General features: G+C 38.9%; 6 protein-coding genes and 2 long non-coding RNA genes across 10 annotated transcripts in view; 4 read left to right on the forward strand and 4 right to left on the reverse strand.

Moving 5' to 3' along the window:
- Positions 1-1610: 1610 nt before the first annotated feature.
- On the reverse strand, positions 1611-41419 carry bcor (BCL6 corepressor). Of its 2 annotated transcripts, XM_079594034.1 has the most exons (14): positions 40463-41419; positions 32876-32956; positions 29005-32016; positions 27679-27735; positions 27085-27280; positions 24975-25262; positions 23525-23914; positions 19569-19870; positions 17063-17341; positions 9703-9869; positions 8640-8785; positions 5899-5976; positions 4850-5000; positions 1611-2380 (listed from the first exon to the last, which is right to left on the reverse strand). In XM_079594034.1, exons 2-14 carry the CDS (start codon positions 32876-32878, stop codon positions 2086-2088), a joined length of 5364 nt encoding a protein of 1787 aa, XP_079450160.1. In that variant the 5' UTR covers positions 32879-32956; positions 40463-41419; the 3' UTR covers positions 1611-2085. The 2 variants fall into 2 exon arrangements, with proteins under 2 accessions (XP_079450160.1, XP_079450161.1); XM_079594035.1 differs by lacking the exon at positions 27679-27735.
- A 7295-nt stretch (positions 41420-48714) lies between these two features.
- Positions 48715-56073, forward strand: atp6ap2 (ATPase H+ transporting accessory protein 2). Of its 2 annotated transcripts, XM_079594038.1 has the most exons (10): positions 48737-48882; positions 49558-49688; positions 49775-49903; positions 52264-52359; positions 52967-53104; positions 53509-53562; positions 53740-53889; positions 54803-54922; positions 55041-55076; positions 55320-56073. In XM_079594038.1, the coding sequence occupies exons 1-10, from the start codon at positions 48831-48833 to the stop codon at positions 55512-55514; spliced, it is 1101 nt and encodes a 366-aa protein (XP_079450164.1). In that variant the 5' UTR covers positions 48737-48830; the 3' UTR covers positions 55515-56073. The 2 variants fall into 2 exon arrangements, with proteins under 2 accessions (XP_079450165.1, XP_079450164.1); XM_079594039.1 differs by lacking the exon at positions 55041-55076 and having other exon boundaries at positions 48715-48882.
- A 682-nt stretch (positions 56074-56755) lies between these two features.
- On the reverse strand, positions 56756-58771 carry LOC306988866 (uncharacterized protein). The gene is made up of 5 exons (XM_079594042.1): positions 58668-58771; positions 58233-58562; positions 57916-58041; positions 57660-57754; positions 56756-57276 (listed from the first exon to the last, which is right to left on the reverse strand). The coding sequence occupies exons 1-5, from the start codon at positions 58711-58713 to the stop codon at positions 57145-57147; spliced, it is 729 nt and encodes a 242-aa protein (XP_079450168.1). The 5' UTR covers positions 58714-58771; the 3' UTR covers positions 56756-57144.
- Positions 58772-62915: 4144 nt separating this feature from the next.
- On the reverse strand, positions 62916-64180 carry LOC306988867. The gene is made up of 3 exons (XR_013795507.1): positions 63883-64180; positions 63658-63752; positions 62916-63568 (listed from the first exon to the last, which is right to left on the reverse strand). It is a non-coding gene; the product is annotated as an uncharacterized lncRNA (long non-coding RNA).
- Positions 64181-65466: 1286 nt separating this feature from the next.
- On the reverse strand, positions 65467-67458 carry LOC306988868 (uncharacterized protein). Its single transcript, XM_079594043.1, has 5 exons — positions 67167-67458; positions 66728-67057; positions 66437-66556; positions 66212-66306; positions 65467-66122 (listed from the first exon to the last, which is right to left on the reverse strand). Exons 1-5 carry the CDS (start codon positions 67192-67194, stop codon positions 66081-66083), a joined length of 615 nt encoding a protein of 204 aa, XP_079450169.1. The 5' UTR covers positions 67195-67458; the 3' UTR covers positions 65467-66080.
- Positions 67459-72592: 5134 nt separating this feature from the next.
- On the forward strand, positions 72593-73664 carry LOC306988711. Its single transcript, XR_013795483.1, has 3 exons — positions 72593-72735; positions 72823-73146; positions 73233-73664. It is a non-coding gene; the product is annotated as an uncharacterized lncRNA (long non-coding RNA).
- A 14975-nt stretch (positions 73665-88639) lies between these two features.
- On the forward strand, positions 88640-92623 carry use1 (unconventional SNARE in the ER 1 homolog). Its single transcript, XM_079594044.1, has 8 exons — positions 88640-88854; positions 89139-89188; positions 89473-89551; positions 89655-89807; positions 90493-90508; positions 90604-90634; positions 90715-90877; positions 91623-92623. Exons 1-8 carry the CDS (start codon positions 88753-88755, stop codon positions 91803-91805), a joined length of 777 nt encoding a protein of 258 aa, XP_079450170.1. The 5' UTR covers positions 88640-88752; the 3' UTR covers positions 91806-92623.
- Positions 92624-98678: 6055 nt separating this feature from the next.
- Positions 98679-144179, forward strand: part of insrb (insulin receptor b) — a 70200-nt gene continuing 24699 nt past the window's right edge. The window contains exons 1-2 of the mRNA XM_079593571.1: positions 98679-99811; positions 124015-124563. Coding sequence (XP_079449697.1) covers positions 99733-99811; positions 124015-124563 — 628 coding nt within the window. The 5' untranslated portion in view covers positions 98679-99732. The remainder of the gene's footprint in view (positions 99812-124014; positions 124564-144179) is intronic.

Here is a 144179-nt window from a genome sequence, read left to right on the forward strand (position 1 = left end):
ATCTCTCAGGTCACCAACACAACACACAATTCAAACCAAAGGAACAAATTGCATGTAGGCTATGACCACCATGATACACTTTGAGCCCCATTCCACCTAACATCTAGGCCTACCTACCTCAGCGAAGATGATGCTTCATCCATTCATTTGAACATCGAACAATATATTCATCTTTCTTCTTCAGCTGCTGTCCACAAGCGCAGTTGATGAATTTCTGAAAGCTGATTGGCTAGATTTGATTATACGCGGGAAAAGGCCAATTTCATGTAACGTGGTTTCAGAAGGGTGCTCGCGAGATATGCGCAAATATGATCGAGAGGGCTTAGGGTTCAAATGAAAAAATTTAATATCCATTTTGATTGGTCAGTTTAGTAGGCTACTGAGAGGAGACAAAGTAGCATGTAGGCTATATGTTGTAGTCATAGTTTGAGCATCGCTTGCCTCTTCTTTTGGTAAACCATTCGTTTAAAAACAAGCAGGAGATTCAAGTTTAGTGGAAAAAAAAGTGTGACACGTGCATTAAAATTAAGGAACGTTAACCAAGCACATAATGTCTGTATTGCTATCAGACCAACAAAAGCCTCCCTCACTCCTGCCTGAGGCCTCTAATTTCCGGCGACTCTTCATTTCCTGTTTTGTCCAGCAGCTCAGGATGTGGCCGTCTCTCTCCCAGTTGTAAGGGCTGATCTGATGGCAGAAACGTTGCTATGGAATGTAGGCCTTAATCCCTGATTATAGTAATAAACATGGAGGTTTAATAATCTGTTTGTGCATGAATTAATCGGAGCAGCCCTATAATCTCATGCTCAATTCAGTCTAACAACATGAAACGCATTCCCAATCAATGTTTACTTCTGTAATGTGACATTTTTCAGAATAAAACTAAATTAACTAAAGTTTTCTACATGATTTTTTAAATAACATGCACTAATAATTCAGACACAATAAGACCAGAAAGTAAATACAGCTGATTTTTGTCATATTAACTAAAAATATAAGAAAACCACAAGATGTACACAATCTTTTATTGCCATTTATTTAAAGGAACTTTTTTTGGTAAAATATAAATACAAATGATAGCGTATGTAATTACAAAGTCCGATCACTTCTCCAAAAAAAAAACAAAAAAAAAAACAACAACACTTCAGAAACAAGTTACTGAAATAGTCAACCCATTATTTACAAGTTCAAGCATGTCTCTGCCTAACAAAGCGTCAGATTAGTATTTTACATTTACTTTAATATTTTACAAAGAAAAGCCACATTAAAATATCTTAATTTCTACTCATAAATAAGTGACTTAGTCAAAGCAACAGCTTGCGTACAGGGTACGAAACAGCTTTGTAGATTAGAGTTTAACACGGGAGACCAAAAAAATCCCACACTGGTTACTGGTCAACACTATAAAAACGTCTACTCCAGTCAAGAAAAATCGCTGACGAAGTGCGCTAATGAACTCTTGACGAACCGAAGGGGCTTCCGGCCTCTGTAAATCCTCTAACGTTGACATCACGATTAAAACCCCGATCCAAGCAGATTAGGTATTTACAACATCGTAACTCCAATTATAAAATAAAGACCTGACTAAACAAGACAAAAAAGGCAGCGCATATATATATATATTTATTTATATTTATATATATATTTATATCTATATATAATACACACAAATAAAATACAGTGACTGTATATATACTTATATTCCTATTTAGAAAACATCTCTTTTAAACGAAAGAGATCCTCGTTGCGAGAATGGCTTCATATCTCATAGTTAGCCAGCGATAGTAGTCCAAATCTCAGGTCCGTTCTCTTTCGATTTCTGCAGAATGTACACTATGTACAGGTTTGCATCGTCACCAGGAGAATTAGTATGCGAGCAGGGCGTAAGAGATGTCGAGAAGTTCCAAAACCTTCTCGTAGCCAAACAGAAAGATCAGCTGCACAGGGACCGAATTTCGCCTTTGGCTACTAGTCCAGAAGTTCCTTGAAATGTCAAGAACCGCATCCAAATATCCTTTTCCTCTGCTTTGAGTTCTCCATGGCTCTCTAAGGGTCTGTCCGAGAGTCGAGAGCTTGTGCAGAGGCTCACGAGCGAAGTCTGGATGCTGGCTCCCAGCGGTCGTCCAGGCATTCGAGCGATGACCCCAGCAGCGCCACCAGTTCAGCGCTGATTTCCACCAGATCCAAGAGTTCCTTGCTGTCTGGCAAGAATCCCTCGAGCTCTTCGGGACAGGAGAACAGCTGACTCAGAGACGCCTGCTTGTAGAATTCCGCCTCGGCTATCGTCACTACCTCGATGTGTGTGAATGTGGCGCGAAACGTTCTGGCAGACATCTTTAGGCGCTTGAGGACGTCCGAGAGCAGCAACCAGTTTCTAGGTCTGAGAAAAGGAATGAGAGAAAGAGATTAATTAGCTGAAAAAGAGCAACCCTAACCACAATAGTGGCTAATTTGCACTTGTTTTTTTATTTGATATTATATCCTAAAAATAGATGCACAAAGTAGGCGCAAACTCGCATTGTCAAGGTTTTCATCCTAACATTGTGGCGGCAAGTTTGTGCCACTTTAGAGAATGCGAAAAATCGGATTTTATTTTTATGTTTTGACCTTTTTTTATTGAAAGCATACTAAAAAGAAGAGATTAAATGATGCGCTAAGTCTGAACTTTCAGCATCAAGGTTTTAATGCGAGCATCGTGTCGGCTATTTTGGCGCCACTTCAGTGAAAAGAAATAAAATTGGTTTTTATTTGATGTTTTGGTATTTTGTATTTCTAGGATATTACAAACAGATGAAATGATGTGCAAAGTATGTGCGAAATTGTTATGTCAAGGTTTTCACGGTAGCATTACGATGGCTAGTTAGCGCTACTTCAGAGAATGGAAAGAATCAGGTTTTATTTAGTTTGATGTTTTGGCCTTTTTATTCAATGCATACTAAGGGTACAATGATATGATTAAAACGGATAACTTTTTACTTTTAGTTTTCCGCGTACAGACGGCACCATTGTCAAAACGATCCCCATTCACATGGATCCGCGAAAACGATTAAAACGCTGTATTCTGCTGTCAGGCCATTAGATGGCGATGAAACACTATAGACTGAACAAGTAATAGGAATGTGCAATATGTCATCATCTTCAGAGATTCCATTTTTTGTTGTTTACATGGAGACCGCTTTCAAATCTTTGCGTTTTTAGGCGCCCAATACGCCTTTGTCATGTAAACGAACAGCCAAAACGCATACAAAGTTTTACGTTTTTAGTTGAAAATGGTGTGTTGTAAACGGCCCTTAAAAAGAAGAGATAAAGTCATTTTCACGGATCCGTGTGAATGGGGATCGTTTTGACAATGGTGTCATCTGTACGCGGAAAATTCAAAAGAAAAACTACTCCGTTTTAAGCATATCGTTTCCCTTTAAACGTACCCTAAATGATGCAGTGTCAAGGTTTTCATGCTAGCATTGTGGCGCTAGTTCACTTCAGAACCGCTTCAAAAAAATGAAAAAAAGCAAGTTTTATTTTATGTTTTAGACTGTGTAAAATCTTCTTTTTAGTATGCTTTTGATAATGTTCAAAGTAGGCGCAAACTTGCTGTTGTCCACGTGAGCGCCAAGGCTGAATGTGTCAGAAAACATGCACAAAGTTAGAAACGGCAAACGGAAGACACAAAAAAGTATGCGCACATACACCTTGTCAAGCACTCGCCCCTGCGCAGATACGCATTCAGATAATTAGACAAAATTACACAAAGATTCTCAAGGCCTTCGCTCGCCCAGAAACACAATGGGCTACACACACACACACACACACACAAAGACCATAGACTGTGCCTGTCAGACGCGCACACACATACACAGCGGGGAAAGCAGTAACAGGCAGCGCTCAATCGATGGCACTTGAGGCGGTCTGTGGCTCTTGCGGAGCGCTGAATGGAGTAGGAGAGGGAAAAGAGAGAGAGGGAGAGAGGGCAAGCGAGAGGGGGGGGAGGAAATGTGAGGAGAGCAGAAAGCCATTAATACTGCATCAGCCAGCCGCACCGAGCGAAAGAGAGGGAGAGCGAGCGAACGAGGGCGAATGAGAATGGGGGAGGGGAAGGCCAGAGACAAGCGCAGACTGAAGATTATACACAACAGTGAGCGCGGCAGCTGAGCCTGGGAGCGAGACAGCGAGCGAGCGGGCGAGCGGAGGAGGGGTGGTGAGAGAGAGCGGAGCGCGGTAACGGCAGAGCGAGAGCCTGTGTGGGAGGTAATTAGCTGTGTCTGTTTAGCAGCGTGTCACTAGACTGTCTCTCTCTCGTGCGTGCTTTTGCTGTCCTCGCTCTGTTTAAGTGCGACGGGCCTCACGTCTCCACTAACGCTAGACTAACGTCGTCACTGGCTGTCAGTCTCCGAGCTCCGGCAGTTGTGCGCTTTTAAGGGAAACACCTGTCATCTAGGTCAAATCTAACTCAACTATTACGCAGCCAATAATCGTCTAGTCACGATCAGATTTTGTCAAAAACATCTCTATTGATGAATTGCAAGAATCCCACGGCAGCAACAGTGTCGGGCCAGATTAGGCTCACATCTGGAACGCGTTGAATCCACATTGAATCCGGATCTGGGCCGACACTATGTTGCTGTCTGGGATGGCTTTGCAAATTCAATAATCATCTAATGCAATGTTTCCCAACCTATTCCTGGAATAAAAATCTCTACGACAGAATTTCCAATATTTGGCCATTCTCAGGATACTCACATGATCAATGATGTACACTTTCCCACAATCTACCATTAAAGGAACTGTTTTTGTGCTAAATAAAAGCAGTTACGGACAAATATCAGTCAAGACAGAAGTTTATGGCTCTTACCCCTGTGAGAGAGACACTTGGATGTTGTAGCACGGCAACAGCGGTCGATCGGAGAACTCGAATTCGAAAACTTCTCTCTGTTCGTCCTCGTCTTCGCCGGGTCCAGGGGGGTTGGCCAGGATATCGTAACCAGACGAGTCGTCAGCAGCCTCTGTAAGTAAGAGAGACAAGGTGTGAATTATGGAACGACACGCACTCTGTGAGTGTTTCCAATGGATTACACTCCCATGATATCCCTTTAAAATTCCCTTCCCTTCCCGCCCTCCCTCTCCCTGTCGGATTCACGCCGGGACATGCTTTTGTGGCGTTGCTCTCTGAACGCGCTCTCCTATTTGCACTCTCTTCCATTAAGCGGCACTGCGGGAAGAGCCGTGTGTGAAGCCACTTCACTCATTTGTGCGCGCTAGTGGCACAGCGTACGCCTCGGAGCGAAACAGGCGCCTCTACCTCTTTTTGTTACGCTTTGGGTTTTTCCAAGCGGCGCGGAGCTCCCAAAAATAGCCGCGCAGCTCCCTTCCACACCTCCCCTTCTCTCCCGGCTTTGTTATTCCAGGAATCCAAGGGAAAATGTGCAGTAGCAGTGGGTTTGTTTTCGGCCAGCTGGAGATGGGCCCGCTCACACACACGCACACACACACACACACAGAGCGATCTGCTGATATATGGCAGCCAGGGGAACTCTCGCTACGCAGCTAGAATTCATTTTTTTTTAAAAAGAGCAATAAAAAAATGCTGCCATCTATTTTTGCCCCTATGGTGCCGACCCCACCACCCAGCGCATGGGGATTTTTATATAAATTCTTTCAAGCGAACATCAGAGAGGGAGAAGCACACATGGCTGCTGTTTTTTCAATTTTAGATCAATGACTGTCTACAAACATTGATGATTCACACAGAGATTTACCTTCAGGTGTTTACCCGTCTCTGTCTGTCTATCTGTCTGTCTGTCTATCTGTCTGCATGATTCTTTTCTTTTTTCCATTGTTTCTTGCATCTGTTAGTGTGGGAGTGTGCGAATGTGTGTGTTCAAGTGTGAAAGTGGTACTCACCGCACACTGCGCTGCCGTAAAACTCCCAGTACACACTGGGGTCATCGTCCACTCTGCCCTGCAGGTCGGCAAAGTAATCTAGAGTGAGAAAGAGAGAGAGCGAGATGAGACCATTAGTGATGTAAACAGGAAGCAGCTAATACAGAAATCTTGGCAGATACTGACAGCTGATTTTTTTTCCCACCACCACATAATAGACAAAAACCATTATGGTTTCAGATATGCCAAGTAGTATAGATTTATAATATTATCAATCTAAAATTCAAGCTAATATTAGCATAAGCAGATGCCAGGGCTTATTAACTTTTTTGCTCGGCAGCCACTGTGGCTAGTGGTTTTCCAAAGTGACTAGCCACTCCGCATTATTACTGGCCACAATATTGACATTGATACCATAGGAAAAAACTGCCATATAGATCATTTTAATATGATGTGATAATTTGGCAGCATGTATTAGGCTGCTGTCACTTTAAAACCTGACACACAGATCCATTATACTGTTACACATGCGATTTCTTTCTCAACTGTTTACCTTCACTTATAATATAACTGACTGTTTACTTGAATCCTTGCCAAGACCGGCATGTGTATTTGCCCATTTAAGCACAATAAGCAGAGAAAAATAACTCAATTTAGTACTCAGAGGCGGCTTTATGTGGTACTGCTTCAGATCTAGAATTCGTGCTAAACAAATAATATATCAAATAAAAACAAATAAAAATGACGTTTATTAAAATTAATGAAAAAAATTCAATTGACGAACGATAAATATTGTAAAACGAATAAAAAAAATCTAGATAATTAATTTAAAAGAAATAAGTAAAAAAAAAAAAAAAAAACTAAATTAAAAATCATTAAATAAACTACATTTACCAAATAACTAAACGAACACCGGTAGATAAAAGTACTACTATTCGGCAGATACGATATGATGACTGATAATAATACTGAACAGACCACATTGACCAAGCAACTATATGACAATTTTCTCCTATAGAATGCAGCGACTTTGAGCGTGCAACCACATAACACTTGCAGAATGTCAGATTCCACTTGGCACGGCGAAGCACAGCCAGCGGTGACGGGAGCCGCGTTTGCCAGCGCAGCCATTAACAATTCCACCCAGAGAAAGAGCGAGAGAGGGCGGTTGATTAGAAGGCTCCCACAGAGGGAAAACAAATTTGGGGAGGGTCTTTAAATCAGTGCCGCAGACAGCAGAACGGGACAAGCCTGCTGATTTACACACACACACACACACACACGCAATATTCTGCCCTGCGCTTCCAGGCCGAGCTCTTTCCTGCCTCACGAACTCATGCATAATCAAACACACACACGCAGCCAGTCAGTGTGAACCTCCGCCATGTGACTGAGCTGCCCTTTAACTGGCAGCCCTGAAGCTAATCCACACACACACACACACTCGTACGTATTAAGACGGCTTTGGAGGTGAACTTGCGACTGCCGTCAAGAACAAATGGCGGCTGTGTACAAATTGCTTCGCAATGCCCTCTAGTTCAGCTAGGAACTTTCAGACCATTAATCAAGCCATGCCTCAAAAGAACCCCGACCACTGTCACTGAAAGAGAGAGAGACCGTCACAGTGCAGCTGTGCTCAGGCGAGAGGGGTCAGTGTTAACACAAACACAGGAAAGGCCGTCTCGCTAAATGCCACGTCTCCTGCGATGCCATCTTCACATGCACCCGGAGCACAGCTTGTCTCTTTCCATGTGAACGTCTAACCTTGAGCATTAAAACTTTACCTCCGTGCACAACGGGCAACGAAAAGCGCAATGACAAGGTCAACGCTCCACTAACAATAAAATCTGCTGGGATAAACAACTCTTAAAAGAATAGTCATTCTCAACTTTAAAATTGAAATTAACACGTTTAGCCTAAAGCATTAAATTCAAAGCATTTATTGTGGTATTTCTACGCCATTAGTGAAACCAAACAGAAATGCAATTTCTTTGATTGTTCGAGTGGCTTGACATAGGAACAATGTTCCAACCATTGGCAAGTTAGGGGAGGGATTTGTCCGACCAATGGCAGGAGAGTTTTCTATAATGACTGTTTTAAAACAAGTTTCAATTCTGTTTGGTTCTGCTAGTAGTGCAGAAATGACACATTTTAGCTTGAAATATAATTTATGCAAGATCGAGTTTTCTAAAACTTTCATTTCTTTAAATCTTTAAAGCCATTCACATACCGCACTTTCCCCCAAAAGTCGCAGATACACAAATGAAATCTCCCATCAAGCTTCCAGGTGTTTTCTTGAAAGAATGTAACTTGATTGGATTTACAAAGGTCTTAAACTTCCAGCAACCACCAGTGGGAAAAACAACACGTCAAGCCGGTTAAAATCAAGGGGTCAAAATTATGTCAAAAGCTTTTTTGTTCTAAAACCATAAAAATGATACTCCATTTTAATCTTAGATGGCTGTATGGATCCAGATTAGGCCCAGATTATGGTTCCAAATATTGTTGAGCGAGACAAGCCCCGTACACCCTTCAAAAGACACGCCACACAAGACCGAATAAAGACACGCACACGGACAAACACACACACACACACACACATAATCTCCTTTCAGGGAAAGCTGATTTGCAGGAGCTAAAGGCTTCTCCTCCGCTCCAGCTGTTGCTTAGTAACCAGATAGCCAAGCGGAGCTGAACCCTCCGCTCCTACAGGAGGGAAATTCTGGGAATAGAGGTGGAAGAGAGGAACAGCGCTCCCTTACCAGACAAAAAACACTCCATTATGTCGCTGTGGGTCATCTTTAGCAAACCGCGGCCCGAGTAGGTGGCTAAAGTCGGATCGGCGCCATATGACAGCAACAGTCGGACTACGTCTAGATGATCGTTTTCCACAGCATCATGGAGAGGCCTGTTGGAAGAGAGAACAGATCATTTACTTCACAAACAAACAACAACAACCACAACAATACATTTATAATGCAATTAATCTAATGTATACATCAGAATTTGATGGGATCATGAAAAGTAGACATTATTTATTTTATAAAGTTCACCTCTAACTTTCATTGAATTTATATATATATATATATTGTGTGTGTGTGTGTGATTAAAGAATTTCCTCATTAAATTGTGAATAATTAATCATAAATAAATACATAAAATTAAATATACACACATACTGTACACACATACATATATATATACATACACACACACACACACACACACACACAGGTATATATTTTTTTTTTAAGAATAATGTGCACTGACAAATAGTTTATTATTAAAAAAGTAAACGCGGTAAATATTTTATTTATTATGTTTTTTTAAACACAATCCACCTGCTGATGGTTTTAAATTCCAATTTTTTGTTAATCAAAACTTCATTTTTCAATTTCACTTTCTTGGTAACAGTTTTTTTTTTTGCCTAAACACCTCAGTTACTGCACTTGTCCATAATTACCTTAATTTTATCAGCCCAATAAAACAGTCATTAAAATCTGTCACTGTCATTCATCTTTCCGACAGGAATCGGACTGCTAAATGAAATTGGATTTTTAAGTGTATAGCGAAGACAGGGATCTCACACGCCTAATCTGCTCTTCTTGCGGTAATTATCCAAGCTAAGATTCTCGGCCTCTTCTGTTGTTGTAAAGCCATTATTACCAAACATATAATTACTGACATTGAGTGTGCGCGCGTCAGCACATGTGCGCATGTGTAATTACCAGTGCCGCAGCGGCACACACATGCTCAGGAAGTCATGGAAACCAGTCCTGCATTGTTTCGGCTCATTTATTTAGGTGACATCATGCATGCGTTTACCTGGTGCCGTCCTGTGCGCTGCAGTTGATGTCGGCCCCGTGCTCCAGTAAGTGCTGTACGATGGAGAGCCAGCCACGGGAACAGGCCTCGTGGAGCGCGCAGTAACCCGCATTATCCCGATGATTCACGTCACACACTTTATTCTCCAGACAGTACAAAACCACCTCCTACAGCGAGAGAGAGAGAGACAGAGGACGAGTGGTTACTATGGTGCAGCGAGGAATGAAATTCATTAAACACCATTAAAGAGCGCAGAGAAAGAGCGAGACAGGCCGAGAGCAGACAGACAGTTCTTGCCCAGAGCTGATTATTGATGTGTGAGGTATCAGGGGTTTTACAGGCGAATCCTGCCCCAAGCCTGCTGTTCACTTTCTATACGAGACGCCTGAGACGGCACTATGTGTGTGTGTGAGTCTACAAGCAGCAGCAGTGTAGGAGCGACTTGAAAGGTGGGGGGAAATGTGAGCGGTGCTTGCCCGTGCAAAACCGGCTGCCGGGATGTTTGTGTTGGCAACACTTTTTCCATATTTTCACACCTCTAAGATATTTTGGTGCCTAAAAAAATGTCTGGGACTGACCGAGTCCCACCGGAGAGGCCTCTGCACACCAACCCACGCCAAAAAAAAACAACAACATGCTAAGGGTGTTGATATGCAGTTGCTAAGGTGTTTTGATTTTTGGTTAGAATGTTGCCATGCAGTTCCTGAGCAGTCGTTAACATGTTACTATGTGGTTGTTCTGGGCTGGCACAATTCCTAGAACCTATGATTTGGGATCCAATTTTGTCATAAGTTTGGTTGATAAAAGTAGGCGGCCTAATACCATAGCATTACAGTGATTTCCGCAATTTATATCGGCATTACAGCTGATATCAATATGATCGTCCCATTTGTGCTTCCCGCCATTGGCATACACACTGATTAAAAACATTGTCTGGAAGAGGGCAGAATTACAAAGAGCCCTCGTGGAATTAATTGGAGAGTTCTTCCGCAAGCTCGGATTTAAAGGAACTCCCTCATCCATCACCGCGAGCCTCATGCATGGTGGCAACAAAAACAAGCGCGCGCACACACACACAGATGGGCTGGAGAGGGGAGGGCCGGTGTCCGCTCGGCGCTCAGACGAATGAGGGCATTAGGATTCAGGAGGCGTAGTGCTCGCACTTCAACTCTGGCAGCTTCTCAGAGAGCGCATTCAACCCCTCCCTCGACAGAGTCGCACAGTGGTACGACCTGCCCCACGCTGCTGCCAGCAGCTCTGCCTCGCGCTTCCCGCCGGCTCCGTATCCAGGATACGGCATGCCGCCGGCATGACTGAAAAAAAGCCCAAGCCGTTAGCAGGGGCACCGAGCCGTTAACGAGCCCAAACGGGAAGCTCTCGCTCCAGCGCGGATGTTCGCTTCCATCAGCCTGGAGAGGTGGACCAAAACACATGGAAGGTAAAACACACACACACACCCCAACCACGCTCAATTACTGAAAGCGAGCCGCGGTTCAAGAGAGAATTTCTCTATTTCCGTTTATGTTTCCATCGCCTCATTCCCTTTCCAGCGAAGTCTTTCTCTCTCTCCCGCCTCAGGGAGTTCCTCAGTGTTTGCAGGCAGGAGAGCTGAGTGTTACATTAAACAGACAATAAAGCTGTGTTACACACAGCCTAGCGAGAAAAAGATTTGTCGTGAGAACTGCTCTTTGCTGTGGCGTTTCCTCCCCCGCTGTCCCCTGCTAAAACGACTCCCAGCTAACAACTGCAATCAATGCATCACTCAAGACACTTAACCCCTTCACAACAGCAATCCCACAAAACAAGACGCCAGGACAGCTCAAGACTGAAGCCAACGTGCAACCATTTCACCGCAACCTCAAAGCCTAGTCAACCCAACCCACATCATAAAAAAAATAAAAGAGCAAGAACTACAGCTCGCTTTGGGAGAAAGAGAGACGCTCACACAGGAAAGAGAAGGGGAAGCTTTACAAGGTAGACCTGAACTGAAACCAGTCTGGGTCACTGCTAGGCTCTAGTCAAATTCTGATCCTGGCTGATAGAAGTTGGAGACGGTTTGTAAAGAGTTTGAAACTCTGAGACAGTTGATAAACTGCTATAGAATTGAGGGAGCTTTGTGTGAATTGTTTTTCAGAGTCTAATGTGTAGCGGCTTCTTAATGATCCTCTGGCTACGCACAGTGCTGACGAATGTTCTAATTTTACACGCAACTCAGGAAAAAACAGCTTTCAGACTGAGCAGGCGTCACGTTGCATTGGAAAGTGAGCGGCTAGGGAGAGAGACAGACAAAAAAAAAGACGACAAGAAAGGGCAGGATATGCAGAGGGGGGGAGATGGAGCGTCGAAACTCCCTCAGCGTGGTTTTAAATGAGAGAGCCATGGCAGGAATGGGAGTTGTGATAACAGAGGGAAAAGGGTTGAGGTGGCCTCCACAGAAGAAGTACATCATTAACGGATCAGGAATTTCCCTGACAGCCGGCCAGGACGGTACTGAACGTGCGGACGAGTGTGAATGCGTACGTGCGCAAACATGCGATATCGTCTTGCTCAGCCAGACCTTTGACTAAATGGCAGATTGCAAACCAGTTTGTTTTAACATGCCGTTTAAGGGTGGGTTTACCGGAGATGGACTATACCACAATAACAGGGCACACAACTCTCAAAGACAATTAGTCAAATCCAGTGACTAGTTCTTCCAGAAAAGCGATACTATAAACCCAGCAGGCAGACTGATTTGAAAAATCCCTGTGTGCCCTTAGTCCCGGAAGTTGCATAAAGTCAGCCAATCAGTTTAGCACTCGCCAAATCAAGAAAATGCTTGTGTGTGAAATATGCATCAGACAGATTTTGTGCGGTCCGGAGGCGTCTGTGGCCGAGACTGCCAGATATAACTGCTGTCGCTCTGAGAGTTGAAGGTCTGTATCCTGCTATTTGCTCAGGCTTAGCAGACAGTGACAAAACAGGGTGCGACACACACACGCACTCCTCACTGACCCTATGAATACACGCACACACTTTCTGCTGGTTACTAAACTGCAAACATTCTTCACACGTGAACACTAACACTTTTAAAGGGATATTTCACCCAAAAATTAAAATTGTGTAATTTGCTGACCCTCATATCATTACAAACCAGTATGACTGACTTCTGTCGAAAACAAAAGTAGTGCATTTCTATTTTTGTCCAGTCAATAAGGGTCTAAAATAACACTGACCTCCATTGTATGTGGGGGTGGGGGGGGGGATAATTTTCTACCAGGACTCGTTTTTTTTTAAAGTGAGCTGTCCCTTTAAATAAACGAATTTTAGTGATGAAATAATACCTATTACTCAATTAGGAAAACATTCTTGTTTTTTTTTTATTATTCTAAAATATGCTAATTTAAAATAATCTGAAAGATAATTTAGATCAGATTAAGATGCAGAGAGAGAATGCATGCCACGGGGTTATTTCAGGTCACAGGCTGTGTTTTGCGGTCGACGTCTAGATCAAAAGATGCGGGCTTGAACGGACGCAGCCTGACCAGCGGACACGCTCACGCAGTCAACTGTGGAAAACACGCAGGTTTTTCCACTCGCGCTTGGTTGATGCAAGCCAAAATGACTCAATCACACACACGTGCAGAGAACCGCTTGAAGGCGCCCAGGAGTTTCATCAAGCCAAGAATGGTTTGTTTTGAAGGTGCGTGCCCATGAGAAAATGGAAACGAGAGCGCGCGCAAAACTACGTGCCTTTCGCATGTTTACTGCTGTTGCGCTGGGACTAAGATGGAGTGCCACGTTTAAGTGTGTGAACTCTCGTTCTCTCGCGCTCTGACACACACACACACACACGCGAGCAGCTGCCGCGGTCTGTGTTGAAAGGTTCGGCCGCGCAGTCATGTCATATTTCCGAGCTCTGGCAGCGCCGCGGAGCTGCTCGTGGCTTAACACACATACACACACACAAACAGAGCGCGCTGGCAGCTCAGTGCGCTGCTCGCGGCTTATCTCTCTCACACACAAACACGCGCACACACACACACACAGACAGACACACACACACACACACACACACACACACACAGCGAGAGAGCAGCTTCCTGTATGAGGCAGGAGAGCAGGAGGGGGGACGGAACGAACGAGGACTAGAAAAACAAGCCGCTGTCGACTGACAGAAAAAACACACACGCGGACGGAAGGTCTGTCCCCACCTGCTATGGGCCGACGTGGGGGGGGGGGGGGGGGGGGGAGAGAGAGAGAGAGAGAGAGAGAGAGAGAATTAGGAATACGGAGTGGGAAAGATTACATTTTATCTCGCTTCCTCTGACACACACACACACACGCCGCACGGATCGGCGCCGAGAGCCCTCCGCTGCGCGCTCTGCCGCTCCCCCACCGTATCTGTAGCGCACGCACAGCCCCGCGAGAACAGCCGCCTTTAACCGATGTCACCAGGCGCATTTATAAAGCCATTAGAGCAGAATTAGACCCCGAGCGCCAGCGGGGAAAATCACAAAGCCCTGAGACTCAGCGGTAACGAGAGCCCACGCTCTCGACAAGCATTCGAGAAAATCCACCGCTAGCGGAACACTGTAGCTCCCTGCAATCCGGGGGGGTGGGGGGTAAAAGCTGGTAAAAAAAAAAAAAAAAAAAATCTAAATATGGATGCTTTTAAAATAGTTGTAGCTATTAGTGAAAAAATAGTTTTAGTTCAACATTCGTTTAGCTAGTAACAAAGAACAGTTTAGCTAATCATGAAACAGTTTTAGCTGTTCGTAATGAAATAATAGTCGGCATGAAATGGAAGCTAGCTTTTCCGATTAGAATAAATGTATAGGGCGGGACTTGCTATTGCTGTGATGTCATCATGAGTGACAGTTTTTCCCGCCCTCGCGCCGGTAAACACGTCATCAGAGAAGAGATGTGTTTACAATAGGGAGGGGAAGTTATTTTAAATAAAGCTAATTAGAGCACATTAACAAAATAATTAACTAAAAAAGACTGATGTGAACGAACAAATCATTAACAAATAGCCTACTGCAATATTATGTAAATGTTTTGTATATTTTGATTTCATGATGTGCGGTGTAAATTGAATGTACAGACAGTTTTACAGAAACATAGCTATACAAAAACAATGTTTAGCTATTCATATACATTTTAGCTATTCGTAAACAATAGATATTAGAACACAATTAGTTTATCTATTAGTAAAGAACCGCTATTAGTTCATGTTTAGCTATTTATCAACAGTTTAGCTTTTTATAGGGCATAAGGTTTGGTTTTTCACTAAAAGTACAGTTTAGCTATTAGCTACTAGCAATAGTCAAAGAAAACCATAAAAATCTAAAATTAGTCTTTAAAATCAACAACAAAATACGAAAATGCCAATTCTTCCTTTTCTGTGAGAACCAACAACCTTTTTTTGTGGTCAGAATTGCAGAAAAACCTCCCTCTCTTTCCGAGGGCCGCTAATGGCGGGCGTTGGTTTGAGCGACGAGAGATTGGGAGGTGTGCGGAACGGGCGGCTAATGGCTTAAAACAGCGCGTGTTTAGCACCTCCAGCCGAATGATTAATTAACGTGGAGATTACGGAGAGCACTTGTCAGATCGCTGATTGGACCTTAATGGCAAAGAGCCATTCTGCCTGAGAGCAGAATTACCGACAGAGTCTAGCAACCGCAGCAGAATCAGACAGAGAGAGAGAGAGAGAGAGGGCGAGAGAGAGAGAGAGATTGATAGGGCTCTTTCACACATACACGCAGTCACGCACACACACACACATAACGATAGGTTTCAATCAGCATACAAAGGCCAGTTTTGTCTGAGTCATAAAAGAGGGAGGCAACAACCAAACACAAGTGTAAATAAGCAGCATCGTAACGCAAGCGAGACGTCAGCACTGGCGGAGTGTAATGAAAGAGTGTGTGTGTTGCAGTAAAACTCTTGGCGTGAGAGCTAAGGGGAGGTGAAGAAACGCAAACAAGAGATAGGGGGAGGGGAACTGCAAACGTATGTGTGCGTGTGAGGATGTGTGTGTCCACTTCAAGCACACACAAAAAATGGAAGGAATGGAACACAACGGAACGTGGCATCCCTAGTTGTGAGAAAACAAACCACAGACACATGTGGATGCGTGTTATAGGCAGAACGAGAGAAAAGATGAAAGCAGCAAATGGGAAAAACAGGAAAAAGACCAAGCGTAAAACTAGCTTGATGATTCCGACACCACACAAGCGTGTTCTATTCTGGAACAGCACCACTGTCTCGGTGATAAAAATGCTCCGTAAAATGCAATAAGAAACTTTCCCTTTCAGTGGAATTCAAGGCACCGCTGCGGAGCGAGAGAGGAAGGGGGGGGAGGGCTGGGGAAGGAGAGAAATCATGCGCTCGCAGCAGTAATCGCTCATTTCCTGTTCTCCGTGCCAGTCCTTTCAGACGCACTGCCGGAACTAATCCAGCTCCCCATTAATCTGCACAAATTGGACACGGAACGCTGCGCCATTCCAGAACCCGCGGAACCACCGTATTCCAGAACTGTGGAATACGACTGAATTCCAGAACAGCAGGGAATCTACTAACGGACGAGACTAATGCATGTTCGGTTGCATTCAAAAAATACTGTTGCAGAGATATAAAACTTTACTATATTTAAAGGCAAGAAATCTGAATTTTAATAAAAATTAAAAGTCGCTAGTCTTATTACCCATAATTCATCAGTGTACGTTATTTTAAAGAGAATGTTTGTTTTTGTAATCTTCAATCAAAAATGTATTAAACTAATCAAATTAAACCCCAAATAATGTTAACTATTTCCTGTAAAAAAAAAAAAAAAAGTTGTTGCAAAAAGTAAAAGCATTTCAAATGCGGTTTCATGTTGTCTTTAAAAGCATTTCAAATGCGGTTTCATGTTGTCTTTAAAAATGCTGCATTGTTACAAAAATATCAAACACTCTACCAACATTTATTAAACTCAAAAAAGGCCGACTACAAGATCAGAGGCGGAGTGCAAAGGGTTAAGGTTCTCCAGTTCGACAGAGAGAAAGAGCAAGGACAAGCGCGAGAAAGCGCGCCTGTGAAAGCACGGAATGAATGTGAGCGAGAAAGGTTTGAGTGGGAGTGCAAAAGCCGAAAGGAGAACGGGATGAGACAGCGCGTATGTGTGTGTGTGCGGGGAAGCGAGAGGCTGCGTCGCAAGAAGGGAAAAAAAAAAAAAACTGTGTGTGCGCGTGTGCGTACGCCAAGCGATCGCTCTGTGCCTGTCAGGGGCTCTCGCATGTCAGACTCAGTCTCACGCAGAAATAATGAGATGCGAAGAGAGCAGGAGAGGGCAGAGAGAGAGAGAGAGAGAGAGAGAGACGCACAAATGCACGCTTACCTCATATCCCAGCCGTGCTGCTCGCTGTAGTAGAGTCTCGCCTGCGTTCTTGTTGACGATGAGTCGGCGTGCTTCGGGTGGCATGGGCCTGCTGACTGGCGGCTCCGCTGACACTGGAGGTGCGGGGGCGACCGGAGGTACCGGTGCATCCGGAACGGCGCATGGGGGGGTCGGGGGTGCCGCGGGCTGGTAGGCAGGAGAAGGGGGGCAAGGTTTGACCGGAGAAGTCTCGTAATCGGAAAGAGATGCTGGCCGCTTCTGGGCAGAACGCTTCACCACCTGAAGAGGGGGAATAAAAATGCGTCACTTTAGTATTTATGACAGATCGCAACACCCTCACAAGGCCTCGGATTTCACACACAGGCTTTGAAAGTCACAGTATGTGGCACCACAAACAGGGTAAGGCGGACGCTCTACAATGACAGAGAGGACAAAAGAGTGACAGAGCTACAATCGCTTGGTGCCAAGAGACAGGCGGGATGGAGCGCTAATTAATCACAGCGACAAGTTCATAGTCGGCACTGCGGCAGAATCAGCGAGAGACTAAAATTTGAAAATATTTTTAAAAATTTGCTGTGAAAATTGACAAATGTGAAGTAACTATGGAAGCTACTTTCCACCACGGAATAAAACGATTTAAAAGATAATTGCAATTACTCACAATTTAGATTTTTTCCTCTCACAATTGCAAGATATAAACTCACAATTCTGACTTTATAACTTGCAATTCTGACTTTATAACTTGCAATTCTGACTTTATAACTTGCAATTCTGACTTTATAACTTGCAATTCTGACTTTTATTTCTCAAAATTCTGAGATATAAACTCGCAATTCTGACTTTTTTCTCGCAAGTCTGACTTCTTTTCTCAGAATTGTAAGATATAAACTCGCAATTCTGATTTTTTTCTCGCAACTGAGATACAAACATAAAAAGAGCTTCCATAAGTAACTATTCCCACATAGTTGGATGATTTTTTTAGCAGTAGTGGAAACAGTGTTTCCCACCATAAACCAAGAACAAAAGTATGACTGTCAACAAAGGCTCCTCACTCACACACCCCACATGGTCAGCAAGGTTATTTTTGGCCTGCAGTTAAACGGGCCGAGACTATTTACACAACTACAAATGTCCCATAAACACATTTTTAACAGAACAACATGCATCTTCTACTGTGAACATTTCTGTTTTCTCTTGCGAGCTGGATGGAAAGCTGCATACGCCGATCCGTCAACGATCCTGTTCCCCGGCAGGGAAAGTTAAACAGGAAACAACGGAAGACTTTGGCTCCCTCCCACTCCCTTTATCTCTCCCCCACTCCCTTTATCTCTCCCACCTTCCGTGTGCGAGTTCTCTATCTGTGGAGCGCAGTAGGGCGGCGGATGAGCGCCCTGTGTGTGTGTGTGTGTGTGTGTAGGCCGCAAGTTCATGCGAGCAGACTGAAGGTCGGGAAAAGGGAGGGGTGATCGGGGCGGGAACTCCACCCACCCCAGAGGAGTTCCAGAGCGCAGCAGCTGTCAGAGTAAACACACACACTGCACGGACACACACACACACAGAGCTCTGCCAGGGCTGTAACAGCGCCGTGAAAATGAGCGTCTAAAAATTTGACGACTGACATTTATTTGGTCGTCAGAATGAGAACATTAGACAGACCAAGATTAACTCAACCCCTAATCCGACCCCTGAAAAAACATTTTTAGAATGTAAAAAAATATATATAAATATTTATATAATTATTATTTAGTACTGCCAAATTGATTAATTGCAAATATAAGCAAACAATCAGACATATAAAATATGAGTAATTTTTTTCCAATCTACTGATTTTTTTACAGACGTACTGATGTCCCCAATGTCATGATTTGGAAAATGTCTCTCACTTCTCAAACTCGTAAACCCGCACACACTGTATTGTGTAAACACCTACATAATATTTTCAAACAAGTGTGTTTGTCTGCTGTAAACGATGTGAACTCAAGGTGTGTTTTTGTGCTCGGCTGCAGAACGCAGGCTACGAGTGTGTGCACTACATCCGCGTGCGAGATCACAACAGGGAGAACGCAGGCTGTGTTATTTAAAGAATGCACAGCGTGTTCACTGGGGAATCATTTTCCTTGACGGAGAGAGAAAGAGACCAGAATTCCGACCCGGCCTTCACTCCTCCCCTCCCCCTCGGTTGCGTCTCTCCGCTGGGAGTCTGCCTTTCAGCACAAGAGGAGGTCAAAGCAACCGCACTCTAAACACACACGCTATGACCCCCTCCCGCGTCCGTTGTGCCGTCCCAGAGAGCCGCGGTGCTTCCCTAATTGGAATGATTAACATTGTTGTGATTGGAGACACGTTTTTAAATGGTTCCTCGCTGAGCCCGGGGAGAACGCTTGGGTTTCGAGCCAAAGCAAAGAGCATGGTTAACCTCGCACACACAGACAAAGAAAGGACATTCTTGTGCGGATAAACAAGCACCTCGACCTGTTATTACATCGACATGTGCAGCAGCTCTTACCTTGTGTTGGTGGGCGGGGCTGAGTTCAGGACACTCCTCATTGGTCGACTGCAACAGCATCCTACGCTCCTGTTGGCCGAGGTGCTTGGTCTTACACTGCCGCTTGCCCTTTGGCTTTTCAGGGTCGCCGTGCCGGCGCAAACGAGAAGGGAAGGTGCTGTCGGGGTCCGGAGAGGGCGAGGAGGATCCCAATGACTTCCGGTGGTCCTTGATTCGCCGTTTGTCAGAAAGGTGAGAAGGAATAGCGGAGGAGAACTTCCTTATGGAATCGCCACAAAATCCATCAGAGAGAACAGGAATAGCTAGAGAGAAAGAGAGAGATTAAAACAGTGAATCGTTCATGCTAAAATCTGATGTATTTAACTTTTTTGGGCAAATTCTGCAAAATGTTAACATTTGGTAAAATGCGTAAAAATTTGCTGAGAATACTCAAGTAGAATGAAATGGGGAAAAAATAAGTTTAAAGAAAAAAAATATATATAATTGACCATTCAAAGGGTGGGGAGATAGACACTATGTAACAGCGCAGGAGAGTTTAATAATAAAATACATAACATAAAAAAAATGCAGAATTTTGTATCAGATTCTATGAAAATATTAGCCAACTTTTCAGCGTAAATTCTGAAATTAATCTTACACAACAAATACCAAAACAAATATTACTGCAAAAATTTGCACTTTTATAAAATCAGCCTCTACTTGTAAATATATAACAGGAAAGAAACAACACACAAAAAAAATGGCAAGAACACAAATCTGGGATTTACGATTTCATCAAGGGCAAAACACACAGATCAAACCGACAGAAGCTTCCTTAAGGTCTTGTTAGGTAAATCAGACTGACAGCGGTAGAACGAACGGCAGCAGGCTGACCGCCTTACGAGGGACGGACAAAGCACGAAAAGATTTACAAAAATGTATGTATCCTTTCCTTCGTCTGCTTTCTATTTTGCATCACGTGACCAGAGCCCGCGCAAAAGAGCCACTTTTTAACCGATAACATCAACCGGCAGAGAAGGACGGAAGGGAAAAGAGAAGAAACATGAAAGGAACAGCAAGATAAGAGAGTGATATCAAATGAAACGGGAAGAAACAGCGAACAGAAAAGGAGAAATGACGGACAGACGTAAAAGTGGAAGAATAGAGAGAGAGAAAGCAGCAGCGAGGAAAAGAGACGATGAAAGGGTGAGCACAAGGCCGAGAGAGGGAGAGAAACCGAGCACGCTCCACATCTGTTCCATTATTCATCATATTCCCCGTTCAGTCGCGCGCACACACACACCCCGAGAGCCCCACCGCGCAGAGGAAATCTCTCTCACGTATGCAAGCAAGAACGCCAAAGACAGAAGACCACATAGCCAACAAAAACACACTATCGACTAGCTAAACACCGATATCAGGCAGGCCAATTGATTGGATATTTCGCAACTTAATGATCTGAATTGAACGATAACCGATTCTTGCCAAGTAATATAAGCCTTATTAGATAGAAGTTTTTTCTTAAAATAAGGTTTTTTTTGTTACATTGTTCAAAATTTTGGCTGATTTTTTTTAGTAGGTCTAAGTGTTTTTACATTCACTAAGTAATAATATAATATATTTTTGTATTATGTATTTAAAAAAAATTGTAAATATTGTCTAAAATAAGCATTAGACATTTTGCATACAACCATAAAAAACAGTCTAGATTATGTCTAACTGAAAAACACATCAGTTGACCACTATAACAATATTCACAAACATGCGCACATTTGCACAAGCAGTAGGCCAACATTTGTAAATCGTATCCTCACCGCAAAGATCCACTTCACATCAACGGTCCCCTTAGAAATGCAATGATTTAGTTTGTTGGAGGCGAAAATGGCGGATCTAATAGATTGGGCCGAGACAAAAGCACCTTAGAGAACCTTCAACACGCAGACCACCAACTGTGCAACTGCTCGTATGTGCGCGTGTGTGTGCGTATGCGCTTGAGAACCCATTCTCATGGGCAAACTTTTCCAGCCTGCGTAATGTGCTCCTCTCCTTCAACAGGCTAATTAAAGTCCTACCCCGAGAACCCTTGAGACCGGATTCACCGCACCTACCCCACACACACACATACACGCACAGAAGTGTGCGTGCTCTGCAACCTAAGTGAATCACTCAATTAGCAAAAGGGGAGCAAAGACCTTAATGCCTTTAAAAATCAACAGAACAAAAGCAGCGTGCTAAAACGCGCGCACACACACACACACCCTGGGGCTTACAGCGGAGAGTTTTGCATCACTGGCATGCGTGTCTTGTCCCTCACACCTCAGACAACACAAATTAGCTTGCATGTGCGTACGAATTCCCTCGTCTGAAGAGCGAGAGTATGTATGTGTGCGGTGGGAGACGGATTTTGACAGGGACATCTGGGGGATATTAGCCTCCCATTAGCACGCAACTGGGCACACACACACACACACACAAACGCACACACATGCAGACAATAAGGCATTAACTAGCAAACCATCTCTCAGCTTGAGTAAAACCAAGATACATATGTATAGTACATATTACTCACACACACGCACAGAATGAGGGATACAGCGAGATAAAGAGTCTCGTCTTGCTGCTCTCTAATCCTCCTGACAGAACGCCAGCACAATATCCAGCAGCCAAGATACTGACGGGCAGCCTCACACACACGCGCACACACACACACGTTGTTATTTGCACAGTTGTGGAATCTCATGGCTCATTACTCTGCGGCATGCGTTTTTTTTGCCGAAGCTTTTATACCAACAAGGACGCAAGCGTCTGAGAGAGTGCGTGTGAGCGTGTGCAAGTGCGGCTTGTCAATCAACAAGAATCATTATTGCTATCCCAAAGCCGCAGACACAGGGCGACGTGCTCCGCTTTCCTCTAATCTGCCTCTCTCTACTGCCGCGCTCTCGTCTTTCACCTCAGTTCTCCCCTCAGCGCTCCGTATCCTCTTTTCATCTCTTTCACTCCTTTTCCACCCTTTCTCTCTGCTTTCTAACAGCTTTTCGCTCCCTCTCTCTTTGTGTCTCGTTCATTCACACTGCTTGCGTCTCCTCTCAGTTCTCATCTTCTGGGTCCTTTTCTGACCTGCATAACTAAATGAGACTTAGTCTTTGCTTCGAGCACCATTTACAGATGTGCCACTCGAAAGAAACAGGGTGTAGTATGTAGAACATTGTATGTAGCATGAAAGAATGTAGTTTGTATAGTATATAAAGGTAAAGTATGTGTGGGGTAAAGATTGTAGTATATAGGTAGTATTATGTAGTAAGTAGGGTGTAGTATATACTATGTCAGGTGCAATGTATAGGCCGTAAACTACATTGGATGTGAGAAGGGTGTAGGCCGGGGTGTCAAACTCCAAACAGCCCTGCAGGGTTTAGTTTCAACCTTAATTAAACACATATGGTCCAGCTAATCAAGTCCTTTAAGCTTATTCGAAAACTACAGTTATGGGTGTTAAGGGCAGGGTTGGAACTAAACTCTGTAGGACTGTGGCCCTCCAGGAATACCCTGGACACCCCTGGTGTAGGCCATATTATTTAGGGTGTAGGGCATAGTGTGTAGGGAATAGGGTGTAAAAGGAGTGTAGTATTTAGGGTGTAGTAGGATGTAGTGTGTAGGGTAGTAAGTATTTGTAGGAGGTAGGCTGTAGGTGTATGGTATAGTATGTAATCCAAGGCATATGAAACCTGCGTCAACATCTCTACCTGAACAGTTGACCAGTTTGTGACTAAACAACTAAACGAGGAAACCGTTTAGTCATGCAAATAAAAAAGGATAACAGATGACAAAACCAATTTACACCTCAGTAAGTCCCTTGTCATTTTAAGTCCAAGGTCCTGTTGACACAGTGTCCTCTATTTTCACCGCCAGGCTGTTCTAGCCAGAATACTCTGCTCTCCGCTTACAACTATGCATTTAAATGACAGAAAAGGGAGATGTACCTGTGTCGGATCCAGTGAATTCCAGCTGTTCCTTGGTCCAACCTCTCTCCACTTCTGCTTTCCTCTTCACCCCCTTGTCTTCAAATCCATTTGCTTTGACCTTTCGATCCACAGCAGGGACACCGTGGGCGACTCTCGGGATCTCTGGGGTGCAAGGGTCAAGCTTATCCCTCCTGGCGGTTTGAAGTGGTGGAAGAGAGGATTTGGATGTGGGAGGCAAACCCAGGTTGGGAGCTCCGAATTGCGGCCTGTCATGGTTGAGCTGCCCCTGTCTATCCCATAGTTCCTGAAGATTATGGAGGTGGCGGGGCTTACTGAGCCGAAGACCCGTCAACTCGATACACACCTTTAGATTCTTCACCTCCTGCTCGGAGGGTTGCGGCCACACGTCTGTGGAGATAGATAGAGGCAATCCGTTAATACCTTGTATTAATATCTGGATAGGATGATCCAATTTTAGGTGGTCAGCTGGGACGAATTGCTGTGTACAACTGGATTTAACATGAATCTCAAATTTCTGATTTTGAGACTACATATATTAGGTACTAAACTGTGCCCAAACTTGTTCAGAAGATACCAGATATTGCATCCCAAGTCTTGTAAATGCATGAGCTTTTTATTTTCTTTTTAAAAAATTGGACTAGTTTAAAACCCCTTGTTCTGGCACAATAATTATTTGGTTATATGAATCAGATGCTGTTGCATTTAGGATGCATTAGGTTGTACATTACAAATGCTATGTGCCATATACATCTCTAACCACTAGAATTTATTAGTCGGATCACAATGCATCTCCAGAATTGGATAACAAATCTCCAGAATGCAATGTACACCCTGTACAGCTGAATTTAGCACCGTCCACTTGTGTTAATGCATAAGATGGTCATGCAAAGTATAAACACAGGATTGCACACTTAAAGCAGGAATTGCTTTCCAATTGTTAATTGAGTTGTATCCTCCTAGAACACAAACACCCACAAGTTTGATAGCTTTTAAATGAAAGTACGGAGCTGAACAGAGACCCACATGCAAACACAGTTTTGCTGACAAAAACATGCTTTCTGGGACACGTTTAAACGATGCGAGTTTAAACAAAGATTGTTTTGATGTCTGAAAACGCCCTTTAGACTGAGCACAAAGAAAGAGCAGGCAGAGAACGCCCGGCAGTTGTGTTTATCTGGACCATGTGATGGCAATAAACACAAATCAAGATGAATTGAAAAGGCCAGCGAAAGGATCAAAGCGGGACCGAGCAGAGGAAAGGGGAAAAGAACAGCTGAACCCTGGAGAGAGAGTGAGACGTGTCAGAAAGCGAGACAGGAGGTTGGCGATAAGATGAAAGACAGAGCGGACCATCCACTACTTGGCAAAGAAAGAACGGGATGAAAAGATGGAAAACAGGACAGATATCGTTAAGGACATTGGAGAGACAGACAGCCGAGACGTCTACCTGAAATCAGCCTCACTCTCTTCGCCGCGATGCCATTATCGTCCTCTCCTCTCATCCGTCTCTCTCCATCTCTTTCTTCTGCGGTGTGTGTGCAATCAGGGTGGCCTTGGCTCTGTTCCAAACCCAATGCACGTTTCCTGCTCGTCGCCGTGCCAACAGACCCCTCCTCCTCTCCCTTCACATCCCTCACTCTCTTCTCCTCCGCTCGCCGGGACTGCGGGATGTCGGCTGGTGGGCCGCACCGCTGGAGCACGGGAACTCTGTTGTTTGCGCATGTTGGTGTCGCACCTGCATAGCCACAAAAAAACAAATCTGTTAGTCAACTGCTTGCAAAGAAAGACCTTTTTCCAAGTTCAAAAGAACTGCGACGGGCCAGTAGAGCACAAGGCCACAGATGGTGAGATATAGAGAGGAAAAGACTACAGAAAAACAAACCCCCCACCACCCCACCCTGGACAGTTGCGTGTTTGTGCTAACTACACCACACCCATCCCACATGGGGAGCTAGACGGCAAACAGGGACGCGCTTGCTTGCGCTCTCTGCAAGCTTAAATTAGCCCGAAACATCCGTGCCAAGAGCGCAAGCGGCAACCCAGCTCAAGTCTCCTCTCCCTCCCCCTCCCTCTCTCTCCTCGCACTCTCCTCCCCCCCTCTCCTGCTTTCTCCCGTTCTGTGTGTGGCAGTGAAAAGCGCTCCTTGAGAATGTCTCCCGGCAGCTAAGAGCAGCAGCGTAGATCAAAGACAGGCGCTAGGGGCTCACGCTCCATACCGCCCGCTCCTATCTTTCACACACACACACACATACACTCCCATCGTATATTGAGGCACATGCACGTCCTAAAAAACATGCACACACAAAATATTCAGCTAGCCGAAATAAGTCACACAAAACCAAATCTATCAAAAATTATGCAATAGTGCATTATTGTACATCCAAAATGACTTCATTATCACGCTCTCCATGCCGAACAGAGCAACCTTTATACTGGCCTGGGTAAGAATACAGCCCACCCTGCCCCGGGCTCACACAGACACGCACAAAGCATGTGACTACCACATGCATCCCATAATTCATGGCAATGTGTGCACCATAGCAACTCTGCACCAAAACAGATCACCATGGTAACATCACCCAGAGAGAGTTAATGTGGCCATTCCCAGAGAGCGAGAGAGAGAGATGTTGAAGGACAGACTGGGCATAAAAATCAAGAGAGGAACGAAGGACATGAAACATCCAGAAAGGTCACGCAAAGTCAAATAATCAATTTGGTTTCTTAAATCAATTACTTGAACTGTATCAATTGTTGAATAGAACGATATTCGGCATATGTGATCAAATTAAAGCTCTGATCAAAACTACAGTAGAAGGTTTTTATGTAGCATTTTCACCCTTGGAGCTTCACAGGAACTGCCAGTCTGCTGAGCGCACTCTGTTTATGTAATCCAGAGCGCTGTTAATTGTCTGTGTGGCTGACACACATGCAAGTGTTCACGCACGCACACACACACTCTCTGACCCACATGCACAGGAAACGCCTCGCCTCTGTGAAAGCCACCAGGGAGAGCGAGGTCACATAGCAGCAAAGTGTTGATTTGGAAATCTGATGGCATTAGGCCATTACCAAAGCTCAAGTGGAAAAAACAAGAGGCAAAACAGCAGAGAGAGAGGGACAAAGAGAGAGATGTGGAGTCAGAGCATGTGCCTGTTTATTTGTGTGTTTCCTGTTTGAGGGTGGCGGTGGCGGAAGCCATGTTTACCACGCCGTTTCCGCTGGTTTAACGCTGTTGCATGGAGCACCACAGTGCAGGGACCGTCCCTAGTGACATGGGGAGGAAGTGTAAGGGGGGTGAAGAAAGATGGAGCGCCTTTAAAACTGGGATGGCTAAGGAAGATTTCAGGAGATAGGACAAAAGGAGAGACGATGAGTGAAATGCATTAAAAAAGCAGCCTGCAAGCAAGACAAAAGTTAGAGACAGCGCATACGACAGACGCTACAAGAAAGACAGAAAGTGTGAGACAAAGATAGCCAGCAAAGAGAAAGAAAAAAAGGGAGCGCTAGAGAGGGAGACAGCGCGAGAAGGATTGCGCGTGTGTGTGTGCATGTCTTACCGTTGTGCTGCTCGGTGTGATCAGAGAGGGCCGAAAGGGCTGCGGAGGGCCTGGAGCTTGGCTGGCTCAGTTCCCAGTCTCCCGCTCCGCACTGGCTTTCTGCCAGCTCCCTCTCTCTTCCCAGTCCGGGCGCTGCAGACGACACACACCCCTCCTTCTCCTTCAGCTCCAGCTCCGAGAAACGCATCATCGCACGCTACACAGACACACACACAGCACAATCGTGAAACCAGATCCAGTGTTACGAGCACCAGCTGTAAAGCCTGTCTCTCATGTGCTCCAGTACAACAAAAATAGAGGGGGAAAAAACAGAATAAGACTTGCATAAAATAAATCTGCAGTGAGAGTAGAACAGGAGCTAAAGTGCATTAGAGTCAATTCAGAAAATGCATATCAATAACTTATAACAAAAGCTAACTGATACAGGTGAAGTCAGGGGAATCATTTTACTCAAATTTGACCATGCAATTTTCAGGACCCCTAAAATAGGAGGAAAAGGAAGAAAAAAAGTCTAACTTCACAACCGCCTGTGGGCGCAAAACTAAGTGTTACTCATTTCAACTGATTAGTAGTTTAAAAATAAAATGAACTGACCTCCCAAAACGCAGCTGGTTGACTTAAATTACTGTCCTCTTGTGATAATCCTTCCATCTAAGCAATCAGAATGGGGCTCAATATCTTTTTCAATGATTTGAATTGAATATTTACACAAATTTAAGACATCTGCAAACAAACATTAACTTACCATTACACAAAAAATATGGGGGAATTCAAGAAATATCTGAGAATGATATGGCTTTAAAAGCTGATGTTTAAATCATACAAACTTTAAAAGGATATGTGGAAATGCATAGAAAACACTGGGCTTATTTAAAAAAAATAACTTTCCAAAATTGTGTGGGCTATCTGAAATTAGGGCATTGCCTTCCATCAGCCTCTCCCTTACTCTCCTTCCACTGCGCGACTATGTGTGTGTGCGCTAATGACTCTGCCAGTCGGCGAGCGCTCTGCTCGCTGCTGCTGGTAAGAACTCTAATCTTCCCCATCAGGAAAGAATGGGCCGGATTTCACTTAAGCTGGGAGGGCTGCCACCGCGGACATGGCTATTGGGGGCCTGGAGGTGTGCATGTTTTTGTGTGTGTGTGTGTGTGTGTGTGTGTGTGTGTGTAAAGAGAGGAAAGGAGTGCAAGATGGAAGCCTGTAGGAAAGGGTGTGTGATTATGTTTGGGTATGCCCCACACACACACACACACACACTGGTCTCCAGAGCTCACCTGCAGGTTAACAGTTGCCTGCAGCATTATGTGCTAGCAAGGCCATGGCATGCATGCACGCGTACGCACACACACAAACATTTGGCAGCTGAGCTTCCGCACGACTGGGCAAAGCAGCCACAGACGGCACTTTGTGTTAACCCTTTCGGCCGCTGACTGAACCGCACACTCAAGCGTGTGTGTTCTTGTACAAACACACAAGTTCTCTCACGCTAACTGTAGAACTTCTGCCATTAAAGCCTGTTTGACAGATTCACAGCAGGGGCCCAAAAACTGCTAGAAAGAGAGAGCAGGAGAGGGAGAGTGGGTTACGGAGATCTGTAATTAGCAAGGCGTTCAATAGAACCGAGTGTGGAAGTTAGATACAAGTGCTCGTTCAAAGCCGAAACTGAGGTCATTGAGCTATTTTTAAAGTGTATCTGTAAATCTCAGGATGGCTGGGAAACTTTATCTAATTCAATGACAGCTACTGGTCCTTGAAGAGTTGACCAGGGAACAGAAAATGTGAGGTGTTCTCAAATTATAACACTCTTACATGACCTGAATGATTCTCAAACAGAAAATGTGACAATGATACGTGACATGCTTCATAATTGCACAAACTTCCCTATTCATTCTAACCAACATACAAAATTGCATAACTGACCTGCAATGCTCGCTGTTCCCGGCTCAATTTGCTGGAGTCTGCATACAGCTCAGTGGTGACGCACTTGAAGCGGTCGCCAACATAGCCTGAGGAGTTGGCTATTCTCTTAGCCAAGCTGGATCTCTTGCTTTTAGACAATCCATGTCCATCCTCCTCCTCCTCATGAGATTCTGTGTCTTCTAGTCCATCCTTGCCCAAGTCCACATATTGTTGATGAGTGTGGTGCCGATCAACTTTGAATTCAGCACCATCACCTCGAGCCCTTTCGCCGGAGGTTCTGGCACAGCGTAGTGTCTGCTCTTCCAACATGTCAGGTAGTGGGCTATGCTCAGAGGAGCTGTCTTCAGTCTGGCTGTGCACAGGAGAGTCAGACTGCTTCTGTGGACGAGGTGGACTACATACCTCTGTCCGTCGCTCTGAATCAGTTGGCCAGGATACGGCAGGCTGGCTGGAGCGCAAGATCTGCATGAGCTCTGGCTCTTTCCCCTCAGAATTACTGCCACTTTCATTTGCCATCCCTGTCCCACTGCCGACTGGCTTAGCTGGCTCTTTGCATTTGACATCGATAACACTATATTTGTCTGGCTCTGGACTGCCATCTGTGTCATCTTGGACCAGGTCAATGCAGACAATCTCCTCTTTATTCACTGTGTAAGGCTTGCTCTGAGATTTTGAGCCCAAAATTTCTTGCCTCTCTGACTCCCTCTCAGATTTGTAACTTGGTTCTGTGTCAGTGATGCTCTGCCGCTTATACTGAGTCTCGTCATGGTGCCAAGGCTTGTCCAATGGTCTGTGCCTCAGTTCCAGACGCTCAGTGACTTTGTGGTCCAGGGGCAGGTGGGGAGACATTAGTGGATGGACCATCTCTTGTGAATCGTGGTAGGTCATATATTCTCCATGACTGGGTGGGATGCCATATGGGATGCCAGGCTTGGGTGGCAAACGTGCTGAATACAGACTGTTAGTGCCCAGCATAACTGGATGAGGGTACACTGGCCCTTTTCCTGACAACTGCAAGTGGGAAAGGGAAAGACTCTCAGGTACTGGGTATGAGAGATATCTGCTAGAATATGCTAAGCTGGGAGGAAGATACGTTTCACCCTGAGGCATGTAAAGGTGGCTTGGAGCATGTCCATTATCTAAATGTGATTGCTGGGGCTTGAAGCCAATTTCAGGTGATTCATTTTTTTTGTGCATCTTTGAGGGCTTTGTAGCTGTGGGGTGGCTGCCACCATGGTTATTAGTTGGGGTCTTCTCTGGTGGGGTGGGAACTGACTTTGGCCATTCACCATTAATCTTGGGAGAAGGTGAAACAGATGATGGACGAGATGCTGTAGTCATGACAATAGGTACAGAACTTGGGTTTGAGCCATTGTTTTGGTCATCAATTCTGGAACAAGAGGAACTTCTTGACTGTGGCACCACATGTTCAAGATTCTTATTCTTGATGATGCTGGAGCCTTTGTTTTGACTAGCCTCAGAGCTGATTGTCTGGGTAGGACTTGGCACTACCCAGGAAGAAGGTAAAGTGCTAATTATCTCAGGCCTTTCTGGAGTTTTAGAAGAAGTGCTAACAGCCGGAGAAAGAGTTTCTTTTAAAAGCTCCCTGTTTGGGGGAAGTCCATAACGGGCAGTGGGGGAATAGCCAAGCTTGGCTAAGGCCTCTAATTTTTGGGGGTACCCATTGGTAGGTCCTTCAAAGTCAATGATTTTGGCAGACAGGTCTAAAGGTTTGTCTGCTGGGTCTTTGGTAATAGGCCCCTGTTGAGGTGGTTTCTCAGAAGAGGTCTTAACAGGTGAGCTGCTACCCTTTCTTTCATTCCCTATACCTCTGGACTCCATGGTTGCCTCTTTGGCTTTAGTCTTCTGGCTAGTTGGCCGAATTGGAGAGCGAAGCTCTTGGGACATGCTGCTAATGTAGATAGGGTGAGCAACAGATGGTGATGATGACGAGGATGAGGAAGGACTCCTATACAGAGGCTTCTGGAACTCCATAGTGCTATCCACAAGAGGTGGAGGGGGTGGGGGGGCTGCAGGTGGCTGAGGGGGGCGTGGTGTAGGGCGGGGTGGTTGCATTACATGGGAAGGACATGAGTCTACTGAGACTATGGAACTGGCGCTGCTGCTAATACCAACGCTGCTACTGCTGCTAACATTACTGCTAGTGCTGCTTGTGTTTTTGCTGGATGGGGTCCGGATGGACTTGCTGTTGCTGGCACTGTTTCCACTGCTGCTGTGTTGCCTATCACTGGGTGACTGATGGTGGGGCTGGGTCTGCTGATGTAATGTCTGCTGCCCAAATGCTGAGGGCTCATGGTGAATCCTTGGACCAATACTTTGTATTGTTTTGTCCTGGTGGTGCATCATAGGTGATAGTGCAGTAGGGGCAACAGTTGCAGTGGGGATCCTGAGAGGAGGAGGAAGGGGTGATGATATAGGTGCAGGGGGATACGGGGGCATGAAAAACAAGCGCTCTGTACCAGCTGCACTGCCTCCTGCACATAGAGACTGGTAGGCCAGATGCTGAGGAAGGTAATGTGGTGGTTGTGAAAGGATTGATGCTTTATACATGTTCAAAGCAGTGTATTTACTAGAGTCTAAAAAAGGGTACATTCCAGCTTCATGGTAAGGACTCATCCAGGGAACCCGCAGATAGCTACCACCATTGAGACTCAGTTCTGGGGGCTTATCTCCTGAAACGACCCGTCTGTCCAACCCTAAAGTGTCTGCTCCAGTCCCAGGCACCATCATTGACTTCTGAATCCCAGGTGGGGAACTTTTATAGAGTCCAACATAACTATTGGTGTTCTTTCTGCTGTCGAGAGACACATCTGGTTTGTAGAGCAAGTCGGGGATCCTGTCACCAACATAGCCCTTTTCTGTTGGCAGGGTCCGAATTCCAGGTGGATAAACCATCCCTCCATGAACGCGGAGGCTCTCCCGCATCAAGCTGGTCCGATCGATGCCAAGCGCACTGAGAGGGTTCATTCTGCAGGTTGTACTCGCATCAACCTGCGACAAAAGAGCAGAAAGTGGTAAGGATGGGGGAGAGGGAGAGAGAGAGACAACAAACAAAGAGCAATAAGACTCAAACAATGGACAGACAAGTCAACAAAAGCCCAATCCAGATTAAAAACAGGAACGATTCATGCAATCTTTATCTAGAGATAACATTCACCTTTCACTAAATCAGATGGCAGATTTATCATGGAAATAAGAGACTGCATGTGGTAAGAGACACAAAAATGAATCACAGCACATGGCAGACATTACATGTGGTCATGTTATACAAAATCAGACTTTCTTATTAAAATGTCATCTCACTCTCTAATCGTAAACTGATTCATACGCATTAATCTCATGTTTTTCCCCACGCCACCATTATAAAAAATCTAGAAAATTACAAGGACGTCACAATATATTGCACTTTTCAAGGTCACAACAGGAGAATGCAGAAATCGTTCTTAAATGTCAGCTCCAGTGAGGTTATAGTGTGGGAAAAGCAGCAGCTTTGATGTATGTTTTTGTGCAGTATGGTAGACAGCAAAGATCGGTCTTCCCATCATACCTGAGAGCGACCTGAGAGTTAAAATTATGCCATTCCTGGCTTGTACATTCTGACAGAAAGCATCTGTCAACAATGGGAGAATTCTAATGCATGAAAACAGGTGATTATGCACTTTACAAGCATGACATATTGATATATTTCAATGTGGGAGAGAGGACAGTTTAAAAAAAAGTTTGTGTTTACATAATATATGTGAAAACACACACACACACTTGTGCTGTATATTGCTATATATACTGCACTAGGTCCAACACATGACTAACTGAAAGGGTTTACATTCATATGCACGTATGAAATGCTTACCATGCTTTGAATGAGGACTCTGTCTTCTCTGTTAGTTTTCAACAGATTCTCTCGTCTTCACCATCCCATAAGGATAATTTTCTGTTGGAGGGGGGAAAAAATCATTTGCATCATGCAGCTCAAAAGACTGAAAATTTACCACATTCTATTATTTATTCATATACCATTTAAGTTCCGGGTAAACACAATGAACTGGAGTGAAAATTAACCTTGTTCACTAAGCAGAGAAATTGGCGTACTGCTAACTGGATAGAGGGAAAATGAGAAAGGACTTCTTCATGGCGAGGCCTTGGCCTGCTTCTCACCTACACATGCCTTCATCTCGAAGAACGGTCACCGGGCCACATGCTTTGTTATCTCAGAGCAAGTGCACTGATAAGGAATCCCTCTGCATTCTGTACTCGTTCCGAGCAAAGCAAAGCGGGGAGTGTCATTACAGCAGAGAAAGCAGCGATCAAAATCAAAATACCCCTCCCCAAATACTGCTGTCCAGCCCCACAGCTTGGCAAGACATTACAGCGGTGCTTTGTTGAGTAGGCGAGCTGCGCCTCTGTTATTGATGGCTCTACAGACCCCAGATTTCAATAACGCAGACCCAGAGCTTATCTAGAGACATGGCCACAGTCGCTGCTATTGAAGGAGTGAGACAGTTTGCCCTCTGTCATCAATCAAACCAACCTACACACAAACACAAACAGATGTGCATGCATCACTTCCATAGCAACCCGAGTCACACAAATGCTTCAATGCTTTCAAACAAAATTAATAAATACAATTACAAAAAGTGGTTGCATGCATTTATGCAAAACAGTAAAGAATGCATTTTTATTCACACTAAGCACATGCACCCAACAGTAAACCTCTTGCATTTACTCATGAAGTTGAATTATTGTTCTATAACTATACCAGCATTAAGCAGCCATTAAACTTAATAAACGTAAATTCTGCCCCTGTTCCCAGAGCGTGTGCCTCCCTTCCCCCATCCTCCCCTGCTCTCAAAACCTAATCCGACCCTGCCGTGGGGAGCGCAGCAGAAACCCACTCGCCTTGGCCATTCAGACACGTTCTCTGCGCTCTCATTTTCCGTCCCCTCTGTGACCCTCTCTTTCATTCCGCCAGCGGGGGCGAGGACATTATGCATTTGAGGGGCGCTTCGGTAAGAGGGGTACTCACCCCCCATGGAGGAAAGAAACCTCCGCTCTCAAAGACATCAATCACAAGCCAAGCGCGCCGGGCGCTTTGTCTGCAGGTGAGCCAAAACTGAAGCGAGCTGTTTTAACTTTGTTTCTAATCACCTTGGCTTATAAACTAAACAAAAGACTACACAAAGGTTAACTTTGCTACATATTTTACGTTTATATATATATAAAATATATCCCCACCATTATTAAATACTGTCAACGCGCGCGGAAAAGGCTGTAATTTTGCAGCGCGTGATGTTCAGCTCACTTCAAAGCTATAGATCGTGTAGCCTAGGTTGATGCATATAAACGTTGAATAAATATATTTATTTATTTTTTTCGCATGCAACATCTGCATATAGGCTACACAAATATAAATACTGAATAAGCCTATATAAAAACAAAAAGAGCGAAATTATTAAACGAAAGAACATTTTTGTTTTTGTCAAGAAAGATAGAAAGAAAGAAAATGTTCTCTTTGTATTTGGCATTATAATAATGCAAAAGGAGGACCAAAACAACAATAACGCTTAGTATATTTCTATTTGGAAACTAAACTAATTATTTTGAATGCCTACCCGACGTACCCAACAGTGTGGCACAGAGACAAGGCGCGAAAGCCGTTGCTTCAGGTTGGTGTTGACAGAAGAACACGAGATGATGTTATAAAGTGTGCGGAGCATGAAAGGGAGTGTTAAATGTTTATCTCCTGAGGTGTGAGTTTTTGCAGTAAGGGCTCAAGTGTAGAGAATGGAGGGCCGCTGAGATCTCCACCTGAAGCCCCAGAGGTCCCGCCAGAAGATCTCAAACCGTGGCACATCGCCAAGTCTATCGTCCGCAGCGCAGACACTCCATACAACTCTTAAAGTGGCAGTAATATGTTTTAGAATATCTGTAAGCAGCAGATAAAACAAAGCCGAATGAAGGGGAAATACAACAAGGGTAAGGACAAAAGCTTTTCAAGACAAACGTAGGCCTATACTCAAATGTAGCCTATCACATGCGTCCATGACTTATGAAAAGAAGGTAGGCCTATTCAACATATGTGACTAAGATATTTTCATTAAAGCGCCACATTTCAAAAAGAACTGCTCTGCGGACTGCGGTGGAAGAACTTATCTTTATTGCCTTCATCCTAAAGCGTCCAATGTCTAACTTAAAGTGAACGTGTCATAAGTTGCAGGTGAAATAGCCTGTTACAAACATAGCCTAATTTACGATCATGTAGGCTATGTAGGCCTATCACATTATATGTAAAAGGACGTTTTACACTTTCATGGTGATTTGTGGTATTTGCGGTGATTATATTATTTAGTGCATATAAGACTACATAGAATTGTCCCAAATACACACAACTGAATAATATTTTCACGCATGACATAATGGGGGAAATAATAGGAGAAGCAAATTTGATTTTTCAATTTTATTTCACTCATAGTTTAAGACAAAATCCAGGGCAGGGATAAAAACTTAAGGCCTATTTTAAAACAATAAAAAGTAGGCTATACAATTATTAGAAAAAAATACTCAAGATAGTATTATTATCAAGACCTTCATCTTTATATCCATCTCGAATATAATATATCAGCCCCTGAGACGGAGGCTAAATGCCTGCAAAAACACACAGACAAAAATTATAATTTAAACGAGACAAAATTAGGCCTAGATTTTAGTCAAAGGGTTCAGACAACATGCATCATTCGCATCCCACAACACAACTTTTTGTTTATAAGCGCTTGTGCATTGTCTGGCTCATTAGAAAATGACGAGCAAAACATTCTGCGGGCAGGGCGCGGATATTTAAGACAACATGTACAAAAGTGATTATTTGCCTGCAGACATTCAGCTGCGAGAAGCGATACGAATTGCTGCGAGCCCCACGCGCTGGCAGCGCACACATTCCGCGTGCGGCCCCCGCAGCCATTCTTTCTCTCTCTCTCTTTCTCTCTCACCTCTCCGTCTGCCTCGTGCGCTCCGCGCTGCTTTGAAATGGTGGGTTGCGTGCGTGCTCTCTAGAGACTATACAGCGCTTGTTCTCGCTAACCCTCTCTCTGTCTGTCTTTCCCCCTCTTGCTTGCGCATACAAATCGATACGAATTGGGTTTGAGACTTTAAGCGCATGGGGTCTCGGGAAGAACCGGTGCTTATTCGGAACCGGTTCCGTTGCTGACCGAACACGACAATAAAATACTTTCACGGTGTTTTTTGCACCAATATTCAGCGGTACAGAAACACTGGTAGGCCTACTGAATTTACAGCGCGAAAATGTAGTGAACGTGTAGGCCTAGCCTACGATTCACGGTTGATTGACTCTTGAGTCGAATTCGTGCTCCGATTTCCCACCGAATTACTATTGAGTCGGTTCTTTTTAGTGAATCAAAAACACTTATTCAGTCGGATTGGTTGCTAAATTAATTAGCTAATTAATGTTTGTTCCAATCGAACCAAGATCTCTTATGTTTGTCCATAAGGCTCGTTAGATTTAAATTAGTATATGGCTATTATTGACTGGTTGTTCATATGACAACATGTAAGAACTGCTATTCTTTTCACCCCAAATATTTCAAAAGTCTCAAAAGAAACGTCCGTGAAGAGTTAAATGAGGCAGAACGGGTCAATTCCTTACGATTCCCGAGACACAGCCAAGGCTGTTTTAGCTCCTGCACAAGATAACGAGCAAATTGGGTAGCCTATATATATTAGCCTACCTCATCCCCGTTTTACTAATTAATAAATAAAACCTTAAATGGCAGTGGCATTTTCAAACCATATCTTTATGGTCCATTATCTCGAATACAGTATTTAATCAAGAATTTCAGCTTTTAAGGTGTGAGAAATAAGAAACACAGAGCAAAGAAAAAGAAAACAATGTATTCAAGGGTAGGCGTCGCTCCGGGAGCGGGGCTCCTGCTGCGGCACAAAAGCTGCCGAAGCGAAGAGAAGAGCTCTCCTGTTTCAGCGCGGGCCGTCCCGCGGGACCGCTCGGACCGAGAAGAAACTTCAATCAAACCGTGACGTCTCCAGCGGGAGCCAAACTCCGAAATGCGATCCGAGTGCATCCCTCCACCCTCACACGAACTAAGCGCTGGGAATAAAACCCAAACGGGTTGCCAAGACAAAAGCAAACTTTGGCAATACTATTTAGTAAAGAAAGCAACTATGAGGATGTCTGCTCACTGATACTTAGGAGTTAAATAGCCAGTTGAAGATATAGCCCGATGTTTTGCAAACATCTAGAACATGTGGAGGAATGGATTCGTTGAGACAGATGCGCAAAGAGGATCCATTGACTGATCATCAAGGTTTATTTCTGAAACACAAACTAAAATTCTAACTAACGGAAGCAGAATGATAGGCTACAGAAGTCATTATAAAATAAGATAAACCGCCAAAATAGATAATAAAAATGATACGCTCTTTGTCCCAAAGTAGCATATTTTAACATTTCTGATACATTTTTCTATAGCCAATAAACTTTGAGGTCCAGGAACAAACCAAAGTTTGAAGCACACATTGAAACAGACTAAAATATTCCGTGTTAAACGAAATCCAGCAAAAAAAAAAAAAAAAAAGTAGTAGGCTAAAAAACGCTGGCAAAACATGTAATATCATACGAGATCTCCGTAACCTCTAATGCAGCCAAACTCTGTCATGTGGATCGTTTTGGTGGTCTGATTTCTGTCAGATTCATGGCCAACATTAATCACTTCAAACATTCCCTGAACTGTGGCACCGGTTTAACTCAGGCCATGACTTGTCGGTCTGAATTCCACCCGCGGGTATGTATAGAGCATTACAATACGGGGCAGACATGTCACACTTTCTCTCTTGCAAATCTGACGCTGACATCGGAATATAGGCTGGTGCGTCTCCAGCAGACAGGCTCCGTGGGTGAGGACAGAGGAGAGCATGCAGGCGTGAGCTCACACCGAGCTGACAATCCGGAGAGCGGGGGGTCTCAGTCGGGCGAGCCGGGGGGACTGGACCAAATAAACGGGGGGAAACAACCCATATACGTGCCAGTTCGTGTACAAACACTGTACATTATATTTAATGTCATTTACAAAAACAAATAAAATGTGAATGCGTATGTAGACATAAAAAAATGTGTGTGGCATTTGAGACAAAAACAGAAGCGCTACACACGTTTCAGGTTGTAGGCTATTGGACAGATTAGGACTAATAACGAGCAGATTGTTGGGTTTTATATCACATCAAATGTCATCAGTTCCACTCTATAAAGTTTGCAATGTGTGATTTGGGACAAAGTAAAAAGACTTCAATTGACCGTGTAAATTGACACGAATAAAGGTTTAAATTGGAAGGTAAAAGAAGCCTATATGATTCCATATGACGATTTAAAAGCAACAAACTATTTTTCACTGCCTTCTTCAGATCTAGGTCTGTATGCCTAAAAGAACTCAAAGTAACAGTCCACGTTGATTTAAAGAACTTGACATCAAGCACTCTATTCTCCAAAGAAGCAATGGACAACTCAACAATATACGGTCAAGAGAATCTTATTAGGAATCCGTAACAAGAGATGTTGAGGAACAACATTTTAAGAGTTCAGCAATACGTGTCACGTTGAAATGCACTTTTATGATTGAGTCACGCTAAAAGGATGCCAAAAAAATCTGTAGTAGCCGTTTAGGCAAGCCTATGAAAATATGGATGGATCCAGGGCTTTCTTTCCACCAGGATTCATACGAATGCGTTATGACATGTTTGATTAATAGCGTCCACAGCGCTTTAATTATGCAGAATAGCACGTCGCAACCATTTAGAAACGAGACTTCTGTGAAAAATTAACCCACGGGTTTGACAAAAAAAAAAAAACAGGCCAGGAGAGAGAGGCCTAAATTTGCCTCAGCAAGAGTAACAACAGCCAGCAATGTTAAGTCTTCGCTTTATCGAAACCATGTTTGTCTATTTTATGTAAACTCCACACAAATAGTACTAATTAGTAATGTAATAGCTTTTAAACTGCACTCATTAAGTCAACCTGGATATGGTGTTAGGTGTCTTATTCATTGCACAGTGATAATGGTTCATTGATCAGCCCTTGTGGGATTTAAACCTATAACTTTCGGATACCATCACTCTTTAACAACTTGGCCTACAGCGGGTTTTCCTACAAAGAAAGCCTCAGGGCGCGACAATATAGCACTGTTGTTAGAGAATCACACGACAGCGTGACAGTGGATGAAATATTCCAAGTCGAGAAAAATATCCTGAATATATGGATCTCAAAACGTTCAAACGGCCGCGCCTGTCGAGGACAAAGAGATTACTAAAAATTAAACCGTCTATGACTGATTATACACAGAACTGTCAATGTCTTCTCTAGGAACTGGTCAAGTCATTTCCTCCCGTCCCGGACACAACCAGACAGCGAATAACTTTGAGCGCATGAGGTCGCGAAGTGTCTCATCAACATTCGTTACTAACAAAAGACGGACTTACAGTGTCTCCACAAAGCGCTTTTTCTGAAAAACATTTCGCTTCAATGTCTGGAACAAGACTCCATAGAAAATCTTTAATTCATTTTATATAATTTCTTAGGCTTCTTCTGTCCACAATGTGTCATTTCGGCCCCCTTACAAAGCTCACTGAAAGAAAAAAAAGAAAGAAGTGGAGGTGACTTCCAAACGTAGCCTACTTGTTTGGAGGACAGATCAACTTCTCGTTTTCCACAGAATTGCAAGGAACCCCAAGGAACAATTTCTTAAAACTTTCATAAGGTTGGTAACCGTCATATAAAAGGGCGAGGCTCGTGAAATCAATAGCGCTCGCGGTGTATCCCGATCGGAAAAAGAAAGTCCACGCGCCATTGCGAGCGCGCACTAGCAAGCTTTCTGGCGTCTCATTAGGCTACTCAATACGAAAAAAAATAACACGTGAATTTCACAGAAACCAACAGTTCCACAAAATCTACGATTGGTTTTCGCTTTGAATAGATACACAGTGAAAAAAAGGTCAGCTACTATAAAGGAAAGTCCCGTAACGTGGGAAATGGTTTGTTAGCTAGTGAGAGTCCTTGACTAACAGAACACCACATTATTCGATTTGGAAAATTAAGAGCAATTTCTTCACAAACACCAACAACCAACAAGAAATGTCAACAACATTGAGATCGCGACACCATGCAGTCAGCCAAGAGACAATGTTTTGAAAACTTGTCAACAAGCACAAGTTTCAAGCAGAAATGTCAAATATGTCAAAACAGAAGATTATATGGGTATTCGTGGTTTAAAATAGTTCTATAGTATCAAGAACGAACCCTCTTTAGCGTTGCCAAAGGTCCGCACGACACGGATCGTACGCATTTGCCTACTGGACAATGTAACGGAACAAACAGGCAAATAAGGCATGGAAAACACAATAAAGCTTATAATGTTCTTACCTGAATGAAGTGATGCCTGTTGTTCATTGAGTCAAACGGAACGTATGGGGTTTCCTCTTTAAATGCAAGTTTTCTCGATTTTAGTTTTTTAAGATATGCAAAGATTCCCGTTAAAACAAAGAGGATCAGATGCTCCTATTAAAAGCTGCATTACTCTGTAGCCTCTATAACTTAGGTCAACCTAGTAACCCTGGTTTTGTCTTTGTTTTCAAAGGAAGTCCTTCTGAAGTTCAAAGTATCTCCGGACTTGCCGAATATCCACTCCTGGAAAAACTGTTAACACGTATAGGGGCTCCATCCATATACATCCATGCAGGAGCAGTCGAACGTAATTCCTTTGATTTAGAAGAGGATGATCGCTTCGACACGAACCGCGTGAACGCACAGGTGGCGAAAAATCCCCGGGGCTCCGGCTGAACTGAACTCAGTCTGCTATATGACGCCTCGCAGCGCCATGTTGGGCTCGCGAGACAACGAGCGATCGAGAGCCACGCCGAGAGAACGGCAGCAATGTGTTTGCTCTCGTGTCCACGGACCCGGTCCTCACACGCACATTTACTGAGAACTGGCCAACAAAACTGCCACACGAAATCCCCGCTCTCTTTAATATAACGGACCGTTAGCGGGAAATGTCCCGTCTCTCTTTGTCCCGGTTCCGATACGCGATGTCCCTCTGGCGCGCTGAACGCTCGCGCAACTGCTGCTTGTGTATGCGTGTCTCTCGGTAAGCGCGTGCAGCGGGGAATGAAAGCTGAGCGCGAGACGCCTGTCTCTCTCTCTCTCTCTCACACTCGCTCTCTCTCTCACTCACGCGCTCGCTCTCGCTCTCTTACCCAGAAGGCCAGTCGGGGGAACAACCGCAATTACCATAAACCCAGTAGGCTGCGCTCCCTCTGTACGACTCGATGCGCCCGTGTAGAATACAGCGCGAGGGGGTGTTTCGCACAGCGCACGGGCTCCGTAAACAAAATTAATCGGCAGTGCCGCTGAGAGGCTTTTGGAAAACCACAAAACGGTATTTTTGGCTTATATTATATAGAGAGAAGGAGGTGGTAGGCTGATGTACGGGGTGTTTTAAATCTTATAGATAGTGGCTAATGGCTATATGAATGTAACTTTTTTTTAAGCAGAAAGTGTGTATTTTCATTGAAATAGATTAAACAAATCAATCATTAAAATCCCACGTTTTAACACTTACGCCGTTAATCCCTAGCCCCATTTTTCCGCATAGGCCTATATTATCTAAAAAATATATACTAAATTAAAATGGTTGCAGTTTTGTTCAACAATTTGTGGTTGACCTTTTGTTGTTCAAAAGTAAAATAAATAAAAAATAAAGTAAAGATCACTGACCTGTTGGGCCATATAGAAATATAAATCTAAAGCCAAACTTCATGTCAAGACAAAAAAATATGGGTTAATTAATGTTATGGATAAACTTTCTTAAAATATGTTTGATGAAAGTTCTCACAAGAAAACGTTCAACATGGTTTAAATGTCCTTTAAAATTAGATTTTTGTTTTTAGATGAAAAAAATATAGACCTATTACCTCAAAAATTTAAATGGTTGCAGGTTTGTTTAACAAGAATATTTGCGGTTGACCTTTTATTGTACTAAAGTCAAATAAAAAATAAAATAAAAAGATCACTGACCTTGTTGCATGGGCCCTATAGATAGCCTATAAAGCTAAACCCAAACGTCTAGACATATAGGCTACAATTAAAAATAAATGGGTTAATGTTATGGACAAACTTTCCTAAAATATGTTTGATGAATGTTCCCACAAAACACGTTCAACATGGGTTTAAATGTCCTTTAAGATTAGATTTTTAAGATGTCAAATTCTCAAGATGTTTTAAGTGTTAATGATGTTTTTGTAAACCTGGGAACAAAATAGGCCTAATTGCTCTGAAGGTTAAAAAATAATTGAACTATTTATCTTACAGCAGGCCTATATCGAACAACACGACTTAGCCTATTGAAATGATTAGCCTATAGCTATGAAGTTCCCACAACTAAACTTAAATGTTCGGACATGTTAAATTTTTAGAACATTTAGAAAAAAATTAGAAAATTCAGAATTTTTTAGAACATTCATTTGTTAGCTATTGTGACGTGTATTTCGTTTTAAATAAGAATTAGTTCAAATCAAATATTGGTAATGAGTGATGTGTCGTCTGTGCGCGAGAGCCCGAGAAGAGGAGCAGGATAATCGCGCGAGCTGCGTGTGGACAGGATAACAGGATTGCTCGGGGCTTTGACGGAGGATGTATTGGCCACAGCCTGACGGGCAAACCCTCCCCCCACACACAGGCATCATCCCCGGGGGAGGCGACCTGGAGGTCACAGCGCTGGGGAACGTGCTTAAAGAGCTCGGGAACGTGCTCAGAGTCCTACATTCACAGGCGCGAACGGTTCGCGAAGGTATAGTGTAATGTAAACCCATTATAAGGGTAGCAAGTGTCCCAAAACTGTCCCTCTGAGATTTTTTATTTATTTCTATCTCTTTTATGGTAGAGATCAAGACAGATGATCCAAAAAACTACAGTCTGATGCCACATTAAATATATATATATATTGCCTAATTCTGGCTGCTTTGGTCAAACTTAGCCTCTTTGTCAAATAAAATGAATAAAAGTCTAATATAGCTTCTGTGGTATGTTTTGGATATATTTTGAGCATACTTTAGAAAAAAATACAAAATAAAGTAAGTTTGCAATCTTTTTGATTTGAAACTCTGAGATATTGCATTGTGAAAAAACCCAGCCCGATCTTATGAAAGTGCGTATCTATAGCACGAATTTAATTTCTCGTGCCATTTATTACAACATAAAAAATAGTGTTCGCCTGCATATGATACGCACTTTATGGCGTGTAATACGCACGCACTCCACACCCCTAATCCTACATAAGGGGGTACACAGTGCGTATCAATGATACGGTATCATGCACACAAAAACTTTTTTTGGGGGGTGTAGCCTATTTACGATAAATAAAATTAATGCTATCGAAACGCATGCACTTGAGATCGTGTTGCAAAATCTGTCGTGTTAACCAGTAGCAAATTAGGCCCAAATTCAATCAAAACAGACACTAGGCTATCTGAAGACTATAAATGTAGCCACAATTCTGAAGATATTGTAAAAGAAAATGATACTGTTATCTACTGATAAGAAACATTGACACATCGCAGCTTTAAGAGCATATATGGTTGAAATATACGATGTATGTTATAGACATGTGTTCATCCTGACATACATATTTAAACAACGGCCATTATCCCAACACTCCCGAATCTCCTCAAATAAATCCCGGAATAAACAGGCCATTAGCCCTGATTTAACACGGCGAAGGCCTTATAGGATATTAGAATTCTTCAGCTGACACAAACGCTCCCCATTCATTAGAATGTAAATAAATAAGAGGCGAGTGTGGTGGGCTTTTGTATTGTTGTTTAATCTGATCTCGTCAAGGCCGCCCCTACCTTCCCCCACACAGCCTTCATTTATACATGCATGGGGTCTCTCTCCCCCTCCGTCCCACCCTCTCCAGCTCTCCATTGTGTTCACAGCCCGAGGCGATGTGCTTCGCGTTTACTCGCAGAATAAAGAGACCGAGGAAGGGGAAGAGACGTGTCTGTGTGTGTGTGTGTGTGTGTGTGTGTGTGTGTGTGTGTGTGTGTGTGTGTGTGTGTGTGTGAGTGAGTGTGAGGGGCCATCAGCGCCGGTGTTAATGTCCGCTCATCGAGACACTGTCACTTGCAGGCGTGATCTGTCATTCAAAGCCATCAGACCAGCTGAGAACGAGCCGAGTCCATCGTCCGTCCTTTAAAAAATTATACAATAATACAAATATGACTAGAAAAAATACTTATCATGAAGTGTTGGCATATATAGCTTGGTACAGTGTCTTATTAATATACCGAATGAATGAATGAATGAATGAATGAAGAATGAATGAATGAATGTCTGCCAATAATAATAATTGCAATAATAATCATTAAAACTAGAAAAACACTATACTTTAAAAAGTTTTGGCATACTTAGCTTGGTACAATGTTTTATTGTTAAATAAATAAATAAATAATTAGGATGATGTCAATATTAATAGTAGCCTAATAATAATAATAATATTTTAAAGCAACAATTAAAAAAAAAAACTGATACAAAATGACTAGAAAAAAATTAAATAAATACAAATGTTTAAAAAGTGTTGGCACACTTAGCTTAGCAGTGTTTTATTAATAGGCTAAATAAATAAATAAATGTCTGCTAACAATAATAATAATGACAATAATAATTATATTTAAAACAACAAATAAAAATGATACAAAATGACTAGAAAAAATAAATAAACTAAAAACTTTTTTACAAAAATTTCTGGCATACTGGTGTTTTATTATTAGCCTACCTAGCCTATAATAAATAAATAATTTAAATAATAATAATAATAATAAAATGTGTTCACATGATTACGAAAATGTGCATTTTGTTCAGGTCACAGCTGAATAAACCTAAAAAAAACTTTTTTGAAAATATATGTATGACTTTTTTTTTTTAACATTAATTTATCTAATAACTTGCGCTTCTCTGTAACTATAGCCTAATTAATAATTGACAGGCTCAGATGGATGACACAGAACTCCAGACTTCTGCAACGTTGCCCTATCAGGGTCATTGTGTCGGCAGTGTCCCGTTGGGTGGGCCAATGGCTGGGTCAGTCTAATTGTCTGCTATTGAATTACCTAATGGAATGTGAAAATCAGAGGAGGCGTGTCACGGGGTCGCGCTCAGCAGTCAGATCGGCGGCGCGCTCCAGTCCCGCGCTCAGGGCGAGAACGGACCTCAAACAACACTGTATGCGGGACGGAATATACTAAACACACACTCCGCGGGCAAGAAAGGGGAACGGGTTGCTTTCGAAACGTCCATGTTAAATGGATTATGCTGTGGATGGTTTTAGTAAAGGTTTAGTTGTGTTTTGAATATGTTGCCGGTTAGTTGACATGTCTTGCAGTGCAACATGTTAGCCTACTCCTCCTTAAACTTTTTAAACAGCAGTTTGCTGGTTCTTTAAAAATGTAGCCTATAGCTTAAATGTTTATTCATGCATACATATTTTGATAAACTGAAATATATGCATGGAAATTTGTTTAAAGAAATGTTAGTGTTAAAAAATGGTGTCGTCACACGAACACCTAAAATACACACTTTCTTAAGGTTCTTGATGTTTTAAAAAAAAGTTGGGCATCAACTCGCCATATTTGATTGGTTAGCCCTACATAGTTTTACTAGGCCTGAGTCATCTCTCTTTTTCTTTTCTTTTTTTTACATTTAATTGCATTACCCAACATTAGCAACGTCTGATTCATTATAAGTAGAATCTGAAGTTCATTTGGACATGCATATTTTTTATTTTAATATTTAGATTCAGCTTTTTTACTTCACTTTCCACCCAGACTTTATTTTCAATTTATTATTCAATAATTATTTGTCACCACTTATTTATTACCTCAATATACATTTATTTTGAAGTATATCATGACTCATTTTAGGCTTCTCGGCCGAACATATGGTGACGGTCTGATTTGAATGCACGTAATCTCACAGGCTCCGGCTGGTGAATGATCGCTGTTGCGCGGAGATCGACGCGAGCGATGAGTGACGGAGCAAGAGCTCCTCCAAGCGGAGAACGATGATATTACAACACAAGCGGCAATGGTGAAGAGGGGGCTTGAGTTGCAAGCTCGTTTTGTTTGCTTCTTTCAAATGATAAAAGAAAAGAAAAATATACATACATGTTTTGTAAATGAAACATTTCAAAAGATCTAAAACCTACAAGTTTAACGTCGGTATTGGTTTTATTATGTGCACACTTTTAGAAAGGCTTTGATTTGTAGGAAAGATTCAATCAAATGTCAATTTATCAATAATTGCTCTAATTCCTACAGAATTTCTATACAATAGGCTATATTTAAATAATTTGGTAAATTATGTTTTTAAGTAGCCTGTGTAAGCTGAGACAGGCCTATGTATGTTTATGTAGGCCTATGTATTGTATATAGCTCGTATAAGGTTATAGGCAGGGGGTGGGGTGGAGTGGGGTGGGGGGGGGGGGGGATTGGGTGGCGGTCCCCATCTCCCGATTGTTGCGCAAAACCGATCAAAATTTTCTCTCTATGCAGTAGTAGGCCTATAACATCACAATATTGGATGCATGCAAGCCAAGACAATCAGTATATACTGCTTCTCCCTGTCTCACCCTCTCTGTTCTGAAGTAGCTCCACCTCATCTGTGCTCTGATATAAAAACGAGTTATGATCATATTGAGTCAACTAGCGTAGCCAAAAAAAGTCTCTGGATGTGCATCAGAAAAACTGGGAGTGCCACATTTATTTTCAGATTAATGTGCAAAAAACACTGACTCTGCGTATCACTAACTTTACAGAATTTACTGGGCTGATGTGTAAAACTATACTCAGGCTCGCCACATAACCATAATACTAGGCTAACTCAGGGCTTGACATTAAGCCTTTTCATGTGCTTGTCTTTCAAACAAGTATAAATTGGTCATTCACAATTGCTTGTCCATACATTTTTTATGAAAATATTATTTATTCTCTCATCAGTGTTCAGTCAGCTTTTACATATTTAAATCTATAGATTTATGAAATTTTAACCTTTATTAAGGGCATTTTCCCTAGTTGTTTTATATAATTCATCTTTCATTTTAAATTCTCCAATTTGATCAATAAAATAAATTAGAATAGTAAGACACTATATGGCTGTTACCGATCAACTTAAATAGCCTAATTTACACTGACAATTTAAAACTGCATTAAATGTTATGAGATTGTTTACAATATTTTTTGAAAGTGCAAATATAAAATATTGGAAAGAATGCTACTTTTAAACACGAAACTAAACCACCAGTAGATGGCGGCATGCGACCGTTTAAATTAGTGAGTCATTGAGTCATTTATTCAAACGATTCGTTCAAACTGCCAATTCGTTCAGGAATTAGGCATTTATTAACGGGTCATTGAATCTTTGACTCAACTGATTCGTTCAAAACGCTGAATCATTCAGTAATGAAAACACAGTTAGGTCTTCCTGTGAGAGGTGTTATGGTTCTGCTGTGATTGGCAGTCCGAATGTCGTCAGATATTTTTTAATAATAATAATTTAATAATAATTAAAAAATGTAATTACAGTTTAGATTAACAAATATTGTAGGTGAACAAAAATAGCCCAAGTTTAGAAAAACATTTATTATTAAGACTTTAAAAAAATATTTCTGCATCTATTTTTAGGTCATTTCAAATATTTCTGCATCTATGATTAGATGAGGCCTATAATAAACTAGCAGTCAGAGTCTGCGTGTCATTGCTGACAGAATATGCTTTTCATGGTACACTACATAGAATGTATTATACATTGTATATACCATTGTATATACACTTCAGACCGTTAGCTAATTATGTTTAGCTAACGGTCTGAAGTTACCTAGCAACAATGTGTTAACGTTAGTCAGTCAACGCTAGGCTAGCATCAACAGGTGTAGACAGAAAATACGATTATCCTGACCTGAGCTAAATTACTGCTAACCAACCAACTCACATCTCCTTTCTTTTTTTTCATCCATGAAGACATTAAAGTCATCTGTTGCTGGCGTTTCATGACTGACTGCGATACCGGCTGCTCAGTAGTAGGCCTACCGGTACTTTCAGTTTGTTTACACTGTGCACGCGACGTTCCTGGAAGCGGACGCGCGCAACGACACAGGCTTGTCCTGCTCCTCCGTGGCGATAACGGCGCGTTTAGTGACCATTAGTGACAATACAATGTTTTTTGCGTTTTTTTGACAAATTTTGATGGGTCTCATGGGTTAATCGATGGTTATAGGACGTAAAAGGTTATTAAATCATATTTGTCACGTGTCCTGGTTTGAAGGTCATTCAGCGATAGATAGAAAGGGAGATGGATGGATGGATGGATGGATGGATGGATGGATAGATAGATAGATAGATAGATAGATAGATAGATAGATAGATAGATAGATAGATAGATAGATAGATAGAAAACCATTTTATGGTTTAATTTCAACAAAACCATTAAAAGGCCTACTTGTCTCTTGCTAAAAGCTACAATTATGTTAATAATTTGTCTTGATACTATTTTAAACATATATTTAGAAAATGTACATTAGTGAACAAATTCATTAAAGTTTTAAGAGTTACACATTGAAAGCTGAAGCGCTGTGGGACTCACCGTGACGTCATGACGCACGACGTCACGCGACACTGCTGGTCCGGGTCATGTGACCGGTGTTACGAGGAAGAGCAGTGCATCAGAAAATCCTCCGGAGATGAATCGAACAATTATGAACACAGTATTTGCGCTTTTAGCACTTTTATCAGGTAAATATGCGTTGTACTTCTTCTTTGACGTGTACGTGGTTTTATTTTGACAGGTCGGTGTGTTTTTAGCGTTTGTTTAATGAAATAATGGCGGCTGCAGTGAGATGCCATAATCCGCAGTCATATTAATGGATCAAATATCTCTCGTTTATACAATAGAATTCATTTAATATAATTAATTTATGTGAATTTCGTACCATTTTGTGATTATATTGCTTTAGGCTGTTAAACAAAAAGGCTTTCGGTGTTAAATGTTGATAGTGAATGAGGAAGCAATAGCATGTCATGTGACAGTCATGGTTCACTGTACAAATCCTACTTATTATTGATCAATTCTACGATTATGTTAGTTGTTTATACTGATAATTGTGTTAGGACACGGATTTACAGTCTTTCAAATGCCACGTAGACCCAAATATGACTATGTTTGTGCATCCTAAAATTAAAATGTGTAAAATTTGGAACATATTTAGTTTCAATTATGTTGCATTATCCCCCCCCCCCCCCCTACTTACTGTAATACTGTATATTTATGTATTAATTTATGTCAAGTTTTATTAATTTATTTGAATGTAATTTAACATGTAATAAATGTCAAAGCAAGTGTCATTTAATGCAAAGAAACATTGTGACTGAGAATACATCAACATTGTTTTCTGTGTTATTTTCCCTCAGGTGTTTTGGGCGACAGTTTGACCATTCTGCGCAGTCCGCCGTACGTGACCTTCCGGGATGGACAGTGGCCCATATCAGGAGAAAAGATCCCTGATTTAGTGGCCCTAACCATGGGCTTCTCCGTTCGTGAGGTATCATGATGTCTGTTTAATTGTGTAATAGCACGTACGATGTCTTCATGTAAACACTGTGGTGAACTTGTGGCTTTGGTTTGCAGGATCTTGACTGGCCTGGTCTGGCGGCCGGCTCGCTGTTCCAACGCCCGCGCGCAAACGCTCTGATCGTCGTGCGCGGCATGGACAGCCTCGACTTTCCGAAAAACATTTCCTCTTACCCTCTCGAAAACGTGAGTGATGCATTCTCACGAGCTTGAGTTATTTTAATCTCTGTGCTGGTGCGTGTTTTTCTCTCACTTCTTGCTTTTGTGTAGGTTGTCAGTTGAATAGGTTAAATAATTCCCTTTAGATCCAGAAAACAGGGGTAAAAGTTTAACAGCTAAATTTGTAAGTGTCAGAAAATCAGGATGTTTCAGGATTAAGTAGCAGCGTAGTTTCCCCACAAGACTTCTCTTTTTTTCTATCATGAGACTAATGCCACTTCTTTATCTATCTATCTATCTATCTATCTATCTATCTATCTATCTATCTATCTATCTATCTATCTATCTATCTATCTATCTATCTATCTTTAAAACTAAATGTAAAATTATGACAGGGATCTATATTGGGGCCTATTCTCTTTAGCCTGTACATGAACAAGCTTCCTGAGGTTGCCCTTCAGATGTATGCCGATGACACAGTGGTTTATGTGGGCAAAGTCTTTGTAACACAAAGTTTTGAGAAAGTGTCAATTTGGTTAAATGGATCCTTCCTGCTTGACACTTAATACAAAGAAAACCAAATCCATGTGCTTTTCTATAAAAAAGAAACCAACAGCAAACAAATGAAACATTGAAATGAAAGGTGAAATCATTGAACAAATTGAATATTTAGGAGTCATGTTAGACTCTCAGCTAAATTTTAAAAGTCACATCAAAATCTTTAAAAATGAAGGCCAGTATAAATCGTTTCAGGACAATCAGGATTTGTTTAATATTCAAATGTGCTTATGTCTTTTTAAATACAAAGATTTTGTCCCAGCTGTCGTACTGCACCACTGTCTGGTCTCAGACCAACCAAACCTCTAAAGCCTCTTGAACGGATTTATAATCGTGCCTTTAAAATGTTAGATTAAAAAGCCCATAAGATTTCATCACCATTCTATTTTAACTAAACACAAAATCTTAAGCTTTATGACTTTTTATAACTTTAGCCATATAAAGCTTGTATTTAAATGTTTGAATAGACTTGCCCCCGAGCCGCTTTGTATTTTTGTAAACGGACTGCAGAGTTTTAGATCTACGAGAGCAGCTACATGTGGAGACTAAGTTGTTTTCCATTTTGTAAAACATCTTTTGCTCAGGCTGCTTTTTCTGTGAAAGGAGCTAACCAATGAAACTCTCTCCCTGCTGAGATGAAGACTTTAACCAGAGCCCGTCTACGGAGAGCCTGCCCACTCCCTATTAAGTCCTATTGTACCGAATTTTGGTTGTAGTTCCACCAGAGTTCCACTGGGGGCGATCGCCCGAGTGCAAAATGAATGGGAGTCTATGGGGCTAGACGGCTAAATTTGTCTCTTTCAGCCGATTGCCGTTGAGAAATCTCAGATTTGATTGTAGGTTTTGCAAGTTCAACATGGGTTATAGGTCGAAAGTTGAATGAACGAGTACTTATGTCCTTTCGATTTCTTACAGGTTGAGTTGTTGTTGCCCATAACACGCTAGCATTTTACTAATGAACGCTGATTGGTCAGTGAAGGACTGATTATGGCCAGAGATACCGCTTGATGGCATCGTGGCATCCGAAGCGGGAACAGAATGTCTTCTAGCAAAAACTCCTCTAGCACGTGTGTTTACCTGTGTCAGCTGTGTTGTTGATGCCTCGAGAGAAAAGAAAGTGCAGAGCGCGAAAACACCAAAGTGACTGAAGGATTGCCGTAAAGCAGTATCTTTGGTCGTACGATGTGTATGACGTCATTGGCTTTTTAAAAGACTTTTTAAAGCAAATAAGTGACTCTAAAAAATCTAACACCCAGCAATGTGTATTTTTTTGGTATCTCCTTTCGAATACAACATTCAAGTTACTAAACAAAAAATCATATCCTGAGAAAAGTGGATTTTAAGGGGTATAGCTCCATAGACCTCCATTCATTCTGCACTCGTCCTGTGAGCGCCCTCATGTGGAGCCAGAGTGGAACTGCAACCAGTTCAGAAGCCGGAAGTGTAGCGAGAGTGAAACTTCTCCCCTTATTAGACATTCTCTGCTTTAACTAAACTGTCTACCTTCAAAAAATGGACAAAATCATGGCTCGTACAGCAACAACAGTGTGATCGTGTGATCACACATGTCAAAACGTGTTATTTGTGCTGTTTGGTTTTTAGACCTTTTAATGTATTCACTGTTTAATTTTATTTTTTTTACCCATCTAGTGTAATATTCTATATAAAAAGCCCTTCTAGGGACAGGTGTTGTGAATTAGCTTTGGCTATAAACACTATGACACTGACATGGGATTGCTTCAAGAAGATATTCTGTATCTGTTCACTGTAGCTGTCCCTACCAAATAAACTATAAATAAATATCTATCTATCTGTCTATCTCGTTCCAGCCGGTTCCATTCACTCTGGACAGTGTGGCGAACACTGTGCACACTTTGTTTGCTGACAGCACCCCTGTGGTCCTGCAGCTCGCCCCCAGTGAGGAGGTACGACCACGTCGATTTCTCTGCTTCATTATGACTCAAACACACCGTTCTCTTCTCTGCCCTGCAAATAAAGATGCACGCCAGAAATGCTTTATGTAATGCTTTTGATGTGATGAAATGAGGCCTACTATAAAGAACATATTATTGGACTTCCCAACATGCAACATTTATTTATTTATTGAAAGTATTAACAGATTTTTTAAAAAAGTACAATTATTAAATGTTAAATTGTTAGATTATATTTTAAGAATTTTTTTTTTATTAATAATTATTGTAAGAAACAAATTTGTCAAATTATACTTTGTTTTATCTAATTATTTATCTTTTTTTAATTGTCTCATTTGCTGGTATGGCACTAAAAAAAGTGTCCTACTGTCATCTAAAGGGCTAATTATGTTTAATAATTATATTTTTAAAAATCTAAATTATAATTATTATAAGATATTGTTTATAATTATTCAATTAAATTAGCTTTTAAACTGATAGACGGGTCTAAATAGTTTTTGTGGGAATCACCAGAATGTCACAGTTGTTGTTAATAAATCATGTATTGAACCCAGATCATTCATTTAATAAGCGTCTAATGTCTTGATATTGTGTGTTTTAGAGGCTGTATATGATGGGAATGGCCAACACAGTTTTTGAGGATCTGCCCGTGACCCTGCAACAGATCCGTGGTCGTCTGTCCCAGGACGGATCCGTCCTCACGTCCCTTCCTCTCAGCTCTCTCAGCCGTAATAACGAGGTGAGGATGCGGTCACATGACCCTCTCCATCATAACAACCGAACTTCCAGCACGGAAACACAAATATACATAATTCAAAGAACCACAAAACTGAGGCTTACTTTGTCTGAAAATGGCATATAAATTGAATCAATCAATACCTATATATAATAAATGTAACATGTATGTGTGTCTTTTATATGTTTATTTATGTATTATTGTATATAGTATATGCACACTTTATGCAGACATGGACTCTAACAGTTACTGAAGCAGTTTTTCAGCCAAAGTAGGAAGTGGCTTCTCAAATTATCGACATGTGAAAGTAGTTGTTGTGTATCGAAACATCATTAGATGCGTGCCGTTTTTTTCACACCACAAACAAGACACTGGTCTAAATATACATGTGTTTTTGTGTGTTTCAGGCTGATCTTCTGTTCCTGTCTGAGGTTCAGGTTCTATATGACATCTCAACTCTGGTCAGTTTCTCTGATGCACTTCCATTCAATTTCATGGGTTAATTTTTGTTTCTTAGTTTGAATAATTGTCGTTTTGCTTATCTAGCCATCTTTGAATCTGCTTGTTTGTCTCATGCAGACAGTTTCTTCAGCAACTTTGATTCTGTGTTATTGAAGCGTCTTTGTTGTTTGCTACAGCTGCAGAAACACAAGCATCTGGCCAAAGACCCGGCTCCTGACCTGTACTCCCTCGAGCTCGCGGGATTGGAGGAGATCGCCCGCCGCTACGGCACAGATTCCCCTCAGTTCGCGGACGCTACCAGGATCCTGACGTCTGCTCTGCAGAAGGTACTGAGCTTGTGTCTGTCATCTCAGGTCCTCCACTTTTCCGCGCTAGACGGACGTGTTTGGCCGCTATGCTCGCGTCTCGCGTCTTACAGCGGTTTAAAAACGCAACTCTCAAGTTAAAAGAAGTTAAATGCATCTCCACACTGCATTTTTCACTGCCTGTGTTGACTGCGTTGTGTGTGTGTGTGAATGGTCCCGAATGGGAGAAAAACCCAAGGTCCATCTATCGCTTGTTTACATAGAGAATAATGGAAAAGCAGCGCCGTGGAATGCAAAAACATGTTCTGTGGAAACGGCTCCATACGGTTTCTCCTGTTTTGCTGTTGCTGGAGTATCCCAGGCACGAGCAGAAAAAGGCTCCGCCCTCTTCTGGAAAGTGGGAGGGGGAAACGGCTCATTTGCATTTAAAGATACACACATGAAAACTGCATGTTTTTTCTTCCACCCAAAAAGGGGCATTTTGGGACTTGAATATAATACATGATCTGTGGGATAGTTTAGGCTGAAACTTCACAGACACATTCTGGGGACACCTGAGACTTATAAAGTACATTATGTCAATAAATATTACAATTACTATTAATTACAGAATTTATTTCAGAACCTTTATTGCAAGCATGTTTTATTCAACATTTTTTTAAATGGAAGATGCTAAAAGATGTTAGGATGACATTAAGATTTTTGTGACATGCGTTCATTTGCAGTTTATCAGATGTTTAATGTTTAAAATAGATAATTTAAGTATTTATTGAGATTTAGATATTTGCACATTTATCTGATTCATCTCTGTCATGAACACACAATCATTATTTGTCATTTATTATATTAATTAAATTTCATTATTTATTAAATTAATTTTTAAAAGTTTTTAGTAGTCTTGTAGTACAATCTGTTTGTTTGTGTGTGTCGGAAGTTCGCAGACGACGTCTCCACCGTCTATGGAAACAACGCGGTTGTAGAAGTCGTGACTGTAAAGACGTTTGAAGCCCCTCTGACCAGGAAGTCACGCTCCATCCTCGAGTCCAAGCAGATCGTAAGTTTCTGTATAAACCCAAACATTCCTACATAGGAAAACGATGATATGAAGTGTACATAAAATTGTGCTGATGTTGGATGAGGTCCAAATTTCCAGCGTTGTGTTTATTCGTCAGGGTACGAGAAGAAAGAGTCGATTGAGGACAACTGCTGTAAGACGTTTAAAGTTGATTGCGTAGGCAGCAGTTGCATAGTTGGCTAGCTAGCACTAGCGTGTTTATTCCTTCAATTCCTTAGCAATTGTTTTTAGCTATAGTGACCATCACCTTTTCAATCCATAACCTGTTTTGTTTTGTTCCAAAACAAAAAGACAGTTACTGTACTGTAGAAACTACCATAGCTGACCTACTTTTGAACGCTGACCTACATTGAATGCTAGTGTGTGGTTGTTTCAGAGTAACCCAGGAAGCCCCTACAACCTGGCCTACAAGTACAACTTTGAGTACGCCGTGATCTTCAACATCATCCTGTGGATGATGATCGTGTTAGCTTTAGCCGTCATCGCCGTTTCCTACAACCTCTGGAACATGGATCCAGGATACGACAGCATCATCTACAGGATGACCAATCAGAAGATCCGAATGGACTGATGAAGTCCGTCAAACCCCATTCCATTTCGTGTTGAGTATTGAAGTGCATTTGAATGTGCGTGTGTGTGTGTTTTATTTTTAATGTGTGTGTGCACCACTGAATTGCTTATTGTATAAATGCTTCGTCTTTTTGACACCATCAAACACACAAATAAAATTATTTATTGATGCCTGTTGATAGATAGAGAGAAATAAAATTGCTTGTGATGCTTCTTAATCATCGTATCTTGGGGATTTGCATAATGTGAATCTACCGAAGAGGAAAATCTGATGTTAGTATGTAAAGAATTGAAATTTAACTGTATTTATTGTTTGTTGTTCAATCGATTGTGCTCCTGAATACTGGATTTAGTGTAATTACACCATTCCTATGTACATTTGTTTGTGTCATTTGCTATAAATGTCATTTTCATTGAATATAACTATAAAGTGGAAAACTACATATTAAGTATGACTGTTTTTTTGTGTATAGATGTTGTTAACACCCCTGGAACATTGTGTTATCATACAAAATGTACAAATGTAAGTGTATCTCGAATAAAAACTCCATCCGTCACTTAAAATGAGTTTTAATGTCTTTGAGTCACAAGTACACAAGTTTGCATCACTACTTTAAAAATCAGACCTTTTAACAATTTTTTTACTTTAATGCATGCAGAGATTTTGCTGCTGCTCTCTTTGTTCAAAAACAGGAAGTGGGACTTTCACCAATGTTCTCACATGACATTTACGTGATAAAACTTGCATCAATGCTGCACAAACACCAGTGTCTAGACCTGCATGTGCTTTTCTTGCCGCCATCTACTTTGTTTGACACATTCATGATTCATTTTGGCACTTTTTTCAACTTTTAGTGGTTTTCTGGCCTAGTTTGATGGGGTATTTATCAGCTGATCAGGTTATGAGACCAGTTCAATACCAACTTGACCAGACTGGGGGAACAACTACATAATCTTAAACCAACACGGGTTTTCTTCAAAACTCACAATAAACCACAGAAAATATACACAATTACAGTAATTTAAAAACTTTGCTTATAGAAAACTTAGTGATAAAACTAATGTCAAGTTGTTAACATTAATTAATGCATTAAGTGTCATGATCTAACAAACAATTTATTAGTTTAGGTTATTATTTTATATAGTTAGTAGTATTTAATGTTTAAATGCAATATTGTTGATGTCAATTCATACAATTGGAAATGTTTAAAAATGTATACGCTAACATTATTGTAAAAAGTGATCAGTTAAAAAAGTGAGGAAACCCGTTGCCTCACATTTTTTAAGTAAATCACGTTATTTAAGTAAATAAACCATGCGTAGTTGAAAAAATTAAGTTGTGTGGAATTTTAAGGCAACAGGTTTCCTCGCTTTTTTTTAAGTTAAGTCAGCTGATCGCTTTTTACAGTGATTAATACATATTCATTCATTGTTTTGTCATGTTAACGCATCAAACCTTATTGTAAACTGAAACCGCATCAGTCAAGATTCATCTGTTAACATGTCTAAGATTAGGCTACTTGGTAGCAACATCCAACAAAATATGTATTTTATAAATAAGTAAATAATATGATTTAATGCAAACGGTGACGGAACCCATTGTCCTTTACACATCCTACAAAAAAACAACCTCAACAACTTTGTTGGTTCACGTTGTGTTGAACTCTATGATGTGGCTTTGGCTTCTGGAGAAGCGCGTAAGTGCCGTTGATCTTTTTGGGATTTTCTTCTCTGGAATATGTTGGCAACTCGATTTCAGAATACTAGAGAACAATGAAGAGGAAATTAGGCACTTTCACCTCACATGTGAACACATTTGATTGATTTTGAAAGGTATTTTCGCTAACTGCATGTTTTGCGTTTGCCATAGATGTTTCGCAAATTGTCAAAGTCACTAAATAATTCACCATCATTTCACAACTGACAAGTTTCGAAACATCTTCAGCTACTAGAGAAACACTAGGATGACGACATTTTAGCTGGACATTTTTTACACAAAGAGCCATCACTTTTGTTATCCTTATCTCCTGTTTACAATAAAATACTTTGACTTTTTTTTTCATTTTTAGCTGGAAATTTTGGAAAAAATGTCTTCCATGAACTAAAATGTCAAGTGGATCATATAGCAATGTAACTTAAGTCTTACCTGTGCGGCGTTATAATCTTCGAGCTGCACTGGTTCGACATTCTGACGATCTTGACGACTTTTTGTGGGCTTCTTAAGTTTAAGTATTAACAGACCTGAAGTCATACATTATAAAACAGTACTTGAGTACATTTCATAGAAACTCTCCATAAAGGAATACACCAAACTTAATTTAAATGACTATAAATAAGTGGGCAGATTCATTTTGAACATGTTATCATGTTTTTTATACTACTTTTTTGTACAGAAATCTCACCTATTATTGCGATAATCAGCACAATGTTCAATACGAAGGATGTAACCGTAGTATTGTCCATATGTGTTTTCTCACAGTGTTGTGACTGATTTTTGTTTTCTGTTTGATTGTGATCTTGGGCAGATTCTGTTTGAATAGAAAAATTGTATCAGTTTTGTGATTTAATGCCAAATTAAAAGCCTCTGATAGAGTTATATTTAAGCGCATACTTTTAGGCTATTGCAGTAACATAGACAGTAATTAGTTTTTAGATATTTTATAGTTACAAATATATACATGTTATATGTCAGTTGTAAATGTGATTTAGAAATACTTACCAGTGATGTAAAGTCTGGTGCCATTGCTGAGCTGTAGAGTTGGGCTTGTTTTTATACAATAATATATTCCTAATTCATCAATAGTAATGTTACTAATAAATAACCGGCTCAAAGTTGGTGATAAATATTTGTCTTTGAATCTTGCGTCATAGAATTGAGGTGCTTTAGATTCTGATGAGAAAGTTCGCATTATCCGCACTGGAGAATCTGTCAGTTTCTGGAAAACCCAATAAATCTCTTTTACATCAATCTGACAGACTAAAGTCACGTTTCCCCCTAAATTCACCCGTTCATCTCTTAAACTCTCTGTAGTTTGACACACCAGCAGAACTGTGAAGATAAAACACACAGTAAAACACACAATACCTTCAACCTTCAAAACTATCCAGTGGTGTGAAGATCACAGTGAAAGTACATTGAGTAACTGAGACTTACAGAAAAGTAAAAGCTGCGCCGTCCTCATTCTGTTTGTTGAGCTCATATGCTGTAAGATGGTTAACTTAACTATGAATCTGAGAGGAAGTGCGACTGTATGCAGAGAAAAAAAAAACTGAAAGGAAACCACCAGACACCCTTGAAAAGAGGATGTAGAAGTTGAACTTGCACTGACCAAACTGTTAAACAGGTCAAAGTCCATGAAATAAATATACATCTTTTGTTTAGACTAATCAGTTTCAAGTTTCAATTAGTTTTACATTTCATAAATGCATATTATCACCTTAACTAAATCTAACTTAAGTCAAACTTGTAATGTATGATGGTGTTATCTGCACCAGTGAGTGTTTTTTTTTTTTGCGTTTTGATTTTTCACACAAAAATAAATACTGAAAAGTGAATTGCCACATGACGTTTCATTAGCTTGTAGACTATTATCAATAATACCCATAAGTAGTTTATATTTTCCACAATTAGCTCATACAAATAAGGTGCTTTTTGTCTCAACTTTCCCAACTTGTCCCAACGTTGACCATTGGCCTTTTTGGGGCCAGCTTTTGGATGAGGCCTGATTAGTTCAGGACTAAACTTTGGAACATTCTGAACCTGGTGAACATGGAGACACACACACACACACACACACACACACACACACACACACACACACACACACACACACACACACACACACACACACACACACACACACAGACAGTCCCAATAACTCAAAATCATGCTGTCCCATCCACCCAAACACAATTTGGGTGGATGGGACAAAATAAAAACAACCTATTCTGAAAATAGAAACATGATATTAACACATTTTTTTTACTGATTTTGTATCAGTGGTGCATCATATTCGTGTTTCCGTCAAAAGTTTGTGCAATATAGCTACGACAATTTTAGGACCTTACTATGAAATAAGCAAAAGCTAATGTAATTTTCCTCAGTCCATCTATTTCTGGGTCAACTTCCTGTTTGACGCCTGCCCCGCCCAGGATGTCTCATCACCAGGGCACCCAATTTTGATTATGTGGTCTCACCCCTATGGGTCTCACAGCTAGGGCTCAGCAAAAAAAAGTTTTTTTTTCACTCTTTAGGTGTAGAAAATAAACTCTGTATAGTTATACTGTCCCATACGACCTTATGTCCCAATCATCCTTAATTCACCCTACGTCCGTATGCAAGTTTGAGGGACTTTGTTTATAAATCTATTTTTGATACCAAACACACCTTAAAACTTCTTTATTTTCATAACTAACTAATAATATAAAATGTAGTATTGACTGACTACTAAGGTATGCTATGTTCAACTATTTAGAGTAGCCTGACCTCAGCGCGTCAGACTGTGATACCAGTACCAGCAGGTAGATGGCGCCGTTCCTATTTAAAGGCAATGCTGCTGAACATGCAGAGATAAAACATTGCTCTGTCTGTCTGTATTTATATTGTAAACATATAGAAGATATATAGAAAGTCAAGAAAACTTACAGAAGAATTAAAGTGACAGCGATAGAGGAGGACGAGAGCCTCGCGCGCGCGGCAGACGCGTGAGTCTAGATTTCACTTTGAGACTCTTTGTCACGAACAGCTTTTGTGTTGGACGGTAGGAATGCGTGTACGGTACAGTGTAGTATGCTATGCGAAATTATTTGTATTCAATTTATTATTTTGATTAATGTTTTTTTTATTAATTATATTCTTTATAGATTATATTATTATTTGACATGTTATTTATTTCCTTAATAATTTATACCCTATATTTTCTACTATATGCTCTGATGTTTGATTATTTCCAAATGTAAGATCTTTGGCGTCTCTTCTGTGCTGTAAGATCGAGTGGGTGTATTTTCCATCACAATTGATTAGGTGATGTACCTTTGTATCAAAATATGTCTGTTTCCATCTCTGCAGACATGATAGCCTAATGCAAGATCTGCAATATTATCTTAAAAGTATCAAAACAACACCTCGTCAATCTGTCTTTGACATTTGGTCACCAGTCACGCAGACCTAGCCGTTACAACTTTGACATAATGGATCACTCTGTTTGACCTTTTCTTATCAGACTAAAACATAAGTTTGAAGGGATGGTATGGAGTAACTTCAACCTGGTCCTTTGCACCATGACCTCGAGCCAAGCTTTTTTTCCTTTGGTCGAACATTATTAAAGTTAGAGCTTATTTAGAGATATCAGCCGAATGGCTTAGTAATGGATCCGAAGGTTGTATCTCGTAAATTACCCCACTAATAATGCCCAGAATGGTACCAAACTTCTACAGTAGTGCAAATAGGTTCTGTACTCATTTAACGAGGCATTGGAAAGTTTGTAAGTACATCAGGAGTTTATTTAAACTCGTAAAAGTCTTGGTGTTTGGCTCGAGGTCATGGTGCAAAGGACCCTAGGTTGACATTACTCCGAGCCATCCCTTTAAGAGGATGCAAGTTTCCTGTATATAGCTATATATTCGTTGCTCTTGTTTTGCTCTTCACTTATTCCTCTCCTTTCATTCTGCAAATATCTTACTTCTTTTGTCCTTCTTTCTCTATACTCTGATCTTCACAATCCTTGTGATATGTACAATATTGGGTTTTATTATAAACTATTATGTAGCCTAACCTGATTCATTTGTTTGTCTCTATAATTGTACATTTTTACTTAATACATTTGTTATTCCTTATTCAGATTTGATCTTTGACGTAATCATAGTTTGTCTGCCTGGATTTCATTGCATCTGTTTATCAACATGACTCATGAGGGAATGTGAATGATGATTTCTTTTTTTAGGTGAACTAATCCTTTAATGTATATACTACTGTAAGTAAAAATGTAACCAATACTTTTGTGTGAAGCCTATTTTGATCTTAGGCCAAGCAACATACTTATATGGGTTTGCTTTGTGGCATTTTCCATCATTGTGAGTTAAGTTTACATAAAAATAATCAAAAAACAGTTATTGAACAAAAATGACAGCAATGAAAAGATTGACCTATTTCAAATTTTGCATTACATTCATGTTTAATTAAACAATATATTACATCAGTCAACTTAAAACAAACAATCAAGCTAACAATATTTGACTCATTATTTGTCAGAATATATTTCTGTTAGACTGTATGAGAGGATTCACTCTTGATCATGTTTGTCTAGGCTTTTTCCCAAAAGTGTTGTTGGTCGAATGGGACAGACGAAACTCCACTTCAGAAAACTACAGAATAAAATAATAATAATAATAATTAGCTGCTAATGTCCATGTAGCCCATGTTGATACATAATGTGCATGATTTTAGAACATTTATTGATATAACAACTGATCAAACCGATTTGTTAAGATCATTTTATACACTTACAGTGATGTTAAGTCATGGTGCCATCACTGAGCTAGAGTTGGGCCTGTTTTTGCACAATAATTCATCTGTAGTAATGTTATCAAAGTTAGTGACGAATATTTGTCTGTAAATCTTGCGTCATTGAATTGAGATGTTGTAGATTCTGAATAAGACACCAGCAAACACACTTAATAGCGATGAAGTAGATCAGAGACGAAGACAAAGATAGAAAAGGCAGGCGTTGATGTTTTTACACACAAACATATAAACCAGAGCAGAGCTGAAGCCGACTAACCCACAGCTGTGAGAAAACACACTCAGAGCGGACGAATGCAGTGAGAAAATGAAGACACGATAAACATCTAAACCAGAAGACTCACTGCCGCACTCAGCTTTACACACGGCAAGATTTATTTACAGTAGAAGGCCTATTTATTGACACTGAAATATGTTAATAAACCCAAAAGTGACGTACGGAAGGGGATTTTTTTATGGCCATTAAACTGTGAAAATATGATATATGAGAATATTTTATATTTTTTAAATATTTTTAATATGAGGGAAGAACAAACACTAAACTTGGTTAAGGTATTTATCTGACCAAATTTAGCAAACTACAGCTACAGGTTTAACTAAACTATGCAAGATCAAATGCATAGAAAAACAAAAAGCTGACAGGAAAAAACATACATTGACTACAGCGTAATCAGTTATTCATATATCATTGTATTATATTAATCATATGAATATATCTCTCATATTTGCATGTGTTCGTAACTTTTTGTATGACAGCCTGTCCAAAAATGATGTCCGCACAATGATGGCCACTGTATATTGCTTTTTGCCATTTTACATCATGTGTTTAGCAGCTATTTAAATAAAAATCCATAGTTTAAGAATGAAGCCACTCAAAAGCTACATATATAACTTTTATTTATATTTAATTTATAAGAAATGATCAAGACAAAAGCAAAGAAAGGCTGTGCTGAAAAAATATTGAGAATTTTGCATTATATTAAACAAACATCAGTCAATCTTAAGCAATCAACAAGCTAACAATATTTTACTGTCATTATTTAGAATAATACATGAACTAATACTTTAATGTGTCGTGTATTTATAATAGGAATATATTATTGAAAATAAAAAATGTAACCAACACTTTTCTGTGTACTAATACATTTAGATCTGAGGCCAATAACACGTCAGTGAAGCAAAGGCTACAGCGCTGTGTATACTCTAGGCCTACACATATGTGGCTTTGCTTTTTGCCATTTTCCATCATTGTGAATTCACATAAAAACACTCAAAAAACCAAAAACAACTTATTACAGAAATTGAATTCATAAGAATTTACTTCTCAAGAAAAAAACAAAAAGAAACAATGCTGAATTTTGCATTACAAGTAAACAATCTATAACATCAGTCAACTTAAAACAAACAATCAAGCTAACAATATTTGACACATTATTTGTCAGGATATATTTCTGTTAGACTGTAGGAGAGGATTCACTCTTGATCATGTTTGTCTAGGCTTTTTCCCAAAAGTGACGAAACTCCACTTCAGAAAACTACAGAATAAAAAAACAAATAAATAATTATCTGCTAATGTCCATGTCATATTTTGTTTTAAGAAAGCTGAATTATAGCTGTGTTTTACCTCTTCCTCATTTGTGCTGTAAAGCTGCTCCAGTCCCTCATCTTGACATTGTTGGTGTGTTTTCTTACACACTTGAAGTTTGATCTGCAATAGACCTAAAATACCAGCAACATTTCTGATTAAACATTATACAATTCATCACTAAAGGAATGTAGAATAGCATTTAAAAGAAAGATATTTTATATGATTTATTATTTTATATTTTACATTTTAGAACCATCTCACCTATTATTTCTAAAAACATCACAATGTTCAGTATGACGTATAAAATCATCAGAGCTTGTAGTGCATTCGGACTTTGTGAGTTAATGTTCACTTCTGTCTGATTCTGATCTTGAACAGCTTCTGTTAAGAACAGAAATACAAGAGTTTTGTGTTTAGAAATGTAAAACATGCATCAATATTACACAGACCTGATAGAAATAAAGGTTAAAATACATATTTGATACATAATGTGCATGGTTTTAGATCATTTATTGATATAACAACAGATCAAAGATAATTGTATACACTTACCAGTGATGTAAAGTCTGGTGCCATTGCTGAGCTGTAGAGTTGGGCCTGTTTTTAAACAATAATATATTCCTAATTCATCAATAGTAATGTTACTAATAAATAACCGGCTATCATTTAGTGATGAATATTTGTCTTTGAATCTTGTGTCATAGAATTGAGCTAATGTAGAATGTGATGAGAAAGTCCGCATTATCAGCACTGGAGAATCTGTCAGTTTCTGGAAAACCCAATAAATCTCTTGTACGCCAATCTGACAGACTAAAGTCACGTTTTCTCCTAAATTCACCCGTTCATCTCTTAAACTCTCTGTAGTTTGACACACCAGCAGAACTGTGAAGATAAAACACACACACAGTAAAACACACAATACCTTCAACCTTCAAAACTATCCAGTGGTGTGAAGATCACAGTGAAAGTACATTGAGTAACTGAGACTTACAGAAGAGTAAAAGCTGCGCCGTCCTCATTCTGTAAGTGTTTAATTTATATGCAATAAAATATTTTACTATTAATCTGAGCAGAAGTGTTAATGCAGAATAAAAATAAGACACCAGCAAACACACTTAATAGCGATGAAGTAGATCAGAGACGAAGACAAAGATAGAAAAGGCAGGCGTTGATGTTTTTACACACAAACATATAAACCAGAGCAGAGCTGAAGCCGACTAACCCACAGCTGTGAGAAAACACACTCAGAGCGGACGAATGCAGTGAGAAAATGAAGACACGATAAACACATCTAAACCAGAAGACTCACTGCCGCACTCAGCTTTACACACGGCAAGATTTATTTACAGTAGAAGGCCTATTTATTGACACTGAAATATGTTAATAAACCCAAAAGTGACGTACGGAAGGGGATTTTTTTATGGCCCTTAAACCGTGAAAATATGATATATGAGAATATTTGATATTTTTTAGATATTTTTAATATGAGGGAAGAACAAACACTAAACTTGGTTAAGGTATTTATCTGACCAAATTTAGCAAACTACAGCTACAGGTTTAACTAAACTATGCAAGATCAAATGCATAGAAAAACAAAAAGCTGACAGGAAAAAACATACATTGACTACAGCGTAATCAGTTATTCATATATCATTGTATTATATTAATCATATTATTATATCTCTCATATTTGCATGTGTTCGTAACTTTTTGTATGACAGCCTGTCCAAAAATGATGTCCGCACAATGATGGCCACTGTATATTGCTTTTCGCCATTTTACATCATGTGTGTTTCGCAGCTATTTATATAAAAATCCATAGTTTAAGAATGAAGCCACTCAAAAGCTACTTATATAACTTTTATTTATATTTAATTTATAAGAAATGATCAAGACAAAAGCAAAGAAAGGCTGTGCTGAAAAAATATTGAGAATTTTGCATTATATTAAACAAACATCAGTCAATCTTAAGCAAACAACAATCAACAAGCTAACAATATTTTACTGTCATTATTTAGAATAATACATGAACTAATACTTTAATGTATACTCGTGTATTTATAATAGGAATATATTATTGAAAATAAAAATTGTAACCAACACTTTTCTGTGTACTAATACATTTAGATCTGAGGCCAATAACACGTCAGTGAAGCAAAGGCTACAGCGCTGTGTATACTCTAGGCCTACACATATGTGGCTTTGCTTTTTGCCATTTTCCATCATTGTGAATTCACATAAAAACACAAAAAAAGCAAAAACAACTTATTACAGAAATTTAATTCATAAGAATTTACTTCTCAAGAAAAAAACAAAAAGAAACAATGCTGAATTTTGCATTACAAGTAAACAATCTATAACATCAGTCAACCTAAAACAAACAATCAAGCTAACAATATTTGACACATTATTTGTCAGGATATATTTCTGTTAGACTGTAGGAGAGGATTCACTCTTGATCATGTTTGTCTAGGCTTTTTCCCAAAAGTGACGAAACTCCACTTCAGAATAAAAAAACAAATAAATAATTATCTGCTAATGTCCATGTCATATTTTGTTTTAAGAAAGCTGAATTATAGCTGTGTTTTACCTCTTCCTCATTTGTGCTGTAAAGCTGCTCCAGTCCCTCATCTTGACATTGTTGGTGGGTTTTCTTACACACTTGAAGTTTGATCTGCAATAGACCTAAAATACCAGCAACATTTCTGATTAAACATTATACAATTCATCACTAAAGGAATGTAGAATAGCATTTAAAAGAAAGATATTTTATATGATTTATTATTTTATATTTTACATTTTAGAACCATCTCACCTATTATTTCTAAAAACATCACAATGTTCAGTATGACGTATAAAATCATCAGAGCTTGTAGTGCATTCGGACTTTGTGAGTTAATGTTCACTTCTGTCTGATTGTGATCTTGAACAGCTTCTGTTAAGAACAGAAATACAAGAGTTTTGTGTTTAGAAATGTAAAACATGCATCAATATTACACAGACCTGATAGAAATAAAGGTTAAAATACATATTTGATACATAATGTGCATGATTATAGATCATTTATTGATATAACAACAGATCAAAGATAATTGTATACACTTACCAGTGATGTAAAGTCTGGTGCCATCACTGAGCTGTAGAGTTGGGCTTGTTTTTATACAATAATATATTCCTAATTCATCAATAGTAATGTTACTAATAAATAACCGGCTCAAAGTTAGTGATGAATATTTGTCTTTGAATCTATAGTCATAGAATTGAGGTACTGTAGATTCTGATGTGAAAGTCCGCATTATCCGCACTAGAGGATCTGTCAGTTTCTGGAAAACCCAATAAATCGCTTTTACACCAATCTGACAGTCTAAAGTCACGTTTTCTCCTAAATTCACCCGTTCATCTCTTAAACTCTCTGTAGTTTGACACACCAGCAGAACTGTGAAGATAAAACACACACACAGTAAAACACACAATACCTTCAACCTTGAAAACTATCCAGTGGTGTGAAGATCACAGTGAAAGTACATTGAGTAACTGAGACTTACAGAAGAGTAAAAGCTGCGCCGTCCTCATTCTGTGTTTGTTGAGCTCATATGCTGTAAGATGGTTAACTTAACTATGAATCTGAGCGGACGTGAGACTGCACACTTATAGAAACCACCAGACACCCTTGAAAAGAGGATATAGAAGTTGAACTTGCACTGACCAAACTGTTAAACAGGTCAAGCATGAGATAAATATACAGATTGTTTAGACTTTCAGGTTTCAATTAGTTTTACATTTCATAAATACATTAGTGCTATATTATCGTGCTATGTTCCATTTGAAGTTGAGAGGAAGTAAATCAGAGATGAAGAGAAAGATATCAGAGGCTGATGTGTTGAGATTGTCCACAGTGTGTGACTCTGTACACGATCTTAACATATGAAACCAGAGCAGAGCTGAAGCCGACTAACCCACAGCTGTGAGAAAACACACTCAGAGCGGACGAATGCAGTGAGACACTGAAGACACGATAAACACATCTAAACCAGAAGACTCACTACAGCACTCAGCACTACACACGGCAAGATGTCATGGTTTTGTCTTTGGCTTTTGAAACGGAAATCCACTTCAGAAAACCACAGAATGGTTTAAAAAATATATATTTAAATTAGCTTCTAATGTCTGTAGAAAGATTTTATCATCATGTCAACACATTCAGTTGATCGAATTAGAGATGTGTTTTACCTCATGCCCATTTCTGTGGTAAAACGGATTCAGATCTGCATTAGACCTAAAGTACAGCAACATTTCTGATTAAACGTTATAAACTTAATCACAAGGACTGATATGAAGCTGACAGGGTTATGTGTATTTGTGTTACTATGAGTTGTTTTTTCCCTGTCATTTGTCTCCTTGGTTACTGATTGATTAGCTGCACCTGATGTTGTTTTGCTTGATTAGTTCACTGTTATTTAAGCCCTGAGTTTTGTTCAGTTCTGTGTCCGATCTCCTCTTATGAAGTTTAGTTGTTCCGTTCCCGTGTCTCTAGTTAAAGTGTTCTCTGAGTATTTTGTCATCTTTGTTTTCTGTTATTAAACACTGGACTGCTGCACTTAAATCCTGTTTAGTTTGGTATCTTTTCCCTCACCCAAACGAGACAAAAGTATCAAGTCATTCACAACGCTTTAAATAAAGTCTTTTATATGTTATTTTATATATTACTGATGTGGATTCCTGAAATCTCACCTTAACTGAAGTATTTACAGAAGTATGTAAGGGGCCTTTAAATGTTTAAAGGATTAGTTCACTTCAGAATTAAGATTACCTGATAATTTACTCACCCCCACGTCATCCGAGATGTTCATGTCTTTCTTTCTTCAGCCGAAAAGAAGGTTTTTGAGGAAAAGATTCCAGGATTTTTCTCCAGTGACTTCAATGGAGTACAACGGTTTGAAGGTCCAAATTGCAGTTTCAATGCAGCTTCAAAGATCTCTACACGATCCCAGCCGAGGAATACGGGTCTTATCCAGCGAACCGATCTGTCATTTTCTAAAAAAAAACCTAAAAAAACATTTATATACTTTTTAACAATAAATGCTCGTCTTGCACGTCCACGACTTCACGCATTACGTAATCCCGTTGTAAAGGTCAGGCGGTAACCTGATGTAGGGAAGGGGCGAAAAATATCGAATTTTCTCCTCTAACTTTAAAATGGTCCGACATCGTTGTTTTACCTTTTATTATTATTATTTTTTGTAAAGGGCATTTGACTTAGTCTTTGGATGTTCGCTTTGTAAACAAAGGTCAGTACATCACACGTGACCTTTCAACGTGATTTCGTAATGCGTGAAGTTTAATTTTTAAGAAAATGACAGATGGTTTGACTAGATAAGACCCGTATTCCTCGGCTGGGATCGTGTAGAGATCTTTGAAGCTGCATTGAAACTGCAATTTGAACCTTCAACCCATTGAAGTCACTATATGGAGAAAAATCCTGGAATGTTTTCCTCAAAAACTTTCATTTCTTTTCGACTGAATAAAGAAAGACACGAACATCTCGGATGACGTGGGGGTGAGTAAAATAACAGGGAATTTTAATTCTGCAGTGAACGAATCCTTTCAGATCTGCGCTGGTGAAACTGCATTTGGAAAGGTGTGTTGACAAATGCACTAATACTCAAATGTCTCACATCAGCATGTTGAGCGAACAAGCTGACAACGTTATTATCATTGTTTGTTGCATCAAGAAATTACTTTTATTTTCAAATGAGTAATCAGGACTAGGCCTACTGTCACTACATCCCATGATTTTAGCAACTCAGAGAGAGACAAACAAAGATGATTTATTCCAAAAGCAAACATTATAAAACTTGATTGATGTTTTAATTGCAGACAGATTGATTTTTTATATATGGATATGTGAGCAAATTATGTTTTAAATTAATCGAGAGTTCAATGGTCACATTTAATGTTAAAATCAGCACACAATTCTGATCGTTAGAATCAAACAGCAATCAATCTGTCAGTTGATATTTCATAAGCATGGCAGCACTTTTCATGATCGGTCAGTGGACTCTGAGGGACAACAGTGCCGTTGGTCTGAGTGGATGTTATTCTGTCACGCTCATGAAACTTCACGTCAGACCTCTAAACAAATGATAAAAGACTTTTGTGTGATTAAAATGGTTTAAGAAAAAAATTGTAATGTAAAAATAATATCACAATAATAATAATAATAATATATAAATCTCAGATGTATAAACTTGTCGCTGTGATCAACACTGGTCCAGTCCGGATCCCTCACTGTCCTCTTGAGAAAAGTCTTTAGAAAAGCACAGGTAAAGTAACTTACTTAATGTATTGCTTTTGCTTAAATATATTAGTATTAATATTAATAATAATAATATAGCTCTCAGTTGTATGAATGTATTGCAGTTTAACGCTTACCGGTGTCCAGTCTCATACCGTCACTGATCTGTAGAGCCCAGCCTGTTTATACATTATATTTCTTTTTAGGGAAAGTGATGTAATTCAATTCCATTAAGTAAGTAGTTGTTAAATTAAAGGGATAGTTCACCCTAAAATGAAATTTAAGCGGTAACTCACCTTGTTGGTGTTGGTGTTGTTGTAATTTGTTGTTGTAACTTTTCATTTTCTGTTGGTCTTACAATGTAACTACAGAAGAGTCAAGGTTTAAATAGAAAAAATATCGAAACTCTTTGGTCATTTTTTTTTTTGAGAGATGCTAACGGTCTAATCATATTCAATTATCTATGCTAAGCTATGCTAAAAGTGCTACCGCCAAACCTGGAGATCGGCTGATTGGATTAGCAAACGGTATAAAACTCAACTGTTTAACTCTAGGGAGCTGGAAAATTAGCCTATTTCCAAAAAAAAGTACAGTGTTCCTTTAAGTTGAACACCTGCTACTGTTAATTGTTGATTGGTTTAATATTATGAGCTTGCATTCTGTCAGTCTTTGTTTGGTATTGATTGTGTAAAGTTGGTTACACAACCAGGAGTGACAATTGAAATTGCGACCGTATTAGCTAACAATGCTTTTGGGAAACACACCCAAGGTTTTGGGTAAATGAATCACCCAAACCTTTATTTTCAGACACTACTTATTGGAAATGAATTGCATCACTCACTTTCCCTAAAAGGAAATATGACTTCGACTGAACTAAACACATCATCATCACTTAGTATCATAAAACCTCATATACCATTAACAACAAAACATCAGAACACAATAAAAATTATACCTTATTGTCACATAAATTTAACAAAAATGTTATGTAAAGAAATTCAATGTCTTATGTGCTCTTTTATAAAGTGTGTTAAGAAGTGGTTAAAAATCTAAATTAAATTGAAAAACTCGACACTAACTGTTTATTTGCTCTGGGAAAAAGTCAAGACAGCAACCAATGGCCAAAAACCTCTGGTCACTTCGTTATTTCATATACGTACGTATTAAAATGAATGGCCAAAATATGGTTTCAAAACCATTTAGCATATCAAGAGGGTGCAGACAAGGTTCACCCCTTTCTCCTCTTCTTTTTGCCATCTCCATCGAGCCTTTTGCAATAGCAGAAAAAAGACATGTGGAATTAACAGGTATTAGGATTAGACAGATAGAACGTAAAATATCATTATTCGCTGATGATGTAATTATTTTTCTAAAACATCTTGATACATCAATACCTGCTTTATTAGATCTTAATACATTTGATACATAGATACATACATATTAATTGCATATGGGAGTGCGAAGAAGTCAAAACATTTTGAAAAGGTGTGAAAGAAATGATAGAGAATATCCTTGATGTTAACATTCCATTGTCACCTTTACTTTTTCTATTACATTTATATAAGGATATCAAGTTAAAAAAGAAAGAGTATATATTTATAAATATATGCATTCTTCAAGCAAAACGGCTTATTTCTTTAAATTGGAAGAGTATTTGTGCACCAAGTATAGGACGTTGGCTAAAAGAAATGGTAACAAATATGTCAATGGAAAAGATGACTTCTATGTTAAGGGACAAATATACCGTTTTTGATGGAGTTTGGGGACCTTTCAGATCGTTCTTAAAATGTGGTGGACTTGGAAAGGTGTTAATAAAAGACTAAGAAAAGTAGAGGTATAGAATATCAATGTAAAATACTGAGAGGCTGGTTTTAAAAAAAAAAAGTTTATAAATGTATATATTTATTTATTTTTGTTCGTGTTTTCTGTTACATGTAAATGTATATGTTAAAAAATGTACATATTAAAAAATTAATGAATGAATGGCCAAAAGTCATAAAACTTTTTCTTTCTTTTTTTTGTTAAAAACAGTGTTAACAGTCCCTTGGTATTGACAAATACAATGCAATGTCAAGATGAACACTATGCAAATGTGACAATCAGCGGCTGGAGTGCCCGCGTGAGCCACTGGGGGGCACTCCTTCTCTAGTTCTCATTCCTCCTTATGGTTTTACTTGGACTGATTATGCTTTATGTCTTTCACCTGTTTTTGATTATGCTTGTTAGCTTCTCTGATTTAAGCCTTGGTTTTCCTTTGTCTCTTTGCTAAGTGTTGTTAGTGTCATACTGCAAGCTGAGCGTTTTCCCAGTTCCTTGTTTAGTGTTTCCTAGTTTCTCAGTTCCTGGACTCCCTGCCTGTGTCTGGTTTTCCCGTCTGAACACTTTTTGAATTTGAAGTAAAAAAATAGAGGAGAAATTCTGTAGCTTCCGAAAGGCAGTAAATTAATAAATATGACCCGACTCTTATGTGTGTTTTTCCATAGAAGTTTTCACCTTTTGTAATAGTTGTGTAGGAGTCCTTCAATTGATAGATCTCAAAATTATACAGTCACTGCTGGAAAGGGTTCAAATGTCATCAAAAATGTCTTCATCTGTGTTTCGAAAGTCTTGAGGGTGAGTAACTGACGACAATATTTTCATCCTTGGGTGAACAAACCCTTTAAGTTGCATAATTTTAGTCATTGATATATTTTCTGAAGCTCAGCAGCACTTCCTCTAAGAGATGCTATAAAGTTACACACATCATCAATCTCCACAACATCAACCTGAACACATTCAACAAGATCACAGAATGAAGACTCTGCTGCTTTCACTCCTCTGTAAGTTTATTTCATCTCATTTTGTGAGATTCAATGTGATCCTGTCATGATCAGATAATCTGAATGATGTGTTTTCTCTTTGTTCAGGTGTGTTTGTGTGTTCTCAACACACAGAAGGTGTAACTGACCAACAGGTGACTTTAGGACAGAGTGTGACTTTAACTTGTGAGTTTAAATGTAAAGCTGCTATTTGGTTTGTGATAAAACCATCAAGTCGTCCAGTGATGATACTGCGTACGTTTGGATCTGAAGAGGCTGAATATTACAACGAAGAATTCCGCAACAAATATTCAGAGGGAAGCAGGAGCAAATTAATTATTAATAATGTCGCTATTAATGATTTAGGAACTTATTACTGTATAAAACCAGGCTGGGCTCTACAGATCAGTGACGGTATGAGACTGGACACCGGTAAGTTTTAAACTGCAATTTTCATTTCAAAATTCATTTAGAAGTTTTTTACAATGTATGTTATAATGTATGTTTTTATTCATTAGAGCTCTGACGTGAAGTTTCATGAGCGTGGCAGAAGAACAACATCCACTCAGACCCTCCTCAGAATCCACTGACCGATCATGAAAAGTGCTGCCATACTCTGCATATGAAATATCTACAGATTTATTGATTGCTGTTTGATTGTAACGATCAGAATTGTGTGCTGATTTTAACATTAAATGTAAACATTGAACTCTCAACGACTTTAAAACATAATTTGCTCTTGTCTGTTCATAACAAAAAAAACCCGACTAAAATATGTCTGAAATTAAAACGTCAATCATGTTTTATAATAACGTTTGCTTTCAAAATAAATCATCTTTGTAATGTACCTGACTGTTTGTTCGTCTCTCTCTCTCTCTGAGTTGCTAGAATCATGAGATGTAGTGGCAGAAATTATTGGTCATTTGAAAATAAAACTCATATCTGGATGTAACAAACAAGAATGATATACCTTTTTGTCAGTTTGCAGTGTTAATCGCTCAACCGGCTGATGTGAGACATTGATTTTTACTCTTTCCAAATGCAGTTTCACCAACACAGATCTAATAAATACTAATAGACAATATTAGCAATAATAGACAGTTTGGACAGTTCGAGTTCAACTGTTTCTTCTTAATTTCTGCATTAGCACTTCTGCTCAGATTCCTAAATAATCTTACTGAATACGAGTTACAAAAAACACAGATTGAGGACGGCGCAGCTTTTACTCTCCTGTAAGTTTGTTCATGCATGATTTTATTGTGATCTTCTCATGAGCGTAGAGTGTTTTATTGTGGTCTAATCTCAATGATCTGTTGGTTATCGTCACAGTTTTGCTGGTGTGTCAAACTACAGAGAGTTTAACTGGTGAACAGGTGTATTTAGGGGAAAGCATGGGTCTATACTGTCAGATTGATGTAAAAGAGATTTATTGGGTTTTCCAGAAACTGACAGATACTCCAGTGCTGATAATGCGAACCTTCGGATCAGATTCAACATCAGCTCTTTATGAAAGATTCAAAGACAAAATAATGTTCATCGATATTCAGTATATTACTTATTAATAACATATTGATGAATTAGGAATATATTATTGTGCAAAATCAGGCTCAGATATGAAAGCTTCAGTGTAAGTTTTGCCAGGAAGACTCAATCAGCGCGCCACATAACACTTCACTTCTAACCAATCATGTGCTAACACTCACAGAATAAAAGATTGGTACTTACATTCGTCTGAGTTTGCAGATGCTGACGCTGCCAATTACCTCCATCCTCCCCAACCACCACCAAGATGGTACCTTCCCCTTCATCCTCCCCACCACCACCAGGATGGTCCCTTCCTTACCTCCAGGGGGGTCGGCTGCGCCCCTGCCTTCGTCTTCAGGCAGGAAATGCAGATTCCGCTACCCTCGCTTGCTCTCTAAGGACGGGGCCTACGCCAAAGAACTTTCTAAATTCATGCTTACTGGGCTGTTAATAAATATACGCTGTTATATCAATTTATCTCCCGAGTCTTTCTGGTAGAACTACAGCTCAATGATGGTTTCAGAATGTTTTGTTTGATTTGTTTTTGTTTGGTAGTTTTCTGAAGTGGAGTTTCGTCTGTTCCGCCCGACCAACAACACTTTTTTTTTGTTTTCAAAAACTAAAGGCAAAACCACAAACATAATCCACAGAACATCCCTTTAAACGGTCTAATTGAAGTATATATATATACAGTGGGGAGAAAAAGTATTTGATAGACTGCCAATTTTGCAGGTTTTCCCAGTTACAAATCATGTAGAAGTCTGTTATTTTTATCATAGGTACACTTCAACTGTGAGAGACGGAATCTAAAACAAAAATCCAGAAAATCACATTGTATGATTTTTAAGTAATTAATTAGCATTTTATTTCATGGCATAAGTATTTGCTACATCAGAAAAGCAAAACGTACTATTTGGTACAGAAACCTTTGCAATTACAGAGAGCATACGTTTCCTGTAGTTCTTGACTAGGTTTGCACACACTGCAGCAGGGATTTTGGCCAACTCCTCCATACAGACCTTCTTCAGATCCTTCAGGTTTTGGGGCGGTCGGTGGGCAATACGGACTTTCAGCTCCCTCCAAATATTTTCTATTGGGTCCAGGTCTGGAGATTGGCTAGGCCACTCCAGTACCTTGAGATGCTTCTTATGGAGCCACTCCTTAGTTGCCCAGGCTGTGTGTTTCGGGTCGTTGTCATGCTGGAAGACCCGGCCACGACCCATCTTCAATACTGAGGGAAGGAGGTTGTTGGCCAAGATCTCGCAATACATGGCCCCATCTATCCTCCCCTCAATACGGTGCAGTCGTCCTGTCCCCTTTGCAGAAAAGCATCCCCAAAGAATGATGTTTCCACCTCCATGCTTCACGGTTGGGATGGTGTTCTTGGGGTTGTACTCATCCTTCTTCCTCCAAACACGGCGAGTGGAGTTTACACCAAAAAGCTCTATTTTTGTCTCATCAGACCACATGACCTTCTCCCATTCCTCCTCTGGATCATCCAGATGGTCATTGACAAACTTCAGACGGGCCTGGACATGCGCTGGCTTGAGCACGGGGACCTTGCGTGCGCTGCAGGATTTTAATCCATGACGGCGTAGTCTCTTACTAATGGTTTTCTTTGAGACTGTGGTCCCAGCTCTCTTCAGGTCATTGACCAGGTCCTGCCGTGTAGTTCTGGGCTGATCCCTCACCTTCCTCATGATCATTGATGCCCCACAAGGTGAGATCTTGAATGGTGCCCCAGAACGAGGGTGATTGACCGTCATCTTGAACTTCTTCCATTTTCTAATAATTGCACCAACAGTTGTTGCCTTCTCACCAAGCTGCTTGCCTATTGTCCTGTAGCCCATCCTAGCCTAGTGCAGGTCTACCATTTTATCCCTGATGTCCTTACACAGCTCTCTGGTCTTGGCCATTGTGGAGAGGTTGGAGTCTGTTTGATTGTGTGTGGACAGGTGTCTTTTATACAGGTAACAAGTTCAAACAGGTGCAGTTAATACAGGTAATGAGTGGAGAACAGGAGGGCTTCTTAAAGAAAAACTAACAGGTCTGTGAGAGCCAGAATTCTTACTGGTTGGTAGGTGATCAAATACCTATTTCATGCAATAAAATGCAAATTAATTATTTAAAAATCATACAATGTGATTTTCTGGATTTTCTGGGTTTTTAATAAAACCAGATTTTCTGTAAAACAGTATATGAAAATCACTATTATTTGTGGTATTCTATTTTAATGGTATATTATATACAATTATATATTATTTGGTATATACCACTTGCAATGTCCTGTTTACTGCTGCTCGTCAAACTGTCTACTTATACCAGCAGGTAACTTAGGTAGCGCTATCCACATGTCAACCTGCTGGTATAAGACTATATTAAAATACTTTCTACTGAGATAACTATAGGGTGTCATTGAGTAAGTAATTTAGGCCTATACGTAGTTCTCATGAAAACTATAATGTGACTATCTAGAGTAGCCTAGACTATCTAAAATTAGTTAATTCACGTGTGTTAAGTTTAATGATAACAGTACACTGAAAATCACCTCAATGGAGGTTTTTATTGGTTCTCTTTTCCGTGTCAGCGGTTCGTTCAAAAATCAACTTTTTTGTTTACAAATAAAAAGTGCCGGGTCAAATGCACACTCAGCCCAATGTTCCGGTGATCATGATTTAAGGTGGCAATCATAAGTCTACTATAATAAGTCGGTAACACTTTACAATAAGGTTCATTTATTAAACATTATTTAATGTATTAACTAACATGAACAATACATTTGTTACAGTATTTATGAATCTTTGTTAATGTTAGTTAATATGAATAAAGCTGTTCATTGTTTGTTCATGTTAGTTCACAGTGCATTAACTCATGTTAACAAGATTTTAGTAAAGTATTAGTAAATGTCGAAATTAACATTAACAAAGATGAATAAATGCTGTATAAGTGCAGTTCATTATTAGTTAACGTTAACTAATGTAGTTAACTAATGTTAACTAATGAACCTTATTGTAAAGTGTTACCAATAAGTCTGTTTACAATAGATTTGATTTGGCTTGTGTATAATACATTATTTCTTTATTTTGCGGAACATAAATGCAGATGTGCAATGTAATGACTATCTTGACACATGACAGTCATGTGGTTCTATGTCAACATAAGGCTGAGGGATGACAGAATTGTTATTTTTGCCATTTTACTTCTTTTTTTTAGATAATTTTGAGGTTATGATTAAGTTTTACGATTGCAAGTTCTGACAAAAAGTTATCAATCTTGTTTGTTACATTCAGCTATGAGTTTCATTTTCACATGAACAGTCAGGATATGGAGGACCAGGAGTGCCACTTAAAAATAAAATGGAGAATCAATTTATCAATTTAATAAGTCAAACATAAAAATCAAGCAGAATTGACAGAAATAACTGTCACTACCAGTGTTTGAGGTAAAACATTACATGCAACGATTCCGATAATTTTTTTTCAAGTAGCCTAACTTGTGCTGTAACTAGTGCTGTAACTAGTGCTGTAATGCATAACTTTTACATTTACAACAAAATATCTGAGTTACTTTTTCAAAAAACGTTGTTTCCCCATTTATTGACTGATGCCTGTCACGGTGCGGTGATAAGACGAGGGAGAATAAAAGTTCCAATATAGCCTAAACTTTTACTTACAATAATATAATCCAACAGGTACAGAGATGACGGGCAGAAAGTACACACACACTATACACAACGGAGAACGGAACAGGAATGACTGAACTGAAGGAACTAAATACAAACACTGATGAACATTGATTAACTGAAAACAGTGATACAAATGAACTGATAATGATAGTGAGGATGACACATGACATGATGACAGGCAGACAAGTTCAATGAAAACAACTAAACAGAACACAACTGTGACAGTACTCCCCTACCCACAAGGCGCGACCTCGCGCCGTTGATGGACCAACTGCGGAAGGAGGGATGGGACTCAGGAGGAGGATGAAGAACAGGTGAAGGGCAGACAGAGGGCAAGAGGACCAGGGCGGAGCAGGCTATGCAGGCGGCCAGGGCGGAGATGACGGAGGGAGGAGCCATGGTGGGGGTAGGGCTGACGACTCCAGGGGGCCGACTGACGGGGGCGAAGCAGGTGGGAGAGGAGACCAGGGTGGAGCCGGAGAGCCGACGAGCCCAGGCGACAGAGGATCCGGCAGGACATGGCGAGGCTGCCTTGCTCTGATGACTGAGGTGCAGGCGGGGACACAGAAGGGCACGGCGGAGACAGAGGGAGTGAGGACCAAAGAGGAACTGAAGGGAGTGAGGAGTCCAATGGAGCGGAGAGGACAAAGGGACGAGGCGTAGCCAGAAGAGTGCAGTCTATAGGTGTGGGAAGGTCGACGAGTGACCAAGGTGGATCCGGGGGAATGAGGGAGCCTGGCGGAACTGGTGAACTGATGGGCCACGGTGGAGCTGAGGGAGGTAGGAGCCAAGGTGACGCTAATGGATCGACGGGCTGAGGCGGAGTCCTGGTCGCGGAGGTCGGAGGCAGAGACTGGGGATCCACAGACCAGGCCATGACGTGAGCAGTCTCTGGCTTGGCGGGCATGACGTGAACAGTCTCTGGCTCGGCGGGCATGACGTGAACAGTCTCTGGCTCGGCGGGCATGACGTGAACAGTCTCTAGCTCGGCGGGCATGACGTGAACAGTCTCTGGCTCGGCGGGCATGACGTGAACAGTCTCTGGCTTGGCGGGCATGACGTGAGCAGTCTCTGGCTCGGCGGGCATGACTTGAACAGTCTCTGGCACGACGGGCATGACGTGAACAGTCTCTGTTCAACTACAGTTGTAAGAATATCGGATGTGCATCAGCAGTGCAATTGGACCTGCACACTCGGTCTTAAAGTGACAGTGCGTAATAAACATAATGCCTTCTGTACACTTAATATTGATCAAACAACAAAATAAAAAGAGAAAAGCATTCACTGCTCTTTAATAGCTTTAATAAGGATTAATTATATTTAATTTATACAAATAAATATATCTGCTTGAAAGAATAAAGAATGATGTATGTAAGTTAAAGACTGCATAATCATTCATTGAAGAAAAAAAAGACTGTTCTACTTTAGGAGAAGTTTTACTGTAGATTTCTTAGAAAATCGTATTGTATTTCGTCGACTAAAACTAGACTAAAACTAAAACAATTCAGATGACTAAAACTAAAATGGCATTTTAGTCAAAAGACTTTGACTAAAACTAAATCAAAATTTGCTGCCAAAATTAACACTGCTCAGAAAGAGACATAAACAAACAATCAAAAACATCATAAAGTTTATATATTCTTAAGTCAAAAGTTACATGATTTATATTTTAATGTTAAAATCAGCACACAATTCTGATCATTAGAATCAAACAGCAATAAATCGTTCAGTATGTTGTTATGCCGAGTTTGGCAGCACTTCTAGATATTCATGATCGGTCAGTGGATTCTGAGGAGGGACAATAGTGCCGTTGGTCTGAGTGGATGTTATTCTTCTGTCTAAAATCTAAAACGAATGATAAGAAAAAATATACATTAGCTGCTAATTACCATTTATAACTGAACTGAACTGAATTATTAATATAAACAGCAAAAAGACATGTCTTACCTGCTGAAAATTTGCATATCTAGGAATTTTCCTAGACAGTTTACGGTTCATAATAAATAAACCTAAAACCGGAAAATATTCTCTGATTAAATGCTGTCAAAATGAATTGACAAATGTAATACAGTCAAACTTATACATAAAATAGCTTATTTTAATCAAATTGATTATAATATAATAATACCAATATATTATACATTTATATTTAAGTATTTCATATAATTTATATAATAAAATGTCAAATAAGCTTAAGTTGAAAGAAAATTTTCCTGATTTAGATATATTGTGATTTTTTTGTTTTTACTCACCTATCACTGCAGCAAACAGCACAACCATCAGCAGTGTGACAATCAGGATCTGATGTGCTCTCTGATCTTGTGGGGGATTTTTTTGCTCTGGTTCATTGGAAACTTGGGGGGCTTCTGAAATAACAACGTTTTATCTTTTACAGATAATTTGGATAGTTTGGATAATTTTTTTACTTTTTGTCATGCATCCTTGCCATTTAGATTGCAAAATAACTTTGCTTAAAAACAATATTATTAGAAACATAATTACCAGTATGATTATGTATTTTTCAGTTTGGTACGAAGACTGCCCTCTTGAGATACATCTTTAAAAAAGCAAAGTATCTTATTTCATTTGTTGTTTGAATAATTGTAGTGCAAAACAATTATTTAAAATAACAACAATAATAATATAGCTCTCAGTTGTATAAATGTATTGCGGTTTAACGCTTACCGGTGTCCAGTCTCATACCGTCACTGATCTGTAGATCCCAGTCTGGTTTTATACAGTAATAAGTTCCTAAATCTTCAATAGCGACATTATTAATAATTAATTTGCTCCTGCTTCCCTTTGAATATTTTTTGCGGAATTCTTTGTTGTAATATTCAGCCTTATTAGATCCAAACGTACGCAGTATCATCACTGGACGAACTGATGGTTTTATCACAAACCAAATAACATCTTTTAATCTAAGCTCACAAGTTAAAGTCACTCTCTGTCCTAAAGTCACCTGTTGGTCAGTTACACCTTCTGTGTGTTGAGAACACACAAACACACCTGAACGAAGAGAAAACACATCATTCAGATTATCTGATCATGACAGGATCACATTGAATCTCACAAAATGAGATGAAATAAACTTACAGAGGAGTGAAAGCAGCAGAGTCTTCATTCTGTGATCTTGTTGAACGTGTTCAGGTTGAACTTGTGTGGAGATTTATGTGTATAACTTTATAGCATCTCTTAGAGGAAGTGCTGCTGAGCTTCAGAAAATACTAAATATATCAGAAGAAATTATGAAATTTACACTGAAATTTACTCCGACCTCACTCTGCACTATTAGTACTCTAGTTGATTTTTAACAACCATTGATCAAAGTGTAAGTAATGCAATTTTTTGGAGAACGTATATGCCTAAATATACATCTTACTATAATTTCTTGCTAAATCGGTTGAAATATTATTTTAATTTTAATAAATCTAATACAAAATAAGGGAAGTTGCTAAAATATAGTTTTGGGTTTTTTTGGAAATGGGAGGAGATCATGTTGGTTTGCGTCATTTCCTGGAGATTCATCAAGTTCTTGTTATAGATGTTTAGAATAACGTTCCAGTTACTTTACAGACCAAATAAAGAGACACAAATAAAACTGAACAACAGCTTTATTTCAATCACTTTCTTCTTTTAATCATGAATAAAAGTCTATCAACTTAGCACTTCTTGATTTTTTCAACAACAAAAAAAGATTTTTTTTATCATATTCCTTTGTTGACTCATATTTGTGTTTAACTGCATATTGCTTTATGTAATGTATAGATGTGATTTATAGATAAATTAATTGTTACATGTTCCCTGGTTTTGTGTTTCTTGTTTGTCAGGACTTTTATTTTAAAGTGTATTTTCTGTTCCCAGTCTTCGCATCCTGTGTTTAGTTACTGTTTTACTTTGTTTCTATATTAGGGTACGTTTACACGACGACGTCCTTAGTGGATGTTTCTCTGGATTTGTTTTCAGTTCTGTTTTCGCCTGCATTCCCCATGTTTGGATTTACTCTTTAGTTTTATTTTCCTGCCTTCGCCCATGCCTGGATTTACTCATTTATGTTTGTTAATAAATATTTTATGTTGCATTATGTTGCAAGAAAATATTGTAGCAACATTGACTGCCATCTGGTCAAATTAGGGAATCACGAACACTTCATTAATTTGCCTGAAGACAAGAGGTCTTCGTCTCGTTCTCCCATTCCAACATGCAACCGGACACCACACATTCCTGCACGCCCTCTTGTCCCCTGCTCTCTTCTCTTCTGCTCTCGCGTCCTGCCTTCGTCTGCTCATCATGTGAAATCTTCGGACCTGAACTCCTTCAGGAGTTCCCTCCTTTTATTTGCTTTATCTCAGTCTTTTGTTTAATTTTCAAATTCCACTGTGTTCGTTTCCACCTACGAGTCAAACGAACGAAGCCTGAATTCCTTCAGCAACTTCCCTTCCAAAGAGGCGCCTTCTTCAAGACTCCCGCGAACAGCTTGCTCTGGCAACAAGCACGCGCGCCTCAGCACGAGCGCGCGCACTCTGCTCCAAGAACACGCGCAGGCTGGACACAGCTCGTGCACGCAAACGAACCTTTTGCAAGTATCAAGCTCTAACGAGTTTTAATGTTTTAAGGTGTTTGATTGATGTCTCTCTCAAAGGTCTGTGATGTTTGCTGTTCTATGGTCACACGTGACCATTTTCTCTCTCTCTCTCATCCCCTCTTTATCTCTCTCTCTACAACGCACGACCAAAAACCTCTGTAAATCGCTCCCCGCGCGTGCGAGGTGTGCGTTACTACTGCTAAATAGCACCAGCTTAAAGCAGAATAATCTCTCTCTCTCTTTATCTCTTTCTTTCTCTCATCATCTGTTACCCGTTTTTGTCTTGTCTGTTTAATGTAAGTAACTGTACATAGACGTATAAAACCTATAATCACTATGTGTAATCCGTTATACTCTGTAGTTTGCATTTATTAAAACAATGTATTCAAGACTGTGTCTGTGAAAAACGCTCGTAAAACCACAAACGTCAATGAGGTAGATTATAGCTACCGCGCTCCCTGTTCACTACATTAAGTAGTTTTAATTTCATAAACACCAGAAATATTAATGTTCACGGCCAGAAGGTTGGTGTTTCTTGGAGTTTATAAGGAAGGATAACTTTATTGAGAAGTTAATCACTTAATCTAATCGTTGGTCGCTGGACGAACAACGATTTGATAATTACATTGATTTCCCTTAAAGATTATCTCGCAATCGAAGTTAGGTAGGATTATTGATATATGAATGAGGAATTATAATTCGTTGTGATTGATTATTCATATATTCATATAATCCACCTTCACTTTCGACAATTTAATGTAACTGAAGTATGCAAAATATTAATCATATTCATGATTAGTTATTAAAATTCCCTATGGATCATTTGAGCTAATTCATACGGACCCAGGAGTCCGAAGCATAAGGCATAAGGTCTACAATATATTTCCCAATATATGAATGATTAATATATTAAATGATATAACAGTATATTTGAAAAAATACAGAATAATATATTGTGTTGTAAAGGATACACCATGCAGATGCACTGGGACACATCCTTGGTGATGTATCTTGGGGTCATTGGGTGTTTCGGGTCTTTCAACATCAGACACCCTCGCCCAGGCGACCCGACCGGAGTTGATCAGACCCCGGCCTGTGTCCCAGCAGCAATTGCCCACGGATCTGCCCTCTTAATCCAAAGCCACCTAGTGGCTTTCTCTGCAGCTTCGGTTGCAGATCTGATCGCCTTTCTCTTAGCTTCCCCTGTGATGCCTGGGATTTAAACACGTTGCAGAGTGATCGCCCTGCAAATCCTCTGCAGTCCACCTCCAGAGGCTCACAATGGGTTTGGCAGCCCTGCTTCCCACACTCTTCAACTAGCTCCTGGTACTTGGCGCGCTTTCTCTCATTGGCCTCGTCCATGCTCTCTTCCCAAGGCACAGTGAGCTCCAACAAGATCAACTGCTTGGTAGAATCTGAGACAATAGTCATGTCTGGACGAAGCCCTGGATATTATTCTGGTTGGGATCTTTAGCTGTTTTCCAAGATACACTTCCAGTTGCCAATCGGTGGCAGTATTGAGGAGGCCAGACTTTGCTCTGGGTCGTGGAATGGCTTTCTCTCCGGCTCTGAGAAACTTGATGGTCCTTGATTTGTGGTGGACCTTGATGGTATTAATGGCTATGGCTATGCTCTCAGCAACTGCCTAAAGGACCTGGTCGTGACGCCAGATGCCATCTCCAAGGGCTTTTGGACAGCTACTAAGGAGGTGCTCTAGGGATCCCCTTTCTGGACAAAGGGGACAGGAAGGTGTCTCAATTTTGCCCCAGATGTGGAGGTTTGCTGGACTTGGTAGGACATCATAGACAGTTTGGACTAAGAACCTGATACGATGGAAGTCTCCTTTCCAGATGTCGGCCCAGGTGATCTTACGTTGCCGAACATTTTCCCATTTAGTCCAAGCTCCTTGCTGTTCCATTCCCACCATCCTGCTAGCTCTGACTTCCTCCACATCTGCCCGCACTTCCTCCTGAACAAGGTGTTGACGCTCTTTGCCTTGAGCATTGTCAACTCTTGTTACCGTGAAGAAGCCAAAGCCTGCATGCCCTGTTGCTATGGGCCCCACCAGTGCCTTTTGCCTCAGCCAATTCCAGCGATTTTCCTGCACTCCATTTCCTGCCTGTTCGCACCTGTATGCCAGCTGCTGCCACCTTTGGATCCCTAGACTCTCTATACTGCCATGCTTCCCGTGTTCTTGACACCATGAACTCCTCAGAAAGGCTGTTAATTGGGATTTGCAGGACATTGCTGGTGCCGTACAAAGCAGCACTGCTCAGACTTCGAGGTAACCCAAGCCATCTACGCAGATAACTGCTGATCTTTCTCTCCAGGGCCTCAACAGTTGTTATCGGCACTTCCGAGGCAGGATAGAGTGCTGGTAAATTCAGGCCTTAAACTTTCCAGGTAGACTTGATTTGTCCACCCTGCTAAGCCAAGACTCAAGCTCTTTGCTGGTTTTCTGGATAGAGGCAGACAGTCGAAGAGCTTGCCGAGGCTCTTGACTGACTTCTCGGTAATGGATGGGATGGTGACTCTGGCCAATGAAAATCGAAACTTGTCCACTACTTTCCCCCTTTTGAGCACTAGTGGTCTTGATTTTACTGGTTTAAAGCTCATCCTTGCCCAGTTGATGAGCTTCTCTAGCCCTTGGAGAATCCACCTACTGCCCGGTATGTATGTAGTGGTGACTGTCAGGTCATCCATGAAAGCTCTTATTGGTAGCTGTCGCAGTCCAGATTTCATCAAAGGGCCTCTGCACTCTACCTCTGCCGACTTCACAATCATGTTCATGGCAAGGGCGAAGAGAATGACTGAGATGGTACAACCTGATGCACCTGACCCAGTAGTGGCTCTTAACCTGAACTTGCAATAATAATCCAGGATAAGGTCCATGATTTTGCTGGGAACATAATGTTGCTGGAGGGCAAGCACAATGAGATTGTGTGGTATGGAGCCATATGCATTAGCAAGGCCCAACCATAACATTGAAAGGTCTCCTTTTCCTTCACAAGCCTCCCTAATGAGTTGTGTAATGACTCCCGCGTGTTCCAAACAGCCAGGCACTCCCGGGATTCCACCCTTCTGAACAGAGGTGTCAATATAGTTGTTCTTCAAGAGGTACTCAGTTAGTCGTCGGGACAAGACACTGAAGAATAGCTTGCCTTCGACGCTTAGCAGTGAGATGACTCTAAACTGGCTGATGTTCTTTGAATTTTCTTCCTTGGGGATCCATACACCTTCTGCGTATCTCCACTGCTTGGCAACTGTTCCCCTGCGCCAGATCACCCTCAGACTCTTCCACAGGTACCGAAGGAGTTGCGGGCAGCGCTTGTACACAGTGTATGGAACTCCACTAGGCCCTGGAGTGGAGGCTGATCTAGCTTTTTTCACCACCTCCTGAACCTCTTACAATATATTGAAAAATACATAAGGAATTGGTGCTTTTCATATTTTAAAAAATGTGACAATACATTTACTAATATATCATAATGTATGTGATTTTATATTCAGTGATACACTTCATATATAGATGTGTGATCAGATATGGTACTGCATGTGTAATATATTGCAGTGTACATTTATATGGGAACATGTATGTGCAATATATGTACACAATAAAGGATAAAACTTTTTGAATATTACATGTAATGCTATTGTCTTCATTTATAAATATTTTATATGTATTTATATATAGCCATACATGGTCACTGCATATATTGCAGAAAAATATAAGCACTAGTTTCCCATATATGGAAATGTATTATGTAACATAACGCATTATATTTTGCAGTATTTTGTTGTTCCGTAAGGGTTTATACTCTCCGTCTTTCACGCCAGATCAAAAGCAAATGGATCCAGCAGTTGTGCCCCCGGGAGCTTGTCTCCTTCTCTTCTGTCAGGGGAATCATTCCCCTGAGGATCACACCCAGGAGTTTTTGGACCTAGTCGATTAGACGCATTTTCCTGACTCATTGTCTTCTTCTGGACTCATGTCAAAGCACTAATTGACGTTGATGATCCTTGGTAGACGTTTGTGAATTTGTGAAAAAAGTGGTATAATGCCCTTTTCACAAGATGTAAAATAATTATTTTATGTCCCCAGAGTGTGTATGTGAAGTTTTAGCTCAAAATACCCCACAGATATTTTTTATATAGCACGTTAAAATTGTCACTTTTTGAGGGTCAGCAAAAACGCACCGTTTTATGTGTCTGTCCCTTTAAATGCAAATGAGCTACTGCTCCCAGCGCAGTGGGCGGAGCTACAACAGCTTGTGTTGACGGAGTCAGACATATTTAAGAAACTGCTGAAGACGTATCTTTTTCGGCAGCACTTGATCCAGTAATATTAACATTTTCTCCTCTATTCTATCTTTAAAAAAAAAATAACTGATTGAACTGTGTTAGATTGAACTGCGAAGGGTCATAGCACTTACATACTTTTGTCCTACTGCTAGTTTAATTGCTTCTATTGTCCTCATTTGTAAGTCGGTTTGGATAAAAGCATCTGCTAAATTAATAAATGTAAATGATGGAGAGACTCAAGAAGTGACAACATGTAGACAACATTTCTGATTAGAAACTGGTTTGTCGATGAATTTATGTAGCTTATGTGTAGTTATCTTCTAGTCATTGATTAGCATATTCTGTTTAAATAATCTAGAAATCGTGTACCGGGGGCGGGGTTTATTTAAATTTTAGGGTTTATGATGTCACTAACCCGGGAGGAATGCCGTGTAGTCCCTACCAGCCGTTTGTTGTAGTCTTAAAAAGCAATTTCTTTCAAAAAAATAAAATATCTCCCTTTGCTTTGAACTTTGAGCGTTGTAACTTTGCAGATGTTGTTTATGCTCAAACAGCAATATTACACACTAAAGTTAGAAAAGTGAAATCATAATCAACCACCCCTTGAAGCAAGCGCTCCAACTTAGCAGATCCCACTTCACAGTGGGGGAGGCGAAGGAGAATCTAAATATGGTCGCTAAGGAGAACTTTAAAAGTGGGAACTTTAAGGGGGGGGGGGGGGGGGGTTCCAGTGTTTGGGCCGCACACACCTCTGTATTTTGCTCGAGGAAGCAGCGTCCCCTGCAGCTCCTCCTATCGTGGCCACAGAGGCATTTTCTGAGCTTTCTGAATGTCTTGCTTCACATAGGCCCGTTGTGGCCATGGAGGCCGTCCCTGCTCACTCTGTCACTCTATCTTTAAACACTCTGACTGCTCTGTCACGGCCAACGACAGTGCACTCATTTCTATGAATGGGAAGAGCACAACGAGCAATTTGGCGAAAGAAGTCCAGCTTTCTAAACAAAATAGGCAATCGCCAATTGGTTTTGGACCACTGCGGAGGCCATTAGAAGCTCCGGTGGTTAAAAAACAGTCTGTGTGTTTTCTGAGATGCGTGCTTATGACTGCGCATGTGCATTGGCTGGTCCATACTAAAACATAATTTATGAGACCATTATTTTCAGATTTAGGGCAGGGAGGCAATTCAGCTGCCTAAGCTTTCGGATGCAGGAAGCCCATGACAGTTGAGCTATAAAAATGTAAAATGTAAAAAAGGCATTTGAAAGTTGCAGTTGGTGGTCAGTTTGTGTGTAAATGTAAGTTCTTCTTGATCAACTTTTTCCACAGCTTTCAGACGCAACCTGTGTATATTAATATTAGTAACAGTTTGTTGTTTGCTTTAGGATCAGAAGGAGTGTTTTTTTGGTAGCCTACCAAATTACGTAACTCCAAATAGGAAATAAAAAAAACATTCACAAGTTGTTACATAGGCTATCATAAAATGTTACAATAGATGTAGTCTACCTTTTAAATTTTTTACAGCCTTAAGTGACTGAATTCATTAACAGAGCAAGTTCGTTTACAGAAAGCCTTCAAAAAGGAGGCGGTTTGGACATTAATAAGATTTTGTCATTCAGAAAAATAAAGTTTACAAAACTGACAGTGTTTTATATTCAGGCTCGTAACGGATTTTATTTTTTTCACGTGATCTGAAGAAGCGTACAGCTTCAGTTGACCTTTAGAAAATATAAAATAAACCAAATGGCTCACTGAAATTATGCAAGTTCATTTGTATCCTTGTTGTTTGCTTATTGTCGACATTTGCAATAGATATTGCATCAGGAGACTCTTCATTTGCCAATTCTTATCAAGCCCTCCTGCGTCACCTAGAAGGACTCTTCATTTGTCGCTCGGTTCCGCCTTGTATGTAAAACTCGCGCGACTTCCGCTTCGAGTGTTAAATATGGCCACGTCCAGACTAGAGATCAATTTCATCAGGTTATTATCGCGCTGTGAATCTCTGGCTTCAGAGAAAAGAGGCGAGACAGAATGGAGACTAGAGAAGGTGATTCATAGCAACATTACATTTACGTTTAATTATCTGCGTTTGGAGTATGTTTTTATTTTACACGAGAATTTTCTGCATGAAAACAGCCAAGCAATAATAACAACCTCATTTATATATGAATTACGTGTCATAAACAATACAAGCATTCGTATTAATGGAGCATACGCTAGAATTAGTTCATTTCTTATTTGCTTTCTGCCTTAACTGTATATATCAATGCAATATTTTCAGCATTTTTATGAAAAAAATCATTTAACAGGTATTTTTTTTGTCTTTTCAAGTATGTTGGTGCTCTGGAGGAGATGCTTGTAGCCCTTAAAAAGAGTTCAAGGTATGTTTATATAATATTACAGGCAATAATGTGTCACAAATCATAGCAATGAGTGAAATAATTATAAACCATTTCAACATTTATTGTGTGAAAATGTTTATGTCAATGTTTACATGAACCTCAAGGTAATGTGTAGATTAAAAAAAACAGACAGCTAGTAGTTCTTCTCCTATATTTGTGAAACATCTCAGACTGATGTATATATATATACACCATTAATGACTCTTTTTATTTTATTTTTTTTATGCTGGTTTATTTATGCTATTTATTTCTGATTCTCCCAGCAAACCAACACCGGAAATACTGACGGACTACAACCGCAAGGTGGATTTCCTGAAGGGTCTCTTAGAGGCAGACAAACTGGTCAGTCATTATATTTTTTGTTCACTGCGTGATCAGTGACAATAGGCAGAGGATGCATAATGTTAATCATAGTACAGTAAAGAAATGTTTTGTTTGCTTTTAGCCATCTCCAGCAGAGAAGTCTTTAGCGAATCAGTTTCTGGCTCCTGGACGGACGCCTACGATATCCAGCGAGAGAACGCCGGCCAGTAAGACGGTGCACATACAGAGTAAAGCCAGATGTGCTGAAGAAATGAGGAAGGAACTAATGAGCACCGTACGACTCTTACCTCTTTACACTACAAATGTACTTTTTATATATTCATGGAGTTTTTTTGGTTATATGGTATTAAGCAATTTGTAACAATAAAAAACAATTATTTCATGAAGCCAAAAACGACCAAAACATCCTTCAAACAAGAACTTTACAAAATGTTACATTTATAAATTGCATTATAGTCATGCTAGTGCTGTCAAACTGATTCATCGTAATTAATCACATATACCATAAACGTTTGTAAATATATATATACATATACACACATTTACAAACTTTTATGTTAGATATGATTAATTACAAATAATCAATCTGACAGCACTTTTGCATAAAACAAGCATTTAATTATATTTAAATTTTATATATAGGTCTATATATATATATATATATATATAATTAATTGATTATCATTATGATTAACTTTTATTTTATTTTAGTACCTTAAGTTAAACTAATTGTTTTCTATTTTCTCTTTCATTTAATGCTTATTTTATAAGTAGCAATGTTTTTTTTATATATATATAGCTTGTATACGGTAATAACCCTGGTCTTGACAATATTATATCCTAGGAATTTACTTGAGACAAAAATACTGAATAAGAAAATAAATGTTTTCTTTTGCACTTTTTTTTACAACGTAAAAGTGTATATTTTTACTGACTTTTCTCTTTCCTCTTCTTACCAGGGTGTGTCAAATTCCGGTAAGCTGTGTTTTTCATTTAAATTGAAATGCTACATTTTAAGAAAGTAAATTCCAGATATTGATAATGCATTTTTCTTTGTTCTTCATGGTTAGGTTCACTGGAGACGGATCTCAGACACAGAAAGTAGGTTATGCTGTCTTTGATTGAATGTGTGGATGTCGTTGGTATCCCCGGCATTGGGTTAATTTCTCCTCGTTTCTCAGGAGTTTTCCAGTAGACGAGCGACAGTCGGCGACAGAGCTGGACGCTATTCTACAGCATCATAACAATCTCCAGGAGAAACTGGCCGATGACATGCTGAACCTCGCTCGCAACCTGAAGAACAACTCGCTCGCGGCCCAGAACATCATAAAGCAGGACAACCAGGTCTCACGTTTTTCTCATCTCCCTTAAATAAATTATTACCAGCTCAAAAGAATGGAATAAAAAAAGCATGATTCAATAATAGAAGTATATATTGTTGGTAGGACAAATTTTTTATTTAATTTTTACATTTTCAATTTATGTATAGAAAAGTGTGTGTGTGTGTGTGTTTTAAATCAACATATTCAAGCTTGTTATTATTATTGTGATTAATATTGTATGCCATTCATTGTTTTAAAGAAAGTCACCATAATAAAGACCATGTATAAAATGTGAAGCAGCAGCTTGAAGAGGTAATTTGTGGAATTTTTGTTGTGTGACCACTAGAGGGCAGCAGCATATTAGTGTAGTTTTACACTCACTATTGAAGATTTTAAAGGGATAGTTCCCCGAAAAATGTCAATTCTGTCATTCATTCACCCTCAAGTTGTTCCAACCCTGTAAAGAATTTCTTTCTCCTGTTGAACACTAAAAAAGATATTTTAAAGAATGTTGGTAGCCGTTGACTTCCATGGTAGGAAAAAAAATACCATGGAATTGTGTCCCGTCAACTGTCCGGTTACCAACATTCTTCAAAATATCTTCTTTTGTGTTCAACAGAAGAAAAAAATAACTAAATGATGACAGAATTTTCACTTCTTGAAGTTCTGGATGAACTAACCCTTGCCATTCTTAAAATAGCCTAAAAGTTGAATCTCCTATAGCATTGAACACACTATAAAATGTTCTCCTCCTCCTTCTTTTTTAGACCCTCACTCAGTCCATGCGTCAGGCCGACATGAACTTCGAGAAGCTGAAGACCGAGTCGGATCGCCTGGAACAGCACGCCAAGAAATCCGTCAACTGGTTCCTGTGGCTGATGCTGATCTTGGTCTCCTTCTCGTTCATCAGCATGATCCTGTTCATAAGACTTTTCCCGAGACTCAGATGATGTTCGTCATCATTAGATGTGCTAGATTTAATTTATCTATGTAACGGCAGGTTTACGTGTAGACCCCAGCCAATGGTCGTAGAGTTGACTGACAGCCTCAATCTCTCGATGTCATTCCAGTGAAAATCTACATTACCTGCATGCATGTCATGAAGAATTCGAGTTGAATCCCTGTGACGCAGCTAATTCTAAATTACCATCAAAAACATTGTTAAAATGAACGGTAAAACTGACGATAAAGCTCTTATGCTAATTTTGAGACACGCGTTTTAGCTGCTTACAAAGTTTTCCCTGAATTGTTGCTATTCCCAACATAAAGGTTCTGTTTAATATACAGATATGGTCAAATATGATCGCGTTTTGAAATGCTTGACTGACCGCTTCATCAGCGTTAATCCGTTTCTCACGCACGAACGCTAAAAACGAACCGAGCTGTTTTAAGGTCCAGTCGACTTGTCCAGGCTTGCCGTGTCAATCAGGAAATGTTCTGGCAAGCATGCAGGAAGTATTTTTGCTAGTCGGAAGCACAGATGGATACTGTCTTCTCCACCCAGAGTGTACATGCTCCATATTTAGCTGCTAAAGATCTATTTGTGCTTGTTCCCTATATAGCACACGGAGTGTTAAGTATTGCTCCGATAGACGTGTTTGTTCAACTGTGCAGCTCTTTTAATGGATCTATTAATGTTCATCTGAAACGGACGGTTATTGATCGTTTTTTATGTCCTTGTGCTTCTGTTCGCTCCTTTAATTGATTCTTCATCTGTGAAGAAAAAACAGCATATTATTTTAATAAAACAATTTGCAGTCCTACTATACTTGGTGTCTAATTTTATGTTAAATTTTTTTTTTCACAAGTAGACCTACATTGTGGCTATTAGGTCTACCATTGTATGGCGAAAGCAAGTCATTTCAATAGGAATCCACGTTTTCCCACACATGATCATGTCAAATCGTTGCATTGACCACCAATAGAAAGGCGCTTTGCCTTTTGAATGCCGTTTTATCTTTTTAATAGTTTCTATTTCTCATAATTAATTATTTTTAGGCCTAAATAGTTTGTCACGTTTTTGCTTTTTTATACGTTAAAGGTAGAGTAGGCTATTTTCGGAGAGGCTAGCAATAGCGAGCTAGCTTTGAAAAGCATAAGATCCCACCCTCCCTTCAGTGCGTCTCCAAAGACACGTCTCCTTCAAAACACATGAACGTGCACAGTGGAGAGCAAACAAAAGCGTCTCCAGAGACGGCGTTAAACCTTGTGTCTCAAAGCACATAACATTAATAATGAACATAAACAACTTCAAGCTGTACCACCTGACTGTTGCAGATTAATGTCAGCATTGGCAGCGTTGCCATTGAAACAAATTCGAGTCGCGCTCCGAGTATAATGTCACGGGTTTCCATCTCTTCTAAATTATGCCGTAAACGCAGCATAAGCTTGTTTTGGTTCAGGAGGAACTATAAAAGGTGACAGCGGTTTCGTTTGCGGTGCTCAGTGACTGACATCTGTCTAACTCTTCATTACATGAAACGCGCTAATGACGTGTGATGTCTGCGCGAACAGGTGCGCGGAGGTATGTAAATACGTTGACGGGCAGGTAGGACACCAATAGGGCCATAAAACGTTCGTCCAATCATTGCATTCGGTCCGATTACAATGATTGGACGAACATTTTATGGTCCTACGCCTTCCACAGACAATATGTATACAAGACCATTTAAACTTATTGATTGCTATTAGGATGTGAAGAGATTTTCAACCAGCATAACAAAAATGTTTCTGGAAGAAATCGCCTGCCCTGCCTTCAACTTTGTTGAATTATATTGTGGCAACATGTCTTAGCTAATAAATGAATGACCTGTAGGAACTATCTTTTCCCCCCTGACCACTGATGGTAGAATTTTGTAGTCAAAACTTTAAGATTTGTGATGCAGAAGGTGGTGTTCAATAAACCTAACCTGAGAAGTATTCACTTGAGTAAAAAAGTGTGACAATTTGCCCCAGTCATAACAACTGTTCTTTTGCTAGGCAATATAGGAACAGCACATCTGCATTTCATCAGGTAATATTACGTCTTTTCAAAACTATTTTATGTTCGGAAAGAAACGCTGATGTACATGGAAATTTATGTACTTTGGAATAATGTTCTTTATGACCCCTGTCGTTGTTAGCTTAGCAGTCCCCTAATGCATCATAAATCATTGTTACTTTGACACAAGACTCCTGTGGACCCAAAGGCCTAATTTTTCCAAAACCAGGTCAATCCACCTTTGAAGTAAAGCGGGCAGATAAAGTAGCTGTGAGCTTTAATTTTGCGGTTCCTGACAGGGAAAAGCTCTGATCCAGGCCGCGGGTTAGCTGAGGCGAAGGGATTGAAGCGACACCTCCGCCGGGCCGCGGGCCTCCGCTCAACCCCCTGGGAACCCAGCAGGTGCTGCAGAGTTCCTGGAAACCGCTCAAGTTCACTGAGATTAAGACACAATAAACCCGCCTTCTCAGTAGATCTTTAACCGTAACATGGAACAGCTTTTACTTGATTAATATGAAGGAAAAAAATGGATTAAATTGTGTCATTTTTGGTTCACGACTGTATAAACGCGCTTGGCGCTGCCAAAGCCGATGTTTTGATCCAGCATGTGGTATCTTCCCAAGGTCGATTCTGACGTCAAATGTTTTGTGCAACATTAACAATTGAAACATCAAGGTCAAACTTGTCCCACGAATGGTTACGGACTGGTTTGCGCACAACTTTCCATGATTTTTCGATTGTTTATGAGTCATTTACTGAGGCAAGACATTTTCATGTCGGGTTTATGTTAAGTTTTGAAGTCGGTGAATAAGTAAAGACAGTTCTGTGGTGTGCGGGGGGCGGAGGGCTTGTTTAAAACAAAGTTGTTGCAACATGTCCCAGCAGGAAGTGCAGTGTGGGAACGCTCTTCTGCTTTGATCCTCGCAGAAGGAGTCGCTATAATTACGCCGTTGGTCCTCCAGGATGGGTGGTACGGGGAATCTGCCCTCCTGTAAACACTAATGGTGAGCAACACAGAGGAAGTTGTTCAGGAAGCTGTTTGGTTACCTGGTTTCTCGTTTTTTTTCCTCCTCGGTGTTGTGGTAAATTACCTCTTCTGTTCTGAAACTGTACTGGCCAAGTTACTCATCTTATCCAGTAGTATCTTGCGGCTGTTTTGTTTGTGTGTCATTTTAGATACAATCACCACTTTAAATAAACTTAAAGCGTAATTGAAAAAATTAAGTTGTGTGACATAACTTAAAATTTTCAATTATGCATGTTTATTTACTTAATTTTAAGTTGAGTCAACTGATCACTTTTTACTGTGTAGGTACACCTTACTAGTGGCCTTACGAACTGCCTTAAAGGGATAGTTCACTTTAAAATTAAAATTCTGTCATCATTTACTCACCCTCAAGTTGTTTCAAACCTGTATTAATTTATTTCTTCTGCTGAACACAAAGAAAGATATTTTGAAGAATGTCAGTAACCTAACAGTAGTCTGTACCCATTGACTTCCATAGTATTTTTTTTTCCTACTATGGAAGTCAATGGGTACAGACTACTGTTTGGTTACTGACATTCTTCAAAATATCTTTCTTTGTGTTCAGCAGAAGAAATAAATTAATACAGGTTTGAAACAACTTGAGGGTGAGTAAATGATGACAGAATTTTAATTTTAAAGTGAACTATCCCTTTAATTCTTCATGACATAAATTCAATATGGAGCTAAAAACTTGGTCTATATTGACATGATAGCATCTATAGGATTTGTCGGGTGCACATCCGTGATGCGAATTCTCCCGTTCCAGGACATCCCAAAGCTGCTCTATTGGATTGAGATCTGATAACTGCGGAGGCCGTTTGAGTTTAGTGAACTCATTGAACTCATGTTAAAGAAACCAGTTTGACATGAATTGAGCTTTATGACATGGTGTGTTTTCCTGCCGGAAGTATCCATCAGAAGGTGATACACTGATCATAAAGGGATAGACACGGTCAGTGACAATACTCAGTAGACTGTGGGGTTTAACCAATGCTCAATTGGTATCGAAAGAGCTCAAAGTGTGCAAAGAAAATATTCCCCGCCACACCATTACGCAAGCAGTCTGAACCGTTGGTACATGTCAGGATGGATTCATGCCAAATTCTGACCCGACCATCTGAATGTTACTCATCAGACCAGACATCGTTTTTCCAATCTTCTATTGTCCAGTTTTGGGGAGTGTGTGTGAATTGTAATCTCAGTTTCTGTTCTCAGCTGACAGGACTGACACCTGTGTGTTTCATCTCTTCTGCTTCAATGTTCAGCGTGTTGTGTCTTCAGAGATGCTCTTTGCAGACCTTGGTTGTAATGAGTGCTTATTTGAGTTACTGTTGTCTTTCTATCAGCTGAACCAGTTTGGCCATTCTCCCCTAAACTATGGCATCAACAAGGCATTTAAACCCACAGAACTGCAATATTTTCTCTTTTTTTTCTGACCGTTCTCTGTGAACCTTAGAGATGGTCATGCATGAAAATCCCAGTGGATCAGCAGTTTCTGAAATGCTCAGACCAGCCCGTCTGGCACAAACAACCATGACACGTTCAAAGTCTCTTCTTCCTTCTGATGCTCAGTTTGAACTTCAGCAGATCTTCTTGACCATGTCTACATGCTTAAATAAATACATTGAGATGCTGTCATGTGATTGGCTGATTAGATATTTGCGTTGTTGGACAGCTGTACCTAAAATAGTGGCCGGTGAGTGTAGATCTATTCATTATTCTAACAATATCAATATGCCACTGACAAAAATCTTGTGTTATTGACAAAGGGGTGTATGAAACAGCAAATCAATATTTGCTCTATATCAATGTTTGTTCAGCTTGTGTGTTTCTTTTATTTAAATTATGGCTTTTAAAAGTCCATATGCAAACAACACAGGTGTGGCCGGGTGTATCAATAGCATATTTTTCCTGTTCATTTGTACTTACATATTTCCGTCTCACAATTATTTATTTAAACGTATTCAAATTTTCCTGCAAATTAAACTTTGAATTTAGTGTTTTATGTCAAATGTTCAGAATTCAGTCTATACCTACACATTTTTCAAATGATCACGCATATGTGACAAAGTGAATCTCTTGACAACATTTTGAGGTTCACAGCATCAAAATCATTAGCATATGATCTATAAATGCTTTAAAATTTGAATAATATATGATTTATTTTTTACATTATGCAAATACAAATGTGATTTTTAATAGTATGGTAATGAGCATGAGTTCTCATTGGCTGTGAGAACAGAAAGTGACAGTAAAGCACAGGAAATAACATGCGCGTTCATCATCTGACAGGTGTGTGTGTGTTTGTGTGTGTGTGTGTGTGTGTGTGTGTGTGTGTGTGTGTGTGTGTGTGTGTGTGTGTGTGTGTGTGTGTGTGTGTGTGTGTGTGTGTGTGTGTGTGTGTGTGTGTGTGTGTGTGTGTGTGTGTGTGTGTGTGTGTGTGTGTGTGTGTGTGTGTGTGCGTGTGTGTGTGTGTTGATGAACGGGGACGGGAATAATCTGATCACAGAAATCATTTTGGATTACTGGTGTTAGAACAGTCAGTATATGAGCTCTTGTATAACAGATAGATTAATCACAGCTTTAAAGCAAACAAGATGTTCTGTTCCTGAGTGCTTTCACAGATTAAACTGTCCAATTAAATTACATTTATGTTTTAGGCAGACGCCTTCATGTCACAGGGACTTCAGTGGCAAATCATCCCCTTCAATGTTAATACGTTAACAGACATAATTTCTGTTCAAACAAGTCACATTTCAGTCTCCCAGAGACTTTAGGTTGTTACTAAAACTAAAAACATAAAAAAAAATTTTTTTGCCAAACATTTAAAAAATTTAATTTAATTTGATAAATAAATAATTAAAATAATTAAAACTAAAACCCAATATAAATGCATAAAAACTATATAGACATTAAAAAGTAAAAAAGGTCTACTAAAACTTTAATTAGAATTAAAACGGAAATTATAAAAATAAAAAATAATTCTAAATATTACAAAAAATTATGATAGTAAATCAGTGATACTAAAGTAACACATGAGCGATGAATCCCAGAAGACATCACAAAAATATGATGTATTTTATCATATTATATTATAAATAATATTTCTATATATTTTATATATTTACAAACTTTTATCTTACATGATTCATCAATTTGAGAGCAATGATTATATTTCATTATTTTTATTATATTAAATTATATTATATGATATGATATTGTATTAGGCCTATATAATATATTTAATTAAATTGAATTATATTATAAATAATATTTCCATATATTTTATATATTTACAAACTTTTATCTTAGATGATTCATCAATTTGAGAGCAATAATTATATTATATTATATTATATTATATACCCCCTGCCCTATTTTTTGTTTATTTTTTTAAATATTATTTGTCAACTAACATTAAATACATATATTTTGATTGATAAATCAAATAATAATATAAAATAATATAGTATATAAAATAAAATACATATAAACTATATTTTAATTGATTTAATAATAAAAAAATAATTTTTGAATGAAAATACATTTTTATATAATTTTTAAAAGAAATCAATCAATTTTACGTGTAAAAATTCAGATTTCAAGCACCACAATCCTCAGTCTTCGGCCTTATATACATGGAAAAGCGTCAATCTATTTATTTTATGACTCTTGCTTTCTCTTTATGTGGGTGTGTAACAGACTCGATTCCAGTAGCGTTGGGTTCCGCTCCGTGTTTTGGTCGCGCCTCGCCGCTGCTCTACCCCAGCTGACTGGCAGTACTTGTTTACTGGTGGAGGTACACAGGGAGAGACGAGAGGGGGAAAACCATACCGCCGACAACACGAGAGAAGTTTTTACCCACTTTCAGCCCATTCCCACGCCAATGAGTTCATCTAAACCGCACACTGGGGTCTTGTGGACGGAATTGAGTGATTTTGTGGGCAGTCTGGACACGCGTTGGACGCTGGTCTGTTTAAACGTGGAAGATTAAACGCAACGCGGCCGTGACGCGCGTACGCTCACACACTTCGGGAGCATTGTGCTAGAAGCAAAGGCTTTAGGGGAATATCCATATTTTTGGGGGATCTCAACGCTTCGAATATACACAAACGTGTGTGGATATTTAATTTTAGTGCACGGTGGCTTATCTGACAGCGGAATAGCATCAACAAAAAAAGCATTTTTGGTTCATGCATGTGTATATAGGGATGAGGAGATTTGAGACATTTTTCTGATAAGAACATTTGGCAATACATTAAACGACCTGTGGAATAACGCCTTTATTTTGCCTCTGCCCTCGAGACATTAAAATCTGTCAAATTATTGGACATTTTGACGATTGGGAAACATCTGCAAGCTTTTCTGTGAACAGTGGATTTTTCTTCTTCTCTTTTTTCAAGGCAACCATACTATTTTACAGGAATTTGCAAACTAAAACAGGGATATGAAAAAGTTGCAATGTACTGTACCCTTAAGGGTACCTCATTCCTAGAAGTGTGGGATTGATTCCATGGAAGAAATGCATGGACATTTTTCATGCTTGATCTACATGCATCCGAAAAATCGTTCAAAATGATTTTTGTTAATTTTTTTTCCCACTAGAGTGCAAGATCATGTTATTTAATAGTAATTCAACCCGTGCTGCGTAGGCAACAACTATTTAAATTGAACATTATTTTTAACTGAAGCACGGTGGACCCCTGGGTCCCCTTCTTGGGGGGTCTCATTTAAGTTGTCGCTGGGGTTGAGACTTCATTAGCCTGGATATAAGCTAATTAACGTTTTATTTTGTTTTACTGTTGTTTTTTTGAACACGCCAGAGGTGGATTTAATTTTTCAAGAAAACTAAAACGTGTCGCGAGACATAATGCGGCTGGACACATCTGTGGTTGTTTTGGTCACTTTCGCCTACATCGTGTTCCTCTGCGGATCGCTACATGGAGAAAGTGAGTAAAAACACGCTTTAATTCACAAAATGTAGATGTGTTATTCCGCTATGTGTGTACTATTAGTTTACAACTGAGGGGACTTGTGGAATTCACTCATGTAGACTTCGAGCTGCTCCGACGTGTTAGCGAGGGATGTTGTACATATTTGTTTGTTTTTAAATGACCTTTTGTGTTAAAAATGGCTTTTTATAAGCCATTTTATGAGTCATATATTTTTTAAAGGTACAATTTAGGTCATTTGTAAAATGAAATCTTATTGTTTTGGTTGTTAAACGTATGTTTCATACATGGTTCCCCCGCTTCCTCTCAAAATGGGCTGTTCCTTTAGGCCTGGCGTTCTGTGCGTCAGCCCGAAGGCCAGATTAGTGCTCGTGACTGGACTCGGCGGGATTCGCGAGCGCGCGCACGCCTGGATTCCAGTCACGGAGACGCACACGCACGTTCTTCACGTTCGATTTGGAAGCGTGTTGTAAACAAGTTGAGGCCTTAAGAAGATTCCCAGATCCCTTAAGTGCAGGATTAGCCTACATTGGTTTTCTTTCTATCTATATTTCCAGAGATGTGTGCTCGTCTTCTGTGTGATATCAATTAATAATTCCCAGATGAGAAGTAAAAGAATGTTTGCGTGCACAATATTGTAACGTTACTGGAAGATATTTTAAGCGTTGTGTGGGTGTAATTCTCAAACAAACATGATCACACTTAATCGAACAGTGGTTTGTTTATATTTGAATCAATATGTATTGAAATGAAAATGTATTTATTCATACTAGTTATTGCTGTAATTGTATTGTCTTTAACCAATCATGCTATGACCAGTGGTACATCTATCAAGTAATGCATTATATAATATATTGCTAGTATAATTGGCCATTGGCTACCACACACACACACACACACACACACACACACACACACACACACACACACACACACACACACACACACACACACACACACACACACAGCACAACTGTTTCCAACATTGATAATAAATCATCAGCATATTAGAATGATTTCTAAAGGATCATTTGAGACTGAAGACTGCAGTAATGGCTGATGAAAATTCAGCTTTTTCATCACAAAAATAATTTTTAAGTATATTCAAATAGAAAATAATAATTTTAAATTGTAGTAATATTTCACAAATAAATGCAGGCTTGACGAGCATAAGATACTTCTTTCAAAAGCATTAAAAATAGTAATGTTTCCAAACTTTTGACCGGCACTGTATGTATAAATGCATATAGTTATAATAAGGTGTTGTCAGGTTTGTGCTAAATTGCATTTTTATATACACAATATTTTTCATTCATGTGTTCAATGGAGAAGCTTCAGCACACGTTTAGTGAGATCCTGTATTGCTGTGAAATATATTATATAGCTACTATATCTAAACGCCTTCAGCTTTTCCATTTCTGAACATCAATTTAAATTTAGGATAGGCACTTTTATGGGCACACTTAGAATCGTCGCCTGGTAATGTTTTTTTAGAGCTGCCGTCTCAAGAAAGTGCTTGACTGATGCCTGCAATAGTAACATGGTGTTATAAATAATGGTCTGGAAATAATTGGATCTTCCCTATTATAGGTAACCGTTGCATCCCAGCGATCCATTTGAACCGTAGATTGGGAAAACATGAGGTGTTTGCAGGTGGCATTATTTTTCTATCAGAAACCTGATAAACCTTTATGCAATCTGTTTGTTTTTCAGGTAAAGAAACTTGGGAAAATTTGGTCTACTAAAACCATTTTCCTTGTGCTTCCAAATCTGAGCCAATCTTTTAAACTAAACTGTCCAGTAGTTGTTACTCTTTTAGAAAACATCTACGGTTGAACTCTCGAATATTAAGATGTTAGAATACGTTGGAATAGTTTTAACATTACCGTTGGCCTCTAACTCCATTGGACCTGTTTGGGATCTTCTGACACTCTGCAGTTTGCCTTGGTATGTCTCCCAGAATTCCTAGCGTGTGGAATGTCTTTGAAGTGGCCCACCCTGTAGGTGCTCTTGCCGTTGAGGGTTTCGGGACTCATTTCGGCGTCTGGTGCCTGCTGACCTCTTGTCTTCCAGGTCATGTATCTGAACATTTGCCATGTAGCATGTGAGCTCTATGTTCAGCTCTCCGAATCTCCAGGGTGGGCTTTTCCCAGGAAACCGAAGCATTTTCGCTGGCTTTTCTCGCAGGCTCATTGGTGTGTGGCCATTTTCTCGAGATTGTTACTTCAAAACTGATTCCCATACAAGAACAAACTTTAAAACTTTAAAATGCATGCATTTTTTAAATACAATTATTAAATGTTTGTATTAATTTTTTTTACTTATTTTAAATGTATATTGTACATTTCTTAGAACATATAATATAGAAACAATGTACCAATTTTGCCAATATACTGGTGCTTGGTGATTGTTTTACAGAAGATAAACAGCAATAGTATTTTTATTTATTTTCTTGCAAAACATTTTTACGAAACGAAAGAAACTGCGACTGTTACTTTGCACTGTTTCTTTCCTAGATATATATGTGTATATATATATTTGTGTGTGTGTGTGTGTGTGTGTGTGTGTGTGTGTGTGTGTGTGTGTGTGTGTGTGTGTGTGTGTGTGTGTGTGTTGTATTAGGGCTGTAAACGATTAATCGAATCCAAAATAAAAGTTTGTGTTTACATAATATGTGTGTGTGTATTGTGTATAATTATTTTGTATATATAAATACACACACATGCATGTATATATTTAAGACAAATGTGTTATTTATATATATATGCAGTATATAAATGCAAATATTTCTCAAATATGTACATGCATGTGTGTGTATTTATACAAAATAATTATACACACACAATACACACACACATATTATGTAAACACAAACTTTTATTTTGGATTTGATTAATCGCGATTAATCGTTTACAGCCCTAGTGTGTGGGTGTGGGTGACTGGGTGTATATATATATATATATATATATATACACACACACACACACACACACACACGTATATATATATATATATACACACACACACACACACACACACACTCTCACACATATATATACTATATATATATTTATATATATACACACAGATATATATAATGTACTGTATATATGTATATATATAAAAAAAGTATATCAGAAAGAATTAACATTAGCAGCGACATTTTTGATACTGATTATAGCCTATATCTTTTCACATTAAGTTTTATGATGGTGAGAAATCAAGGAAGTAGAAGGTAGGTGTTCTAGATTAGACCGTTTTAAGCCACTCATGTTACACTCATTTCTGTTTGTGATCTTGTTACGAACACTTTGTTTTAATTCGGTATCCTCGCTTTACCATGTCAAGATGTTCCAGGGCGTGAACGGAGCAACCTGCCCTTATTCCACCTTGCAGGGGCCGTAATTTCCACATTGACGTATTCGACTGACCCGTTGACTTGTTCAGTCTTAACGTAGTCACGCCTCTGCTCAATATTCATTGACTAAAGACTCAAGGCAGCTTGTTTCTTTTATTGACACAGTTCTCCATGTTGGGTTGTTGTGGGCCACAAATGAGGTCGATGCCTCTTACAACATGCCTGAAAAATCTGATCTGATGAGCCGGTTGCTGTTTGTATCCATCCGGCTTTATCTGTCAATGATCTCATGCCATAATGTCTCTGTCAAACCATGCTAGTAATGCAGGGATCAGTAAGCGTTGAGTTGGGGCCCTTTCAGCACATATGAGAGGGTGGAAAGACAGCTTGTCTCCAGCATTTGTGGGCTTTAGAAAAATTTGGCAGCTCTGTTACGCTACCTGATGGGCTACATGTATTTTGAGGACTGTCATATGCCTTAAATGGGGTTCTTTTGACCTAATTATTAATCAGATCCCAATGCAAGGGTGAAATCAAAATGGAAGTTTTGAGTCTTTTTTTATTCCATGTCGATTAGCTTTGAGGCCAATCTCTACACTTTGTGTGCCTTTATTAGATAGGACAGTAGAGATTTTGACAGGAAAGTGTGGGGAACGGGATCGGCAAAAGACCTCAAGCTGGGAATCGAGCTCGGGTCGTAGTTGTGCTATGTTGGCGCACTAACTCTACACTTGCAACAGCAATTCGTTAGAAAATGTGTTAACCTCAATTTCATCAACTGTGCAAGAAAGCAATTAGTTAAGAAGACTATATTTAGTTTGCCTACGAAGTTTGTATTTGATAAACGCAGGCTTAATAAAATTATAGTTATAAGCTACACTGTAAAAAAAATTGCTGCGATTATTTAGCACAACTTAAAATCCAACATTGTTTCAACTTTAAAAAGTATGTGTTCAAGCTTGACTTAAAATATTAAGTTTAGTTAACTTAAGTTTAGTTTGGTTAAGTTGGATATTTAAGTTATCTCAACAAATTTTAACTAATCGCAGCCACATTTTTTACAGTGTATGTCCCAATTCAGAGGCTGCATCCTTCGAAGGCCGTGTGAAGTTCGGATCAAGCGTTGGTAAATGGGATGATCTAGCCTACGGATGATTGTTTTTGTCGCCTAGCAAGTGTGACGTGCTGAGGTTGACCTCACCTTATGTCATACAACAATTTTTTCTTCCTTGACATTTGATTAAATAGTAATTAGAGTTGTAACTGTACAAGTATTCGTCCTGCGAATGTTCGAATGATGTTTGTGTACACGACTAATAGCCTACAGCGTAACCAGTCACCATTAACCACCAATAATTGGAATAAGCTCTGTGTTTTTTTCTTTCAATAAAAAAAGTGTCATCTTTCAAATTCTGTCCATTTTATCACGAAATGCAAACAAAAATGGCATTTTGACACTCTTAGATGTGGCGTGATCATGGGCGTGACAGCCTCAGTTCAAACGGCAGCGCACGAGTAAACGCGATCAGCTCTTCCTCGTCAATACCAGTGACAGAATAAATATGAATAAACATCTGAAGGTATGTTGAAAGATACACTACAACTTACAGGAACGTATCATATCTCGTGTAATCGTTCAATCAGCGTTTAACGGCGGAAAACATCAATGGAACAGCTTGTAAACAATATCCCACGTAGCATTACATTTACCTCAGGCAAGTCATTCAGTGTCCACAGTTTGTTAGTTCGCTGGAGAAATGAACTCTTTCGCTAAATATATGCACTATAGTAGTCTATATATTCATTATATTTTACTTAACCAGTTAAATGTTTATTTAATGCATATGTTTAAATAAATCCGTCATGAAAATTACGGCCACTGTGTAAATGATTATATTGGAGTAAAGAGATCATTTTATTAGATTTAAGTTAATGCAAAAACTGCCTTATGTGCAGATGCTTGCATTCAAACAGTGTTGATTATTATATCTAAAAAATAAATAGCAACTGAATTTAGGATAATAGTTTGGGCTCTGTTGTTAAACTTTAATATTATAATGTACAAGTAAGGGGTTCCTATATAGTTTACAGCATTAGCAGATACATTTTATTTTTCATCCTCAAACTTTTAATTAAAATTGAATTCATTTAAAGACAGAGACACGGTAAACCACTGTTTAATAAAGCAATTTTATATTTAGTTTTCTTCTCACTCCTGCTGCAGCGAACCCTTACCGAACCGTCACTTCAAAACCGAGGTACGTACCGATTACCGAATCATCAGTTTTGTGTACCGGCGTTACACCTTTTTAACTTTCAAGTGGTCATAACTATGTCGAAATACAGTAGCTGAAATATAAGTGGGTTAAATATATTGAAAGTAAATCATGTTGTTTATGAATGATGTTGTTTTTCTTCAGTGGTTAGCACTGCTTGGGGTTTTTAGAGGAAGTATTGTATAAAATCATTTAATGAGTGAAGACAAGCTCCTTTTTCTTCTGAGCTGCATATCTCGATGTGTGTGGCTATTCCCTCAATTACAGAGCCGTAAATATGAGCGATACTCATCTTTATTCTGCCAATAAACCTTTCAACAAGGTTAAGGGGGTGACATTAATTTGTTTTACTTTGTGGTAAATTAAATTAGTTTTTTTTTCTCTCCCTTCTCACTGCAAGTAAATATTATCAGATAGGTTTTCATTCAAAGAGAAGTTGCAAGAAACCCTACATTTTATGTCATATTAAGAAAATTCTGAGTTGCAAAAAATTGTCTAAATTATGAAATACATTGTCGCACTTGAATGTTTTTGCAGACTTAATTATTTTACAGATATTTCTGTTTAATTAAAACACTTTTTATGTTTATGGTCCAATTCTCACTATTAACTACGGCTTTTTCTCAAACGCTTAATTACTGCTTATTAATAGTTAGTAAGGTAGTTGTACATAAGTACTAATAAACAGCCAATATCATAGTCATATGGATGCTTATAAAGCAACTAGTCAATAGTGAGAATTAGACCCTAAACTAAAGTGATGCCAATAGTTTTTAGAAGGGATGCACGATATATCGGCCACCATATCGGTATCGCCCGATATGTTTATTTTTAATGTTATCGGACTGAAAATAAAATTTGGCCGATATATTAAAGCCGATAAATAATGTAGGCTATTATTTCCTTCAGCTAAGACACTTCAGATGCGGTCTGCTCACCATGATGGTTTTGAATTGCTTGAAATATGATTAGAATCACTTCAAAAAAGAGACATACAGTTAAGTTTGGCTGTCATAGTCTACATAAAATTATAAGGAGAACATCATTATTGTGTACTTGGGACATGGATTTAATGGTGAGACTTTTGTTTTTGTAATCAAGCTCTCAAAAATGATATACAATTTGTAATTTAGATTTATTGGCCAATATATAGGCCTATCTTTTATCGACTTTCAAATATAAGGAATTATCGGTTTCGGCTCATTTTTATATCGATGCATTACTAGTTTTTAGACTGTACATAATTTCTCAGTTCAACATAATTAGCAATGTTGTTAATATTATAACCTCAGATGTATGTGAAACAAAGCAAGAGTTTATAAAATTTAGTTTACTTAATGTGGGGTTTATACATTTTTTGACGCAAGTCGACGTGATTTCAAAACCGATCCTTTAATACTTTCTTAAATGTTTTTTGACTTATTGTGAACAATTCATTGCTGCATGTTATTCTTAAAGACAAAGGTTTTGTCTTTTTGTAAAACTTGTAAAGTTAATTTTTTCCCCTCATTGAATTTTCAGGAAAAAGGGTTGCAATTGTTTCATTTTGACTTCAATAACATCTCAGGTTTCGGAGACATTTAGCAAGTGGTTTAGGAGTGAATACTAATTGAGTGTTTTGTTTGATTCAGGGTTTTTTCCTGTTTGATCTAGACTTTGAATGTTTAAAGGCTTTTTCAGAAGAGTCCAACTCAGATCCTGTCAAGTAACTTTACATTAAATGAACTGTCGTAGTACGCTTTGCTCTGTTCTCAGCTTGAAATCTCATTGCCTTGAGCCTGACCGCATTAGGAGACATAGCTGAAGATGAAGAATTAGATCATACTCCAGCAGGATGCCTTCCAAGCCTTTGTTGTTCTCGTAATCTTGTGTGGCAGCGTAGGTCTTTACTCCTTTAACTGGATTGAGTTTAGAGCCTTTATGTTGGATTGCTCCACCTGCTTTACTCTTTGTAGAGGTGTGGGATGAGAAATCAGAGGTTATTTGGTTTATTTTTAGCTGTAAATATAAATTTCTCTGCCGCTAATGCCGTAGACCACGTAACAAAAGTGAACATTCCCGTCGCTGGGCCACGTTCCCCACCCGAGGCCAAAAGCACGGGTGTCTTTGTGAGTCTGTGGCTCTGTGCCCGAGCGCTGCTGTCAGACGGCACGTCGTCCCAGAGTTTTTCTCATTTAAGGGGAGGTGAGAGAGTTCACTGTCATCCACGGTTTTGTTTTTCCCCTTATACAACACGTATTTGCAGCCGTCCTGCCTGGATAACACACAGAAACAATGCCTGTCTAAAATAATCCGGCCCTGTACAGTTTGTAAGTGTGAACGCAAACCCATTCACCTTTATCGCCTGCTTGTTTTCGTCCAATCCGGTTATGCATAACTAATGTTTGGTAGGGGGAACTTGATTGGTCAAGCTCAGATGTAGCGTTTACACTACTAGTTTTGGCCTACTTTCAATTGAGAAAAAGGGAGACTACAGGTTTAAAGTACACATGAAATTGTAAGTTTGCAAAATACCATATTGGATTTTCTTAATTTATTGGTTTTGATCAATATTGGATTTATAACTGTGCATGGTAATTTTCTCTATTTTTACGTTTTCTACTTTTCAGCCATCAAATGCTCATTTAAAAATAACATTTTGGAACAATGATATGGTTCATCTTTTGCAAATTTAAAAAAAGTATATACTTTTTAATACTGTACTTTTTTATTATTAAATGGCATCATTTTTATTTTAAAACAATGTGTTGGAAATATCTGCACTGAAAAAAGTTGGTGTAGAAACAAATTTCACTAAGAAATTGCTAGTAAATTTCACAAACAATTGCGAAGAAACGGCGAGTAACACGTTGACATTTAGAAATGTAACAACTGAAATGGTCCTTTCTTGAAAAAATGTGTTCTATTGGAATTAATGCAACATAAATAACAGCTCATTCATTTTTTTTACAAAATTTTGTTTTATTAAAAACAACTAAATGAGTTTATCCAGTCAGATGTGATACACATATTTTGTTTTTGGAGGCTTTTATAGCTTTGCATCCAACCATTCATCACTTGTTCGCACCCATAATGCATCATTTTAGACAGACGCATTTTGACACACAATTTTTAGTCTGTCTTTGTGTCAGATGCTTCAACGTGAGAGGAAAACTTCAGAAATGTGTCCAAACAGCGAGCCAAGCGCCGAGGCGACGGCTCATACTGCACTTGGCAGCCAACCAGGGCAAGAAATTAACCGTGGTTTACTACAGTGGCAAAGGAAACAGTGTATCTATTGTTAATGAAGTAAAGTACACTCGCCAAGCTTTATTTGTTTGCTTTGGTTAGTTCCTTTCTCCCTTTTCATGTGCTGTGCAAACGTCTTGTTTTAAAGCCCAAAACTTTGAGTCGTCCTTCAAGTGCCCAACTGCCCGTGAGGTATTTGAACAGGCTCGCGTAGATGGTGGGATGCTTGGAGGATAGCGTCACTGCAGAAACACCAAAACTATCCATTTATTAATATTGCATCGCAGAGATGTTCCACGAATTGGGATTTTATTGTGTAGCAAATGCTGCTACTGTGTTGTCAAATAAATCCAAATCTGAAATGTATGAAATGTTGTTTTTTGGGTCTGCTAGGTCCATTGAGCCGACAGTGAGTGATTTGTGGGTTTACTTGCTCTGAGTCTGCAGGTTCTGTACGTGTCCCACCTTGCTTGGGTTAAGGATATCCAGAATGGAAAAACCAACATGCTCACGTGTGTTTTAGAAAACTGTTTAGTGTCCAGGGAAGTCTAACGGAAAAACAAATAGTGGAAATATTAGTTGAGCTGCTAGACTCGGCGTAATGAATTGATATTTCATTGCTGTCTAATTCTGCAGGTACATGTTTAAAAATATTCATAAATGCTTGAATATTGGACATTGTTTATGAAGGGGCTCTTCTATGCTATGGAATATAATTTTTGTATGGAGAGGTTCGTGCTTAAGCCAGGATTGTGCAGCCAAATCAATAACACTTGTTAACAAACGTTTCATTTTCAGTTTATTTGGTTTCTGTTTGATTCTGGTTGATTTTATTCTGTTTGTTTATACTTGATTCAGTTTCTTTGAATTCTGAAAATAATCGAAACACTTTCTGATTCTATTGGTTTCTGCGTGATTGTATTCAATTAGGTTCTGATTTGTTTTTGATTGATTTGTGTTTGATTCTTCTAGCCAGTTCTATTTGTGTTTGGTGAATTTTGTTCAGTTTGGTTCAAATCAGTTGTTTGTTTCTGTTGGATTTGTTTTTTTTGTGTTCTTGGTTTTAATTTTTTATTTTACTCTATTTGGTAGGTTCTTTCTATTTCTGTTTTGGTATCTTTTGGATTGTTCTATTAGTTTCTTTCAAATGAATCCAACTACTATACAGTTCTAACTGATTCTATTCAGTTGGGTTCCATTTGGTTCTATTTGTTTTTGATTGATTTCTGTTTGGTGCTTGCTTGTTCTGTTCTCCTCAGTTTTATGTTTAGTCTGGATTTGTTTGATTCTGTTCTTTACAGTTCTTCTCGGTTCTTTAGTTTATTATTTCAATTTGAATCTATTCAGTTCTATTTTGTTATTTCTGTTTCGGTATCTTTTGGATTCTATTCTATTAGTTTCTTTGACAATAATCCAAATACTTTATGGTTCTATCTGATTCTATTCAGCTGCGTTTCATTTGGTTCTATCTAGGCTATTTGGTTTCTATTTGGTGCTTTTTATGTTTGTTGAATTTTGTTCTGTTTGGTTCAATTTGGTTAATTTCAGTTCTGTTTGAGTCAGTTGGAATCCGTTTTTTCTTTGACTCTATTAATTTTTTTGTGGTTCTTCCTGTTTCTGTATCTTTTTTACTCTGTTCTATTCAGTTTTATTAGTTTCTTTAAAAAAAATCCCAACTACTTTACAGTTCTACCTTATTCTATTTAGTATGGTTACATTTGGTTCTATTTGTTTTTCATTGATTTCTATTAGGTTATTTCTCTTCTATTTTATTATGTTCATTCTGCATTTGTTTGTGTCTTGGATTCTGTTCTTTTCAGTTCTCTTCTGTTCTTTACTTTCTTTATTCGAATCTATTAGATTCTATTTGGTTCTTTCTGCTTCTGTTTCTGTTCTATTAGTTTCTTTGAAAATAATCCAAATTCTTTAAGGTTCAATTCTGTTCTACCTGATTCTATTCAGTTAGGTTCCATTTTAGTTTTGATTGATTTCTATTTGTTGCTAGCCAGTTCTTCTTGTGTTTGTTCCCTTTGGCTCTTCTGAGCTTTTCAGTTCTGGTTTTGTTTGTCTGTTGGATTCCGTTCTTTTCGGTTCTCCTCTGTTCTTTTGTTTATTTTTTATCTTAGTCAATTATGTTCGGTTTGGTTCCTTCTGGTTATGTTAGATTCTGTTTTGTTTGGCTCTGCTTGATTTTGGTTTGGTTAAATGTTCATTTTTTTCCATTTCTGTTCAGTTTGGTTCTGCTATGGTCTGTTTGATACTCTCCTATTATGTCCAGTTTGGTTTTTATTGAATGCTTTTCTGTTCAAACATTTAAATCTGTTTTTAAATCGGAGTCCTTGCTTTACCCATAATGATCACACACCACCCAAAACTGCTTCATGATGAGCCATGGAGTCTGACAGGGTCTGTGGGTTTCTGGGTAGACGTGGGCTTACCCAGCAGCAGTCAGTCTGAGCCGGTGGTCTCCAGAACAGACAAACAGCCCATTAAATTGACCCGTCTCTCCCTGCAGACGCTCGGCCGCTCCTCTCCCTGCGGTAACTGTGTGGACTGATTCCAGAGACGGCAGGGGAGGGGCGCACTGCAATGGCCATATTCATCTCGCACAGTCTCACCCAAACACGCAGCGCCCATCAGCACTCTGAATTGATCAATATTGGCTTTTGTCTCCTTGGTTCTATGCAGCTTTTCTTCCTTAGCTGCATCCTGCTCTCAAGGTGCTGTAGAGAAAAAATCAACACGCGACGTTAGCAGCAAATGCTGATGAGATTGTGAGTTTTCACATGGCACGGCGGTGAGGAGCTTAGTGTTTGACGTAGAATTTTTTTTTATAATCCTTTATACTCTCCTCCCAACTACACACACCACCTTGTAGTGTAAGTCTGTTCGGTAGCATTTGTCGTCATAAGGAATTAACATGCATTACTGCAAAGGGTACAGCAAACATTGTTTAAAAAAACAAAACGCACGTCTGGTCAATCATGGCACGACAAAGTATAACAATATAACTAGGTGATCAGTTTGTCTGACAAAAAATGTTTAAAATTTTATGTTGAAAGCGGTGGATTTGCTACCAAAGACACGACATTTAGCATGATAACAATAACGATAAATAATACCCTATAAAATCCACTATAATTTTCCCTTATAATTTAAATGAATAAATTTTTCTGGATTCTGTTTTAATCTAATTACATTTTAGCAGTCAAAAGCAATACATGTCTGATTAATTGAAACCATGGAACTTCTGCAATTAAACATCAATTTATTAAAAGTTTAACACAAATCATTTTTTAGGGCTCTATAAAATTAGTTTTAGTCTTTCTGTTCTGCTGTTTTAATTGTATAATTAAATTGTAATAATCAAAAAGCATGTCAAATCAATCGAATTCTGAAAACAATTAGATTTTTTTATTTTTATTATTGTTACAGTAATAGGGTCCTATGAAAAAAATAAAATCAGAAATTCTGGATTTATGATTTACATGATCAGTAATTGGTTTAATTGTACTGCCCTACTTTTGATTTATTCATCCCAAATTTCACTAACGTTCTGTTACATCGTAAATTCTATTTTAAAGCAGAGCTATGCAGTTTCGGGAATTTCTTCTCTGTATTCTTGCTTTTTGCTTGCAGGTTTCTCTATAGAGCTCCCCCTACAGCTTTGGAATAGATATTTGACAACACTGTCGAAAAACTTGTTGTCGACTCTCAGATACCAGAGGCTAGTAGATCAACGACATCAAAGCAGACGGGACATTCTTTAGAACGTCTTCTTCATTCGGTTTCGAACAGCATGAGGGAGCGCAATAATGACAGAATTTTTGCTTTTTTTTTTTCCGTAAAGCAATTCGTTACATCGCGAGACCTGATATCACGCGATACTTCCTGACACTGCGGCCGGGCCGCCCACCGGCCCAAAGTTGCAAGTATGTTTTTTCCGCTCACAGGCGATAGGGGGGTGCGAGTCGACCACCATTCAACCCGAAAAAAGTAATAGAACCATTCCAATGAGCTGTTCGGTTAAGGTAAAAAACCTGCATAGTTCCCCTTTAATGACTGGATTCCGCAATTTCATCCGCATAAATCAAAGAACTCATAAAGCTATAAGTTATCTGATTGATTATATTTTAAGCTAGGCTAGCTTGATTTCACAGATCGGGCTAAATATTTGGAGTCTGACTGTAATTTTCATACATTTTATTGGTAAAGGCCGACTACTTCATGACAAGGTTTTAGTGCGCAGACACTAATGTAAAAAATACGCAGATATTTATGTTTTGAGCTACACATACATTTTATGCATTCTGTTTTAAAATGTGCATGTTTGTGTTGCATACTTAGGCACATTTATTGTGTTGCATACTTGGGCACATTTATTGTGTAAATTGTCATTACCTTTTTTTTTTTTTTTTTTTTTTTGGGAGGGCAATGGGTGAAGCTACAATTTGAAGGAAATCTTGAGCATGTCTATTATTTTTGTTAGCTCCTCAGTAATGCAAGAACTATGTACAATCGAACCATCGGTTGTGTGCTTGCGTAATTGAATTCGTGTTCACGTAAAATTAGTTTAAAATTCTCTGAGAATTTTAAAAACCTAGATCTAGACCTCATTAAACTGTTGCTCGCCAAATCTATTGCTCTTCCAAGGCGTGTTAGAAACGTGGCTTCCTCTTCTGGATTTGAAAGAAATAGCCAAATAGTCAAGATGCCAGATCCCATCTGGTTTTGGGGCAGTGTGCAATGAGGAACATACCTCTGCTGTCGGAAGCCGCGTCCCTGATGACCCGAGGGCCTCGTAGCTGCTTTTAGAAGCACTAGGAAATGTGTTCTAGTGTCTCTTCAGCGTTAATGGGGGCAGAAGCCTTTCAGAGAGAGCGTAATTACCCCACAGCTATTGATATTTGATGCAGTCACTGTTTCACAATACATTTTTGCTCAAAAAAAGCATGTTGCTACAAATTGCATTTTGAACAGAATCCACGTTCTTGTTTGTCATGTGCAACTTGGCTGCCTGACAGAGAAATTCTTTGGCTTTTTAGGCCTAGACTGATTTTTCCTGTTTAGGCTAAAAGCATTTTCTACTGGCCAAAAGCTAGCCTAAATAAAAGCCATTCGTTCCATTGCTCCTACTTGGGACATGATTGCATGATGCAGAAAATGATGTTCTCAAGCTCAAGTTTAAGTTCTCGGAACTCCTTTTTGCTATTTAATGGACATTTTCTGTACCTTCCGTTTGTTGGAAATTGGTCATTTAATTGCTTATTAATTTGTTGTCACCAGCAGTACTACTACCAACAGGCCGGTTTACAACATTTTAGTATTCAGAGGGATTAGGCAGTCAGAGTTGTGCACAAACTAACAGACCATTCTCTGAAATAGCTTATGTAAACTAAACTGAATGTTTGGAAATAGAAGCATTGCATTGTGGGAAGCAGAATCTCAGCACCTCTTTTAAAGCTGTTGCTTCATTTTGTCCTAATGCATGAATCTCAAGAAATGTCTCATATTTCACCCCCAAAAAGAAATTTGTAATATTAATATACTTGTATAATCTAATATTCTACAAGTAATTATTGTGTTGCTAGAAAATTAAAATTAAACCTGTTTTAGGAAAAAGAAAAAAAGAAAAACTCGTCTTAAAATGCGTCTGACAGAAGAATCAACAGCTTTCACTCATGTCTTTCATAATAAAAGTCTCGCATCAGAAAAACAAAAACATAGAATTATGTTTATTGTTGTTTCTTTGACTGCACGCTCCACGACCCACTCTAAACGGTTTTGCGACCCACTCCTTACTTTTACTGAAATCGCTTTTGAATGTGCGCTCGCTTAGTTTTTACTTTCGAATTCGCGATCACACGTACTCCGTGAATGGGGAGCTGCGGTACTGACCATATTTGTTAATCACTCTCAGGAACTGTTGTGCACCAAATCGTCCGCCATTGTCCTGTCAGTCATCTTTCCTTACGCTCATCACGTAATAAATGAAATCTGACTTCGACTCTGCAGTGCCGCGATTGGCGAGTAATGTAATCTGTGTACAGCCGAACACGGTGTAACACCAGTAACATAGCTATGAACTTCAACTTTATAACTAATTACTTTCATTTTGTGGGAAGACAAAAGCAATGCAAGTGAAGATTAGCTAAAGCAATGGCTTCTCTGAGCGTCCATGATCTTCCTGACATGTGGTGTAAAAGCCATCATGCTCCAATTTCCAAGCGCTAGTCACTATTGCTAGAAGCATATTAAATTCTCTATTGGGAATGTGATGCTAAAAATAAGGAAGCATCTCATTATGTAAACAGTGGGATATTGAAGCGAAGGCATTGATGGTCATTTCTGAGAGCTTGTTTATCGCGATCGTCACATTCATCCACGGCTACTACATTTTCTTGCTGAATAAAGCCAAAGTGCAAAGGTTTTGCCCGCTCACTTTGAGTGTGAAATTGAATCCTCGAGTGGGTGTTGAAGGTTGAAGCCTCTCGATTGCCTTGCAAGATTCCTCCCTCGAGCCTCATTTCCAGCCCTGTTATGGAAGTCACATTTCCAGTGGCATTGTCTGGGTGTGTGTTTGTGTTCACATAAGAGGCTATTGGCACATCTATTCATGCGTGTGATCGCTAACCGTCCTGCTCGCCTTACGTCATGGATAGCGAGGCTCATGTTACAGCTTAAGTGTCCCCCTCTTATTCGGCCTGATGTGTGCCGATGGGGGGAAAAAAATGTTTTTAACCTGCAGTGCTCCTTCGATGGGCCCCTCGTCTCTGGTGTGGCCCTTATGTAAACTCACAAACGGCCCTGCTATAGTGTCTCAGAAGCTGTTTGTAGTTGGCCCAGATCTATTGAGAAGATTTTGGAAAGATGACCTGATTCAACCAGAAAAAGCATCGCAGAATGAATCAACCTTCAGACGTGCAGTTTTAAAACAGTTCCTGGATGCCGATTGGCCAGTGTTATTTTAGTGTCATTAAGATAGTTCATAGTTTTTAAAAAAAAATATTTTAAATGAGTTTACATTTCCTGTTTTCATTTTACTTAATTTTTTTTTTTTTTTTTTTTTAAATGTCTATATACCCTTTTTTTTTTTTTTTTTTGGTTATTTTAGTACATAAAGGTAATATACTGTACTGGCTATAGCTGTTTTTTTTCAAGTAATTAATTATAATTTTTTAAATATGTCTGTTTTATAAAAAAATTTCTCTTGTTGTTTTAGTTTCTAAAGTTTATACACTGTACTGGCTATAGCTGAATTTTTATTTATTTATTTTTTATTTCAAACAACAAATTAATTTTATTTATGCTTTAGTTTGAGTAGATATATAACTACAGTATAATAACCCTGCTTGTCCAAGTATGCTAATATACACAATATGGATCAATTGTTTTATAGTCGTTGCAATTGTCGGGTACCATTTCTTCGGAATAGTGTTAGTAAGTATATTATTATGATTTATTACGATGTTTTAAATTATTTGATTTATATTTTAAGCTATTTAAATTAGTTTTGCTTGGATTATAGGATTTATAATTTTTTTGGTTGGCTTTCAAGAGTTTTCTTGTTTTATTATTTTAGGGCAAAAGTTAATGCAGTAACTGTTAACCTCTTATATGTGTTTAACACGACAAGTGTCGTTTTCATGTTTAATGCTGGCATTTTTTAAAAGTTGTATCGTTTACTGTACCATATATGCCTATTATCAAAAATTCAGGTTCATTTGTGGGCAATTTTAGTTATTTTTAGTTTAGTTTCAGTTTTTCTCAGATACATTTTCCATCTTTTTGTTTGCAGTATTTGTGTCCTTAATGTTTTAATTGTGCAGTACCAAATTTTATAAAACCAGTAAGGCATTTTGAGTCTGCGCTATTTTGTGAATAATATATTCCAACTGTAGCACGACCTCTCAAACCTCATTGTTTAAAAAAAGGTCACCTGGTCTATTTTCTGCAGTTCGACAGCGTCGGTTGACCCTCATATCTGCAGTCAGGTGCTGTTTAGATGCCGTGCAGCTCATCTGCGTGCGTTTGAACGCAAAGCTGTTACTTTCACAGTTGTCTGCGCCCTGGTTGATGGGTTTCATGATAAGCACCAGCGTTGTGTTTCAGAAGCCGAGTTGCCACCTCAACACACTGCCTGTTGTTTATCTGTAGATCTTTCTAGATATTCATGCACTAGTTGTTGCTTGCTTTCTATGACTGCGCTGTAGTTTAAGTATTTTAGCTGTTGACCTGTATATACTGCAGATCTTATATTTCATGTACGACAGCAATAAAGTTTTGCTCAACTGTTTTGCAGTTCGGAGTTGTTGTCGATTAGCTCCATCTGTTTCACCGCTTAAATGGAGTTTGTCATTATTTCGTCGCACATTACCCCAGTAAGCATTACTAGACCAGCTGCAGCTTCTTTTCGGCATCTAAAAAGCCCCCCTGTTCATTCCCAGAGCGTGGCGTAAACAGGCAGCAACTTAAAACCTGACGTCACTGCGGTGATACCTATAAATCTGGGTCCTAAATGACGGCTAGGTGTCCGCTTTCAGTCAGGCTGAGGCAGGACGCTTCCCTCTCTCCATATGGATGAAGAGCAGCTTAAGTTGTTTAGCGAACAAGAAAAGGGGAAGTTTGGAAAGTGTGTGAACAGACAAGCGCACGCGGTCTCATGCGATTACACAAACAAGCTCCATATCTGTTTACAGCCGACCTTGGAAATGTTGACCAACACAATAAAATGTAACCTTGTCCTCATTCAGATCTAAGCGCTTCCAGGGCTCCAGATTAACATTTGAGAGCAGCGCTAAGTTAAGTTGTACAGATGGCGGTGCCAGCACCTGATTTGTTAGCGCTTTATTGGGATTTTTAATCGTAAAGGTATTTAAATAAATTGTTTTGCATTAATTAAGTGCAGTTACTAATAATATTACGTAATTCTTGGAAACGCACATTTGACAGTAAAGCATTGAGCTTGAGTTTAAGGTGCAGTATGTAAGAATGACAACTAGTGGTCGAAATAGGTACTGCAGTCGAATTCAAAATATCGGAGATCGTCGTTTCTCCCGCCACCTGCTCCTCAACTGGACAATGAAAATTGGCAAATTGGCAACGTGCAATGTCTCAGACAAAAACAATAACAAACATTCCAGCCTGGAAACGCACATTTCAAAGTAAAATAACTGGCTGTAGAAGTGTTTTTCAGAGAAACGAGTATGTGAACTTAGCATGTTTCCTCAATATATGCAAGCATATGGTATTTTTATAATTGTATTTTTAGTGAAAAAGTTACATAGCACCTTTAAGATGCAGGTAAAATGAACTTTTATTAACATCAGTAACCTAGAAAACTAATTTAATAGGGAATTTAAAAAAAATATTGTACTCTTATTAAATGTACCATTGTTCTTCTATAGTATCACACTGAACTGACCGACAGCTTCAGTGATTATGAAAGGAGCGCTCTTTACTTGCTTTGTGTAATTCAGTCTTGAGTTTGAAGAAAGTTTGTTTTTCATATTTCAGCACAAAAAAGTGTCAAGCTTAGACAAAATTTGATTTCATATTTTTAAATAGTGATTTTATAATAAATGTAAATTTAAAACCAAACAAAGGGAGTGGAAATGGCCAATAAGTGCGCCTCTGCCCCCACCTACTGGTGATAGTGGTAATTTCATGTTTTTTATTTTTAAATAAGTGTTTGTTTGCAAACAAGTGTTAGTTTTTCTACATATTGAAATTTTAAGTTTTAAAGATGGGGACAATCTATGAAGGATAAACAAATGTTTTTTCATCACATTAAAAATAACATTTAAATTTGATCATATTATTTAGAGCTTTAAAGGGCTGGAAAAAGTGTGAAGCACTTAAAAGCCCTTGAAAAGTGCTTGAATTTCACTCTCAAAAGGTTGTACGAACCCTGAAATGAATAATGTAAAAACATTCAACTATTTCTGCCACAATACCATGGTTACAGTTAGAGTTACTAAATTAAATCTATAGTGAATGTTGGTGATTTGTGAATTGGAAAACCTTCTATAACTTGTTCATTCATGGGACAATGCTTCTCCTGGTCTCTCCATGTTAGCGCTATTTGATCTGATATATGGTTTATTACAGAGAATTTTGCGCCAAGTTTGAATGCTTCTCACTAGATCTTGCCGCGATGTTAATACGGTGGCGAATTCAAACGTGTTCTCACTGGATCCCCAGCGCTGTTTAGTAACTGTCACGTGACCAAAGAGCTAATAAATGGTAGCTCTAACAAGAAACATGGTTTTGTTTTTCGTTTGAGGTTTCTCATATTCAACAGAAATGGCAGCTCATCCAGTATGGCATCGTGGTGGTGGCACCAGTGCAACCTCTAACTAAATTTAGTCGCAACAGCAGGAAAAAAAGGTTGCAAAGTCTGGAGCCCTGGCTTTTGTGCAACAGAGATTAAATTAGGCTACAATTTAGTTGTTACTTTTTTTTGCGTGATTTTTGTGTAAAAACTTTTCAGGTTTTTGTAGTAAAATGTTTTCATTTAAATATAAAAAAAAATGTATGTCCCACATTTCGCATGCGATTTGTGGGGGCTATAAAACAATTGAATGCCACTCTCCTCGATTTAAGCTTCAATTTGGCTAAAATTTTGTTTAAAAAAAACTTTTTTGTTGTAGTAAAAAGTTTAAATATTAAAATGATTAAAATTTTCCACATTTTGCATGTAACCCTGTTACCGCATTTTACCGCATGATAAGAAGACATAAAAATATTCCCATTTTCAAAAATTGTACCAAACTTTAGGGGTGACTATTCGACCCTGTAAAGTTATTAGAAGATAAAGGGGTTCAATATTTTTTCTTTAATTTGTGGAACATTTTGTTCAGTTCTTCTTAAAGGGATACTTCACCTCTGGAAAGATGAATGTGCATTTATGTAGTAGAAATGTGAAATTATTTAATTTGGAGCCTTCTAGACTGAGCAAAGCCAGAACATTTATTTTTGGCTCAAGTGGATGAAAGACAACCACTCCCAGAATGCACTTGCTTCGCTGCCCTACGAGGCCACTCCCAAGCCACGCCTACCGGTAAGAAAGCGCAGTTAAACAACTAGGCTAGGCTCGCCGTTTTATCGTGAGTCTCCGTGACGAGTCTGCCCGGGATTTCGAGATCGCCCAAAATGTCCGGTATTCGGCTTTTGCGTTCTACAGTCGCCATTCATTGTTTACCAGGACAAGGCTGAGGGCCGCGGGAGAACGGCGCTAGGCCGGTGGCGTGATTACTGATGATGAGCGGCACCTGTGAGACGCACCGGTCTCGTAGGCTATCTCTCAGAGAGGAGCGGGAATTTTCTTAGCAATGCTAAAACACACATCAACCCATCACTTGTTTAGCGTTCATGTAAACACTACATTCAGATTCACCAATCAGAATGAATTCAGTTAGATTGAAACAAAAGGTGTGCATGTAAACAATGAATGGCGACTGCAGAAAGCAAAAGCCGAATCCCGGACAGAATAAGAACCTGTTAGCTTAGCTTCCAAAAAAAGATGGCTGACACTATTTGTACATTCTGTGAGTGAGATCCCACCCACTATGGGCAGGTTGAAAACATGCGGATCTAGCGCCTTCTACTGGCTGTAGTCTCTAGCCTCTGGCCAAAAAAATCTTCAGATGATGCAAAATAACGATTTTGCGTCATCAGAGGATTTCTTCCAGACAAAAAATACATAAATCTCTCGTCTCAGGGGGACATGAGGGAGGGAAGCACGGTAATTCAAAAATACTACAGGTTTTCTACTGATACAAGCTTAATGCTAAATGCTGAAGTATCCCTTTAACTCGAATTCTAGTTTTTTAAAAAATCTGTTAAATTGAATGTTAATTGCTAGATAATAAAAACATAAGCAGTTTAAAATAAAACACAGTCATGTAATATGTAATGACAAACTTTCATTTATCATTACATCATTTCATACATCATCATCAGATTTTGTGGGAAATGTAGAATATTTCAACAAATGTGTGTGTGGAATAGTTGAATTTGGCTGACTATTTGCTGGAAGTCCTTTAGCTTTGGCACCAGATTGTAACAAGATATTATTTGTTTTATAGTTATGTTTTTACCCCCCCCCCCCAAAGACTATTCCTCAGAGGTAAACAGGCTGAAGTGCATTTTTGTCTGGCAAGTGCTCTCTGTTTGTGCACGCTGGGACTTGTTGCTATGGAGAGATGTTGCCATTTTATGATGTTTGCTCAATTATCTTTAGGGACCTGATGTAACAATTTCTCGAATGTGTGTGAAGTCTTGCTGCAGTAATATTAGAGTTTGGATGAGGAACTTGTGTCGGGATCTTGTCTTCAGTTTTCCTAATGTTGCTTTACTGACCTTACAAGATCAATGATGTCTGTGCCAGTCTGAAACGCGGTCAGTTTTATCTAGCGTCTACGCAAGTTCGTTATTTTAGGGAAATCAGGTTTGCACAATTGCTCGTTGATCTCATGAACATATATTCAAACGCATATAGAGGCCATATTATACCTCATAATCAAACATCTATAGGAATTATTTCAATTTCCATTATATATTTAGGTCTATTTTTAGGATTGTTTTCATGAAAATTAAGCACATTTTCCACGCCAATTCTCATTACCTCAATGTTAATGATTCTCATTATGTTGCTATAATGCAAAACAACTTGTATATTATATAAAATTTTAAATATTGTTGACATAATGGAACTATTTTCACTATTACTGTTTTACTGTTTATAATATATATTATTTTCAACCTCAAACAAACCATTTTATTATTGTCTTTTTTACCGTGTGTGGTAAAAGTTAAAAAAATAAAACTTTCTTAATGCGAAATTTAATTTCTAAATTTTTTATTTTTTTTATTTATAATATGACTTGGAGATGTTTTTTTATGTTGGTGAAATTCACCTCAAAAATTTGCATTTTCTATTTCTACTTGACTCAAAGTTTGCGTTTTGCTTGCTGAATTTGTCCTGTGTGAAACCTTAACAGCAAGTTTGTGCAGGTTTATTTGGGTTTTATCCTTAGGCTGACATATCATGATAAGATGAGGTAAAACTGACATTTCAGGCTGTGATGTGAAACCCATTAACCTGCCGAAAGATGGAGGAACAACAGTCGGTTGAGATCAGCCAAGTTCTCAGACTTTGACACCTGCTCACACCACAAATCACATGCTCTTTGTCTCCTCAAGAAAAAAACGGTTTGTCAAAAAAAGCCCTTTGTTTTCCAGCGATGAGATTTCGCCGCCGAGAATTCATCGTGATCTCTGAATTGCGTGTTCCACGTCATTCTTTTGAATGATTTAGTCTTGTAGTGTCTTAAAATGGGTGTTTCTAGTACACTTCAGCGTTTAAAATGAATAGGCCGCAGTGAATATTTGGTGATGATTTCCAACACGAAACGAGGAAACCCCCACCCGTTGAAAAAGGCCTGTGAGAATTCTTTTGATGGTGAATCAATGGAGCAGCTCTGAAAGGAATTCTGCTTGATGTTATCCATTAGCAGATGCTCTCTTGTCGAGAATCGCTTTGCTAATGAATTCTCTCTGCCTCGTCTCAGCGTGTGCGGGTTTGGATTATGAATGGACTAAGAAAAGCAGCCGCTCGGAGACACGCTTTATGCATTATTCAGTGTTGATAATCTTTCATGCTCTTGTTAGGATGGCCTTCATCTGCGCTTTTACGTGAACATGAAATTGTGGCGGGCGGTTAATTGTCACACAAATTTTTTTAATTTTGCAATTTACTTGTCTTTTTCCCCCCCAGCTTAATACATATCAATCTTACCAATTTACTTATATATATTCTAAATCGTGCACAATTTTGATTAAGGGTAAGATGATGTTGCAGATGTATTTTGCAATATTTATAAAATTAGTTTAATATTTAGATTTTTTTATTATTGGTATTAGTATCATTAATATAGATAACAACAATAATTACATTAATAATAATGTATTTAACTTTTTTATTAAAATGCATTCAATATTGCAATTCAGTAAATAATTATTGTGTGGATTAAACATTTATGAAGTTTATTATTTTTATGTTTTTTTTATTATTTACTAAACTATTTTGTTAAAGTTAATAAATGAATACTTTTATGCCCATTTCGATTAATATTATTGCATTATAGACAGTTAATTTGTGTTATGTATATACATTTACATTTTTACCTGTATTAATTTAGCAGACGCTTTTATACTAAGCGACTTACAAAATTGAGGAATACAGCAAGAGATTTATCTTAAAGCAATAAACATAAGTGCTAGTAATACAAAGTTTCAGACATCTTTCAGAATATAACTTTTCCTTATTTTCTATTGACTTAGTGGTACTTTTGATCCCCACTATATGTCCGAACTCCGAAGGTCTTTTTTTTTTTTTTTGACATTTTGACAGTTAAACCTACAAGCCCCTATTTCATGTAAGCAAAGACCCTATGAGTTTCTATTTGTTGATATTTTCCTTATAGCTCTTATAGATATTTTTCATTAGCTTTGTATGTTAAAGGCTCAAAACATTTAAACAATCCCTTTGACATGTCCTAAACTTCTTGTTTTAAAAGGAACCTATTATACCATTTTTCAAAGTCTTGATTTTGTTTTTGGGCCTTACCTAGCATAGGTTTTCATGCTTGAATGTTCAAAAAACACTATCACATATTTGACACTGTGGCAGCACCTCTCTTCCCAGTCTATCAGTTACTTTCTGTCACTGAAGCCCCTCCTTCTGAAAACCTCAATGTGCTCTGATTGGTCGCCTGGACCAATGGCTTTGAGCATGTTTTTTTCACGCTCCTTACCATAACCACGAGTTTCAATACACTCCTAACTCAACTCAAGCAGACCCCGCCCCCTTGTTTTGCATATGCGGGAATTGGGGCGGGAATTATTTAAATGAGGAATATTGTGATGTGTACATTTATAGTACAAGACTCCAATTGAGGCGTTTCAGGGAGTTCAGAAACAGTGTGCACTTATAGAGAATAACTCTCTCATGAGTGACTTTGTGCTTTGTAACTTTGCAAACTTTTTAATGCTCAAACTGCAACGTACTAAAAGTTGAAAATGTAAAAAGCATAAGACCACTTTTATAGAAACTACTTCAACACTGGACTCTACAAGTGACTTTACTTGTAGTTAAAATGTAGTTTGTTGTAAACTTGTAGTTGTTGTTTTTAAAATGCTCAGTGAATCAGGTATCTCTAATTGCGGCAATATAAAAATTGCATCAGACTTGACGTATAATTTTGCCATTTTGCCAATTGCGTCCAAATAAACACTTTCACATGCTAATAACTTTGTATTTTCTGTTGTTGCAGTTTGCCCCAGCACGGACATCCGCAACAACGCAACCAACCTTCGCGTTCTCGAGAACTGCACGGTGATCGAGGGCCACCTGAAGATCCTGCTCATGTTCAAGACCAGACCGGAGGACTTCCGGGGCTTGAGTTTTCCAAAGCTGGTCTTGGTTACGGACTACCTGCTCCTCTTCCGCGTCTACGGCCTGGAGAGTCTCGGCAACCTCTTCCCGAACCTCACCGTCATTCGCGGCAACAACCTCTTCTTCAACTATGCCCTGGTCATGTTCGAAATGATCCAGCTGAAGGAAATCGGCCTCCACAGCTTGACCAACATCACGCGCGGGGCGGTGCGCATCGAGAAGAACCCCGACCTCTGTTATCTGTCCACTCTCGACTGGTCCAAGATCTCGGACTCGATGGAGGACAACTACATCGTGGCAAACAAGGATGACCGGGAGTGCGGAGACATTTGCCCGGGAACCATCAAGGGAACGATAACCTGCAAACAGTCCACCATCAACGGGAATTTCGGCGAGCGTTGCTGGAACCAAAACCATTGCCAGAGAAGTAAGTTGCATTTGTTCTCTCAGTGCCGCTTTTTTTTTAGCATAACATTGTCCACAGTTGATATTTACTCTGAAAGTGAGGCATTTGTTAAACATTTCTTTGGAAACAATATAAGTTTTTGCTTAAAAGGAACCAGAAGTTTATGTTGGGCTCTTGGAATCACCATAGATGCTTTTACTTGGTCTTTCCAGTGATGTTGTTATTAGTGCTGAAATATGTCGTATGCCTGCTTTCCAAGGCCATAGGAGCTATAGCTTGATGATATTTCGAATACAAAAAATTTTTGCGATGATTTTGCTGTTTTATTAAGCAACAATTGTGAAGGTTGCAGTTGGATTTTGCTTTTTTATTTGGCCTACAATGGCTGTTTGGTAGAAAATAATGTTCCTCTGATTTAAAAAAAAAAAAAACTATATATATATGACTTATCTGAAAAATATGAATGTATCAAGGCAAGGCAAGGCAAGTTTATTTATATAGCACATTTCATACACAGTGGTAATTCAAAGTGTTTTACATAGAAGAAATTAAAATAATTACATAAATAATAAAAGAAATAAGAATAAATAAAACAGAAAATAAAATACAGTGCAAACAGTCGGACGAACAGTGGCACAGTGCTCATTCACTAAATGCAAAGCTAAGCAGTGGTAATTCAAAGTGCTTTACATAGAAGAAATTAAAATAATTAAAAGAAATAAGAATAATTAAAACCCTATCTGATTCAATGTTTCATCTGTATCAATGTTTTTTCTGTAGTAAAAATTAGGGCTGGTATTGACACTAATTTCACGTTTTGATTTCAATTCACAAACTTGCAATTCGATATTGATTCATTGGGGCCTGTCAGGTACAATACATGGCATATTTCTTCAAGGAAAAAATATTACTAATGCTGTAAACTTTACAGGCAACCCCAGTGATAGTGTATCGCTATAATATCAAAGCAAATGTTACCTATTTGTTGGCTACTTGCATTTAAATGACACATAAGAAGGTTTTTATAAATTTTTATTTAATGACAATGTTTCTACTTCTTTTTAAATATAAACATTTAAATGGTGGTCTTCAAAAACGCAACAGATTTATTCAAAAATAGGTCTACATTACAAAACATTAAAGAACAGGTTAAGTAAAAATACAATTTAGCAAAAATGCTGCTCTCAAGAGTTAATTTTTCTAGCTGACTAAGAAGTTTATGGTCACTAAACGGCTTCTCTGAGGTAAATGTGACATTACGTGTCTTTTTTTTTTTTTACAAGCTCTTTTATTGATATATTTCCGCTGTTGAAACACTGAGCAATTACATGTGACATACAGATTTTGGTAAGTTGTACTGTATCTTTCAACGTACCTGAGAACTCGTGAAGAGCTTATAATATGTGTAAAGGTGTCAAAACAGCCGCAGGAATCCCTTCGTCACACATACAAACCTAGATCTACTGCGAGGAGATGCTGTTCTGATGCCGGTGATGGGCAACATCGCGACCCAGGAACATTCTGTCCTTTTTAGGGTCGCATCTTGTGATTATAATGTCCTGTTTTTGGTTTGTTTACATGTCTTTGGTCCATGTTGTGCTCATTTTTCAATTGGTCTCTGCTGTCCTCTTTTTTTGGTGCGCACCAGGGTTCAGATTGCAGCATTCACACTTATTCTAATGAGCCGCACTAAAAAGAGCAATCACACACCAGGGTTCATTTTAATCCAACCAAACACGCCATGTGTGAACACACCCTAAAAGACAGATTCTTGGGATTCATTCAAAATGATAATCAAGAAATCCAATATTTTGCAAGTTTTTTTTTATTTTTAACCAACTCTAGTAAACATAGGTCTTGGATGACAGCTTGGCTGATTTACAAGTTTAAAACTACAATAGCAAAGCCTGTGTGTATGTGAGCGAGATGGCGCTTGTTTGGCTGGAGGAAGCCAGCCTGGTACATTGAAGGACAGTCTGTGCCAATACAAATCTTGTCCGCCGGTTCAGCGTGTACCGCACCTGCTCGCTATTCACCTCACACCCCTCTCAACCCGATTCAGCTCAAGTACCTTGTTTACTTCCACCTCTTTTTGGAGGGAAATTATATGTAAGGGCCCGGTGAGTCCGCTCGGCATTAAACGCATTCAGGAACAGTTGAAAAATTGAAGAGCGCATTAAAAACTTAAGGGGTGAAATAAAAATTCATCAAATATGTTTTTCCGCTAAATTTATCTAATTTATTAGAGTACCAAAGTACTGGTGGGAGTGGCCTTGGATGGCAACATGCACAGTGCATTGTGGGAGTTGAAGTTTTCTTACCTATTGGGCAAAAGGGAAGACTGGCTAGTAGCCGCGAATAACAGTGACTGGTTGGTTTAAAAGTGTGTACATTGGTGCGTCCCTTATTAGTGATATATCACAACAGCGTCCGTATGGATGAGGTCAGGTTCTTTAATAAGACCAGCGGTGCTCGGGCCCAAATAAAGGTTCACGTTGGTAACTGGGAGGTGTCCCGTGCTCTTCAAAGGGATGCATGCATGAAGCAACCCACTTTTTGTCATGTGATAGGTGAAAGTTTAGTCGGGCATAATGTCAAAGTGAAACCCCATTTCTGGAGTATGATGCAATGGCGCTGTATTTGGGCAAGCGCTGGGGTGAGCGAGAGTGTAACCCTACAGCAAGATACCATATCCCCGAAGAAGCACGCGCTCTCTGTCATGCCAAATAAACATAACCTGTCCGTGTTTGTTTGTTTAGCCTGACATTCATGTTTTCTGTTCTTCCAAGAAATTCAGTTTTTCCACAAATAATGAGAGGAAAAAGTTTGTGTTCCAGGTGGAAGGTTTTTAACTTTCTTTTGCGTCTTATTTCCAGACTTTAATACATATTTATATTGATATTTAATATATATATATATATATATATAATTTTTACGCCAAGCCTCTACTTTATGATCTTTTGCATTTTCATTCAAACAAAAGCTTCACCTACAAACAACTTTTCCAATCAATTCTTAAAGTCCCCCTGTGGTAAATCAAGCTTTTAATGTTGTGTATATGGTGTTTTTAATATGCTTTAAGACAAACCATATGCAAAGTCATAAGTCAACACCATTGCGGAGTATTTTCTCTTTAAAAAACTGCAGTGAACCAAAGACTGTCTCAAAAACACAGTTTGAAATCGCTGGTGTTTCTGACTTCACAAACTACCTTGTAACCAATCACGTCAACGTGTGATCGTCAGTGGATCTCTGAGCTGGTGTGAGTGAGTGGAGGCGGGGCTCATTTGCATATTCAAAGAACACGTATACGAAATGAGAAGGGCGTAGTTGCATTCAAGCTATTTTGAGATATGAAGAAATGTTTTTCAAGGAAATAACACTTAAATATGTCACTTTGGTGATCAAAGATAAGTTTTAAGTTTTGATGCACTGATTCAACTGTATAAATGTTTACCAAATGAATTAACGTGGCGAAGTGCTTGATCCGTTTATGAATGCACTAAACTGTTTTCTGTGAAAGCAGGCCTTTAGTGTCAGCAACCGGTTCAGACAGAGGATGCAGACGTGAGGTTGAGTGGAAAGATAAAATCTCTGCAGGTCCTTCTGTAAGCGTCGCTTTCCATTCTTAGCTAGACATAAAAAAAAAGCTCTGCATGCTTGAAGGATGAAATGTTTAGTGTTTGGTTTATTTGGTATTTTGTGGTAGTTTCTGGAGTGTAGCTGAGCATAAACATGGACACACTTCATCCTGTATCTCAGGCAATGTTTGATGAATCTCTCAAGGCAGAGAGATGTAGCAACGGTGTTAAAATTGTTCCTTTTATTCCTCCATAAAAACGTCACGAACGCAAACATGGGAAGAGGCGGGGTGTCGGACAGAAGACTGTACAAGCAGTAGATTTGCTGTCAGATCAGTGATATCTTTTGCTCTGGCACATCGTGTTCTGTTGTTGTGAGCGTTGTTCTGTTGCGCCGACAGCGGCTCTTGCGCAACCAGGACCTTTTCAGGTCAAAGTTCAGCAGCCGCGGGTTTGCGCTTTTTGTTGTTGTCATAGCCATTTTGTTCCCCTCTGATGATGTCAGAGTATTGTGCGTTGTGGACTTTATTTATTTATTTATTTTTTTGTCTGGATAAATCGCTCTTAATTAACCTGACTTAACATTAACCTGATTAACCGAACGCAAACATTGACAACAATGTCTTTTTTTGTGTGTTTTTTCATAGCAAACCATGTGTTTTAATTAGGGCTTTCTAGTGTACGTTTGTTTTAATGTTCTCATTATTGGGATTGAAACAGTTTGTTAAACACAATATTAGAGCAATAATTAATCAAGCAAATAATGTAATATGTATATAGTCTTATTATTATTATAAAATGATATATAATAGTTATTAATATTGCACTTTTTATTATCATTAGATTATTTTATACTGCTAAAAAGCATTTGTAGATATAATATTACTTATAATATTTTATTATATTTATACACAATAATAATAATAGTAATAACTATTATTATTTTATTTTTTTTAAATCATGTACTTCTAGAAATAGTAGTAGTTGTAGTAGTAATACGAATAATTAATATTATTGGTCTAAAATGTATTATTACCATTATTATTAGTAGAATTTGATGATTATAATATATATATATATATTTATTTTTTTATTGTTTATTATGATTATTATTGTTAGTAGTAGTAGTATTAATATTATGTTTTATGTATTTATATTTATAAATAATAATAATTATACATGTATAAATATTCTTTAGATGGTGCTATTATGTATAAATATAAAATATAATATAGTACTACTACTAATAATAGTAGTAGTAATAATAATAGTAAATACTTTTTAAATAAAGTATTATTAGTAGTAGATGTAATACATTTTAAATACCTCTTTTATATTATAATACAACACACAATAATAATAATGTTGCTTAATTTAAAAATGATTACATAAAAAATACTATAATTTTTGCGTTTAGGAGGACCTAGATAAATCCCTGGTATGTTCTTAAGAGCTGTTAGCTGAGTTTTGGTTTCTTAGAAAAGGAGACGGGGGAAAAAAAAAACAGCAGGAAAAACAGAAGGAAAAATGCGGAGCTCCACAAGTGCTGACATCCAGTAATAAATCTCTGACACATTTGCTTGGAAAAGATCACATGGTTCAGTGAGTTTAAGGAAGCTGGTTTTCTTGTTTTCGTGGCCCAGGTGAAAGATTCGGGAAGAAGTCTGATGTCGCATCCCTTGACCTTGACGGTTGTTAGTATACTTGTTTGTTTTATCTCATCCAAGCAGGAACTGTTCAGACCAGAAGTGCGTGGATGAATCAGACTGAATCCGATTTAACAGCTGATAATGTTTTTCAGAAGCGCTTTGCGGTTAAACTCTTGTTTGTCCTGTCCATCGGAATTCATAACCGTGGCGGCGGAGCGCAGAAATCCTTGCGTGGGTTGAGCCGAGGTGTCGCGTGATGCCCGCCGACAGGTGGGTGCTGTAGCTTCCGTCTGCTGTTCGGGGAAACGCTTTTCCGAGTATCAGCACCTCGGAAGTGCCGGAGGGTAAGGGTACTTTTCCTATAACAATCTAAGAGTAGGTCATTCACTTCCCACCTCAGAGTAAAGAAGCCCTTAGCATGACCGATAAGGAGGATTCTCTTTCTCCCACTTTACTGCTCTTTTCCCCACTGTAGCCGACACTCATTTCACAGTGGAGTAGCTGGGGGATCGTCTGCACAGCTTGAGCAAGCAGCGGTGCTTTTTTTGTAGTGCTTCTGAGAATTTAGGGGGAAAAAACTCTCCAGGCACCTCTTCTAACAGAATAGGAGTCGCTCGTCGGTTAACTTGATTTGATTTTCTTTAGCAGGCAAACTGATGGTTGCTGTCAGGCAGAGAGCCTTATATCAAGACCCAGATGAAATCTGCAGGTTTATTTTTTTTGCACTGTTTTTGAGGACAAAACTGTGGAGTTGTGCATAAATGAGTTAAAACATGGTAAAATGTGTTCAATTGAGGTGAAGTGGCTGCGGGGGTTTTTTTGTATCATCAAGTTAGCCTAAATATTTAACAATCGAACACACAAAAGGCAGAAAATGTTAAAAAATGTATGATGGATAGTAAAACACTTTCATTAATCTCTTTTTCTTTAATGTTTATGATGTTTATAGTACTTTTTTCATTATACTCTCCTGGTCTTAAGGCCTGTTCACACCAAGAACGATAACTATATTAACATCCACACCAACGTTTATTATAAGTGAGCACTGCCGCTTTAAATTCTGGGGTGGATTCTGATTGGCTGTCAGTGTTTTTATTGTTAATCAGTTAAAATGTTGTTCTGAAAGGGATTCTAACAATATCGTGCTTCTGTCATTATCGTTATAGTTGTGGTGTGGATGATGCAATTCTTAGAGAATTAAAACGATTAAAACTTTATAGTCATAGTTATTGTTAATGCCAGTTAACACCAAGATTCTTAAAAATTGTATTATAGTTATCGTTAAGGCCCATTCACACCAAGATTATTAAAACTTTAGATCATTTTATCATTATAGTTATCGTTAAGGCCCATTCACACCAAGAACGATAACTATAATGATAGCTACATTATCGTACACGATTAAAACTATATAAAGTTATCGCCCATAGTGTGAACAAACCATTTAGTGCGCAATTTTTTCCTTTCACGTCCCGCCTTTTGCCATTGACCGATTTGAATGTTGTTTCACTCAAATGTTTGATTGCGAAAGTAAAATGAGTGAATGTTGAAATATGACTTTCTATATTAAGACCCATTTTGATACATTTTTCGTCTGATGTCCAGTGAGTTTAAACATTGCAAAAATATATTATATTAGCAAAATATTATTTTTTTTGTCTTTTTTTTTGTCATTTGTGTTTATTGATTGATTATTCATTATTAAAATTGACTAATATTTTTATTAACTCCTTTAGTTTTAATAAGTAACAATAAGCCTATATTCACATGCTTTGGACTTTGCAGTCCAGCAATGACTTACATGTGTAGTATGCACTTCAATTTTAACCTGTAATCTTAGTTATGAAGGTAAAATCTGTAGGTTTAGCACAAAACCCCCTTGATGGAGGAGCTGATCCCCGATCCCACCGCTCAGCGTGTCCTTCCTCGTGAGCGCCAGGGGTTAAGTTACCCCTCTGCTTGAACTCTCACACAGATACTTTCTCGCAGTATAGGCTTGTAAGCTCGTCGGACCATCAGTACACACATTTGCACGCAAGTGTGTTTGTGTATGGGAAAAAGGGAAGTAAATGTGTTTGCTAGTTGTGCAGTTTGTGTATGCGTATGCCTGCAGGTAAAGATATTGTGTCCACACGCACACAGGAAGTATGAGGCCCTCCGGCTGCTGCCAGCGATTGGTTCTCACAGACAGTCAAGCAACGAACTGATGCATGGGGTCAGGTCGAAATGAACATCATATATGTGTGTGCATTGCATTTTTAATGTACAACATGTTTTGATCATAGTTAAACGGGAATTTAAAACATCCATTTGTTTTATTTCTGGTGGTTTGTGTTTGGATTAGGAAGCGCAGATTGTGTTGGATTAGTTGTTTCGGAAGAATCACATTAGCAGCTGTACTTCCTCCATGATCGTGTGTGTGTGTGTGTGTGTGTGCGCCACTGGCTATCATCGACGCCAACTTCCATTCATTAGCTAAACAGGAAGAGCCCTGAGGGAGATGGAGGAGCTCGTGTCCTCGACGTTATCAATGGAAGCGTTTCTACGCCCCGCATTTGCATATTAGCACAGCTGATGCGCTATTCTGACAAACCGTTGAGCGCTTGCACGTTCCTGCGGTTTCATGTCCTTCGGAGAAATGCAATTTTGCAATTTTTCTGCATTTTCAGAAACTAGATCCTTCTGACATGCATGTAAACACGGGAAATAACCGGGGGAAGGATTTGCATGTGGCTAATGACGGTTAAATGCAAACAAATCAAAATATATCCATCATCAAAATGTTATACAGCATTATTTTTATATCATGATATGCTTTTTTTTTATTGGATAACTGCATGCTAATTAATTTTGATAATCCAGTGGAAATTATGAATATAGTATAATTAATGTCAATTAATGTGTCACTGTCCTTGCTGAATAATAGCATTACTTTTGAACAGTATGTATTTATTTGCTATCAATTATCATCACATATTATCATAATTATTGTTACATTTAGCATGTAAAACGTATCTTTAATTCGTTTTTTTTAATGTAGCATATTAATTAAATGTTTAACACCGTTTTAATGCAATAATTTAACATCACACCGATTTGTTATTTCTGTTCTAAAGAGCGTTTGGAAATCTTCAGATTAATCCTGATTATGTGATTTTATTGAAAGCCATATTTTTTTTTTTTTTTTGGTGATATGAAAAGTTGTTTAATATCTGAGAACCTGATAAAGTTGAATCGCATTAGGTAAAGACTATTTCCAAATAAATGCATCTATCTCAAGTGCTCAAGTCTGTGCTCTCAAAGATGGGTTTTATTAATAACTGAGGAGGGGTCGAGGACACGTGGGCTGCTCCTGTTTTTGGGGTTGCTAGGTAACAGTGAAGCAGCTGTGATGAAGAGCGAGTGTGTCTGAAGGCATGCGTGTGTTCACATGGGTGTCTCCCACAGAAGAGTTTGCATGAGGGGAAACCACTCCAGATCCACACTGAAGGAGTCTGGCGTCTTTCTGAAGTTCACTGAAAATTCTTGGAATTGTTTCCTGCCTTTGTGCGGCTGCTTTCCCTTCAACAGCTATCAGTGTCTCGGGATCTGTGGAAGTGGCGAGCATTCCCGTCCTCCACGGTGAGATGGTCATTAAGTTCATGGAATCTGCCAAATTGGGATGATTGTGATTCACCAATTTTATTAAATATTTTGGCTAATTTGACAATACTGGTGTACATTTTCTCTCTACATGGTTATTATAGTTAACTGGAATTTAACCCCCCAAAACGTTCGTAAAATAGCAATGAAATAAACTTTAAATTAAAATAAAATAAGATGCAACAAAAAAACAAACTTAGTATATTTCAGATAGTTACAAGGCAACATTTCTTATTTTAGTTTAGTTTAACGTAAATGTAATGAAACTGAAATGAAAATAAATAACTATATAGACATAATTTAGAAAGCAAACGCGAATAAAATAACAAACACGCACTCAACAAGATTAATAAAATATAACTAGAATTAAAATGAAAGCAGAAAATATAAATATAATAGAATCTCAACGATACTAAAATCGTTACATACATTTTTCCTTTCCACAGATTTCTACAAATCTTCGTGCAACATGGGTTTGAATCTGGCTCGCAACATTTCCCAGTGCTTCTTTGTCTTTTTGGATCATTTCCTGACGAAAAGGCTAAAACATTATTGGCCTTTTATATATTTGTATAAAATGTTTTGGACAATTGGATTAGTATTTTTGTTCAGTAATATTTAGTTATATTAAATAACACATTTATATATAAATAATAATATCAATTAATATGCACTCAATTGAACGTTATATTTAATTACAAATACAAAGGGTTTAAATATTGGCGAAAAAAATGTAACTATGTAAAAATATTTCTATCAATATTTGAGGACTTTAGCTCATTATATATTATCATATGAAAATGTATGTAAATTATATATACAATTATTTAAAATGTATACAACTATTTCATTTTTATATATTAAACCTATTACATTTCAAAAATGTTCAAATATTGGCACATTTCCTTTAAAAGTTAAATAAAAAAAAAAAATTTCAGCAATTTTGTCACCATTGGCGTCGGCCATTAATAAGCCCTAATAAGCTCAACGGCTAGCCAAAGATAAGAATTGAAATAAAACAAAAAGACTTTTAATGAGAGTATTGGGAAGTTTATAATTGTTAATAAGCGCAAGCACGTGTGGACCAAAGAGCAAAATAAGTAGCTTGAAGCTCCCCGAAGGGAAGAGTTTAATGAATTGAGGAGAGGAGGTGGCATTGCATAACTTGTTTGTGAGCAAAACAAGCCCTCCCTCCTTGTGGGTGATGAGAGGATTGTTTACAACCCTTGGAAGTGTCACATGTCCTCCGTTGCCCATTTAGAAAGCATCTCTCCATGTCGGATCACTCCCGTAGCGTTTGGCTAATGGGTCAGTCGCTTCTCTTTCAAGCGAATGACTCGGTCAGTTACAGATTGTGTTGATGTCGTGGCCAAAGTTTGATCGATGGTCCGACACAAAAGCAAAACCATCAAACCGTTTATAGGGGTCATGTGATCCATCATAACTTACCTATTGTTTAACCCTGAGATCATTTACAAGGGCGTTTCCGTATTTGCCGTGGCTCTTGGGTTACCAGTGGTCGACGTGCCGTATGAAGCAACATGTTTGTACTCGATGCCAGCAACATGTTGACACAGCCATTACTGCAAATGACACTATATTGCTTGTCCGTTCGTAATTAGGCAACGTTAAATAAATTCAACATGTTGCTGTCAGAGATTCCCCCTCTAGCTTGTTTTTCCCAGGCTGTTGTTGTTGTTGATGTTGTCGTTTCCACTTTGCCGTACATCTGGACGCCTGGTGCCTCGATCATAAAACCCCACAGCTGGAGATTGACGAATGGAAGAACGCAGAGCTCTGGCTTTGTCGAACGCTCGTCCCCCCCAATGTTGGACCATGGATGGTGGGTACTTTTCGGTTACGAGCCTTTTGATCAAAGCATGAGGCTTCCCCGAGAGCGAGAACCAGCTGTGGACGCTTCCACACCGAGCTCTGACTCAGCTCAGAAAGTTCTGGGTCAAAGAAATGGACCTAAGCCACCACAAACTTTCCAATGTCGCTCTCCCCAAAACATGACAGACTCTTGTGATTTGTAGCTGTATCTGTAGTCTACACCATTTGGGTGATGGCTAAAAGACAAGGTTTAGCATTTACAAGGCCAACCTCACCAAGAACTTGAGGCCAACCCTACTTGGGTGATCTGAGTTCGAAGAGTTCATTTGTAGTGTTCACATTTAAGCTTGCAAACCGCTTCGAAGTCAAACTCACAAGATTTGTAGCTTTAATCTTTTTGGGTATCACCTACAATTGAAGAACGTTGTAAGCGAACCCCACCCACCTCCTGGTTTTAAAGGGACCGTTCACCCAAAAATGAAAATAGTGTCATCATATATACAACTGAAAGTCGAAAAAATTTGAATATCATGCAAAAGTTTATTTATTTCAGTAATTCAACTTAAAAGGTGAAACTAATATATATATAGACTCATTACATGCAAAACATTGTAAACGTTTGCCGAATTTCTTGCAAACTGCTTAGAGAAGTCAAACTCTTTGTTTTGTTCGGATAAAACCTAAAATTTAGCATTTACAAGAAATGGCATTTATGTCATAAGCAAACCACACCCACTTCCTGGTTTTAAAGAAACGGTTTACGAAAAATTGTAAATGCTTTCATCATTTAATCACCCTCATGTCATTCCAAACCTGTACGACTTTCTTCTCTGAATACAAAAGAATATATTTTGAAAAATGTCTGTTTTTGTTTTGTTTTTTTTGTGATGCACCGAAATAATTAGTTTTACCAAAACTGAAATTAAAGTTTTAATTTAGCTGAAAACTTAAACTGAAAAAAGTGTTTGTAATTGAGTTTTTTTTTAGGGTGTTCTTAGGTGATAAACTTGTATAGTAATAGGTTTAGTGTGTATATATACTTATATATACTAATTTTACATATTACTACTGTAGTTGTTCAGGGTGAAGTGCAGCCACCCAAAACTATTTTGGCCTAAACTATTATTTGGTTTCCTTTTTCGGACGTAATTTTGTTGCTTCGCGTTTTTTTTTTTTTTTGTCCATACAATGGAAGTCATTATTGGTCCACTTTGACTGCCATTGTATCCACATAAAGGGCTTCAAATTTAGTCTTTGGATGAACTATCCCTTTAAATTCGCTTTAGAGGGGACTGAGTTCGTTTAGCGCGTTAACCTAAAAGCCCACATTCCTGCATTCTGAGACTCGTCTGGGACTTGTCGAACTCTCGATTTGTTACGTATCAGGATGTTCCTTTGTTTACTCTATTTGGCCATCGCCTAAACGACGGCTAGTTTTATGAGTCCCTCACTCCATTTAAGAGCGCGCCGGCTCGTTTAAACCGTAATTACGGAGCCAGCCGGTCCCAAACACCTGGACGGCGTGAAGAGCGCAAGCTTGGCCTCGTCTCGTGCAGCTGTGGAGAGTCACCTTGCAGCAAGTCTGGGGGAATTCCCTCCTAAATCAGCCAAGTTTGGGAAGGAAAAGCAAAGCAAAGCTCTGGATTCTGTCAGCGTGCCATACTCCACTCTGGACTGTGAGTCAGACCCAAAAAAACACGCTCTTCTGATCCAATTTAAGCCTCCGCAAGCTTGCCAGTTCGCAGTTGTTCCAAGAAAACATGTAAACATCCCAATCACTAGCACTATAGGCGGCGGGATGAGCGCAGAAACGCTTGGCGGAGCTGTTCGGGGAGGCCAAATATTTTTAGATTTCTTGAAACGGGGGCCATGCGGTTCACAGCAGAGTATTTTTGGGTTATCATATCTCGTTAAAAAAATTAGCACCCGCGCTATGATTACCACCGCCGCCTGATGTGTGCGTAGCATCTGCGTACGAGGGTTTCCTTAACTTAGTGCTAATGAAGTTTATGTAAATGAGACCAACACATTTTGTGCATCATGTGTAATGTGTCATTTGTATAGGCCTTTGCAAATATACATTGATTTGATGCGTTTTCCTCCCAATGCCACGTTTTCCGAAATTATGTGAAATATGTAAAGGATTAAACTTTTGGCTAATAAACCGATATTAGCCATCAAGGAAGAATGTAGGACTCTGGTCTGTAATGCATTTCACCGTATTTAATTTATTCCACATACATCTGCAGATTTCTCCGTGCAATCTGTGCGGAAAATGTGGAAACCGCTCCGTGTGGGTCCAGTCATTAGGTTGAAAATGTCTTTAGTCAAATCAGATGGAGGTCCACAAGATCAACATCACATGTCGCTCTAAAAAGGGGTAAAAAAGAGACGGTTCAGGAAATAAGCCAGATCGCACTAATGGGGCTGTTCTGTCATATCTGATCTGATGTGGGTCTCAGTTTTATCTATACCTGTTTTCCTGTTTGAACAAGAACGCACAGTCCTAATGGTGTGCGGTTTGGATACGGCACCATAAAACTCTTTGTCTCAATGCAATGTAGAATAGATACAACACAATACAACATGAAATGACATTTGCAATGCATTTAACTTTATAATGTGATTTTTTTTTTTTTTGATTTTTCAGTTGGAAATTTTGTATGTCAAGACTTAATGTTTTCTGTCTGGCCTCACCAGAGGTCAAAATGCATAAGACCCCCGTCGCAAACCATTACATTATATTGGTGAGAAAATCCCTCGTTGCGTAGTCTGTTTTTCAACAGAACCCTTGTGGACCTTCTTCATTTGGCTCTAGGAATAAAACAGACCTTCCTTAATTGGGAATGAGCGTGTTTTCATTAATGTCCTGCCAGTGTGACACAATGAGCCGTCCTGCCAGTAGACTAATTGGTGTAAGTAGGGAGCACACAGTGCCAGGCATGGCAGGAACCTCCTGGCTGTTATCGGCCGGCTCAGAGTGGACAGTGATTATAAAGGGGGGGGATTGTCCGGTTATTAGGGGTGTTTGCTAAGACAGGCGTCACGATTACTAATGCTCATACGTAAGTGGTGTTTACACGTACAGCGTTTGCAGTGACAAAGTGACCACAAGTAATTGTTTTTAACTGGAGTTGTTGATTTCTAGTGATTTGAGCTTCTGGTGCTGTCGGCGTGGCAAGGAAGCGCACACAAACCTATATATACATGTATACATATGTGTATATACATTTTATTATATTTATTTATAAAATAAATGTATTTATTTTTTATTAAATTATTGTAAAAAGAATACAAATTATGATAGCTCACACATTACTCTGCAATTATAAACTTATAACGTATAGACATAATTATTTCAACTATGTTTTTCAGAAAAAAATGCATTTAAAAAAAATACTGTAAAAATGTAATGCACAAAACAAAAAATAATGACCTTCTCTAACTTATCTTTTATTCTGAACTGTGTAGATAAAGGTAATAATTTTAAAAATCATACAAATATTACAACCAATATAATGGCTCAGATTAAATGGCAATTATAAACGTGTGCATGTAACTTATATTACATGTATTTTTGAAATTTAAATACACCCAAAAACAAAAATACAACCAAAAATTCTAGCTCAAATTATACGGCAATAAACGTAACCTGTTTGTTGTTTTATTGCGAACATAATATATATGATCTAGTTATATAAAACTAATAAATTATGGTTATTAATTTATAAAATAATTAAAATATGAAAAATATTACAACCAAAAGTATGATCACATTTTTTTTCCACCATTTTAAACTTATGTTTGCTATAACTTGTATTTTATTCTGTAAAGAATAGATTGAATAGTCATATAAAAATAATAAATTATGCTTATTAGTGAGTCTCAGCTTAAGCAACAATCTAAACTCTTTTTAAATCCAATCTCTTCATGTTTTTGCAGACCAACTCAAAAGCTGCTTACTTAGAAGTCAGCAAGGCAGCTCACTAGGTTTTAGAGTGTAGCTTGCGTATCATTGATATTAGACTAGAATGATTTTCTTTTCTGTTGTCGAAATAGTTTTTGATATGAACATAGGTCCGTCATTGCTCGTTGGTTTGATAAGTGTGGAGAGTAGTCATCTACTACATGCTCCATCAAGAGGTTTGTTTTGCTAATTGTTTTCCTCCGCGAGGCCATGTGCTCCGTCTCTACTCCTCCCTCACGCCATGGCCGTTTATAGCTTTATCACGCCTACCATGCTGTGGCCTTTTCTTCTGCACGCCCCCTCCTCCTCCTCCTCACATTGTGCCCCTCCGTCGCTCTCTTTCTGTGGAAGGGCAGGGCCGGGTCTGGTCAGGTGACCGTATGGAGCTCTTGTTTATCACTTTGCTGTAGGTGCCAGGGCGGCTGTTAATCTTTAACATTGAATGCTGCCCGCTGCCCTTCGTCTGAACGCTGTGCACAGCATGCTGGGAGTGACCGTCGTCCTAGCTTCGCATTTAACATTTTATTCAAGCATACGACTCGCAGGCTGTGCTCTCACAGGGCAACTTATTGGATGAAATTTGTGGATGAATTTCAATTAAACGTCCTGCTTTCACCCAAAAATCGTTATCTGTAAAAAAAAAGAAAGAAAAAAAAAAGACATTTTCATCACAATATTTTTTTTTTTATATTCGCATTGTGCAATTAATATTTTTTTATTCTCATTGGTGTCATTACAGTAATTTCTTTAAATAAAATATTTTCATTTGATACTTTTTAAAATAAAATTGTTGTAACAAATACTATGATGTGTGAATAATTTACGTATTTAATTGTTTTTTTTTATTTACAGTAATGGTAATTGTGCTTGTCTTAAATAATTATACAAATAAGAAAAGAAATAAGTTGTGTTGCTTAAAGAAAATTAATCATATTTCACGACAAATCTGTTAAAGACATTATTTCTATAATTAAAAAAATTGGTGAAATTTTACCTGGACATCTTAAAACCTTGCATCAGTATATATATATATATATATATATATATAGGTTTTAAGATGTCCAGGTCAAATTTCACCAATTTTTTTATTATAGAAATTATATATATTTACCCAAAATTTTAGCTTTTCTCTTTTATGATTATGATTAATATTATTAGTTTTAATAATAATTCTGAAATCGTTTCACAAGTCATAAGCCAGAAACTGTGAGTCTTTCTCAGCAGTAGTCTCAATCTTTTATTGCACTGTAAGCAGGATCGGCACTGATATGTTTTCATATGTTGCACATTATGGACTTATGTTATAGACTTCACCATGTTCCTAATTATAGAAGTGTTTCATATCCCAGCACGCCGTCTGCAGAGGGCATATATAGACCAGGTCGGCTGTAGGCTGTTTCCTGTTTGTATTATTTCGGGTTCGACACCTGTTTTATTAGGTGCACTCATACCATAGTGCATAAAACTTTCCTCATCTTAAGTTGCATTATATTTGGAGTCTGTGTTCAAAAATCAAGGTCACAGATGCTGAAGGTGTGCACTCTAAATATACAGATGCAAGAAGTTACTAGGACGTTTTTTTCCTAGTGAACTAGTAACAGAAGCGCTCCCTGTTTGTCCTTGGTTCCCTGCGTTTGCTGTGCTATTGTCTTTTCTTAGTGAGTCATAGTATCCATTGGTTGCTCACCAACTGAGCTTGTTACTTTCGTTATTTGACAATCTTGGAGCAGCTCTCATTATTAATTTTCCAGGAAATTAAGTCACCCGCTAGATTTGAAGGACGCGCCCTTCAAAATTTACATTTTGCGAGTGAAGGAAATGTGTGTTATTGAATCAGGACATTGTTGCTTTGTTTCTGGGAGTAAAAGTATTAACAATTACTTTTACAACAAGTTACACACCGAACTTTAATATTTAAGGTTATGCGTTTATAATTGTAACCCTTGTAACTCCATCCTCTACTTTTTCTCACTTCTTTTTGTTTGTTACTTTTTTTTTTTAAGAACGACTTGAAACAAGACGAGAGATATTATAAACACAAAAATATTATAAAAGACGTGAACAAGAAAGCAGCATAAACTCTAATTTGAACGTTATAAATGTTGTTTTGTGTTTATTAAGCGAAATTACGTGAAGATATGTAGTTAAGCTTGTAGACGGCAAATAATGGGTTCAATACATTGTCAAATTTGACTGTTTTTTGTTTGTCATGATTTGTCGATGAAAATCACTTTTAAAATTAGTCAGTATTTTATCGTGTCATATTAATTTTAGTCAAAGGATTTTAGTTTAATTTAAGGACATTTGACTAAAATACCTGTGATGATTGACTACTATTGGATTATTTCAAATGATCATATTCTTCCTACATTTTTCTTTTCCAAAAAACTACATTGATAATATTTTGCAGTATTTATTTGTCAAATTCTTCAATACTGTTTAAATTAAACTAATTTATATATTGTAATAAGTATTTTTAATGATAAATGTCAACATTATAAAAAAAATAGTGTTGATGAAAATATAGCAAAGAAACCCTGCAAAATATTAGCAATGGGCTATGTTAAAATAATGTATCATTGTGATGCATATTTTTGATTATCGATGACGAAATAAAAAAATGTGCTAACAAAAATATGAGAAAAATGCAATGTTTTAATTAAAATAATTTATTTCTGAATATTTTTCATTATGAATTACAATTTTAAACTGTTAATATTTTGTGGTGGTTTAATGTCATCATATTTTCATCAACACTGTTTTCATTACAATTATTTATTCATCATTGTGATGCATTTTTTTTATCAATACATTTTTTTTTTTTTTGTAATTTCACATATTGATGATATAATTTATACCTTTGACTAAGTTGCTTTGGATAAAAGTGAATACATATGAATGTTTTTTTTTTTGAGAGGTATGAGCATCTGGACTGAGATTTAGAAAAGTCATGAGGGGAAAGAAATGTCCAGAAACATCCTCAAGGGGAAAAGTTCACGCTGTCCACCTCTGGTTACAGTGCTACAGCCATCTGGAAATCACAGCACCTGTGCAATCAAATCCGTAACCCTTTCCCCTGCTCACCCAGAGGTCACTGACAAGGAAACCAGATTATTCGGATAGCACCGTAACCCTGGAAACCATCTAGCTCTCGGTTTGCGGGAGAGAAAAGCCGTGAACGGAGCGCGTCTGGCTCGCTGTGCTGAATATGAAGCAGCTCAGTATCTGCACTGCAGCCGTTTCTAGAGCAGGGTCAGCCCAACCCTTCCCATCAGCCCCTGTCCGCACATGTACACACACAGCAGACCTTTCCCTAATCTCCGCTCCGCTGCTGCTCTCTGGAGTCTCCTTACCGCACTGCCTTGCATCCAATCGGATTGGATCTCACGCACTCGCACTGGATTTATTCTATCTCCATTTTCTGTTAACCTTCCCACTAGAGTAGTCCGGCCCAAAAAAAAGAGGCAAAGGCTCGAGATTTGTTTTCCCCGCTGTCCTCGTTTGGCACGGTGTCTTGGAACGCCGCAATTCCACCTGCAGAAAGGCCACCCTGAATCCCAGACATTCCCTGAGTTCAGATTCTCTTCGTTTGTTCATTTGAGAAGATAATGGCGTATTCAGTTTGCTTTGAGGCTGAAAAATATGCCCTGTTCATGACTGGCTCTTTTAAACCGAGGTGATCTGGTTGCATGGATTAAGCTAATATACTTCTTTTTCCACCAAAGTCCAATTCATACGGCATTATGGTAGGTTAAGAGGCTAAGCTATTTCAAGCTAGTATGTTGGTTTCCTTAACATAGGGCGCTTACAGAAGGTTTGGCAACCAAAGCCAACCGACGAACTGTACGTTTCTTGAATTTCACATTTCGCTTGCGTTTTCCGTCTGCTGTAACGTTCACGTCTCCTCAACAGTGCCGTTCCTGATGGGACTGTCTCTGTGCAGGTTGAATATTAATAATTTCCCTTTCCCCCAGTTGATATTCATGGGCCAGTGACGTGTAACGCAGTCTGTGCTAAATTGAATTCTTTTTCACTGCTTATTGCGCTTAAACAGTCAAATACACTAAAAATTGTCAAAATCAAGCGTAGCGTCAGTTCTGCCAGGTCACGTTAGTCAAGCTCACATCAGTGACTCTCAGCTGATCCACATCTACCTATAGGAATACGACGCCTATCAACGTATACATGTATAAGCTCCTTCAGTATTATCAGCAGCTATCGCGTTTCTCAGGAGCGAATTACCCTCCTCTATCCCCAGCTCCACCTCTCGCCCAGTCAGGATTTGGCATTCTGATTCCCCTTGAATCAGAATAAATTCTCGAATTATGTTGTACTTTAAAATCTTGAATTAAATATATTTGCATACATTCATGTTGGTTCTGTTCTGTTTACCCCAAGGGGGGTTATTGCTGCTCTCGCCCAGAACGGAAAGATACCGCCAATCCAAACTGTATGTATTTGACGATAGTGGTCCTGACAGAAAGGCCGGTCTTGGAAAGTATTCTCGTAAACACAGTCAGTTATGTTTAAAGTGAACATAAACAGTTGAGAAAGAAAATGCATGTGTAACAGTTCTTAGAAGATCTTAGAAGATCACAGATCTTAAAGTGACAGGAGCCTAATATTCCTGCTACCAAAGTATGAGATGATATAAAAAATATCTTTATGGCAGGTTTTCTCCATGGTATCAATGTCAAAATTGTGGCCAGTGAAAATGCTAAATGACTAGTAACTTTGGAAAGTCTCACTAGCCACAGTGGTTGGCGAACAAAAAAGTGAATGAACTCCTGAACAAATTGAAGGATTTGAACAGTAACTCCTGAGTTTGTGGGTTTGAATGATTAATTAAAAGAACTGGTTCATACATTTCTTGAACAAACTGGTCCTTTTTAGTTAATTAAAAACATAAAACTCACCCGTGAAGTCTAATCCATGACCATTTTTGTTAGTCAATCAAAAACACAC

The sequence above is a fragment of the Phoxinus phoxinus genome (assembly GCF_949152265.1).
Source record: "Phoxinus phoxinus genome assembly, chromosome: 20".
In the NCBI taxonomy this organism is placed as follows: Eukaryota; Metazoa; Chordata; class Actinopteri; order Cypriniformes; family Leuciscidae; genus Phoxinus; species Phoxinus phoxinus.

Excerpts from the sequence above, each read along its gene's own strand:
- LOC306988868 (XM_079594043.1), bottom strand. The coding sequence starts at position 67,194 with ATGAGGACGGCGCAGCTTTTACTCTTCT. Across the intron at positions 67,058-67,166 it reads GGCGCAGCTTTTACTCTTCT|TTCTGCTGGTGTGTCAAACT; the intron begins GTAAGTCTCAGT and ends TTATCTTCACAG. Across the intron at positions 66,557-66,727 it reads CACCAGACTTTACATCACTG|AAGCTGTTCAAGATCACAAT; the intron begins GTAAGTGTATAC and ends TGTTCTTAACAG.
- use1 (XM_079594044.1), top strand. The coding sequence starts at position 88,753 with ATGGCCACGTCCAGACTAGAGATCAATTTCATCAGGTTATTATCGCGC. Across the intron at positions 89,552-89,654 it reads TCTTAGAGGCAGACAAACTG|CCATCTCCAGCAGAGAAGTC; the intron begins GTCAGTCATTAT and ends GTTTGCTTTTAG. Across the intron at positions 90,878-91,622 it reads TCATAAAGCAGGACAACCAG|ACCCTCACTCAGTCCATGCG; the intron begins GTCTCACGTTTT and ends CTTCTTTTTTAG.
- bcor (XM_079594034.1), bottom strand. Across the intron at positions 27,281-27,678 it reads AACCAGCTGCGTTTTGGGAG|CGTGCGATGATGCGTTTCTC; the intron begins GTCAGTTCATTT and ends GTGTCTGTGTAG. Across the intron at positions 25,263-27,084 it reads TCACACCGAGCAGCACAACG|GTGCGACACCAACATGCGCA; the intron begins GTAAGACATGCA and ends GTGGCTATGCAG.
- LOC306988866 (XM_079594042.1), bottom strand. The coding sequence starts at position 58,713 with ATGAGCTCAACAAACAGAATGAGGACGGCGCAGCTTTTACTTTTCT. Across the intron at positions 58,563-58,667 it reads GGCGCAGCTTTTACTTTTCT|TTCTGCTGGTGTGTCAAACT; the intron begins GTAAGTCTCAGT and ends TTATCTTCACAG. Across the intron at positions 58,042-58,232 it reads CACCAGACTTTACATCACTG|AATCTGCCCAAGATCACAAT; the intron begins GTAAGTATTTCT and ends CTATTCAAACAG.
- atp6ap2 (XM_079594038.1), top strand. The coding sequence starts at position 48,831 with ATGAATCGAACAATTATGAACACAGTATTTGCGCTTTTAGCACTTTTA. Across the intron at positions 48,883-49,557 it reads GCTTTTAGCACTTTTATCAG|GTGTTTTGGGCGACAGTTTG; the intron begins GTAAATATGCGT and ends ATTTTCCCTCAG. Across the intron at positions 53,563-53,739 it reads TATATGACATCTCAACTCTG|CTGCAGAAACACAAGCATCT; the intron begins GTCAGTTTCTCT and ends TGTTTGCTACAG.